Source organism: Chelmon rostratus, chromosome 12 (assembly GCF_017976325.1).
Source record: "Chelmon rostratus isolate fCheRos1 chromosome 12, fCheRos1.pri, whole genome shotgun sequence".
Lineage (NCBI taxonomy): Eukaryota > Metazoa > Chordata > Actinopteri > Chaetodontiformes > Chaetodontidae > Chelmon > Chelmon rostratus.
The window spans coordinates 25,991,424-26,129,637 of record NC_055669.1 but is presented as its reverse complement, the minus strand read 5'-3'; the positions used below and the strand labels follow the sequence as shown (position 1 = coordinate 26,129,637).

General features: G+C 44.2%; 13 protein-coding genes and 1 long non-coding RNA gene across 36 annotated transcripts in view; 9 read left to right on the top strand and 5 right to left on the bottom strand.

The window, feature by feature from the left end:
* The window catches only part of LOC121615138 (immunoglobulin lambda-1 light chain-like), a 23,551-nt gene extending 11,852 nt beyond the window's left edge, over window positions 1-11,699 (top strand). Inside the window, exons 4-6 of the mRNA XM_041949341.1 lie at window positions 10,125-10,433; window positions 10,566-10,640; window positions 11,204-11,699. Coding sequence (XP_041805275.1) covers window positions 10,125-10,433; window positions 10,566-10,640; window positions 11,204-11,370 — 551 coding nt within the window. The 3' untranslated portion in view covers window positions 11,371-11,699. The remainder of the gene's footprint in view (window positions 1-10,124; window positions 10,434-10,565; window positions 10,641-11,203) is intronic.
* Window positions 11,700-19,581: 7,882 nt separating this feature from the next.
* On the top strand, window positions 19,582-23,751 carry LOC121615145. Of its 6 annotated transcripts, none has more exons than XM_041949365.1 (3): window positions 19,582-20,037; window positions 21,520-21,842; window positions 21,961-22,607. In XM_041949365.1, exons 2-3 carry the CDS (start codon window positions 21,615-21,617, stop codon window positions 22,252-22,254), a joined length of 522 nt encoding a protein of 173 aa, XP_041805299.1. In that variant the 5' UTR covers window positions 19,582-20,037; window positions 21,520-21,614; the 3' UTR covers window positions 22,255-22,607. The 6 variants fall into 6 exon arrangements, with proteins under 6 accessions (XP_041805299.1, XP_041805295.1, XP_041805301.1 ...); XM_041949367.1 differs by lacking the exon at window positions 19,582-20,037 and adding an exon at window positions 22,620-23,751 and having other exon boundaries at window positions 20,725-21,842; window positions 21,961-22,035; XM_041949366.1 differs by lacking the exon at window positions 19,582-20,037 and adding an exon at window positions 22,614-23,751 and having other exon boundaries at window positions 20,728-21,842; window positions 21,961-22,035.
* Window positions 23,752-25,527: 1,776 nt separating this feature from the next.
* Window positions 25,528-34,413, top strand: LOC121615140 (immunoglobulin lambda-1 light chain-like). Its single transcript, XM_041949343.1, has 5 exons — window positions 25,528-25,678; window positions 25,771-26,086; window positions 30,859-30,899; window positions 32,423-32,731; window positions 33,314-34,413. The coding sequence occupies exons 1-5, from the start codon at window positions 25,636-25,638 to the stop codon at window positions 33,478-33,480; spliced, it is 876 nt and encodes a 291-aa protein (XP_041805277.1). The 5' UTR covers window positions 25,528-25,635; the 3' UTR covers window positions 33,481-34,413.
* Window positions 34,414-36,125: 1,712 nt separating this feature from the next.
* LOC121615135 (immunoglobulin lambda-1 light chain-like) lies at window positions 36,126-43,878 on the top strand. 8 transcript variants are annotated; one of them, XM_041949333.1, is made up of 6 exons: window positions 36,126-36,256; window positions 36,349-36,662; window positions 40,604-40,655; window positions 42,181-42,489; window positions 42,622-42,696; window positions 43,288-43,878. In XM_041949333.1, the coding sequence occupies exons 1-6, from the start codon at window positions 36,214-36,216 to the stop codon at window positions 43,440-43,442; spliced, it is 948 nt and encodes a 315-aa protein (XP_041805267.1). In that variant the 5' UTR covers window positions 36,126-36,213; the 3' UTR covers window positions 43,443-43,878. The 8 variants fall into 8 exon arrangements, with proteins under 8 accessions (XP_041805267.1, XP_041805266.1, XP_041805265.1 ...); XM_041949332.1 differs by having other exon boundaries at window positions 43,282-43,878; XM_041949331.1 differs by having other exon boundaries at window positions 43,276-43,878.
* A 3,515-nt stretch (window positions 43,879-47,393) lies between these two features.
* vcpip1 (valosin containing protein (p97)/p47 complex interacting protein 1) lies at window positions 47,394-60,260 on the top strand. Its single transcript, XM_041949327.1, has 3 exons — window positions 47,394-50,143; window positions 53,069-53,155; window positions 54,940-60,260. The coding sequence occupies exons 1-3, from the start codon at window positions 47,494-47,496 to the stop codon at window positions 55,731-55,733; spliced, it is 3,531 nt and encodes a 1,176-aa protein (XP_041805261.1). The 5' UTR covers window positions 47,394-47,493; the 3' UTR covers window positions 55,734-60,260.
* Window positions 60,261-62,291: 2,031 nt separating this feature from the next.
* dusp28 (dual specificity phosphatase 28) lies at window positions 62,292-65,216 on the top strand. The gene is made up of 4 exons (XM_041949371.1): window positions 62,292-62,327; window positions 62,573-62,680; window positions 63,423-63,818; window positions 65,127-65,216. Exons 3-4 carry the CDS (start codon window positions 63,474-63,476, stop codon window positions 65,214-65,216), a joined length of 435 nt encoding a protein of 144 aa, XP_041805305.1. The 5' UTR covers window positions 62,292-62,327; window positions 62,573-62,680; window positions 63,423-63,473.
* Window positions 65,217-68,088: 2,872 nt separating this feature from the next.
* Window positions 68,089-81,447, bottom strand: proca (protein C (inactivator of coagulation factors Va and VIIIa), a). Its single transcript, XM_041949038.1, has 11 exons — window positions 81,355-81,447; window positions 76,384-76,444; window positions 74,660-74,766; window positions 74,165-74,298; window positions 73,191-73,395; window positions 72,917-72,941; window positions 71,690-71,800; window positions 71,035-71,175; window positions 69,516-69,634; window positions 68,898-69,015; window positions 68,089-68,675 (listed from the first exon to the last, which is right to left on the bottom strand). Exons 1-11 carry the CDS (start codon window positions 81,445-81,447, stop codon window positions 68,089-68,091), a joined length of 1,701 nt encoding a protein of 566 aa, XP_041804972.1.
* A 22-nt stretch (window positions 81,448-81,469) lies between these two features.
* Window positions 81,470-84,623, top strand: LOC121614935 (inner ear-specific collagen-like). Its single transcript, XM_041949037.1, has 4 exons — window positions 81,470-81,809; window positions 82,078-82,158; window positions 82,781-82,861; window positions 83,710-84,623. Exons 1-4 carry the CDS (start codon window positions 81,470-81,472, stop codon window positions 84,621-84,623), a joined length of 1,416 nt encoding a protein of 471 aa, XP_041804971.1.
* A 2,428-nt stretch (window positions 84,624-87,051) lies between these two features.
* Window positions 87,052-97,098, bottom strand: saga (S-antigen; retina and pineal gland (arrestin) a). The gene is made up of 16 exons (XM_041948475.1): window positions 96,967-97,098; window positions 95,718-95,791; window positions 94,289-94,349; window positions 93,418-93,462; window positions 92,322-92,521; window positions 91,857-91,916; window positions 91,703-91,770; window positions 91,412-91,547; window positions 91,087-91,171; window positions 90,853-90,925; window positions 89,669-89,806; window positions 89,519-89,596; window positions 89,151-89,165; window positions 88,621-88,673; window positions 88,502-88,511; window positions 87,052-88,224 (listed from the first exon to the last, which is right to left on the bottom strand). The coding sequence occupies exons 2-16, from the start codon at window positions 95,763-95,765 to the stop codon at window positions 88,101-88,103; spliced, it is 1,194 nt and encodes a 397-aa protein (XP_041804409.1). The 5' UTR covers window positions 95,766-95,791; window positions 96,967-97,098; the 3' UTR covers window positions 87,052-88,100.
* Window positions 97,099-100,081: 2,983 nt separating this feature from the next.
* On the bottom strand, window positions 100,082-105,571 carry cldn15la (claudin 15-like a). Its single transcript, XM_041949798.1, has 5 exons — window positions 105,355-105,571; window positions 102,382-102,546; window positions 102,009-102,090; window positions 101,210-101,323; window positions 100,082-100,463 (listed from the first exon to the last, which is right to left on the bottom strand). Exons 1-5 carry the CDS (start codon window positions 105,569-105,571, stop codon window positions 100,382-100,384), a joined length of 660 nt encoding a protein of 219 aa, XP_041805732.1. The 3' UTR covers window positions 100,082-100,381.
* Window positions 105,572-110,232: 4,661 nt separating this feature from the next.
* crfb16 (cytokine receptor family member B16) lies at window positions 110,233-116,479 on the top strand. 2 transcript variants are annotated; one of them, XM_041949845.1, is made up of 7 exons: window positions 110,233-110,629; window positions 111,619-111,745; window positions 113,875-114,065; window positions 114,328-114,452; window positions 114,726-114,873; window positions 115,037-115,188; window positions 115,702-116,479. In XM_041949845.1, exons 1-7 carry the CDS (start codon window positions 110,587-110,589, stop codon window positions 115,807-115,809), a joined length of 894 nt encoding a protein of 297 aa, XP_041805779.1. In that variant the 5' UTR covers window positions 110,233-110,586; the 3' UTR covers window positions 115,810-116,479. The 2 variants fall into 2 exon arrangements, with proteins under 2 accessions (XP_041805779.1, XP_041805780.1); XM_041949846.1 differs by lacking the exon at window positions 110,233-110,629 and adding an exon at window positions 110,666-110,727.
* Window positions 116,480-119,714: 3,235 nt separating this feature from the next.
* Window positions 119,715-124,295, bottom strand: si:ch73-170d6.2. Of its 7 annotated transcripts, XM_041948548.1 has the most exons (4): window positions 122,923-123,450; window positions 122,756-122,814; window positions 122,550-122,605; window positions 119,715-122,013 (listed from the first exon to the last, which is right to left on the bottom strand). In XM_041948548.1, exon 4 carries the CDS (start codon window positions 121,907-121,909, stop codon window positions 120,260-120,262), a length of 1,650 nt encoding a protein of 549 aa, XP_041804482.1. In that variant the 5' UTR covers window positions 121,910-122,013; window positions 122,550-122,605; window positions 122,756-122,814; window positions 122,923-123,450; the 3' UTR covers window positions 119,715-120,259. The 7 variants fall into 7 exon arrangements, with proteins under 7 accessions (XP_041804482.1, XP_041804479.1, XP_041804484.1 ...); XM_041948545.1 differs by adding an exon at window positions 123,618-124,295 and having other exon boundaries at window positions 122,550-123,170; XM_041948550.1 differs by lacking the exons at window positions 122,756-122,814; window positions 122,923-123,450 and adding an exon at window positions 123,618-124,295.
* Window positions 124,296-125,964: 1,669 nt separating this feature from the next.
* On the bottom strand, window positions 125,965-129,178 carry LOC121614593. Of its 2 annotated transcripts, XR_006007236.1 has the most exons (3): window positions 128,670-129,178; window positions 128,526-128,589; window positions 125,965-128,446 (listed from the first exon to the last, which is right to left on the bottom strand). It is a non-coding gene; the product is annotated as an uncharacterized LOC121614593 (long non-coding RNA). The 2 variants fall into 2 exon arrangements; XR_006007235.1 differs by having other exon boundaries at window positions 125,965-128,589.
* Window positions 129,179-130,122: 944 nt separating this feature from the next.
* Window positions 130,123-137,956, top strand: LOC121614482. 3 transcript variants are annotated; one of them, XM_041948355.1, is made up of 6 exons: window positions 130,123-130,180; window positions 132,104-132,157; window positions 132,323-132,440; window positions 132,696-132,803; window positions 133,162-133,255; window positions 133,397-137,956. In XM_041948355.1, exon 6 carries the CDS (start codon window positions 133,399-133,401, stop codon window positions 137,107-137,109), a length of 3,711 nt encoding a protein of 1,236 aa, XP_041804289.1. In that variant the 5' UTR covers window positions 130,123-130,180; window positions 132,104-132,157; window positions 132,323-132,440; window positions 132,696-132,803; window positions 133,162-133,255; window positions 133,397-133,398; the 3' UTR covers window positions 137,110-137,956. The 3 variants fall into 3 exon arrangements, with proteins under 3 accessions (XP_041804289.1, XP_041804286.1, XP_041804287.1); XM_041948352.1 differs by lacking the exon at window positions 133,162-133,255; XM_041948353.1 differs by lacking the exons at window positions 132,323-132,440; window positions 133,162-133,255 and having other exon boundaries at window positions 130,132-130,180.
* Window positions 137,957-138,214: the final 258 nt, after the last annotated feature.

Here is a 138,214-nt window from a genome sequence, read left to right as displayed (position 1 = left end):
TCACACTGTGCGTGGTCCTCTTCGCTTGTTAAAAGAAAAGTTTCTGTCTGAGGCTGGTAGTCCGGTTGATAATGTGTTAGATTATGTGGGTAAGTTTAAAGAGAGACTGCACAGAGCATGCGAAGCAGCACGTGAGTCTCTGGCTGTGTCCCAGGGAGAAATGAAGAAAAAATATGACAAAAAGTCTGTTAAAAGACCATTTCAAGTTGGTGACAAAGTTCTTGTCTTGCTTCCCATTCCCACTTCTGCCCTGCAAGCTAAGTTCTCTGGTCCATATCTTATTGAAAAACAGTTAAGTGAAACAGATTATGTAATTGGTACCCCAGACCGGCGAAGGAAAACACGAGTTTGCCACGTGAACATGCTGAAGCCATATTTCACACGTTGTGACACTGTGGCGCCCCCTACTGTCGCCACTGTAACCTCTGTTTCCCCTGCAGATGCTCCTGAAGGTGATGGTCTTTGTATAAAGATGTCACCAAGCACCAGATTGCAAAACTCTGAAGTTCTGCAGAATTTAGAAGCCCACCTGCAACATTTGGATATTGCTGCTCAAGCAGACATCAGACATTTAATCAAAAATAACCCCACATTGTTTTCAGACATTCCATCTCGCACCACTGTTCTGTCTCACGACATTGATGTTGGTAATCATTCCCCCATAAAACAGTCAGCATACAGAGTAAATCCTACAAAACGGTCCTTAATGAAGAAGGAGGTTGAGTACTTATTAGAAAATGGTCTTGCAGTCCCGAGCTCCAGTGCTTGGAGTTCTCCTTGTTTGTTGGTGCCCAAACCTGATGAAACTCCACGGTTCTGTACTGATTTCCGGAAGGTAAATGCAGCAACAAAAGCAGACTCATACCCGTTACCCAGAATGGAAGACTGTGTTGACAGAGTTGGTTCTGCCAAGTTTGTAACAAAATTAGATTTGCTTAAAGGATATTGGCAAGTTCCTTTAACTCCATGTGCTTCAGACATTTGTGCTTTTGTTACCCCTGACAGCTTTCTTCAATATACTGTGATGCCTTTTGGTCTGCGCAATGCTCCTGCCACGTTCCAAAGGCTGATGCATAAAGTCCTTGCTGGTGTGGAAAACTGTGAGGTATATTTAGATGATGTGGTAGTCTATTCAGACACTTGGTCTGAACACATTCGAAGCCTTACAGTGGTATTTGAAAAATTCAAGGAAGCCAATCTCACTTTAAACTTAGCCAAGTGTGAGTTTGGTAAGGCCACAGTTACTTACCTTGGTAAACAGGTAGGTCAGGGTGAAGTGCGTCCCATTGATGCCAAAGTTCAGGCCATCTTTGATTACCCTGTCCCAAAAAGTCGGCGTGAGCTCCGCCGCTTCTTGGGCATGGCTGGGTATTACCGCAGCTTTTGCAGAAACTTTGCTGATGTGGTCGCTCCCTTAACCAGTTTGACCAGTGTTAAGTTGCCTTTTATGTGGTCCTCATCCTGTCAGCATTCATTTGAGGCATGCAAAGCCCTGCTGTGTAGCACTCCAGTTCTTTCAGCCCCAAACTTTAGTCGCCCATTTAAGCTTGAGGTTGACGCCAGTGCTACAGGAGCAGGCGCTGTTCTGTTACAGGAAGATTCCGAGGGTATTGACCACCCTGTTTGTTACTTTTCAAAAAAATTCAGTAGTTCGCAATCAAACTACAGTACCATCGAAAAGGAAGCTTTAGCATTGCTGTTGTCACTACAGTATTTTGAGGTCTACATTGGGTCCAGTTCTTTGCCTATTACCGTTTTCACCGACCATAACCCCCTTGTGTTTCTCAGACAAATGCAAAATTCAAACCAGAGACTGATGAGATGGTCACTGTTAATCCAGGACTTCAATTTAGAAATCCGACACAAAAAGGGGGTAGAGAATGTTTTTGCCGACGCTTTATCTCGCATGTATTTGTCCTAATGGCAAACTTATAAGAAGTTTGTTCTTAGGAAGGGGGGTGTTACGGCCCCTGCCGTAAATATTTTGATTGTTTTTCTGTGACAGAGTGAGACCTCTTCTTTTCTGTCCGATCTTTGTGTTTGTGAGCAGGAGCATCCCTTGGAAGACTTGGAGGCTGATGATTGGCTGTACCATCAAGCTGGGCAGTACTTAAACCCATTCTCCCTGCCGGCCTGCGACTGGAGTCCACTTTGTGTCGGCCAAACTCAGCTGTACCTGAAAGCGTCACTGTGTAGTTGCTGAATGTATTGAGTGTAAATCGTTTTGAAATTTGTAGACCATAGAGATTTGGAGTTAGCTTAGTGAGAGTTGGTTTGTTTGTTTGTAATTCGGATTAGATTGTGTAAATATTGTAAGTATTTTTGTTTTCTTTAGAAGCAGTAGGGGTGGTCTGGCATTTTTGTTACTGACTATTTTCTCCTGTTTTACTTAGCCTAGGGAGGTAGGCTTAGTAAATGTTTTTTTGTTTATTTATGTTCCTACCAGGGTTTAGTTACTTTTTGGGGTTTTCAGATAGCTTGTTTTGTTTGTTGTTTTGGCCATTAGTCCACCCTGAAGCCAGGCTTCTTTTGATAGTCCATTTGGTTTGTGAATTTATCTGTAAATTATAAAAAGTACGATTTTTGTTGGCAATAAACTGCCTGTTATCTATAGTAATTTCTCCTCCGCCTTTCTTTGTGTTGTGCCTCTGCACCCCTAGACCAGGGGCATAACACCTTCACACAGCACCAAGAACAAATGTACAGGAAGACATGAAGACGAGCACACAGCTAAACAAGGACAACAAAGCCAGACAAAGATAAGCCAACATCAACATAGAGCTGTTATATACAAGTCAGCAGGTGTGGTTGTGCCACCAGGTTCAGGGCTGACCCCCTTTTCTGACTGTGTCAGTGTGGACGTAAACCTCTACGCTGATGACACTGTTGTTTCCACAGGTGAACAAACAGCAGAGCGAGCTGCTTTGAAGCTACAACTGACATAAAATGATGACACAGCAGCTTGATCAGAAGTCTGAATGTTGGAAACATGATGGCACGAACAGATAAATTAGAAACTTTGTGTTGATGTTGTATGAAATGTTTGAACGCTCTGATTCTTTCCCACATGTCCTAATATGTTGTATTATGTTCCATGTTGACGTCAGGCTGCAGAAACTGTCATTAAACTGTTTCCTTGACAGAGTCAATAAAGCTGTTTGAATGAAAAAGCTTCACTGTTTGAGTTGGTGTGAGGTCATAAAGTGGGATCAGAGCAGACTGCAGGAGGTTGAACATATCTGCTTCTATTTCAGCGTCTCAGCTCTGAGTTGAGGATTTGAGCCGTTTCTCTGGCAGATCAATAAGACGGATCAAAGCTGAGACAGTGAGGACTGAGCGCTGAAATCAGACTGAAGTTCCTGGAATGATTCTTGAAGCAGAGTCCATGGTTGTAACTGTCATTGTGTTGTTCATGAGAAAAAGCAGAGCTAACGGTGAGGAGGCTGCAGAGCAGAAACCCACACAGCCCGTCTGCTGCAGGAAGGGAAGTGCTGATTGGCTGTCGACAGCTTTTTATGAGTCCTAATAACCACCGAGAACAGCTTCATATCTGCTGCTGAACACACTCATCGACTCGTCTCCCTCTCTGCAGCCGTTTGTCTGTCCTCTTGTTGTCTGGAAGCCTTTTTTCCAGCGAGCCCTTCACCCACACAAAGTTGACCTGAGCCCAGAGAGCAGCAGTGACGACCCACCTGGAGGTCACGTCCATGCAGTTTATTTATGGGCATTTTAGCCATCGAAGGTCCACTTTACAGTTTCCACTGATGAGAGCCAACAAGTCCTCATAGAGAAATGAGCAAAGGCTTCTTTGTCCGTGGCCTCCAAAACAACACATATGAGTGTTTTGTGCTGCGATGCCTCAGTGGTTCATGTCTGTTTGGACGTGTCAGTTAAACTCTCTGGTTGGAGGACTGTGGTCCTGCTCATGGACGACTGTGAAGGTTCAGCAGCTCAAAGGGTTTTTAGATCAAAGAGTCCAAGAAGTGAGGAGCTCCAGGAGCTAAACTCAGGGACTAGATTAGATCAGATCAGACTTTATTGATCTCACAATGGAGAAATTCACTAAATCAGCAGCTGTAGGGAGTTCCTGTTAGCATTTTTACTGCAGAAAGAACTGCGACATGTAGGATTTCACATGTTGGGACTCCGTTTTTTGCACTAAATTATTCCTGATGCATCTCGACGACATCCTCGATATTGAGTCAGTTTTCCTGTTTGTTACAGTCCAACAAACTGAGAGACGTCAACCTCACAAACACAGACAGAAAACTCAAAGAAATGAGACTGAAGACTGAAATCAGCTCCACGTTCAACTAAATTCATTGCTCATTGAAGCATTGGCGACCCCTGGTGGGGGCAGGGACCCCCAGGTCAGTGTTTGTTGACTTTGACACACACACATACACACACACACACACACACACACATATACACACACACACACACACACACGCACACATCAACAACAGTAATGATTCTGTTGCATTTATTTGTGGTGTTATAATAAAAACATTCATATCAATACCAACACTGATAATAACATTACTAATTATAACATATATCTACATAACTGTTGTCATTATTTCTTTTCTTTCATGTTCAGGATTTTATTTATTTTTATTTATGCTGTTTATCATTAAATATTTATTTATTTCTATTACATTTACTCATTGTGTCTCTTTCTACTGTGTTATTCTTTTGTATTTTACATTTTGTCACAGTTATTATTACTGACAATACCCACAGTATCATCTGTTATTATTATTATTATTATTATTATTATTATTATTATTATTATTATTATTATTAGCAGTATTGGAAGCAGCAAAAATTAAGAGCAGCCTTTGTGCATTTTCTTTCATCGTTATTATGATCATAATATCTTAGATATTGATTTATTTTTCACAGTGAAACAGTTCAATGAGCTGGTCTGTATGTATTCACTGTTCTGACTGTTCTTGTCTTCATTATGTGGTTTTGTCACTGTTTTGTCTTTTTGTCTTCATAATAATAATAAAAAGATTATTGTGACTCAAAGTCAAAGCAGGATTTCACTGTTGGAGCTGGTGGAGGTGGAGCTCATTTTACACTATATTTAAAGGACTGAAACTAATGATTCTTTACATTCTGGATCATCTGCTGACATCTGATAGTGCTCACATAAAGACAGCGGTGGGAGATTTGAGGTACTTGTACTTTGCTGGAGTATTTCCATCTTGTGCTATTTTATACTTCTACTCTGCGACAGTTCAGAGGGAAACTTTGAGCTTTTCACTGTGTAGAAAATTAACATTAGGAGGGTTTTTACAGGCGGAAGCAAAGCTGTGGTGCTAAAACCACACGGCAGCTTCAGCCGAGCCGTCAATCAGCAGCAGCCTTATCTGTCCGCCGCAGGGGCTGATGGGAGGTCTGAGGACCTGGTAGAAACCACGCCGCCCTCGTGCGATCTCACAGCTCGTCCTCGTTCGGCCTCGGCTGCATCGGAGCGCCACTTCTCCCCGGGTTCACCAGAGGAAACACCACTGCACAAAATGCTTCTCCTCCCAGCTGCTGCTCTGTGCTGTCTGTGTTCAGGTGAGTGTGTGCAGCCAATCAGGAGCCAGCAAAGTCCACCTTTAACCTGCACCGTCACACTGACCTTCATCTCTCCCTCTGTGTCTCTACAGCGCTGGTTGCCATGGCAGCAGACCTGATTCAGGATGATTTAACATTGACCAGGAGAGTTGGTGAAAAAGTCTCCTTCAGCTGTCGAGGAACTCAACAGTGTAGCAGTAATTATGTTCACTGGTACCAGAAGAAAGACACAGAAACATTCAGAAGGATTCTTGTTATTTCCAGGAGTAATGGTCGAGTTGATTCAGATTCCAGTCATCCTCAGAAAGATGATTTCTCAGCTGTGAATAAACAGAACGGCTGTGAGTTGGAGATCCAGACAGTTAAACTCCATCATTCAGCCTCCTACTACTGCAGCTGTTGGAAGAGTGATCCCCACAGTGAGAAATGATCCCTGCAGCCTGAACAAAAACCAACAGATGAACAGATGTCAAACAGTGTTTGTGACAGGAAGTAAACCACAGCCCAGGTTCACATATTTCACCTCCATCTCAGCAGAGTCACAAACATCCTGAAGTGACACATTTATTAAAGATGAGATTTATTCACATTTTCATCACATATTCCAGCAGGATTTCTGTAGTTTAACACAGTGAAGACAAACGAGCAACACAGCAACACAACGATGAAGCAGACAAGAGAAAACCAATAGAAACATGACGCAGATAAAAGGCTCCAATAACAAACATCTGTCATGAACAAAAGGCGGACGGCTCACAATACAAACAAATCAGAGTTTGGATATTCTCAAAAACTAGGAAATCAAAAACATGACACTTAACAAGGTCGAAACCCTGGAGTGACATGAAACACCGAGGTTACAAGACAATCTGGCACAGGACAAGGGGAGACGCAGACTATATATACAACAGGTGGAGACAATCAGGGCGGGGCAGACAATCAGACAGGCGGGAAACACACCAGGAAGCCAGGGTTCTTAAACGAGAGGAGAGTCAGGGTTTCACAATAAAACAGGAAGTGTGAGACAAAACTTGACACTAGTGAAACAAACAGATTAACAGACATGACAGGAGCATTTTCCGGACATTACGTTTAATTTGTCTGGAGAAGACAAAACACTTGACTTTTGACTGCTCCTGCTTTGACACTTGACTAACACTTCTCGCATGAACGTGGAGAGGGAGATCCCGAGTAGACAACCAGACTCTTTGCCCCTGGGTGTACTGAGGAGCTGCCCTGCGATGTGAGGCCGCTGCTTTCATTCGTGCCTGATTGCACAATAGCATGGAGTGTGCAGCTGCTGTGCGATGACACCGTCTCGCCAGAGCGTGGGCTGATGGGACAGCTACTTCCTGTTCATTGACTTGGAATAGTGGAGGTTGATAACCATAAACAACATGAAAAGGGGACATACCAGTAGCTGTAGAAGCGAGGGTCTTGTGGGCGTACTCGATCCACGTCAAGTGGTCGCTCCATGACGTCTGGTTTTGTGAGACCAAGCAGCGAAGGCAGGTTTCGAGTTCCTGAATCATTCGTTCAGTTTGTCCTTTAGCTTCTGGATGATAACCGGATGTCAAGCTAACTGTGGCTCCTATGATGTGAGAAAACTCCTTCCAAAAGCATGAAACAAACTGTGGACCTCTGTCCGAAACAATGTCTTTAGGGAGACCATGTATGCGTACGCTAGCATTTGTGGGTTGAGCCAGTTTTTTAACCCCTATTTCTTTGTCCCTGGTGATTTGCCAGTCCATAAAGCTGCCATCAGCCCCAGAGTCTATCAAAGCTTTCAGATTAACCATGCGGTCATTAATATGCAAGGTTACCTGCGTGAGTGTGCGAGGAGGATTTTGCTCGTCTGGCATTTGGCTCACCAACGCCCTGCTCTTGGACGCCCAATTTTGCCCACTCTCTCTTCGGTGATCCCTCTCTCTCTCATGGCGGATGGCCATGGAGATGATGGCTTCCAAATCAGGAGGCAGGTCGAGGGGGGCCAGCTGGTCCTTCAATGCAATGGAAAGTCCATGGACAAAGGCATCATTAAGTGCAAGTCCGTTCCATCCGCTGTCTGCAGCGAGTTGGCGAAAGTCAACGGCGTAATCTATTACTCGGCGATGACCTTGCTTTACGCGCAGCAGCACACGGAAGGCTTCATGAGCTGGTGACTCATGGTCAAAAATCTTGGTTAGTGTTCGTGAGAATATCTTAGCGTCCTGGCACAACTGGAAGTAATCGAGTTGACAAGGCAAACAAAAGTCTCTCAAGGTTTTCTTATACACATGAAATAAATGTCATTTGTCCAGAAAAGAACAAAACAACACAACAATAACATGTAAAATTAGGATGACGATATTATCGACAGACTGGAAACACACATGAAGAACATGAATCAGTGACGACGTCGAGCAACTTCCAGGTGAACGTCTTTAGTTCTGCAGGTATTTGGTCATCAAACAAAGTATTGGACAAATTCAAATGTTGACCTGATGATGGCGCTAGATGAAAAGTCAGAGGATCACCAGAGTCACTACAGTTCATCCTCAGGGGAACCTGAATGTCTGGACCACATTAAATGGTAATCCATCCAATAGCTGAGATATTTCAGTCTGAAGCTAAAATGTTGATCTGCTGGTGGCGCTAGATCAACAGTCAGAATCAACAAAGTTCACGAGGTTCATCCTCTGGGGACCAAGAATGTCTGAACAAAATTTCACATCAATCCCTCCGTCCGTCCTGTGGTCCAGGTCCAATCCATCTGGACTACAGCAGTGGACCGACAGACATTAGCATCCATAGAGCAACACTGCTGGTGTGTCTGAACAGACAGTAGAAGAAGAGACAGTCATGATGAAGAACATTAGAGAAACACATGATGGAGCTGAAATCTGATCCTGGTTCATCATTTGGACTCGTTCAGCTCAGCTGACACATTCAACAGCAGACAGCTTTTTGTATCACTCTGTTTCACTGTGGGAGGAAACAGCTACCGCTTCTTTGGCTCTGGAACTAAACTGTATGTAACAGGTAAGAACAAACATTCATTTTCCTTCAACAAGTTGAAAATGTGTTTTTAATGAGTTCACATGTTAGTTTGTTCATAATTAGCAGAGAATTCTTGCAGCCGTGCAGCTTTTGTTGCATAAAAAGGTTCATAATTCCTGAAAAGATGTTTAAATCTCACAGAACAACTGAAGTTATTCTTTATTTCTGCAGGACTTCAACTGATTTCTATAGAAAAAGTATGATATTGACAATGTTACAGATATTCAGTATTTGATCATCTCAGTCATTCAGCTTCAAGATAAAATATGAAAAACCAAACTGAATTAATGTCTGTAAATGTACTTTGAAAAGCTGATGACTTTAAATAAGTTGTATTGGATAAGTAACAAGTACTTTTTAAATGGTGAAATTGACCTCATGAAAACTGTATTTATATGATGGTACATATGTCTTTTAGTGGAAGATTTATTTAAACATAAAGACAAACAGACACTGAATATGATGTGAGAATTAATTTTATACAACACAATTAATTTATGGCTGCTAATATTTATATTTCTATCGATCATAGAGGATAATTTATTATAAAGTGTCACACATTCAAATATTTGTATCCTAAAAAAAACATTGAATATAAATATAAATAGTAAATGATGTTGAATATAATTTGAAAAATTGAAAATTAAAATATATTCGAAAATATATAATGATAAATATTTTGTACTAAAAAGTGTACATATTTTACATTATATATTAAAGTATATATTATTGTATACTACATTATTATAGTTTATATATTATACTGTAACACAACTTGATGTAAAGTGACCTTGAGTGTCCAGAAAGGCGCCGATAAATAAATGCATTATTGTTGTTATTATTAATAATATTATTGTATTATATTTTATAATATTAATTATTTTTTCAAATAAAAAATGTCATTCAAGCATCAAGAAATTTTGACATTAATTTATTTTAATGAGAGTATTTTATATTGGAGTCTGTTCACATTTGACATGTCTGAACAAATCATTTAAATTCTGTATAAAAGCTGAAAGTGTTCAGAAAAAGATCTGAAATTATTGATGTATTTTTTAATGATTAGATTGAAGTATGTGGTGATAAATATATAATATTCTTCATATCTTGTAATCATCAACATGACAGTTGTCATTCTGACAGAGAAAAACTTTTCTTCATTCTATCAAACCAAATTTCATCAATATATTATATTGTTTTATATTCTAATATATTATCAGTAATAATAATTAATGTGAAATTATTCTGATCTTATTTTGAAATGTAGAACTTGCAGATACGTCATTGTGTGTGTTCCTCATAGAACCTCTGATGACATGAGCTGATCGTTGTGTTTGATATGAAGGTGAACACAGTACATGTGGTGAACTTTGTGCTGTATTGATGAGCAGTTTAGTGATCAGAGTCCATGTAGTTTCCAGGATCAGACTGAATGCAGTGCAGTGCTGGAAGCTGCTGTTGACTGTGTGAATTGTGTGTCTGTGGCGCTCGTGGCTGCCGTCAAACTCCAGATGAGCCGGTAGCGAAGCCCGTGGCGAGCGTGTACCCGGCGGCGCCCGGAGCCCGCCTGGAGGGCCGGAGCGCCCTGCTGTGTCTGGCCTCGGCCATGTTTCCCCCTGTGGTCCGGTTCTCCTGGAAAAGACGAAAGGAGAACGGTCCTCTGGAGGAGCCGCCCCCCGCTGAGACAGAGCAGCTGGAGCTCAGAGAGTCGGGACGCGCCGCCGCCATCTTGCTGATCCATCAGCCGGAGAACAGCACATTTAATTACATCTGCTACGTCCAGCACGAGGGGGGCAAAGCGGAGGCCCCACCAGTACCAGGTAATGAAGGCTCGGTGAGTGTGTTGAGCAGTGATGGAGCTTCATGTGGAGACGCCGTCACAGAGAGCAGAGGAGCAGAGGACGGACATTTCTCACTGCTGCTCCAAACATTTGACTCCTTCTCTGTTTCAGAGGCTCCAGCTCCAGCAGCTTCCCGTCCTCCAGAGAGAGAGCCGACAGACCTGCCGGCTGTGCAGCAAGCTGACTGTAAGATCACCTGCTGCCTCTCTGCATGGACAGCTCCAATGTTCTGCTGCAGTCAGGGCTGCATATCAGTGTGTTCACCTTCTGCTCATCAGTGAAGGATTTCAGCTCACACTCCCTGATTCTGTTAGAGTGTCCAACAGCACGACTGATCCCACTGAGACAGCTTTCACTGCACAATCTGACAGATCACATGTTTCAGGGCAGCTGAACTACATGTAGGACTCTGAGGTGCTATAAAAACTGTGGGGATGACCTGTTCAAGCTCCACTATAAATGCTTGTATATGAAGAATGAGTGGAATGACTCTGTGGACAGTGAAAGGTGTCTCTGGTGGCTGTGAAGCCACAGAGAATCATCACCAACTCTGCAGCTCTACGCTGCTTTTTAGCCTCTTTAGCTCCTAGATTTAGTTTTTGATCAAACAGGACGTCAGATCCAGTTTAGGGCCCCTAAAGAGCTCGTTGGGGTCCTGACTTGTTGTATTTAATAAGGTCCTTTGAGCTTTCATTCAAACTGTCCTGTGTGTGTGTGTGTGTGTGTGTGTGTGTGTGTGTGTGTGTGTGTGTCAGTGTCAGTGTCAGTGTCCTTCCAGTCTCAGTGCAGGGTGAAGCTGCTCTTGCTGCTGTACTCAGTGCTGATAGTGAAGAGTCTGGTGTACTGCTGTGGACTCTCTCTGCTGATGATCCTCAGAAACAAGGGACCGTCCACCAACTGCACACATGCTGACTGACTGTTTCCTGCTCGCCTTTCCTCGCCATCAGATCTCATCCCTTCATCTCATGCATCGTCCGAAACGTACAAATACATATACACACATATATATCTGCAGTTACTGAGTGTATATTCTGTGGTAAAGTGTTATTTTGATCCTCTAGTTTATTTCTGCTTTGAATTGTGACTTTTATAATAATAGAAAATGAAGCTGAATCATTGGCTGCCTACTACATATTTTATTGTCTGTGGTATTTTTCTGTTGTCTTTCTTTTTAATACATGATGCAGAGTGTGGCAGGTTTGTCAAATTCTTTCACTCAAACATTCTCAATAAAGAGAAAAATCACAGCGTGTTTCATGAACATCTTTGTTGTCATGGATTTCACTTTGGCTTCAGAGCAAATCACCACAAACAGAATCAACTTCATCGGCCATGTATGTTGACGGCTACGAGTCATTTGACTGTGGTTGTAGTCGGCTCTCCATAAACCTTCACACAGCACCAAGAACAAATGTAGAGGAAGACATGAAGACGAGCACACAGCTAAACAAGGACAACAAAGCCAGACAAAGATAAGCCAACATCAACATAGAGCTGTTATATACAAGTCAGCAGGGGTGGTTGTGCCACCAGGTTCAGGGCTGACCCCCTTTTCTGACTGTGTCAGTGTGGACGTAAACCTCTACGCTGATGACACTGTTGTTTCCACTCGTGAACAAACAGCAGAGCGAGCTGCTTTGAAGCTACAACTGACATAAAATGATGACACAGTAGCTTGATCAGAAGTCTGAATGTTGGAAACATGATGGCACGAACAGATAAATTAGAACTTTGTGTTGATGTTGTATGAAATGTTTGAACGCTCTGATTCTTTCCCACATGTCCTAATATGTTGTGTTATGTTCCATGTTGACGTCTGGCTGCAGAAACTGTCATTAAACTGTTTCCTTGACAGAGTCAATAAAGCTGTTTGAATGAAAAAGCTTCACTGTTTGAGTTGGTGTGAGGTCATAAAGTGGGATCAGAGCAGACTGCAGGAGGTTGAACATATCTGCTTTTATTTCTCAGCTCTGAGTTGAGGATTTGAGCCGTTTCTCTGGCAGATCAATAAGACGGATCAAAGCTGAGACAGTGAGGACTGAGCGCTGAAATCAGACTGAAGTTCCTGGAATGATTCTTGAAGCAGAGTCCATGGTTGTAACTGTCATTGTGTTGTTCATGAGAAAAAGCAGAGCTAACGGTGAGGAGGCTGCAGAGCAGAAACCCACACAGCCCGTCTGCTGCAGGAAGGGAAGTGCTGCTTGGCTGTCGACAGCTTTTTATGAGTCCTAATAACCACCGAGAACAGATTCATATCTGCTGCTGAACACACTCATCGACTCGTCTCCCTCTCTGCAGTCGTTTGTCTGTCCTCTTGTTGTCTGGAAGCCTTTTTTCCAGCGAGCCCTCCACCCACACAAAGTTGACCTGAGCCCAGAGAGCAGCAGTGACGACCCACCTGGAGGTCACGTCCATGCAGTTTTTTTATGGGCATTTTAGCCATCGAAGGTCCACTTTACAGTTTCCACTGATGAGAGCCAACAAGTCCTCATAGAGAAATGAGCAAAGGCTTCTTTGTCCGTGGCCTCCAAAACAACACATATGAGTGTTTTGTGCTGCGATGCCTCAGTGGTTCATGTCTGTTTGGACGTGTCAGTTAAACTCTCTGGTTGGAGGACTGTGGTCCTGCTCATAGACGACTGTGAAGGTTCAACAGCTCAAAGAGCTTTTGGATCAAATAGTCCAAGAAGTGAGGAGCTCCAGGAGCTAAACTCAGTAACTAAGTCTGGAGCTTTAGCGAGTTCCTGTTAGCATTTTTACTGCAGAAACTTGTTTATGATTAAATATGATTTATTTCTATTACATTTACTCTTTGTGTCTCTTTCTCCTCTGTTTTTCTTTTATATTTCACATTTTGTCACAGTATCATCTGTTATTATTATTATTATTATTCATAGTGGCAGCAGTATTTGAGGCAGCAAAAATTAAGAGCAGCCTTTGTGCATCTTCTTTAATCTTTATTATGATCATAATATATTAGATATTGATTTATTTTTCACAGTGAAACAGTTCAATGAGCTGGTCTGTATGTATTCACTGTTCTGACTGTTCTTGTCTTCATTATGTGGTTTTGTCACTGTTTTGTCTTTTTGTCTTCATAATAATAATAAAAAGATGTTGTGACTCAAAGTCAAAGCAGGATTTCACTGTTGGAGCTGGTGGAGGTGGAGCTCATTTTACACTATATTTAAAGGACTGAAACTAATGATTCTTTACATTCTGGATCATCTGCTGACATCTGATAGTGCTCACATAAAGACAGCGGTGGGAGATTTGAGGTACTTGTACGTTGCTGGAGTATTTTCATCTTGTGCTATTTTATCCTTCTACTCTGCGACAGTTCAGAGGGAAACTTTGAGCTTTTCACTGTGTAGAAAATTGACATTAGGAGGGTTTTTACTGACGGAAGCAAAGCTGTGGTGGGAAAACCACACGGCAGCTTCAGCCGAGCCGTCAGTCAGCAGCGGCAGCCTTATCTGTCCGCCGCAGGGGCTGATGGGAGGTCTGAGGACCTGGTAGAAACCACGCCGCCCTCGTGCGATCTCACAGCTCGTCCTCGTTCGGCCTCGGCTGCATCGGAGCGCCACTTCTCCCCAGGTTCACCAGAGGAAACATCACTGCACAAAATGCTTCTCCTCCCAGCTGCTGCTCTGTGCTGTCTGTGTTCAGGTGAGTGTGTGCAGCCAATCGGGAGCCAGCAAAGTCCACCTTTAACCAGCACCGTCACACTGACCTTCATCTCTCCCTCTGTGTCTCTACAGCGCTGGTTGCCATGGCAGCAGAGCTGATTCAGGATGATTTAACATTGACCAGGAGAGTTGGTGAAAAAGTCTCCTTCAGCTGTCGAGGAACTCAACAGTGTAGCAGTAATAATGTATACTGGTACCAGAAGAAAGACACAGAAACATTCAGAAGGATTCTTGCCATTGACAGGAGTGATGGTGAAGTTTATTCAGGTTACAATCATCCTCAGAAAGATGATTTCTCAGCTGTGAATAAACAGGACGGCTGTGAGTTGGAGATCAAGTCAGTTAAACTCCATCATTCAGCCTCCTACTACTGCAGCTGTTTGATCCCCACAGTGAGAAATGATCCCTGCAGCCTGAACAAAAACCAACAGATGAACAGATGTCAAACAGTGTTTGTGACAGGAAGTAAACCACAGCCCAGGTTCACATATTTCACCTCCATCTCAGCAGAGTCACAAACATCCTGAAGTGACACATTAATTAAAGATGAGATTTATTCACAGTTTCATCACATATTCCAGCAGGATTTCTGTAGTTTAACACAGTGAAGACAAACGAGCAACACAGCAACACAACGATGAAGCAAACAAGAGAAAACCAATAGAAACATGACGCAGATAAAAGGCTCAAATAACAAACATCTGTCATTTTTCATTCAGTCATTTTGGACAATAAGACAACAAACTGCAGAGAAGATATTTGAGATGAAGATGAAAATCCTCCTCTTTGCTCTGCTGCTGGAATAAAGTCCATTCCTCCCTCACAATACTAACGTGCTCTGAGTGAAAACACTTGAGCGGCACTTGTTGTTGAACGCCTTTCAGTAGATTTCACCACATCGTTTCACTTCAGGACATTTTAAAAGACAAATCTTGGACCCCCCCCTCCAGTAGGCCCATCACCCGCAGGAGAGATCAGAAGGGGGCAATGCAGTGGGATTTGGGTGGCAGTCGTGGGAGGGGGCCCTGACGGCCCAATCCCTGGACTCCAAATCTGGCAATGAGGTCATGGAATGTTACCTCGCTGGGGGGGAAGGAGCCAGAGCTAGTGCGGGAGGTTGAGCGGTACCGGCTAGAGATAGTCGGGCTCACCTCCATGCACAGTCTGGGTTCTGGAACCCAACTCCTCGAGAGAGGCTGGACTCCCTTCTACTCTGGAGTTGCCCCTGGTCAGAGGCAGCGGGCTGGTGTGGGCTTGCTCATGGCCCCCCACCTTACCTGCCATGGGTTGGAGTTTTCCCCGGTGAACGAGAGGATCGCTGCCCTACCCCTTCGGGTTGGGGACAGGTGCCTCACTGTTGTTTTGGCCTGCTGGCCGAACAACAGTGTAGAGTACCCGCCCATCTTGGAGTCCGTGGGAGGGGCGCTGGAAGGTGCTCCGAATGGGGACTCCATTGTTCTACTGGGGGACTTCAATGCTCACATGGGCAGCGACAGTGTTACCTAGAAGTGCATAATTGGGAGGAACGGCCTTGCTGATCTGAACCCGAGCGGTGTTCTGTTATTGGACTTCTGTGCAAGTCACAGTTTGTCCATAATAAACACCATGTTCAAGCAGAAGGGTGTCCATCATTGCACGTGGCACCTGGACACTCTAGGCCACAAGTCAATAATTGACTTCATGGTCGTGTCATCTGACCTTCGACTGTATGTCTTGACATTCAGGTGAAGGGAGGGGCTGAGCTTTCAACTGATCACCACCTGGTGGTGAGTTGGATCCGCTGGCAGAGGAGGAAGCTGGACAGACTTGGCAGGCCCAAACAGGCAGTGAGGGTCTGTTGGGAACGTCTGGCGGAACCCTATGTCAGAGGGGTTTTCAACTCGAAGGCGACCGTGTCCCTCGTGGCATTCTGTGGGAGGTGCTTTGGGAGTATGGAGTACGGGGCCCTCTACTACGAGCCTCAAGAGCTTGGTTGCATTGCTGGCAGTAAGTCAGACCTGTTCCAAGTGCATGTTGATCTGGCAGGGCAGCCCTTTGTCAGTGGTTCTTTTTGTTATTTTTATGGACAGAATTTCTAGGCTCAGCCAAGGGCCGGAGGGAGTCTGTTTTGGGGACCACAGGATCTCATCTCTGCTTTTTGCAGATTATGTTGTCCTGTTGGCTTCTTCGATCCAGGACCTCCAGCATGTGTTGGGGCAGTTTGCACCGAGTGTGAAGCGGCTAGGATGAGAGTCAGCACCTCCAAGTCCGAGGCCATGGTCCTCGACCGGAAAAGGGTGGCTTGTCCCCTCTGGGTTGGAGGAGAGATCCTGCCTCAAGTGGAGGAGTTCAAGTATCTTGGGGTCTTGTTCACAAGTGAGGGAAGGATGGAGCGTGAGACTGACAGGTGGATTGGTGCAGCAGTAATGCATGGGGACCTCCTGACCTTCCCTCTAGCGCCACCATCAGGACAAAAGTGTCTCTGCACCAACACTTCAGCAGCTTGAGAGTGAATGGGTTGATTTTAAAGAAACTGACAATATTTTGATCTTGTCTTATTTTCTTTTATTTTCTCTGATCAAAGGGTGAAGTGACTTTGTGGAGTCGAGGGTGGACTGATCATTGGGAGGACCAGGAGGTTTCCCAGTGGCTTTTACACAAACTGATGTAATGAAGCAACACACACACACAGAGAAGGAAACATCGGACGCAGGGTTCTGGATTGTGTTCGAGACCTGGTCACATTTTATTGGCTGACAATCACAACTTATGTCTCTGCTGCTGAGAGCAGCTCTGTTCAAAACTGACTCAAGACTGACTGACCCAAACCTGGAAAACCAGAATCATCATCATCATCATCATCACGACCATCAGACATCAGATCGGAATGAGAAGCAGTTCCAGCCATCACAGAGGTGAGTGTGATATATGTGTTCAATAATATATTTTGGTCAGGGCCACCGCCAAGCGGGGCCAGGAGGGCCGAGACCAATCGCTGGCCCCTCCAGTGAACCTCCTCCTCCCCTCCATTGCATATGTTTAGAATGGCATGGCACTCTTAAATACTCAGTTCTCATTGGTCAATCGGTCAATGTTTATTTCTTGACAAACCACCGGCTGCTCTGGTACTCCGTTGCTAGGGAAGCCATAGCAACACTAATGGACTAAAGGGGCAATCCCTTAATGTACCAAGCTCAATAACAAATAGCCAGCTGATCCCAGTGGCAAAATATGGAGCATTTCCCAGACAATACTTTTAACTTGTTTGGAGAGGACAAAACACTTGACGTGTGGCTGGAGAAGGACATGTCCCCAGCAAAAACAGAAAGGAAAATTAAAGGACAGCACTGGACCGACAGGAGAAACAATATTGAGGGACAAGAGACTTGAGGACACAGAGATTGACCAGGTTGAAGCAGACAGACACGAAGAAAATGTCACACCGCGGTGAGGTCTGTCTCGTCATGGGGTTTTGTCTTGTCATTTCCTGTTTTATTTTGAAGGTGTAACTCTCCTCTCGTTTCATAGCACTTGCCTTTCCTCATGTGTCCTGTGTGTCGTCACCTGTTGTCTCCACCTGTTCCTGATTACCCTCCATGTGTTAAATAGTCTGCGTCTCCCTTATCTTGTGCCAGTGTGTCTTTGTCCGTCGGCGATTCACCCGAGCCTGTCTTCTCCTTGTCCTTGCCACAGCCACAGTATTGATCATTGTCTCTTGTTTCCTCTTGGTGAGTGTTTTTGGTTTGTAATTTTGATAAATTAGTTTCTGGTTTCTTTTCTTAGATTAGAGTTTAGCCAAATTGTTTTCCTCATTATTGAGTGATTTTCTGTTGGATTAATTTTGTTATTTTTATGCTAGTCCTAGTTATGAGTAGTGTATTTTGAGTTTGTAGTTTTTCTTATCTAGATTCGTTAAGTCATTTCCGTTTTCATAGCCCTTTGTGTTTTCCTCCTTTGGGAGCGTCTTTTGTTTCTTAATTTTCATAGTCATAGAAATTCATTGTTTTTCCTCTTAGTGAGCTTTTTTTGGGGTTTTTTGTGTTATTTTCCTTTTATAGATATAGGCTATTATTGTGATAGCTTTTTGCCTCGAATAATTTCATAGCCTATTTGTTTAACACTCAGTGAAGTGGTTCTTGGGGTTGTTCAATAAAGAACTGTGTGAGCAAATCTCTGCGTCTGAGTCCTGATCTGAGTCCCAGCCTGACACAAAACACCAAGAAAAACACAGCATGAGCGATCAACCTGCTAAAAGACTACTTAGTGGAGACAAAACTGGAGACAGATTTTTAACGTTTGACGCTGAACGCAGAAATCAGCTGCTGCGGGACTTTTATCCATCAGAACAAAATAATAGAAACCAAACTCTGTCTCCAGCTACGTCTCTCTCAGGTCTGGGATATCCCGTCACTTCTCCACATTTGACATGATTTCTCTGAATATCTGTAAAGAAATAAGTTTTCCTGCCTGCCGGCCTGAGCACAGTGACAGGCGGTTGCTAGGCAACGTACGTTTTTACTTTCAGAGAGTGGTGACAGACGAGAGTAGGCTTATTTTAAATCAGTAAAATATGTTTTAATCACTATATTGTGTCACTTTATTGAATGCTTTCGGAGCAAGCAGAGTTCTAAGTGTGATAATTAACAAACTCCGAGGCTCGAGGTTTTCAGACTCAAATGCAAACTCAAAACAGAAGAACAGAGGAAGTTTGAGCACTGAAGCTGGTTTTAATAACAGGAAGTGATCAGGTTAACAAGGCAAACAAAAGGCGCTTGGTTCTTAAACAAGGTAAACAAAAGTCTTGAGGTTTTCTTACAAGGCAAAACAAGAGTTATAAAGTTCTCTTGAGCAAGGCAACAACTGGCTGGATGACTAGACAAAGTACACAAAACAATCTGCCACAGGACACAGAGAGACGCAGACTATTTATACACAAGGTAACAAGGAACAGGTGGAAACAATCAGGGAGGGGCAGACAATCAGACAGGCGGGAAGGACACCAGGAAGTCAAGGGTCTGAAACATAGGAGAGTTAGGGTTTCACAATAAAACAGGAAGTGATTACAAGACATGATGCCAGTGAACAAAACACTTTAACAGACACGACGAGACATGACAATAAAGTATAGCACATTATCCCATACATAATAACCTTCTCAGGTGCTGCTGAATCACCATCAGGACGACACATGAAATAAATGTCATTTGTCCAGAAAACAATAAAACAACACCACAATAATATGAAAAATTAGGATGACGATATTATCGACAGACTGGAAACACACATGAAGAACATGAATCAGTGACGACGTCGAGCAACTTCCAGGTGAACGTCTTTAGTTCTGCAGGTATTTGGTCATCAAACAAAGTATTGGACAAATTCAAATGTTGACCTGATGATGGCGCAAGATAAAAAGTCAGAGGATCACCAGAGTCACTCCAGTTCATCCTCAGGGGAACCTGAATGTCTGGACCACATTAAATGGTAATCCATCCAATAGCTGAGATATTTCAGTCTGAAGCTAAAACGTTGACCTGCTGGTGGCGCTAGATCAACAGTCAGAATCAACAAAGTTCACGAGGTTCATCCTCTGGGGACCAAGAATGTCTGAACAAAATCAATCCGTCCGTCCGTCCTGTGGTCCAGGTCCAATCCATCTGGACTACAGCAGTGGACCGACAGACATTAGCATCCATAGAGCAACACTGCTGGTGTGTCTGAACAGACAGTAGAAGAAGAGACAGTCATGATGAAGAACATTAGAGAAACACATGATGGAGCTGAAATCTGATCCTGGTTCATCATTTGGACTCGTTCAGCTCAGCTGACACATTCAACAGCAGACAGCTTTTTGTATCACTCTGTTTCACTGTGGGACTACATCTTTGGCTCTGGAACTAAACTGTATGTAACAGGTAAGAACAAACTTTCATTTTCCTTCAACAAGTTGAAAATGTGTTTTTAATGAGTTTACATGTTAGTTTGTTCATAATTAGCAGAGAATTCTTGCAGCTGTGCAGCTTTTGTTGCATAAAAAGGTTCATAATTCCTGAAAAGATGTTTAAATCTCACAGAACAACTGAAGTTATTCTTTATTTCTGCAGGACTTCAACTGATTTCTATAGAAAAAGTATGATATTGACAATGTTACAGATATTCAGTATTTGATCATCTCAGTCATTCAGCTTCAAGATAAAATATGAAAAACTAAATTGAATTAATGTCATTGAATGTATTTTGAAAAGCTGATGACTTTAAATATGTTGTATTGGATAATTAATAAGTCATTTTTAAATGGTGAAACTGACCTCATGAAAACTGTATTGATATGATGGTACATATGTCTTTTAGTGGAAGATTTATTTAAACTTAAAGATAAAAATACACTAAATATGATGTTACAATTAATTTTATACAACACAATTAATTTATGGCTGCTAATATTTATATTTATATCCATCATAGAGGATAATTTAATGTAAAATGTCACACATTTAAATATATTTTAAGATATAATCCGAAAAAACATTGAATATCGTAAATGATGCTGAATATAATTTAATGGTAAATGGAAAATTAAAATTTATTGGAAAATATATAAATATTTTGTATTGAACACTGTACATATTGTAGTTTATTTATTAAAGCATATATTATGATACACTATATTATTATAGTTTATATATTATACTGTAACACAACTTGATGTAAAGTGACCTTGAGTGTCTAGAAAGGTGCCGATAAATAAATGCATTATTATTATTATTGTTAATATTACTGTATTATATTTTATTTTATTTTATAAAAATTTAATTTATTTATTTTAATGAGAGTATTTTATATTGGAGTCTGTTCACATTTGACATGTCTGAACAAATCATTTAAATTCTGTATAAAAGCTGAAAGTGTTCAGAAAAACATCTGAAATTATTGATGTATTTTTTAATGATTAGATTGAAGTATGTGGTGATAAATATATAATATTCTTCATATCTTGTAATCATCAACATGACAGTTGTCATTCTGACAGAGAAAAACTTTTCTTCATTCTATCAAAGCAAATTTCATCAATATATTATATTGTTTTATATTCTAATGTATTATCAGTAATAATAATTAATGTGAAATTATTCTGATCTTATTTTGAAATGTAGAATTTGCAGATACGTCATTGTGTGTGTTCCTCATAGAACCTCTGATGACATGAGCTGATCCTTGTGTTTGATATGAAGGTGAACACAGTACATGTGGTGAACTTTGTGCTGTATTGATGAGCAGTTTAGTGATCAGAGTCCATGTAGTTTCCAGGATCAGACTGAATGCAGTGCAGTGCTGGAAGCTGCTGTTGACTGTGTGAATGTGTGTCTGTGGCGCTCGTGGCTGCCGTCAAACTCCAGATGAGCCGGTAGCGAAGCCCGTGGCGAGCGTGTACCCGGCGGCGCCCGGAGCCCGCCTGGAGGGCCGGAGCGCCCTGCTGTGTCTGGCCTCGGCCATGTTTCCCCCTGTGGTCCGGTTCTCCTGGAAAAGACGAAAGGAGAACGGTCCTCTGGAGGAGCCGCCCCCCGCTGAGACAGAGCAGCTGGAGCTCAGAGAGTCGGGACGCGCCGCCGCCATCTTGCTGATCCATCAGCCGGAGAACAGCACATATGATTACATCTGCTACGTCCAGCACGAGGGGGGCAAAGCGGAGGCCCCAACAGTACCAGGTAATGAAGGCTCGGTGAGTGTGTTGAGCAGTGATGGAGCTTCATGTGGAGACGCCGTCACAGAGAGCAGAGGAGCAGAGGACGGACATTTCTCACTGCTGCTCCAAACATTTGACTCCTTCTCTGTTTCAGAGGCTCCAGCTCCAGCAGCTTCCCGTCCTCCAGAGAGAGAGCCGACAGACCTGCCGGCTGTGCAGCAAGCTGACTGTAAGATCACCTGCTGCCTCTCTGCATGGACAGCTCCAATGTTCTGCTGCAGTCAGGGCTGCATATCAGTGTGTTCACCTTCTGCTCATCAGTGAAGGATTTCAGCTCACACTCCCTGATTCTGTTAGAGTGTCCAACAGCACGACTGATCCCACTGAGACAGCTTTCACTCCACAGTCTGACAGATCACAAGTTTCAGGGCAACTGAACTACATGTAGGACTCTGAGGTGCTATAAAAACTGTGGGGATGACCTGTTCAAGCTCCACTATAAATGCTTGTATATGAAGAATGAGTGGAATGACTCTGTGACAGTGAAAGGTGTCTCTGGTGGCTGTGAAGCCACAGAGAATCATCCCCAACTCTGCAGCTCTACGCTGCTTTTTAGCCTCTTTAGCTCCTAGATTTAATTTTTGATCAAACAGGAAGTCAGATCCAGTTTAGGGCCCCTAAAGAGCTCATTGGGGTCCTGACTTGTTGTATTTAATAAGGTCCTTTGAGCTTTCATTCAAACTGTCCTGTGTGTGTCTGTGTGTGTGTGTGTGTGTGTGTCTGTGTGTGTGTGTGTGTGTGTGTGTGTGTCAGTGTCAGTGTCCTTCCAGTCTCAGTGCAGGGTGAAGCTGCTCTTGCTGCTGTACTCAGTGCTGATAGTGAAGAGTCTGGTGTACTGCTGTGGACTCTCTCTGCTGATGATCCTCAGAAACAAGGGACCGTCCACCAACTGCACACATGCTGACTGACTGTTTCCTGCTCGCCTTTCCTCGCCATCAGATCTCATCCCTTCATCTCATGCGTCGTCCTAAACGTACAAATACATATACACACATATATATCTGCAGTTACTGAGTGTATATTCTGTGGTAAAGTGTTATTTTGATCCTCTAGTTTATTTCTGCTTTGAATTGTGACTTTTATAATAATAGAAAATGAAGCTGAATCATTGGCTGCCTGCTACAGATTTTATTGTCTGTGGTATTTTTCTGTTCTTGTCTTTCTTTTTAATACATGATGCAGAGTGTGGCAGGTTTGTCAAATTCTTTCACTCAAACATTCTCAATAAAGAGAAAAATCACAGCGTGTTTCATGAAAATCTTTGTTTTCGTGGATTTCACTTTGGCTTCAGAGCAAATCACCAGAAACAGAATCAACTTCATCGGCCATGTATGTTGACAGCTACGAGTCATTTGACTGTGGTTGTAGTCGGCTCTCCATAAACCTTCACACAGCACCAAGAACAAATGTAGAGGAAGACATGAAGACGAGCACACAGCTAAACAAGGACAACAAAGCCAGACAAAGATAAGCCAACATCAACATAGAGCTGTTATATACTAGTCAGCAGGTGTGGTTGTGCCACCAGGTTCAGGGCTGACCCCCTTTTCTGACTGTGTCAGTGTGGACGTAAACCTCTACGCTGATGACACTGTTGTTTCCACAGGTGAACAAACAGCAGAGCGAGCTGCTTTGAAGCTACAACTGACATAAAATGATGACACAGCAGCTTGATCAGAAGTCTGAATGTTGGAAACATGATGGCACGAACAGATAAATTAGAAACTTTGTGTTGATGTTGTATGAAATGTTTGAACGCTCTGATTCTTTCCCACATGTCCTAATATGTTGTGTTATGTTCCATGTTGACGTCAGGCTGCAGAAACTGTCATTAAACTGTTTCCTTGACAGAGTCAATAAAGCTGTTTGAATGAAAAAGCTTCACTGTTTGAGTTGGTGTGAGGTCATAAAGTGGGATCAGAGCAGACTGCAGGAGGTTGAACATATCTGCTTTTATTTCAGCGTCTCAGCTCTGAGTTGAGGATTTGAGCCGTTTCTCTGGCAGATCAATAAGACGGATCAAAGCTGAGACAGTGAGGACTGAGCGCTGAAATCAGACTGAAGTTCCTGGAATGATTCTTGAAGCAGAGTCCATGGTTGTAACTGTCATTGTGTTGTTCATGAGAAAAAGCAGAGCTAACGGTGAGGAGGCTGCAGAGCAGAAACCCACACAGCCCGTCTGCTGCAGGAAGGGAAGTGCTGATTGGCTGTCGACAGCTTTTTATGAGTCCTAATAACCACCGAGAACAGATTCATATCTGCTGCTGAACACACTCATCGACTCGTCTCCCTCTCTGCAGTCGTTTGTCTGTCCTCTTGTTGTCTGGGAGCCTTTTTTCCAGCGAGCCCTCCACCCACACAAAGTTGACCTGAGCCCAGAGAGCAGCAGTGACGACCCACCTGGAGGTCACGTCCATGCAGTTTATTTATGGGCATTTTAGCCATCGAAGGTCCACTTTACAGTTTCCACTGATGAGAGCCAACAAGTCCTCATAGAGAAATGAGCAAAGGCTTCTTTGTCCGTGGCCTCCAAAACAACACATATGAGTGTTTTGTGCTGCGATGCCTCAGTGGTTCATGTCTGTTTGGACGTGTCAGTTAAACTCTCTGGTTGGAGGACTGTGGTCCTGCTCATGGACGACTGTGAAGGTTCAACAGCTCAAAGTTGACTTTGTCAAAAGCCTTCACAACAGACGTCAATGTGGACTCAGCTGTGGATCACTTTTATTGACTTTCAGACTTAATGTATACAATTATAATAAAAACATTCATATCAATTCCAACAATAATAATAACATTACTAATTATAACATACATCTACATATCTGTTGTCATTATTTCTCCTTTTCCTTTTCAAGATTTTATTTATTTTTATTGATGGTGTTTATCATTAAATATTATTTATTTCTATTACATTTACTCTTTGTGTCTCTTTCTCCTCTGTTATTCTTTTATATTTTACATTTTGTCACAGTTATTATTACTGACAATACCCACAGTATCATCTGTTATTATTATTATTATTATTATTATTATTATCATTATTAGCAGTATTGGAAGCAGCAAAAATTAAGAGCAGCCTTTGTGCATTTTCTTTCACCGTTATTATGATCATAATATATTATACATTGATTTATTTTTCACAGTGAAACAGTTCAATGAGCTGGTCTGTATGTATTCACTGTTCTGACTGTTCTTGTCTTCATTATGTGGTTTTGTCACTGTTTTGTCTTTTTGTCTTCATAATAATAATAAAAAGATTATTGTGACTCAAAGTCAAAGCAGGATTTCACTGTTGGAGCTGGTGGAGGTGGAGCTCATTTTACACTATATTTAAAGGACTGAAACTAATGATTCTTTACATTCTGGATCATCTGCTGACATCTGATAGTGCTCACATAAAGACAGCGGTGGGAGATTTGAGGTACTTGTACTTTGCTGGAGTATTTCCATCTTGTGCTATTTTATCCTTCTACTCTGCGACAGTTCAGAGGGAAACTTTGAGCTTTTCACTGTGTAGAAAATTAACATTAGGAGGGTTTTTACTGACGGAAGCAAAGCTGTGGTGGGAAAACCACACGGCAGCTTCAGCCGAGCCGTCAATCAGCAGCAGCCTTATCTGTCCGCCGCAGGGGCTGATGGGAGGTCTGAGGACCTGGTAGAAACCACGCCGCCCTTGTGCGACCTCACAGCTCGTCCTCGTTCGGCCTCGGCTGCATCGGAGCGCCACTTCTCCCCGGGTTCACCAGAGGAAACACCACTGCACAAAATGCTTCTCCTCCCAGCTGCTGCTCTGTGCTGTCTGTGTTCAGGTGAGTGTGTGCAGCCAATCAGGAGCCAGCAAAGTCCACCTTTAACCAGCACCGTCACGCTGACCTTCATCTCTCCCTCTGTGTCTCTACAGCGCTGGTTGCCATGGCAGCAGAGCTGATTCAGGATGATTTAACGTTGACCAGGAGAGTTGGTGAAAAAGTCTCCTTCAGCTGTCGAGGAACTCAACAGTGTTACAGTGATTATGTTCACTGGTACCAGAAGAAAGACACAGAAACATTCAGAGCGATTCTTATTATTTACAGGAGTAGTGGTCATGTTTATTCAGGTTTCAATCATCCTCAGAAAGATGATTTCTCAGCTGTGAATAAACAGGACGGCTGTGAGTTGGTGATCCAGACAGTTAAACTCCTTCATTCAGCCTCCTACTACTGCAGCTGTTGGATCTCCACAGTGAGAAATGATCCCTGCAGCCTGAACAAAAACCAACAGATGAACAGATGTCAAACAGTGTTTGTGACAGGAAGTAAACCACAGCCCAGGTTCACATATTTCACCTCCATCTCAGCAGAGTCACAAACATCCTGAAGTGACACATTAATTAAAGATGAGATTTATTCACAGTTTCATCACATATTCCAGCAGGATTTCTGTAGTTTAACACAGTGAAGACAAACGAGCAACACAGCAACACAACGATGAAGCAAACAAGAGAAAACCAATAGAAACATGACGCAGATAAAAGGCTCCAATAACAAACATCTGTCATTTTTCATTCAGTCATTTTGGACAATAAGACAACAAACTGCAGAGAAGATATTTGAGATGAAGATGAAAATCCTCCTCTTTGCTCTGCTGCTGAATAAAGTCCATTCCTCCCTCACAATACTAACGTGCTCTGAGTGAAAACACTTGAGCAGCACTTGTTGTTGAACACCTTTCAGTAGATTTCACCACATTGTTTCACTTCAGGACATTTTAAAAGACAAATCTTGGGCCCGCCCTCCAGTAGGCCCATCACCCGCAAGAGAGATCAAAAGGGGACAATGCTGTGGGATTTGGTTGGTAGTCGTGGGAGGGGGCCCCGCCGGCCCAATCCCTGTACTCCGAATCTGGCAATGAGGTCATGGAATGTCACCTCGCTGGGGGGAAGGAGCCAGAGCTAGTGCGGGAGGTTGAGCGGTACCGGCTAGAGATAGTCGGGCTCACCTCCACGAACAGTCTGGGTTCTGGAACCCAACTCCTCGAGAGAGGCTGGACTCCCTTCTACTCTGGAGTTGCCCCTGGTGTGGGCTTGCTCATAGCCCCCCACCTTACCTGCTCATAGCCCCCCACCTTACCTGCCATGGGTTGGAGTTGGAGAGGGTTGCTGCCCTACCCCTTCGGGTTGGGGACAGGTGCCTCACCGTTGTTTTGGCCTGCGGGCCGAAGAACAGTGTAGAGTACCCGCCCATCTTGGAGTTCGTGGGAGGGGCGCTGGAAAGTGCTCCGACTGGGGACTCCATTGTTCTACTGGGGGACTTCAAGACTCACATGGGCAGCGACAGTGTTACCTAGAAGTGCATGATTGGGAGGAAACGGCCTTCCCGATCTGAAACCGAACGCTGTCATTGGGCTTCTGTGCTAGTCACAGTTTGTCCATAACGAACACCATGTTCAAGCATAAGGCTGTCCATCAGTGCATGTGGCACCAGGACACTCTAGGCCGGAGGTCAATGATCGACTTTGTGGTCGTGTCATCTCACCTTCGACCGTATGTCTTGGACACTCGGTGAATAGAGGGGCTGAGCTGTCAACTGATCACCACCTGGTGGTGAGTTGGATCGGCGGTGGAGGAGAAAGCTGGACAGACTTGGCAGGCCCAAACAGGCAGTGAGGGTCTGTTGGGAACGTCTGGCGGAACCCTCTGTCAGAGGGGTTTTCAACTCGCACATCCGGGAGAGCTTTGACCAGATCCCGAGGGAGGTTGGAGACATTGAGTCAGAATGGACCCTGTTCTCCACCTCCATTGTCGACGCAGCTGTTTGGACCTGTGGCCGTTAGGTCTCTGGTGCCTGTCGTGGCGGTAAGCCCCGAACCCGGAGGTGGACACCGGAAGTAAGGGATAAAGAAGGAGTCCTATCGAACGTGGTTGGTTTGTGGGACTCCTGAGGCAGCTGACGGTTACCGGCAGGACAAGCGTGCTGCGGGAGGCCATGGAGGAGGATTATCAGTCGGCCACAAAGAGATTCTGGCAAACTGTCCGGCGCCTCAGAAGGGGGAAGCAGTACCCTGCCAATACCGTTTACAGTGGAGGTGAGGAGCTGTTGACTTCGACTGGCGATATTGTCAGGCGGTGGAAAGAATACTTTGAGGATCTCATCAATCCCATTGTCATGCCTTCCTTAGAGGAAGTGCCCCTGGACTGGCAGACCAGAGGGTGTGCTCCAACTACAGGGGGATTCACACTCCTCAGCCTCCCTGGTAAAGTCTATTCCAGGGTACTGGAGAGGAGAATTCGGCCGATAGTCAAACCTTGGATTCAGAAGGAACAGTGCGGTTTTCGTCCTGGAACACTGGACCAGCTCTACACCCTCTGCAGGGTACTCAAGGGTTCGAGTTTGCCCAAACAGTCCGCATGTGTTTTGTGGACTTGGAGAAGGCGACCGTGTCCCTCGTGGCATTCTGTGGGAGGTGCTTCGGGAGTATGGAGTACAGGGCCCTCTACTACGAGCCGTCCGTCTCTGTATGACTGGAGCAGGAGCTTGGTTGCATTGCTGGCAGTAAGTCAGATCTGTTCCAAGTGCATGTTGATCTGGCAGGGCTGCCCTTTGTCACCGGTTCTTTTCATTATTTTTATGGACAGAATTTCTAGGCGCAGCCAAGGGCCGGAGGGAGTCTGGTTTGGGGACCACAGGGGACCTCATCTCTGCTTTTTGCAGATGATGTTGTCCTGTTGGCTTCTTCGATCCAGGACCTCCAGCATGTGTTGGGGTAGTTTGCAGCCGAGTGTGAAGCGGCTGGTATGAGAATCAGCACCTCCGAGGGCAACTGAACAAGTCCAAGGCCATGGTTCTCGACCGGAAAAGGGTGGCTTGCCCCCTCTGGGTTGGAGGAGAGCTCCTGCCTCAAGTGGAGGAGTTCAAGTATCTTGGGGTCTTGTTCACAAGTGAGGGAAGGATGGAGCGTGAGATTGACAGACGGATCGGTGCGGCGGCAGCAGTAATGCATGGGGACCTCCTGACCTTCCCTCTAGCACCACCATCAGGACAAAAGAGTCTCTACACCAACACTTCAGCAGCTTGAGAGTGAATGGCTTGATTTTAAAGTAACTGATTGAAATCTTTAAGGAATTCAACCCTTTGTAATATTTAAATCTGCACAAATCAATATTTTGATCTTGTCTTATTTTCTTTTATTTTCTCTGATCAAAGGGTGAATCATCATCATCATCATCATCATTATCACGACCATCTGACATCAGATCGGAAAGAGAAGCAGTTCCAGGCATCACAGAGGTCAGTGTGATATATGTGTTCAATAATATATTCTGGCCAGGGCCGCCGCCAAGGGGGGCCAGGACCAATCGCTGGCCCCTCCAGTGAACCTCCTCCTCCCCTACATTGCATAAGTTTAGAATGGCATGGCAAAATTCAGCGGTGTTTATTTCTTGACAAACCACCAGCTGCTCAGGTACTCCGTTGCTAGGGAAGCAATAGCAACAGTAATGTACTAAAGGGGCAATCCCTTAATGTACCAAGCTCGAAAACAAATTGGCAGCTGATTTGAGAGGCAAAATATGGAGCATTTTCCAGACAATACTTTTAACTTGTTTGGAGAGGACAAAACACTTGACGTGCGGCTGGAGAATGACATGTCCCCAGCAAAAAACAGAAGGGAAAAGTAAAGAACAACGTTGGACTGACAGGAGAAGCAATATCGAGGGACAAGAGACTTGAGGACACAGAGATTAACCAGGTTGAAGGAGACAGACACGAATGAAACACCAAGAAAAACATCAACGATCAACCTGCTAAAAGACTGCTGAGTGGAGACAAAACTGGAGACAGATGTTTCAATGTCTGACGCTGAACACAGAAATCAGCTGCTGCAGGATTTTTATCCATCAGAACAAAATAATAGAAACCAAACTCTGTCTCCAGCTACGTCTCTCTCAGGTCTGGGATATCCCGTCACTTCTCCACATTTGACATGATTTCTCTGAATATCTGTAAAGAAATAAGTTTTCCTGCCTGCCGGCCTGCAAACCTTTCAGAGCCGCTGCGCAGTGAGAGCGGTGACAGACGAGAGTAGGCTCATTTTAAATAAAAAAAATATATGTTTTAATCACGATTTTGTGTCACATTATTGAACGCTTTAGCAGCAGGCAGAGTTCAAAGTGCGATAATTAACAAACTCAGAGGCTCGAGGTTTTCAGACTCAAATACAAACTCAAAACACAAGAACAGAGGAAGTTTGAGCACTGAAGCTGGTTTTAATAACAGGAAGTAATCGGGTCAACAAGGCAAACAAAAGTTTCTAGGTTTGCTGATACACATGAAATAAATGTCATTTGTCCAGAAAAGAACAAAACAACACCACAATAACATGTAAAATTAGGATGACGATATTATCGACAGACTGGAAACACACATGAAGAACATGAATCAGTGAGGACGACGAGCAACTTCCAGGTGAACGTCTTTAGTTCTGCAGGAATTTGGTCATCAAACAAAGTATTGGACAAATTCAAATGTTGACCTGATGATGGCACTAGATGAAAGCGCAGAGGATCCCCAGAGTCACTACAGTCATCCTCAGGGGAACCTGAATGTCTGGACCACATTAAATGGTAATCCATCCAATAGCTGAGATATTTCAGTCTGAAGCTAAAACGTTGACCTGCTGGTGGCGCTAGATCAACAGTCAGAATCAACAAAGTTCACGAGGTTCATCCTCTGGGGACCAAGAATGTCTGAACAAAATCAATCCGTCCGTCCGTCCTGTGGTCCAGGTCCAATCCATCTGGACTACAGCAGTGGACCGACAGACATTAGCATCCATAGAGCAACACTGCTGGTGTGTCTGAACAGACAGTAGAAGAAGAGACAGTCATGATGAAGAACATTAGAGAAACACATGATGGAGCTGAAATCTGATCCTGGTTCATCATTTGGACTCGTTCAGCTCAGCTGACACATTCAACAGCAGACAGCTTTTTGTATCACTCTGTTTCACTGTGGGACAACATCTTTGGCTCTGGAACTAAACTGTATGTAACAGGTAAGAACAAACTTTCATTTTCCTTCAACAAGTTGAAAATGTGTTTTTAATGAGTTTACATGTTAGTTTGTTCATAATTAGCAGAGAATTCTTGCAGCTGTGCAGCTTTTGTTGCATAAAAAGGTTCATAATTCCTGAAAAGATGTTTAAATCTCACAGAACAACTGAAGTTATTCTTTATTTCTGCAGGACTTCAACTGATTTCTATAGAAAAAGTATGATATTGACAATGTTACAGATATTCAGTATTTGATCATCTCAGTCATTCAGCTTCAAGATAAAATATGAAAAACTAAATTGAATTAATGTCTGTAAATGTACTTTGAAAAGCTGATGACTTTAAATATGTTGTATTGGATAATTAATAAGTAATTTTTAAACAGTGAAATTGACCTCATGAAAACTGTATTTATATGATGGTACATGTCTTTTAGTGGAAGATTTATTTAAACATAAAGACAAACAGACACTGAATATGATGTTAGAATTAATTTTACACAACACAATTAATTTATGGCTGCTAATATTTCTATTTCTATCCATCATAGAGGATAATTTAATGTAAAGTGTCACACATTCAAATATATTTGTATCCTAAAAAACATTGAATATAAATATAAATAGTAAATGATGCTGAATATAATTTGATGGAAAATGGAAAATTTCAATATATTAAAAAATATATGATGACAAATATTTTGTATTAAACACTGTACAAATTATACTTTATATATTAAAGTATATAGTATTACAGACTTTATTATTATAGTTTATATATTTTATTGTAACAGAACTTGATGTAAAGTGTCCAGAAAGGCGCCGAAAAATAAATGCAATGCATTATTATTATTAATGTTAACATTATTGCATTATATTGTATTATATTATATTATATTATATTTTATAAAAAATGTCATTCAGTAATTAAGAAATTTTGAAATTAATTTATTTTCATGAGAGGATATTATGTTAGAGTCTGTTCACATTTGACATGTCTGAACAAATCATTTAAATTCTGAATAAAAGCTGAAAGTGTTCAGAAAAAGATCTGAAATTATTGATGTATTTTTTAATGATTAGATTGAAGTATGTGGTGATAAATATATAATATTCTTCATATCTTGTAATCATCAACATGACAGTTGTCATTCTGACAGAGAAAACTTTTCTTCATTCTATCAAAGCAAATTTCATCAATATATTATATTGTTTTATATTCTAATATATTATCAGTAATAATAATTAATGTGAAATTATTCTGATCTTATTTTGAAATGTAGAATTTGCAGATACGTCATTGTGTGTGTTCCTCATAGAACCTCTGATGACATGAGCTGATCCTTGTGTTTGATATGAAGGTGAACACAGTACATGTGGTGAACTTTGTGCTGTATTGATGAGCAGTTTAGTGATCAGAGTCCATGTAGTTTCCAGGATCAGACTGAATGCAGTGCAGTGCTGGAAGCTGCTGTTGACTGTGTGAATGTGTGTCTGTGGCGCTCGTGGCTGCCGTCAAACTCCAGATGAGCCGGTAGCGAAGCCCGTGGCGAGCGTGTACCCGGCGGCGCCCGGAGCCCGCCTGGAGGGCCGGAGCGCCCTGCTGTGTCTGGCCTCGGCCATGTTTCCCCCTGTGGTCCGGTTCTCCTGGAAAAGACGAAAGGAGAACGGTCCTCTGGAGGAGCCGCCCCCCGCTGAGACAGAGCAGCTGGAGCTCAGAGAGTCGGGACGCGCCGCCGCCATCTTGCTGATCCATCAGCCACAGAGGAGCTCATATAATTACATCTGCTACGTCCAGCACGAGGGGGGCAAAGTGGAGGCCCCACCTGTACCAGGTAATGAAGGCTCGGTGAGTGTGTTGCTGCCTCTCTGCATGGACAGCTCCAATGTTCTGCTGCAGTCAGGGCTGCATATCAGTGTGTTCACCTTCTGCTCATCAGTGAAGGATTTCAGCTCACACTCCCTGATTCTGTTAGGGTGTCCAACAGCACAACTGATCCCACTGAGACAGCTTTCACTGCACAATCTGACAGATCACATGTTTCAGGGCAGCTGAACTACATGTAGGACTCTGAGGTGCTATAAAAACTGTGGGGATGACCTGTTCAAGCTCCACTATAAATGCTTGTATATGAAGAATGAGTGGAATGACTCTGTGTACAGTGAAAGGTGTCTCTGGTGGCTGTGAAGCCGCAGAGAATCATCCCCAACTCTGCAGCTCTACGCTGCTTTTTAGCCTCTTTAGCTCCTAGATTTAGTTTTTGATCAAACGGGACGTCAGATCCAGTTTAGGGCCCCTAAAGAGCTCGTTGGGGTCCTGACTTGTTGTATTTAATAAGGTCCTTTGAGCTTTCATTCAAACTGTCCTGTGTGTGTGTGTGTGTGTGTGTGTGTGTGTGTGTGTGTGTTTGTGTCAGTGTCAGTGTCAGTGTCAGTGTCCTTCCAGTCTCAGTGCAGGGTGAAGCTGCTCTTGCTGCTGTACTCAGTGCTGATAGTGAAGAGTCTGGTGTACTGCTGTGGACTCTCTCTGCTGATGATCCTCAGAAACAAGGGACCGTCCACCAACTGCACACATGCTGACTGACTGTTTCCTGCTCGCCTTTCCTCGCCATCAGATCTCATCCCTTCATCTCATGCGTCGTCCTAAACGTACAAATACATATACACACATATATATCTGCAGTTACTGAGTGTATATTCTGTGGTAAAGTGTTATTTTGATCCTCTAGTTTATTTCCGCTTTGAATTGTGACTTTTATAATAATAGAAAATGAAGCTGAATCATTGGCTGCCTGCTACATATTTTATTGTTTGTGGTATTTTTCTGTTCTTGTCTTTCTTTGTAATACATGATGCAGAGTGTGGCAGGTTTGTCAAATTCTTTCACTCAAACATTCTCAATAAAGAGAAAAATCACAGCGTGTTTCATGAACATCTTTGTTTTCATGGATTTCACTTTGGCTTCAGAGCAAATCACCACAAACAGAATCAACTTCATCGGCCATGTATGTTGACAGCTACGAGTCATTTGACTGTGGTTGTAGTCGGCTCTCCATAAACCTTCACACAGCACCAAGAACAAATGTAGAGGAAGACATGAAGACGAGCACACAGCTAAACAAGGACAACAAAGCCAGACAAAGATAAGCCAACATCAACATAGAGCTGTTATATACAAGTCAGCAGGTGTGGTTGTGCCACCAGGTTCAGGGCTGACCCCCTTTTCTGACTGTGTCAGTGTGGACGTAAACCTCTACGCTGATGACACTGTTGTTTCCACACGTGAACAAACAGCAGAGCGAGCTGCTTTGAAGCTACAACTGACATAAAATGATGACACAGCAGCTTGATCAGAAGTCTGAATGTTGGAAACATGATGGCACGAACAGATAAATTAGAAACTTTGTGTTGATGTTGTATGAAATGTTTGAACGCTCTGATTCTTTCCCACATGTCCTAATATGTTGTGTTATGTTCCATGTTGACGTCTGGCTGCAGTCATTAAACTGTTTCCTTGACAGAGTCAATAAAGCTGTTTGAATGAAAAAGCTTCACTGTTTGAGTTGGTGTGAGGTCATAAAGTGGGATCAGAGCAGACTGCAGGAGGTTGAACATATCTGCTTTTATTTCTCAGCTCTGAGTTGAGGATTTGAGCCGTTTCTCTGGCAGATCAATAAGACGGATCAAAGCTGAGACAGTGAGGACTGAGCGCTGAAATCAGACTGAAGTTCCTGGAATGATTCTTGAAGCAGAGTCCATGGTTGTAACTGTCATTGTGTTGTTCATGAGAAAAAGCAGAGCTAACGGTGAGGAGGCTGCAGAGCAGAAACCCACACAGCCCGTCTGCTGCAGGAAGGGAAGTGCTGATTGGCTGTCGACAGCTTTTTATGAGTCCTAATAACCACCGAGAACAGATTCATATCTGCTGCTGAACACACTCATCGACTCGTCTCCCTCTCTGCAGTCGTTTGTCTGTCCTCTTGTTGTCTGGGAGCCTTTTTTCCAGCGAGCCCTCCACCCACACAAAGTTGACCTGAGCCCAGAGAGCAGCAGTGACGACCCACCTGGAGGTCACGTCCATGCAGTTTATTTATGGGCATTTTAGCCATCGAAGGTCCACTTTACAGTTTCCACTGATGAGAGCCAACAAGTCCTCATAGAGAAATGAGCAAAGGCTTCTTTGTCCGTGGCCTCCAAAACAACACATATGAGTGTTTTGTGCTGCGATGCCTCAGTGGTTCATGTCTGTTTGGACGTGTCAGTTAAACTCTCTGGTTGGAGGACTGTGGTCCTGCTCATAGACGACTGTGAAGGTTCAACAGCTCAAAGAGCTTTTGGATCAAATAGTCCAAGAAGTGAGGAGCTCCAGGAGCTAAACTCAGTAACTAAGTCTGGAGCTTTAGCGAGTTCCTGTTAGCATTTTTACTGCAGAAACTTGTTTATGATTAAATATGATTTATTTCTATTACATTTACTCTTTGTGTCTCTTTCTCCTCTGTTTTTCTTTTATATTTCACATTTTGTCACAGTTATTAATACTGACAATACCCACAGTATCATCTGTTATTATTATTATTATTATTCATAGTGGCAGCAGTATTTGAGGCAGCAAAAATTAAGAGCAGCCTTTGTGCATCTTCTTTAATCTTTATTATGATCATAATATATTAGATATTGATTTATTTTTCACAGTGAAACAGTTCAATGAGCTGGTCTGTATGTATTCACTGTTCTGACTGTTCTTGTCTTCATTATGTGGTTTTGTCACTGTTTTGTCTTTTTGTCTTCATAATAATAATAAAAAGATGTTGTGACTCAAAGTCAAAGCAGGATTTCTCTGTTGGAGCTGGTGGAGGTGGAGCTCATTTTACACTATATTTAAAGGACTGAAACTAATGATTCTTTTCATTCTGGATCATCTGCTGACATCTGATAGTGCTCACATAAAGACAGCGGTGGGAGATTTGAGGTACTTGTACTTTGCTGGAGTATTTTCATCTTGTGCTATTTTATCCTTCTACTCTGCGACAGTTCAGAGGGAAACTTTGAGCTTTTCACTGTGTAGAAAATTGACATTAGGAGGGTTTTTACTGACGGAAGCAAAGCTGTGGTGGGAAAACCACACGGCAGCTTCAGCCGAGCCGTCAGTCAGCAGCGGCAGCCTTATCTGTCCGCCGCAGGGGCTGATGGGAAGTCTGAGGACCTGGTAGAAACCACGCCGCCCTCGTGCGATCTCACAGCTCGTCCTCGTTCGGCCTCGGCTGCATCGGAGCGCCACTTCTCCCCAGGTTCACCAGAGGAAACATCACTGCACAAAATGCTTCTCCTCCCAGCTGCTGCTCTGTGCTGTCTGTGTTCAGGTGAGTGTGTGCAGCCAATCGGGAGCCAGGAAAGTCCACCTTTAACCAGCACCGTCACACTGACCTTCACCTCTCCCTCTGTGTCTCTACAGCGCTGGTTGCCATGGCAGCAGAGCTGATTCAGGATGATTTAACATTGACCAGGAGAGTTGGTGAAAAAGTCTCCTTCAGCTGTCGAGGAACTCAACAGTGTTCCAGTAATTATGTATTCTGGTACCAGAAGAAAGACACAGAAACATTCAGAGTGATTCTTGATATTGACAGGAGTAGTGGTCAAGTTGATTCAGGTTACAATCATCCTCAGAAAGATGATTTCTCAGCTGTGAATAAACAGAACGGCTGTGAGTTGCAGATCAAGTCAGTTAAACTCCATCATTCAGCCTCCTACTACTGCAGCTGTTGGATCTCCACAGTGAGAAATGATCCCTGCAGCCTGAACAAAAACCAACAGATGAACAGATGTCAAACAGTGTTTGTGACAGGAAGTAAACCACAGCCCTGGTTCACATATTTCACCTCCATCTCAGCAGAGTCACAAACATCCTGAAGTGACACATTTATTAAAGATGAGATTTATTCACAGTTTCATCACATATTCCAGCAGGATTTCTGTAGTTTAACACAGTGAAGACAAACGAGCAACACAGCAACACAACGATGAAGCAAACAAGAGAAAACCAAGAGAAACATGACGCAGATAAAAGGCTCAAATAACAAACATCTGTCATTTTTCATTCAGTCATTTTGGACAATAAGACAACAAACTGCAGAGAAGATATTTGAGATGAAGATGAAAACCCTCCTCTTTGCTCTGCTGCTGGAATAAAGTCCATTCCTCCCTCACAATACTAACGTGCTCTGAGTGAAAACACTTGAGCGGCACTTGTTGTTGAACACCTTTCAGTAGATTTCACCACATCGTTTCACTTCAGGACATTTTAAAAGACAAATCTTGGACCCGCCCTCCAGTAGGCCCATCACCCGCAGGAGAGATCAAAAGGGGACAATGCTGTGGGATTTGGTTGGTAGTCGTGGGAGGGGGCCCTGACGGCCCAATCCCTGGACTCCGAATCTGGCAATGAGGTCATGGAATGTCACCTCGCTGGGGGGAAGGAGCCAGAGCTAGTGCGGGAGGTTGAGCGGGACCGGCTAGAGATAGTCGGGTTCACCTCCACGCACAGTCTGGGTTCTGGAACCCAACTCTTCGAGAGAGGCTGGACTCCCTTCTACTCTGGAGTTGCCCCTGGTGAGAGGCAGCGGGCTGGTGTGGGGGGCTTGCTCATAGCCCCCCACCTTACCTGCCATGGGTTGGAGTTTTCCCCGGTGAACGAGAGGGTTGCTGCCCTACCCCTTCGGGTTGGGGACAGGTCCCTCACTGTTGTTTTGGCCTGCGGGCCGAAGAACAGTGTAGAGTACCCGCCCATCTTGGAGTCCGTGGGAGGGGCGCTGGAAAGTGCTCCGAATGGGGACTCCATTGTTCTACTGGGGGACTTCAATGCTCACATGGGCCACGACAGTGTGACCTAGAAGTGCATGATTGGGAGGAACGGCCTTCCCGATCTGAACCCGAGCGGTGTTCTGTTATTGGACTTCTGTGCAAGTCACAGTTTGTCCATAACGAACACCATGTTCAAGCATAAGGCTGTGCATCAGTGCACGTGGCACCAGGACACTCTAGGCCGGAGGTCTATGATCGACTTTGTGGTCGTGTCATCTGACCTTCGACCGTATGTCTTGGTGAAGAGAGGGGCTGAGCTGTCAACTGATCACCACCTGGTGGTGAGTTGGATCGGCAGCGGAGGAGAAAGCTGGACAGACTTGGCAGGCCCAAACAGGCAGTGAGGGTCTGTTGGGAACGTCTGGCGGAACCCTTTGTCAGAGGGGTTTTCTCAGAAGGGGGAAGCAGGACCCTGCCAATACCGTTTACAGTGGAGGTGGGGAGCTGTTGACTTCGACTGGCGATATTGTCAGGCGGTGGAAAGAATACTTTGAGGATCTCATCAATCCCATTGTCACGCCTTCCTTAGAGGAAGTGCCCCTGGACTGGCAGACCCGAGGGTGTGCTCCAACTACATTCACACTCCTCAGCCTCCCTCGTAAAGTCTATTCCAGGGTACTGGAGAGGAGAATTCGGCCGATAGTCAAACCTCGGATTCAGAAGGAACAGTGCGGTTTTCGTCCTGGTCGTGGAACACTGGACCAGCTCTACACCCTCTGCAGGGTACTCAAGGGTTCGTGGGAGTTTGCCCAAACAGTCCGCATGTGTTGTGTGGACTTGGAGAAGGCAACCATGTCCCTTGTGGCATTCTGTGGGAGGTGCCTCGGGAGTATGGAGTACGGGGCCCTCTACTACGAGCCGTCCGTCTCTGTATGACCGGAGCAGGAGCTTGGTTGCATTGCTGGCAGTAAGTCAGACCTGTTCCAAGTGCATGTTGATCTGGCAGGGCTGCCCTTTGTCACCGGTTCTTTTTGTTATTTTTATGGACAGAATTTCTAGGCGCAGCCAAGGGCCGGAGGGAGTCTGGTTTGGGGATGATCAAGAGAGAGGATGATGGGGATGGGGATGATGTTGTCCTGTTGGCTTCTTCGATCCAGGACTCCAGCATGTGTTGGGGTAGTTTGCAGCCGAGTGTGAAGCGGCTGATATGAGAATCAGCACCTCCGAGGGCAACTGAACAAGTCCAAGGCCATGGTTCTTGACCGGAAAAGGGTGGCTTGCCCCTTCTGGGTTGGAGGAGAGCTCCTGCCTCAAGAGGAGGAGTTCAAGTATCTTGGGGTCTTGTTCACAAGTGAGGGAAGGATGGAGCGTGAGATTGACAGACGGCAGCAGTAATGCATGGGGACCTCCTGACCTTCCCTCTAGCGCCAGGACAAAAGTCTCTCTGCACCAACACTTCAGCAGCTTGAGAGTGAATGGCTTGATTTTAACTGACTGAAATCTTTAAGGAATTCAACCCTTTGTAACATTTAAATCTGCACAAATCAATATTTTGATCTTGTCTTATTTTCTTTAATTTTCTCTGATCAAAGGGTGAATCATCATCATCATCATCATCATCATCACGACCATCTGACATCAGACTTCCCGCCATCACAGAGGTCAGTGTGATATATGTGTTCAATAATATATTCTGGCCAGGGCCGCCGCCAAGGTGGGCCAATACCAATCGCTGGCCCCTCCAGTGAACCTCCTCCCCCCCTACATTGCATAAGTTTAGAATGGCATGGCACTCTTTAATACTCAGTTCTGATTGGTCAATCGCCAAAATTCAGCAGTGTTTATTTCTTGACAAACCACCAGCTGCTCAGGTACTCCGTTGCTAGGGAAGCCATAGCAACAGTAATGTACAAAAGGGGCAATCCCGTAATGTACCAAGCTCGAAAACAAATTGGCAGCTGATTTGAGAGGTAAAATATGGAGCATTTTTAAGACAATACTTTTAACTTGTTTGGAGAGGACAAAACGCTTGACGTGCGGCTGGAGAATGACATGTCCTCAGCAAAAAACAGAAGGGAAAAGTAAAGAACAACGTTGGACTGACAGGAGAAACTCAAAACACAAGAACAAAGGAAGTTTGAGCACTGAAGCTGGTTTTAGTAACAGGAAGTAATCGGGTGAACAAGGCAAACAAAAGTTTCTAGGTTTGCTTATGCAGATGAAATAAATGTCATTTGTACAGAAAAAAGAACAAAACAACACAACAATAACATGTAAAATTAGGATGACGATATTATCGACAGACTGTAAACACACATGAAGAACATGAATCAGTGAGGACGTCGAGCAACTTCCAGGTGAACGTCTTTAGTTCTGCAGGTATTTGGTCATCAAAGTATTGGACAAATTCAAATGTTGACCTGATGATGGCGCTAGATAAAAAGTCAGAGGATCACCAGAGTCACTCCAGTTCATCCTCAGGGGAACCTGAATGTCTGGACCACATTAAATGGTAATCCATCCAATAGCTAAGATATTTCAGTCTGAAGCTAAAATGTTGACCTGCTGGTGGCGCTAGATCAACAGTCAGAATCAACAAAGTTCACGAGGTTCATCCTCTGGGGACCAAGAATGTCTGAACAAAATTTCACATCAATCCCTCCATCCGTCCTGTGGTCCAGGTCCAATCCATCTGGACTACAGCAGTGGACCGACAGACATTAGCATCCATAGAGCAACACTGCTGGTGTGTCTGAACAGACAGTAGAAGAAGAGACAGTCATGATGAAGAACATTAGAGAAACACATGATGGAGCTGAAATCTGATCCTGGTTCATCATTTGGACTCGTTCAGCTCAGCTGACACATTCAACAGCAGACAGCTTTTTGTATCACTCTGTTTCACTGTGGGAGGAAACAGCTACCTCATCTTTGGCTCTGGAACTAAACTGTATGTAACAGGTAAGAACAAACATTCATTTTCCTTCAACAAGTTGAAAATGTGTTTTTAATGAGTTTACATGTTAGTTTGTTCATAATTAGCAGAGAATTCTTGCAGCTGTGCAGCTTTTGTTGCATAGAAAGGTTCATAATTCCTGAAAAGATGTTTAAATCTCACAGAACAACTGAAGTTATTCTTTATTTCTGCAGGACTTCAACTGATTTCTATAGAAAAAGTATGATATTGACAATGTTACAGATATTCAGTATTTGATCATCTCAGTCATTCAGCTTCAAGAGAAAATATGAAAAACTAAATTGAATTAATGTCAGTAAATTCATTTTGAAAAGCTGATGACTTTAAATAAGTTGTATTGGATAATTAATAAGTAATTTTTAAATGGTGAAACTGACCTCATGAAAACTGTATTTATATGATGGTACATATGTCTTTTAGTGGAAGATTTATTTATACATAAAGACAAACAGAAGCTGAATATGAAGTTAGAATTAATTTTATACAACACAATTAATTTATGGCTGCTAATATTTATATTTATATCCATCATAGAGGATAATTTAATATAAAGTGTCACACATTCAAATATTTGTATCCTAAAAAAAACATTGAATATAAATATAAATAGTAAATGATGCTGAATATAATTTGAAAAATGGAAAATTAAAATATATTCGAAAATATATAATGATAAATATTTTGTACTAAAAAGTGTACATATTTTACTTTATATATAAAAGTATATATTATTGTATACTACATCATTATAGTTTATATATTATACTGTAACACTACTTGATGTAAAGTGACCTTGAGTGTCCAGAAAGGCGCCGATAAATAAATGCATCATTGTTGTTATTATTAATAATATTATTGTAATATATTATATTTTATTATATTAATTATTTTAAAAAAATCATTCAAGCATCAAGAAATTTTGACATTAATTTATATTAATGAGAGTATTTTATATTGGAGTTTGTTCACATTTGACATGTCTGAACAAATCATTTAAATTCTGTATAAAAGCTGAAAGTGTTCAGAAAAAGATCTGAAATTATTGATGTATTTTTTAATGATTAGATTGAAGTATGTGGTGATAAATATATAATATTCTTCATATCTTGTAATCATCAACATGACAGTTGTCATTCTGACAGAGAAAAACGTTTCTTCATTCTATCAAACCAAATTTCATCAATATATTATATTGTTTTATATTCTAATATATTATCAGTAATAATAATTAATGTGAAATTATTCTGATCTTATTTTGAAATGTAGAATTTGCAGATACGTCATTGTGTGTGTTCCTCATAGAACCTCTGATGACATGAGCTGATCCTTGTGTTTGATATGAAGGTGAACACAGTACATGTGGTGAACTTTGTGCTGTATTGATGAGCAGTTTAGTGATCAGAGTCCATGTAGTTTCCAGGATCAGACTGAATGCAGTGCAGTGCTGGAAGCTGCTGTTGACTGTGTGAATGTGTGTCTGTGGCGCTCGTGGCTGCCGTCAAACTCCAGATGAGCCGGTAGCGAAGCCCGTGGCGAGCGTGTACCCGGCGGCGCCCGGAGCCCGCCTGGAGGGCCGGAGCGCCCTGCTGTGTCTGGCCTCGGCCATGTTTCCCCCTGTGGTCCGGTTCTCCTGGAAAAGACGAAAGGAGAACGGTCCTCTGGAGGAGCCGCCCCCCGCTGAGACAGAGCAGCTGGAGCTCAGAGAGTCGGGACGCGCCGCCGCCATCTTGCTGATCCATCAGCCGGAGAACAGCACATATGATTACATCTGCTACGTCCAGCACGAGGGGGGCAAAGCGGAGGCCCCACCTGTACCAGGTAATGAAGGCTGGGTGAGTGTGTTGAGCAGTGATGGAGCTTCATGTGGAGACGCCGTCACAGAGAGCAGAGGAGCAGAGGACGGACATTTCTCACTGCTGCTCCAAACATTTGACTCCTTCTCTGTTTCAGAGGCTCCAGCTCCAGCAGCTTCCCGTCCTCCAGAGAGAGAGCCGACAGACCTGCCGGCTGTGCAGCAAGCTGACTGTAAGATCACCTGCTGCCTCTCTGCATGGACAGCTCCAATGTTCTGCTGCAGTCAGGGCTGCATATCAGTGTGTTCACCTTCTGCTCATCAGTGAAGGATTTCAGCTCACACTCCCTGATTCTGTTAGAGTGTCCAACAGCACGACTGATCCCACTGAGACAGCTTTCACTGCACAGTCTGACAGATCACAAGTTTCAGGGCAGCTGAACTACATGTAGGACTCTGAGGTGCTATAAAAACTGTGGGGATGACCTGTTCAAGCTCCACTATAAATGCTTGTATATGAAGAATGAGTGGAATGACTCTGTGTACAGTGAAAGGTGTCTCTGGTGGCTGTGAAGCCACAGAGAATCATCACCAACTCTGCAGCTCTACGCTGCTTTTTAGCCTCTTTAGCTCCTAGATTTAGTTTTTGATCAAACAGGAAGTCAGATCCAGTTTAGGGCCCCTAAAGAGCTCGTTGTGGTCCTGACTTGTTGTATTTAATAAGGTCCTTTGAGCTTTCATTCAAACTGTCCTGTGTGTGTGTGTGTGTGTGTGTGTGTGTGTGTCTGTGTGTGTGTGTGTGTGTGTGTGTGTGTCAGTGTCAGTGTCAGTGTCCTTCCAGTCTCAGTGCAGGGTGAAGCTGCTCTTGCTGCTGTACTCAGTGCTGATAGTGAAGAGTCTGGTGTACTGCTGTGGACTCTCTCTGCTGATGATCCTCAGAAACAAGGGACCGTCCACCAACTGCACACATGCTGACTGACTGTTTCCTGCTCGCCTTTCCTCGCCATCAGATCTCATCCCTTCATCTCATGCGTCGTCCTAAACGTACAAATACATATACACACACATATATATCTGCAGTTACTGAGTGTATATTCTGTGGTAAAGTGTTATTTTGATCCTCTAGTTTATTTCTGCTTTGAATTGTGACTTTTATAATAATAGAAAATGAAGCTGAATCATTGGCTGCCTGCTACAGATTTTATTGTTTGTGGTATTTTTCTGTTCTTGTCTTTCTTTTTAATACATGATGCAGAGTGTGGCAGGTTTGTCAAATTCTTTCACTCAAACATTCTCAATAAAGAGAAAAATCACAGCGTGTTTCATGAACATCTTTGTTTTCATGGATTTCACTTTGGCTTCAGAGCAAATCACCACAAACAGAATCAACTTCATCGGCCATGTATGTTGACGGCTACGAGTCATTTGACTGTGGTTGTAGTCGGCTCTCCATAAACCTTCACACAGCACCAAGAACAAATGTAGAGGAAGACATGAAGACGAGCACACAGCTAAACAAGGACAACAAAGCCAGACAAAGATAAGCCAACATCAACATAGAGCTGTTATATACTAGTCAGCAGGTGTGGTTGTGCCACCAGGTTCAGGGCTGACCCCCTTTCTGACTGTGTCAGTGTGGACGTAAACCTCTACGCTGATGACACTGTTGTTTCCACTCGTGAACAAACAGCAGAGCGAGCTGCTTTGAAGCTACAACTGACATAAAATGATGACACAGCAGCTTGATCAGAAGTCTGAATGTTGGAAACATGATGGCACGAACAGATAAATTAGAAACTTTGTGTTGATGTTGTATGAAATGTTTGAACGCTCTGATTCTTTCCCACATGTCCTAATATGTTGTGTTTTGTTCCATGTTGACGTCAGGCTGCAGAAACTGTCATTAAACTGTTTCCTTGACAGAGTCAATAAAGCTGTTTGAATGAAAAAGCTTCACTGTTTGAGTTGGTGTGAGGTCATAAAGTGGGATCAGAGCAGACTGCAGGAGGTTGAACATATCTGCTTTTATTTCTCAGCTCTGAGTTGAGGATTTGAGCCGTTTCTCTGGCAGATCAATAAGACGGATCAAAGCTGAGACAGTGAGGACTGAGCGCTGAAATCAGACTGAAGTTCCTGGAATGATTCTTGAAGCAGAGTCCATGGTTGTAACAGTCATTGTGTTGTTCATGAGAAAAAGCAGAGCTAACGGTGAGGAGGCTGCAGAGCAGAAACCCACACAGCCCGACTGCTGCAGGAAGGGAAGTGCTGATTGGCTGTCGACAGCTTTTTATGAGTCCTAATAACCACCGAGAACAGATTCATATCTGCTGCTGAACACACTCATCGACTCGTCTCCCTCTCTGCAGTCGTTTGTCTGTCCTCTTGTTGTCTGGAAGCCTTTTTTCCAGCGAGCCCTCCACCCACACAAAGTTGACCTGAGCCCAGAGAGCAGCAGTGACGACCCACCTGGAGGTCACGTCCAAACACTGCTGTAAATAACGCTTAAATATATCATGAAGTATTTTCTCCATTCGTCTTTTTTCAGCTGCTCTCAGTTCTGTTAAATTAACACATGAAGACAAAAGCAGCTTATTTGCTTTTATCATACTTTCTGGAAATAGTTTCTCAAAAGTCCTTTCAATGAAAAAACTCTGGTAAACTGCTGCCATCCGTAGCATTGTCTTAATTGGTCTTTGATCATTTTCACTTTTGAACACTGTTTGATAAATGAAAACAATATTGCAGCTGTCTCACCCCAGAGGACATGTCTGACGTTTAATCAATCTCCTTATGATGTTAAACAGGTGTCACATCAATAATTCAGCTCTTCCGTCATGGCTGTGAGTTGGATTTATCATGTGATGGAGTTTTTTTTCCTTTACATTTTTGAAATTCTGTTTTTGGTTTGCACAGTTGTAATTCATTGCTCTGTTTGTTCTTTTTTGCACCTTTATTGTTCTAGTTCTTCCTATTTTTTTTTTTGCACCTTTATTGTTCTTATTTTGCACCTTCATTGTTCTTATTTGCACCTCCATTTGCTGTTTGCACCCAAGACCCCCCCCCATGTGTTCTGATGAGCTTCTGTAAGAGTGAATTTCTTCAGTGTGAGATTAATAAAGCCTTATCTAATCTATTAAATATAATATAATCTAATCTCTATTTGCTGCTGGTGCTGACATTAAACATTAAAGAGAAACACCACCACCTTGTGGTTATTTGGACTAAGTGCAGGGATATCCAGATGATGCTCATGATGGTCACCATGACGACATAATGATGCTTTAACCGTTTGCTGGCAAAGAAAAACAAAACACAATGGATAAAACGCATACAACATAAAATGACTGGCATTTCTCGGACTATTGTTACTATTATTAGTATTACGTTCGGATTTGTGCGTTTTATTTTGTCCTCTAAAGCAGTTTGGACCAATTGTGCACTGGATAAATAAAACTAAACTCACCTAACAAATACTACAAGTGAACATACCATTGCTCCAATACTTTAAACTGCTGCTAAAACAGACCATGAGGTCAATATATAACAGAATTCATGCCGCTGTTACCACATTACAACCTGCTGTGATAGCCTGGTAATATAATTGCAATGGTCATGTAATTGTATGGTAGACATAGATATTTAATAAAATTATATCTATTGCATTTGCTTTAGCAAAGGGATGCAGCCATTTACTTGTGAATCAGGTTTACAACAACTGTCTCAGGTGACATTCCAATTTATTTTTTAATGAATTTAATTTTGGACATTTAATATAGACTACTTTACTTTGTAGACCCAGTCAGGTTTTGATACATATTTGTTAACCAGACTCCATTAAAAAATCTGTCACTTCAAGACCACGTGTCTGACACCGAGTCTTCATTTGGCTGTTGTTACAAAATCTCGGATAATAATCGGATTTTAGTAAGTGCCACTGCAGAAAATGGCTCATGATCAAAAGTCCCTCAACGGTTTCATGATGCATTTAGTTTGTTCTTTGTTGTCCGTTTTGGTCGGCAAGAAAAGAAGCATTAATTTGACATATTTCTGAATGGGGTTCGGCGACAACATCTTTCTCTCAAGGTTCTCGGTTCAGGCAGGAGCATCGTCACTCCATCGGTCTAAAAGTCAATCCGCACAGCCAGTAGCAGCCGTCAGTTAGCTTACACTGTGAGTTAGAGCCGTGATTTATTATGTAAATTAACCCGGGCTAACGTCATAGAGCTCGCTAGCAGTGCCGCTAAGACAGTAACGTACGTTTTTTTCTTTAAGTCCTCAGATGTTCAGAGGTTATCAAGCACTGGCTACTCGGGCTTCTAGTGAAATGAATATAAAATATGAATACTCTTTACTCGTTTAGCCGCACTCTGCTATAGTTAGCTGTCCACCAGGCTACTAGCTTAATGAATAAGCGATGTTGAAAGTATCGTTGACCTAAAAGTCAGCTAATTTTAAGCCCGGAACCAGACAAACCACACTGCACCATACACTGTACGAGTGCCTGGAACCAAAGAAGCTTTTAATACATTTTGGGTATCAACGTAATGAGGTACTTTGACAAACAATCTATTCTGCCCCAACTGCCATGATTCTGCCTTATTTACTTCCTGACACAACATAACGTCGCTGTGGCGTGTTGCATTCTGGTAAATGTAGTCAACTTAATGTTAATGTAGCTCATTTTAATCATTTAACAATAGATGCGTCTCGAATTAAATAGACATCCTTTCATCTTCGACTGTAATTCGTAAACTGAGTAGTTTAAAGTTATTCATTATGATTGATATGTGTAAATATTGAAAAGTAATTTCATAGCACAACTACAAGTCCCACAATCTTACGTCATTACGTCGTTACGTTTGGCAACGGTCAGTTGCTAAAGAAAAAAACAGCCGCTTCCGTGTTGTTCTTGTGTTATTCTGGCAAATAACTATCGTTAGCAGAGTCGGAGCTCGTCTGACAGCCTCGCCGGAGTGTGACTATCATGATTTTGTGAAGCTGGCCGACAGTTTCAGCTTTTTCCAACAGAAATGTCGCTGCTGCAGGGCTCAAAGAAAAAAGACAAGCGTATTTTGTCTGGTACCTGCCCAGACCCGAAATGTCAGGCGAGGCTATTCTTCCCAGCTTACGGCTCCATTAGCATCGAGTGCACGGAGTGTGGTCAACGCCACGAACAGAAGAACCTGTTAAATGTCGAAGAAGTGACTGATCCAGATGTTGTGCTTCACAATCTGCTCAGAAACGCCCTGCTCGGCGTCACCGGGGCCCCGAAGAAAGGGACGGAGCTGGTGAAAGTAATGGGGCTTTCTAATTACCACTGCAAGCTGCTGTCCCCGGTCCTCACCAGGTACGGCATGGATAAACAAACCGGCAAAGCCAAGCTGCTGAGGGAAATGAACCAAGGTGAGATGTTTGACTGCTCGCTCTTGGGAGACAGAGCTTTTCTAATTGAGCCGGACCATGTCTCCACCATGGGCTACGGCAAGGACAGGTCAGGAAGCCTCATATACCTCCACGACACTCTGGAGGAGGTCAAGAAAGCCAACGGCAACAGGGAATGTCTCATCCCAGTCCATGTAGATGGAGACGGGCACTGCCTGGTCCATGCTGTGTCCAGAGCGCTCGTGGGCAGAGAACTGTTCTGGCATGCCCTGAGAGAAAACCTGAAACAGAACTTCAAGCAGAACCTGGACCGCTATAAGGCCCTCTTCCAAGATTTTATCGATGCTGCAGAATGGGAGGACATCATCAATGAGTGCGACCCTCTGTTCATCCCGCCTGAAGGCGTGCCGCTTGGACTACGCAACATCCACATTTTTGGCTTAGCCAATGTCCTCCATCGACCCATAATCTTGCTGGACTCTCTGAGTGGAATGAGGAGCTCTGGGGATTATTCAGCCACCTTCCTGCCCGGCCTGGTGGCTGAGGAGCAGTGCAGGGGGAAAGATGGGAAGCTCAACAAACCTATCTGCATCGCCTGGAGCAGCTCCGGCAGGAACCACTACATCCCTCTGGTGGGAATCAAGAACACTGTGTTGCCCAAGCTGCCGGCCCGCCTGCTGCCAAAGGCCTGGGGTGTCCCTCAGGAGCTCATCAGGAAGTACATCAAGCTGGAACCAGACGGGAGCTGTGTGATCGGCGGTGATCGCAGCTTGCAGGATAAATATCTGATGCGGCTGGTCAACGCCATGGAGGAGGTGTTCATGGAGAAGCACAGCATCCACCCCTCGCTGGTGGCTGATGTGCACCAGTATGTCTACAGACGGACCGGCGTGATCGGCATCCAGCCTGAGGAGGTGACAGAGGCAGCTAAGAAGTCGGTGATGGAGAACCGACTGCACCGCTGCCTGATCTGCAGCGCCCTCTCTGAGCTCCATGTCCCACAGGAGTGGCTGGTTCCTGGTGGGAAGCTCTACAACTTGGCCAAATCCACTCACGGCCAACTGCGGCCAGACAAGAACTACAGCTTCCCTCTCAACAACGTGGTCTGCTCTTATGACCCCCAGAGAGACGTCCTCATCCCAGATTATAAACTGAGCTCCCTCAACACCTGCAACTGGTGTCATGGCACATCGGTCCGCCACATCCATGGCAGCGGGTCGGTGGTTTACCTGGACGGGGACAGAACCAACACCCGCTCCCAGGGCGGGAAGTGCGGGTGTGGCTTCAAGCATTTCTGGGAGGGGAAGGAGTATGACAACCTCCCTGAGGCGTTTCCCATCACACTGGAGTGGGGGGGTCGGGTGGTGAGAGAGACTGTGTACTGGTTCCAGTATGAGACTGACCCGGCTTTGAACAGCAATGTGTACGACGTGGCCATGAAACTGGTCACCAAGCACTTCCCGGGGGAGTTTGGCAGTGAGATCCTCGTGCAGAAAGTAGTCAACACCATCCTGCACCACACCGCCAAGAAGAATCCGGACGAATATAACCCGGTGTCCATCGACGGGGCTCATGTCCAGCGTCTCACTGACTCCGCGGAGACTCAGCAGGTGGCGGACCCCCAGCCGCCGACTAAGATCATCCTGACCGGTCAGAAAGCAAAGACGCTCCACAAAGAGGAGCTGACGATGAGCCGAGCAGAGCGCAGCATCCAGCAGAGCATCAGCGAGCAGGCCTTCGTCACTCAGAAGCGACGGACTGACAAGCTGAAGCAGGAGCAGAAGGGCCACGGCCGGACGTCGTCCCCCAGTGGATCACCGGAAACTTCCTCCTCTTCAGCTCCGGCCACGCCCACTAAATCCTCCTCCCCCTCCTCGTCCAATAAGGAGAAGAAGATCCGTGTGACCACCAGTGACGGCAGGCAGGCCATGCTGACCCTGCAGGCCCACACCACCTTCTCAGAGCTGCAGAGGAGCATCACGAACCAGTTTGGTGTCCCGCCGGCGCAGCAGTGCATCCGCTATGGCTTCCCACCTAAAGAGCTAGTCCCCCCGAAGGACAGCGAGGAGAACGAGCCGGTGGCGCTGCAGCATGGCGACAGGGTGACAGTGGAGATACTGAGGGCCCCCGAGGACAAGAGCCCCCCGGCCTTCATACCCCGAGCCTCCAGCTCGCATTCCGCCCTGCACTCCGTAAAGAGCGAGGACGTCGTGACGACCGGCAGGATGAGCAGTCGGGAACTCCAGGACAGCATCGACCTTGAGATGTCCTCCCTCTGTCTCCTAGCAACATTAATGGGTAAGAATCAAAGAGTAAGACATGTAGGTCGCCTCCCCCGAGGTCTCCCCCACCACCTCATGAAACACTGAGTTTAGTCCTGAGAGCAGGTCTGAGTCACGTTATCCAGTTTACCTGTTTCAAGTCAGCTGAACTGACGCCGCAACTAATGATTATTGTCACTGTTGATAAGTCTATTGATTATTTTTATCCAATCAGTGAAACATTTAAACAGTCAAACAGTCAGTCAGCAGATCCCAAACAGAAACAAGCTGAAAATATTGGCTGGAATATTTAAAATGGACATTTTTAAAAAATATAGTTTTTACTTGAAAGATCACTTCAGTTCAAATAAGTAATTTTGTCTTTTAACTACAGATCTCTGTAATCCTCCTGTGAGGAAGTTATTTAATAAGTTATTTCACATCAAGCTGTTTCGTTTAACTTAAACTCTCACCTCAAATTCTATTCTGCACTTTAAATTCTGAGCTCCCGACCAATCAAATATCTTTCATTAACATTTTACCGATATCAAAGATTATAGAAGTGATGATGCAAACTTAAAGATTTTGATCTTGAGTTTCGATATCGTGAATCTGAGTTGTTACTCGACAGACATAGAGCTGAATTACTTCATCAGGTTAGTTGATTAACAGAAGATTAGATTATATATACACTCTACAGTAAATAGCTGTTTGTTAAAACTTGAAATATCAGCGTTGATTCAGCTCAGTGGTTGTAGTTTACAGAGCTGTGCATGTTCATGTCATGGTATAAAGCTACTCTGTGCAGTCAATGATAGTTCTGCCACAGTCCTCGTTCAAATCTAGAAGAAGTGAATATAACCCAGTTAATCAATAACATGGAGATCTTCCACAGTTACAGTGTTTCGGTGTAGAAACCCTCTTTGTGTTCAGTGTTGACTTGTTGATCTGCAGTGGAGGAACAGTAACAGACAAAATGTTGAGCTAAAAAGACAAATTCAGGCAGCTGATGCGTCGTATTAACTGAAGCTCTCAATGCATTTTTGTACAAAAGGAGGAATCTCTCTCACATCAGAATCATGTGAGGAAGACTTTTTTTAATGGCCAGTGTGAACAGGAGGAGTGACGAAACCTGTTCAGCGTTCGTATGCACCTGGCGGCGAGCAGGGGGGCGAGCAGGTGTGTCTGCGTTTCAGTGTGTAGCATCTGGAGTGTCACTGAATGTTCATGCTGCCTTTAAATCGTACCACAGTGGGTGGTTTCTCGGTGTGAGCAGACAGCCAGAAACTGCTGCTGTTTCACACCGTTGTCCAGGTGTGCAGCGCACATGCATGCTGCTTCCTGATTGGTCACTGCAGGCAGATGAATAACAAACTGCAGGTATCAGGTGTGTGGCTGAGTGAGCTCACAGGTTGCAGGTGACGCCCATCGCAGCGTCTGTGTCTGATCAGCTGACCTGACTGCTACCAGAATGTGTGTGTGTGTGTGTGTGTCAGTGTGCTGACTCAGGCATCTCGACCCCTCCCCGTCTCACCTGCCAACAGGGTCAAAGGTCGCGGCTGCGCTCAGATAAACAGATCTGCCTGCCAGCAGTCAGCGTCTGTCGATATTCAGGAAGGTTTCATCTGCGCTCCGAACGCTCCGCAGGCCTGACGCTGCACTTCCTGTTAGCAAGAGCTCACATTCAATGATCCTCCAGTCTGGTCAAAAACAAAACCTCTGCTCAGCAGACTGTTTCTGAACCGGAGCTCTGAGTCTTCACACTGACAGTTTCCACAGCTCAGTATCCCATGTTAAGATGCTAATATCATACAGAAACAATACTCTCTGACACTTTACTGTTTTTATTTTATTTTATATAAAATCTTGCTCATGGTTCATTGTGCTGAGTAACATTCTGATGTCACAACAACACTGATTTTAGCTGGATGAGATTAGCTGCTGTGTTGTTCATCTCTAGAAATCAATGGATAATTGCTTCAGGTGTATTTCCACGTGAAAAAGTCTGAGGCAGCTGTCTACATCGCAGTATTTTTACTGTTGGGTCTCATGTTCGACGGCGAGTCGTGTTGTTTTACTCAGCAGCTTTGTTTTAGATACTCAGAGATGTGATGAAACATTAACAAGAGTTAGTTAACAAGAGGAAGAAGACACTGACTGCAGCTAACGGTTAGTTTTAATTTAAAACAACGTGCTCATTAAATGATTTATCAATCAACAGAATATTAATCACCTACTTTTTCATCACTGATTAATCATTTAAATTCATTTGCAGCTGAATTTTCTTTGTCTCGTACAATAGTTACCTGAATGTTTGTTGAAGGGACAAAACAGGACATTGAAGACGTCACGCTGGACTCTGGGAAGGTGTCATGTGCTGTTGATCAGCTGATCATTTAATCAACACGATGTTTAATTTTTCACCATTAGTTGCAGCCCTACCAGATATTCACACTTTGTCCATTTGATCGGTGACTCCCAGCGTTTTTGGCTGTTCAGCACAAAAGGATTTCTGTGTCAGCCTCATCACGGGCCGCTTGTGTGTTTGAGGTGTGATAAGTTCAACGAGTTCAACAAATTTCCTTCATTTAAAAGTGTCTTACAGGCCTGAAGAGCTGGAAATCTCCCCACAAACCATGAGAGTGAGCTCAGAGAACTGAAACAGGATACTTTGTCTTCCTTCCTCTCCCGTCTCGTGACCCTTCAGATTTATCTTGTGACTGGTTTAGGGGTTGCTGCCCTTCAGGTTGGGAAGCTGGATCCGTTTGACCACGCAGAGCTACGCTCACCTGCCGCGCTCTTTGTAGTTGTGTGTGTATACAGTTTACAGTGTGTATACTGTTGATCCCTCCTGGTACTCACTGTTGTGAAGATGAAGCTGCTCAGTGAAACTTCTCACACTGTGATCAGAACTGATGTGTCTGTGTTTGAATGTCGGACGGTTTCTGTCTTTCTGTTCCAGGTGAGGATGTTTGGTCGTACGCAAAGAAGCTGCCGCACTTATTCCAGCAGGGTGGCGTCTTCTACAACATAGTGAAGAAAGACATGGGTATGTTTGTTTTCACGTGGTTGAGAGCCTTTACATGCACTTAAGTAGCCACTTAAGTCTGCATCTGTCTGCATCTGTCTGCGTCTGTCTGCGTCTGACTGCGTCTCTGCATCTGTCTGCTTCTGTCTGCTTCTGTCTGCTTCTGTCTGCGTCTGTCTGCGTCTCTGCATCTGTCTGCTTCTGTCTGCGTCTGTCTGCGTCTGACTGCTTCTGTCTGCTTCTTTCTGCGTCTGTCTGCTTCTGTCTGCTTCTTTCTGCGTCTGTCTGCTTCTGTCTGCTTCTTTCTGCTTCTTTCTGCTTCTGTCTTTTTCTGTCTTTTCTGTCTGCTTCTTTCTGCTTCTGTCTGCTTCTGTCTGCGTCTGACTGCTTCTGTCTGCTTCTTTCTGCTTCTTTCTGCTTCTGTCTTTTTCTGTCTTTTCTGTCTGCTTCTGTCTGCGTCTGACTGCTTCTGTCTGCTTCTTTCTGCTTCTTTCTGCGTCCGTCTTTTTCTGTCTTTTCTGTCTGCTTCTGTCTGCTTCTGTCTGCGTCTGACTGCTTCTGTCTGCTTCTTTCTGCTTCTGTCTGCTTCTGTCTGCGTCTGACTGCTTCTGTCTGCTTCTTTCTGCTTCTGTCTTTTTCTGTCTTTTCTGTCTGCTTCTGTCTGCGTCTGACTGCTTCTGTCTGCTTCTTTCTGCTTCTGTCTGCTTCTGTCTGCGTCTGACTGCTTCTGTCTTTTTCTGTCTGCTTCTGTCTGCTTCTTTCTGCTTCTTTCTGCTACTGTCTTTTTCTGTCTGCTTCTTTCTGCGTCTGTCTGCGTCTGTCTGCTTCTGTCTGCTTCTGTCTGCTTCTGTCTGCGTCTGACTGCTTCTGTCTGCTTCTTTCTGCTTCTGTCTGCTTCTGTCTGCGTCTGACTGCTTCTGTCTGCTTCTTTCTGCTTCTGTCTTTTTCTGTCTTTTCTGTCTGCTTCTGTCTGCTTCTGTCTGCGTCTGACTGCTTCTGTCTGCTTCTTTCTGCTTCTGTCTGCTTCTGTCTGCGTCTGACTGCTTCTGTCTTTTTCTGTCTGCTTCTGTCTGCTTCTTTCTGCTTCTTTCTGCTTCTGTCTTTTTCTGTCTGCTTCTTTCTGCGTCTGTCTGCGTCTGTCTGCTTCTGTCTGCTTCTTTCTGCTTCTTTCTGCTTCTGTCTTTTTCTGTCTGCTTCTGTCTGCTTCTTTCTGCTTCTGTCTGCTTCTGTCTGCATCTTTCTGCTTCTTTCTGCTTCTTTCTGCTTCTGTCTGCGTCTGTCTGCTTCTGTCTGCTTCTTTCTGCTTCTGTCTGCTTCTTTCTGTGTCTGTCTGCATCTGTCTGCGTCTGTCTGCTTCTGTCTGCTTCTTTCTGCTTCTGTCTGCTTCTTTCTGCTTCTTTCTGCTTCTGTCTGCTTCTTTCTGTGTCTGTCTGCGTCTGTCTGCGTCTCTCTGCGTCTGTCTGCGTCTGTCAGCATCTCTCTGCATCTGTCTGCTTCTGTCGCTTTCTGTAATTGAATATGGGGAGAAATGGGATCACTGACCGGCTATATGTCTGCACAGATTTGTGTTTGAAATGCTGAGGATTTGACACGAGCGTGAAGTTTTTGCTTCTTTGAAGCTGGTTTAAATAAAAATATGAGAGTATGTAGCTTATTGAGAAATCATTGTTATTAGTTGGTGTAATTATCACATATTGAAGAATCAGTACTTTAACGTGATTTGACCATTGGTTTGAGTAATTCTGGATCAGAAATGAACTCGTGTGCTGACAAGCTGAAGAGTCTGTGGTCATCCTCTCTCTCAGGTCTGATGGACGGGAAGCACTGCACGCTGCCTCACCTGACGGGGAAAACGTTTGTTTATAATGCAGCAGAGGAGCGTCTGGAGCTCTGTGTGGACGCCGCCGGTCACTTCCCCGTCGGCCCTGATGTGGAGGAGCTGGTGAAGGAGGCTCTGGTCCAGCTGCGCTCGGAGGCGGCCACCAGGGGCAGCAGAGAGGGGAGTCCATCCCACGGCGTTCTGCGGTTGGGCAGCGGCGGCGTCGTCCTTAAGAAGGAGCAGCTGCAGAGCGTCACCGCATTCCAGGGTAAAGGCCACTCCCTGGGCAGCGCCGGGGGCTCCTCCCCTCCAGAACACCGGCCTATCACGCGCCAGCACAGCAGCGGTGTGGATCTGAGTGCCAGCGTATCACGAGGCCCCCCAGACTTGTCGGACATCCCCGAGGACGCCACCAGGGAGCTGGTCCGGATGGCTCCGGGCTTCGTCACCATGAAGGACGGTCGTGGTCTGGACCCCAGCCTGATGGAGCAGCAGCGGAGGAAGCTGCAGGAGATGGTGTCCTCCATCCAGGCCTCCATGGAGCGCCACCTGAGACAGCAGCAGAGCTCTGCCGCCGCAGGGGGCGGGGCCAACCAGGAGCGGACAGGCGGGACAAAGACGGGCACGGACCAACCGGCGTCTACGATCCACCACGAACCTCCAGCTGCAGCAGGCGCGACGGCGGCTGGCAAGCCAGACGGGAAGTCAGAGGAACTGGAGGAGATGGAGAGTCAAGATGCCGAGCAGAGCAACGCCACGGAACCCATGGATCACTCCTGATCACGCCTGAACCCGAGCACCGCCCCACCCCCGCCCCGCCTTGCTGGCGCCTTTGGGTCATAACGCCTCAGGTCGGATCCTAAAGCTTTGGTCTTCATTGTGTTTCGTTGTCTTTACTGCATGACTAGAGAGCGAGCCGACCGCCCTCACCTCTCTGCAGATGGACGATAATCCACGAAGCGATATATTGTGACAGGCTGTCTGCGGTTACCATGGATACACGACCTGTGAAGCTTCACAGTGCAGTAAATAAGAAACTCTACATGTGATTGATTCCTGCTTTTGAGAGAAATTATTTTGCCTTTGTAGGTTTTTCTCCTCAGTTGATGATGTACTGTAAGCGAGTGTCTTACAGTGTATCGCGAGACAGGATTGTATCTTTAGCCCTGTGTTTCCCACCTGCAGACGTCTAATCCTCTCACCATAAACGCGCCGATGTCCGAGGGCGAAGAACCGCTCGGACTCATGCGTGAGACGCATTCCTGTAGATAGAAGAATCCTCCGAGTCTTAATCCGCCACCTGGAGGAGAGCTGCTGGTCGCCTGCAGCTTCACCTGCAAACATGCTTCCATCAAAGTGCACGCTGGGAAAAGTGCACCGGCCTCTACGCATCGACGCCTTCATCGCTGAAATCTGCTCGTTCACTTCAGTCTGATGACGGGGAGAACTCTGATCTGTGTTTGCTCGACTGTCTGACATTTAACGTTCTTGTTTTCCGAAACACTGATGTGAAGCACCTGAATCCAGCTGCAGAGCGACCTGTGCAGGTGAGGGGAGGAACAGCAGTGCCACCTGCAGGTAAAGAGTGTTACTGTTTTTATCAGAGGTTTTATTTTGGACACATTAAACCTCTAAACTTGTGTCTGCTGTCAGTGCATATCTATCTGAAGTCATTTAACAACTCCTTGACAACCAAATTTAAACCAAATTGATGCGTTGTTATGTTCAAACAACAGGAGTACTTGCTGATATATGTTGATCAGATTTTTGGTGTCGGCCGTGAGAACGCGGTGTTGATCGGGCTCCAGAAATGATCAGAGTTTCATATTTATTCTGAATATTTCAACTCTAACTTTGTTGTAATTAAAATCCTTTTCATGCTGAGTGTTTGTTGGTAGAACAGGCCCTGACCCCTGACCCCTGACCCTAACCCGCTACAGATGATAGTATCTGGACACGTTTGTCTGCTGGTCAAGTGCCTGAAAACGCTTCATGTGTCGCTGCTGCATTCACATTTATAAGCGAATAGATGTCAGTGTTCATTTATAACAAATCTTCAGAAGCTGAGTCATGTTTGAGTTTGTGTATTTGATATCAGCTGGAGCTCAGTGTGACAGTCATCACACACACACACACACACACAGCCAAAGAAAACTACAGAAGTAACACTCGTTACCTGCTGGTGGCACAAGTTTCCAGTTGTCTTACAGCGAAGTCCTGCCTCTGTTCCACCTGGTTTCATTTCTTCTGATGTTTCTGAACAGTTAAAACACCGTCAAATGAAAGAGAACTGATCATTCAGCTGATGATTTTAGCAAAATAGAGCTATTATCTTGCCCACGAGAGCTTTTCCACAGCCACAGTGGAGCTGTAGGTGGTGAACGCCAACAAAGTAAAGGCTTTGTTTAAGTTTTTTGTTTTAATTTGGAGACCAGCTTCCAGCATAGTTTCAGTTTTTTAGGAAACATACAGTAAGAAAGCGTCTATTTTCTCCTCAGTGAAAGCTGAAGGTGCAGAGCGACTCCGGCTGTGTGAAGGTGCAGCAGGTTGGTGCTGCAGGTGTGTTGAACTGCTGTGAGTAAACAGCTCCCCCTTGTGGAGGAACTCTTGAAGTGAATTTGTGGGGTTCAAGCCAGTTGATTGAGGTGCTTCACATGTAAAAGCAAAGCAAACATCAGTGGATCAGTCGTTACACTAAATGCCCAAATATCAGAAGAGTTTTTTCTTTAGTCAAAGAAAACCATCATTTATTTGTTTTTTCAGACGTGACTCTACTTTGACTGTAAATGTATGTTGCTGAACAGCAGTTAAAGTTGGCCAGTGGGAAGTAAGAGAATGACTGAGTGTGATTTCTGAGTTGAAAGCAGCAGTTTTTTAAGGCGCGGTCACATCATCCCTCCGTTCAGCTGCACTCGCTCACCCACAGAACCGACGACGACGAAGCTGTTCATCACAAACTGTTCGTCCAGACGGGGTAACGAAACATGCTGGAATAATAACGTCTGAGGTGTGATGTGACCGTACCTTTAATCTCATTGGCTCGTTGGCTTTATGTTTGAAACGCCCCGCTGAGAAATCAGAATGTGGCCAAAGACAAACCAGGTTCAGGTGTTGAGTCTATGTGGATCTGATATTTGGTGAAGAGGCCTGTCAGCTTCTGTCCTATGCAAAAACAAATCTTCAGTTCACTTCCAAAAGAAGCCCAAAAACTTAATGCGTACGTGTGAGAATCACATCAACGTGTTGAACGTTGTAGTTTCGCAGCATGTTGGCGACAGCAGGGAGCGAGTTTGACTCTTGATTTCACGTCATCGTCTCTGCCGTTCTTTAGTCGTGCAGCCAAACGTGCCGACGAGCTGCTGCAGACGTCTTCACAGTCATCCAATCACAAAGCTGCGTCGTATGAAGCATCATCGGGTCACGTTGCCTCAGCTCGTGATCGGCGTTCCTTCCAGATTCTGGACGTGACTCAAGCTGATTCTTTAACAAAACTCTGATTTTGAACAAATGTCCCTTAAAGACTTTTCTTTTATCCTGCAGCTACAAGCTACACAGAGTGGCCAAAAGTATGTGGACGGCCCTGTCCTCGTAGAGTAGCTTTGGTTTATTTATGGATCTGGAAAACACTCCGAGAAATGACACGTTAAAGTGAAAGCAGGTATTTCCTGTTTGTCTCCCAGAGCAGCAGGTCACATGTTACCCATGCAGCAGTAATGTTGGGTAATGTTCTCATGCGTTTGGCCGTGCAGTGTGCCTTCCCCCTGGTGGTCTGTGGTTCCCACAGTGTGGGGAGAAACCCACAGATTTCTGTTGGCCTCTCTGTTCTTGCAGGGAAACGTTTTGCAGCAGCAGGATAAGAGTCTTCGTCTTTACTTTAGGTTTTATTAAACAACCTGCTGCTTGTCCTGAGTTTCATGTTAATTTTATTCTTGATTTCTGTCTGCCAAGAACTAACAACGCTGAAACATTCCCTTTAAATGTCTGCTTTCACCGTTTCCAGTTGGCTCCTCATCGTTTTACTGTTTCTGATGTAATAAAATGGAAATGTTGGTAGTTCTTGGGAGGCAGAAAGATGTGCTCGTGTTTTGTCCACTGATTTTATTTTTGAAGACAGCAGCTCGATTCAAACCTGGAGACCCAAATATCCCAAACGACGAAGACGGGCGAGGCCGAGCAGTTTAGTGCTGAAGGGCTGTGGCAGAGAGGAACCACGACACCTGCTTAGAATGACCTCTGCAGCTGTTTTCCCAGCATCCTTTGTGTCTCATTACAACAAGCCCTTTTAGGTCTCCATTAAGAGCATTAAGTTTCAGCGTCAGACGCCTGAACGGTGAAACTCTTTAAAGGAACAGTCCGACATTTTGGGAAATGTTGTTGGCAACGCTCTCGTTTTATCGTAGCTTAGCATAAAGACTGGAAATGGGGGGAAAGAGCTAGCCTGGCGCTGTGGAGAGATAACAAAATGATCAAATTGTGGTTCTACAGGGGGGGTTTGTGCTGCACTGTAGACAACAACACGCAGTAGCTTCAGATTTCACACACACACACACACACACACGGTATCAGTCACTAATAATTTCCCAAAATGTGGGCTTATTCCTTTAAAACGACTGGAAGTCAGTTTACAGTTTTGTTGCCAACCAACGTTTTCTCCACGTCTCCGTGTTGCTTCAGGACAAACGTGGTGCTGCTGGAGGAGCCGATCGTCAGGCCTTAAAATCAAATCCTCTTTTTGTTTTACTTTTAACAGTGTTGCTTTTATGTCGGACTCCATTTATTTTAACTTCAGTCCTCATGTTTGACCTTTTTGTTTTGTGAAAAAGAAATGTGGGTCTGAGAATGTGAATCAGTCTTCTGGTTTTCTGCTCCCTGAGGTTTATTTTGCATTGAGGTGAACAAATGTGAGACTCAGCACTTTGTCTGGGAAACAGAGGGAACGTTAGCGTAGCATGCTCATATTAGCTGCACCTGAACCATCACCGGTCAGAGAGGAAACAGGCGGGTCGCTCGGACGAATCAGAAGGAAGAAAAGTTTGCGCAGACGACGCTGCTGTAACAGACTTGAAGTTTTTCTTTGTGACTGCTGTACTAATGACATGAATTGTAATCCAGCTGTATAATAGTATATATTGTAGTATATTTGGACCTGTACAGAAACACAGATTATTCAGTTCCTTCAGTTCTTTTTTTTTTTTTTTGTTAACTTCTCTCTGGTTTGCTAATAAAATATTGATGATACACGGCTTCAACATCGCTGTTTGCATGTGTGATGAATTTTCAACCCCAACAATAAAATCACTTCCTTCACTTGTTTTTGTGTTTTGTCGTCACTGACAGATTTTCCTGTTCGTCTGTTGGAAAAGAAAAGAACGGCGACATTTGTCGATGTTTGTGCTTCACGTCGGCGACACGTCTGTTGCTGTGTGTCAGAGTTTGGCCGAGCAGTGATATTACATTACAGTTTATTACATGGTTGATTCAGAAGAGTCATATGACGACATCACATTTAGTTTAGTCTTTGTTTTCTTTGTTTCTTCACATATAATTCTCAACAGGTGAACACAGCGCTGTCAATACTGGATTACATGTGATGATGCTCACATTTGCATGTCAGTATTGTGATCATGATTTCAGTTAGATGACTGCGGCTGCTGCAAAGTGCAGGTTCAGGCTTTGAATGTTCAAATTAACAAACCAATGCTCTTTCCCTTAAAAAAAAAAATTTAAATAAGAAATAAATAAAAATCTGGAAGTGCATCACAATAGTTCTGCCAGGTCTGTTTGTTCCAGGCATCCTGTGCATTAAACTTTTAATTTCATTTGTTTGTTTGTTGGTTGGTTTCAGGAAGCAGCACAGAACCATATTAGATGTTTACAACACAACTAAATAAAAGACGAATAATAAACAGATGAAAAAAAATATATTAATGAAGTAAAAATTACATAAATTACAGCACGTGAAACTGATGGAGAGTGTCAGAGACGCCTGCAGCCTTTTCCTCATCAGCTCAGACAGCCGTGAAACACCTGCGCACACCTGAGCCTCAGAAACAAACATGGCGGACCGGAAGAGGAAGCAGGTGACCTTCAGCTCCTCTGACTCTGCAGACTGAAGTGTGGCCGCGTTTTTCATTTCAACGACTCCGAACAAGTGACTGAAACATCTCTGACTTCATGAACTGCTCTGAAGATATGAAAGAAGACGACAACCTGCAGAGGAAACTGCGGCTAATTATGCTAACGATGCTAACAGACCAGGTGAGGCTTTTCTACTTTTCTCCGTTTTAGATTATAAATTGTTTTATTTTACTTTTTATAAACTGGCTGGACAAAAACTTGTGATTCACATTTTTAGCCCAATCAAGCCAAACAATCATGAGCTGCAGCCTGAAGTGAACAGTTTGAGAATATGCTAATGTTTTACCACATCAGGCTTCTGTAAATGAATATTGGACCGTGACTGGCTGCCACACTAGTTGTGATGTCACAGATTGTGCAGGTAAATCCAGGTGTTCGACTGAGAAGAAGAAGATAAGTCAGTCTTAGTTACACAAACGATACACATGGAGCTGGTTGACTAAGAAAAACGGAGAATATCACCAGACTGGCTGGAAACTGTATGAGTTTGATGTTGTCTCCCACTGGAGGGCGCTGTAACCCTGAGGCTCCATCATAAAGACGCCTGCAGCTTCTCATGCTGAGCTGTTCAGATTACAGAGCTGATTTTCTAATGGTTATTAATAAATAACCACCATAGTAAAGTAACCTTGACTCAATGTCAGGATTTGTCTGCAGTGGTGTCTGCTGTACTTAAAGTGGTTCAAATGAGCTCAAGCTGAAACATCTACAGCAGTAAAATACAGCATCCACATGAATGCAGCAGGAATATTAATCCACAAACATCAGATATGATGAGAAACACTGACGGGAACATTTTACTGATGCATGACGACTTTTATTTTAAGTACTTTAAGTACATTTTGCTGATGATAATGACATGCTTTTACTTTGTTTAAATGCAGGAATTTTACTCGTCATGGAGTATTTCCACGGTGTGGTCTTAGTACTTTTACTGTAATGTTTCCTGACTGTCTTTCCCAGTTTCCACTCGCCCATGTGTCATCTGTGAGCCATGAACCGGACCAGCATTAGGACCCAGCGCAGATCAGCTGTCAGGGTGCGTGCTGTAAATATAGCCGTGGTGTGTTGATCGGAGCGGTTCAGGGTCATGAGGAGACCTGAACGGACCGGATCAGCCTGAACCTTCAGTCCTCCGCGTGCAGGAGCGAGCAGGAAACAGTTTCCTCTGAAGAAGCCGTCAGAGAGAGTTTACCTGAAGAAAGCAGGAGGCTGAAGATCAGCCGACAGCTGCACGTGAGTCCCTCTGATGAGGCGTTCACAGACCGCCGCCTCTGTAGCTTCACTGTCATCACTCATTTCCATTTATATGTGTCTGTCGGTTCTGTTTTATTTAGTCCTGTTTATTTCTTAGTTTGAGTGTTTGTTGAGAGAAATTTAAACAAGTGAACTAACATCCTGGAAGAAGTGTTGCTGTGTAGTATCAGGCAGCTTGACAGCTCTGAAAGTCACACTGGATGTATTTCATCTTTCATCACAAGGTGAACAGTAGACACTCGTTCATGTCACAAAAGTAATCTGCAGCCGCTTGAACTTCTGTGATTGGCTGAGGCAGCACCCTGTCGGATGATGCTGCGTTGCGACAAAAAGTGAGTTCAGTTTTTTGTTGGAGGACCATGTTTTTCTTTTTAAATTTTTTTTTTATCATACAATGTGGATTTCAGTCTGAACGTCAGTCCACAAAATGTCCAAAATGATAACAAAAGCACATCAGGCGTGACCTTAAAGTGACGTCATCTCACCGCTTCACTGGTTCAGTTTAACTGTGGAAGATCTTCATCAGCCAGAGCTGAGAACACAACACATAATGATGAAACAGAACCATCCAAGATTAAAATAAAGAGAAATCACAGTTCACGACCTCAAAGAGACAAAGCTGTGGCTGTTCTGTGGTGATGGACAGAGGAGAGCGAGCGAGCGAGTGAGCATGCTGTTTACTGTGGAGCTGCTTCATCCAACAGCCCAAAAATTCAAAAGGACTCAATTTAGGTTGATTTTACAGGCAAGAAATTTCCACATCGGAGAAGGAACAACAACAACAAGCATTTATTTAAGAGAAATCAGCTGGAACTGGTTCAGACAAGGTCAAGAGAAAAAACGACATGAAGACATTTAGAAACTTCCATCGAAAATAATCATTTATTGAAAACTGAAAAGTGTTTTTCCTCAGGCAGCACCTACGAAGTTTAAGGCCTTAAAATATAAACGTGTGTGTATATTTCTGGGGTTCGATCACCAATGTAATCGTCTGGATGTACCTTCTGTCAGAGGAAAGGAGCCTCTGAAGTCATTTGTTAGCTTCCTCGCTAGCATGCTTCTCTCTCTGCCCAGGTGCTGTGAGTCTCAGTGAGTAAGGAAGCCTGCGGGGGTCAGTTCTCCGGGATGCTGCAGTTGTGCAAAGTCACCAAGGATCTGTTCATCAGTAACGCCCGTTCAGCCTGCAGCGACGAGCTCGTCCAGCAGGAGGCGGTGACGCTCTGCATCAACGTGTCCAAGCAGCAGCCGTTTCCCTCCGTCGGCATCAAGAAGCTGCAGGTCCCCGTCTACGACGATCCCAACGAGGACCTCTACAGCCACTTCGACCGCTGTGCCGACGCCATCCAGAAGGAGGCGAACCGCGGCGGGCGCAGCGTCGTCTACTGCAAGAACGGACGCAGCCGCTCGGCCACCATCTGCATCGCCTACCTGATGAAGCACCGCAAACTGACGCTGACGGACGCGTTACAGGTGGGTGGCACGGACGTAGTTCGTTCCTCACGCTGTCTGATGGACCCCTGCACAGACCAGGACTCGACGTTCAGAGCTCTGGGTCCTGAGCCTGTGGAGGTTTAAAGTTTAAAGAACGGATCCGGACCAGATATCTGTCCATTTATTCTGTGCAGCTTGCTGCTCCGGGCGGGACAGCGAGCGGGTTTTATCAGTAGAACTATGAGCGTGTCTCGCTGTTCTCTGAACTGCTGTCAAAAGCACATTCGTCCTGTCCTGAGGTCAAAAACATGACCCGCTGCAGCAGTTAGCCTCCTGAAACTGGAGCCTGTGTTGTGGTCGGTGTGTTCTGCCAAGGTGCCCTCGAGCAGCAGCCCGACGGGGGGGCTGCTCAGGGAGTGAGCTTCCTGCATGAAGGTCTTTTATTGCGTCTGAGTGATTTATGCATTTTATAATCCGCAGGGACCAACGACGGTCACTGAGCGAGTCAGTTAGTGATGAAGCTACACCATTGGTCGGTCGAGTGTTGGAGTTTCCCCATTGGCCGTTGCTTCACATAACAATCAGTCTGACAAACAGCGAGTACAGAGCGAGAAAAACCCGAGAAACCAATCAAAGAGCAGGGGGAGTTCATAGTTCATTAGAATAAGAAACATCTGAAGATAGGAGTGGACTTTGTTGACTCAGGCGATGTCCTGTGATGCTTCAGGACACTTTAGGAAGGGATATTACTTGGACCACTATAGAACGCATCCAGCAGTTCACATTATAGACTGTCTCACTCCAGGTTCAGACTCCCAGCAGGTTCAGCCTCATTTCAGGTTCAGACTCACTCCAGGTTCAGGCTCAGCCTCGTCTTCTTATGTTTCAGTTTGCAGCACAGTGTTGTTTAATTGGCTCCATATTTCTCGACACATGAATGACCCTGATTTCATCGCTGGGTCTGTTCTGTGTTTCGTGTTTTAAATGCCCGACAGTGTAGTTTAATGGTTTTCTGTAACATGCTCATTAGCAACACTAATATTCTCTTTCTTTGCTCAGCAGGTTTAGAAAAGATCAGACTAAAATGTGACTGTTCTGTTTCGAGCAGCTTTCTATCATCTGTCCAGCAGCTGAAGATGAAAACCAGCCTCTCAGTGGTGCTGATGAAGGTGCACAGTCCCTCAAATAAACCAATCAAAACGTGTTTTCTAAAATTCATCAGGCCGTATTTCAAAACTGTTTGTTTTGCCCTTGAAAATGAACAGTTTTATTTCTGTTTTGTGTGAGAGACTGTGATCAAATTCATAGACAAACATTTCATAACTCAGCGCTTGTTTCTGTTCCCAGAAAGTGAAGACGGCTCGTCACGTGATCGATCCGAATCCCGGCTTCCTGTCGCAGCTGCAGAGGTACGAACAGGAGCTGAAGAAGAGATGAGGAGGGACGGGGGGGACGGGGGGGATGGGGGGGGGGACATCTGATCGTCCTGAACCGAACACCTCCACACGGTCCTGAAGCTGCTGGTGAACGACTTCCTCTGCGGCCACCTTCACGCGCTCTGACAATAATCTACATGATGATAACTTTATCTGGACAGAACTTGTTAACGTAGTCAGAAAGCAGAAAAATCAATCCACAATATATTATGGGAGACATAAAGAGTTAGTTTAAATAAGTGTTCTTATCTGATGTTTGAAAGAAAATAATGTCAACAGTAGTTTATTCTCCAGTTTAGGAGCCATGACAGTAAATGTCACTGTAGACTTTTAGGTAAGAGCCCAGTTAGATAGATAGATAGATAGATATACTTTATTTATCCCACGCTGGGAAATTGCAGTGCAGCAGCAGCATTACACACAGTGAAATAAGTGAAAATAAAACTATAAAGAACAAACTATACATAATAAAAATATAGTCTGAACTGTATCTCACATGAGACATGTTTAACTCGTGATGATCTGCACAGACGTTAATATTTACTGCAAGTAGAGATGAGATTTGGTAGCAAATTCATATTCAGCTTTTATTTGCAGAGAAAGCAGAAACATTCACCAGAGAAAAAATGCCGATGACTGATCACGACGAGGCGATTTTCTCTCAATCTCTGAAAGAGTAATCAGTCATGGAGGTGTGAGGCCTTACCTGAGTTCTACACCTGAAGGTGTGTCAGCAGTGATGTAATCTGCTGCTGCAGTTTCACATCAGAAGCTGCTACCTGGATGTTTTCTGCTGCTCTCTGCTAATCTGAAGCCTGACGAGAGAACCAGCGAACCCATCCTACATCTGCAGGTATATCATTTGTCCTCCGTCTGCTTTAAAGTGAAGGATGATGAGGAGTTTGATCCGAGTGTTTTATTATGATGAGAAAGGAGAACAGGTCGCAGCCTGTCTGCTTACTTCCTGCTTAAATTCAGGTAATTTTCTGGACTATAAAAACTGTGTTTCAGTGGCATCGACTGTCTCCTTTGAAACATTGAGGTTGCAGTTCCACCTTCTACCTCTAGATGGAAGCGCTTTCATAGAAAATAATATAAGACTTTATTAATCTCACGATGAAGAAATTCACTGTTAGAGAAGCTCTTTAGAACACATGGGGGGGGTGCAAATAGGAACAATGTAATTGTGCAAATAGGTAGCAATAAAATAATAAGATAAAAAATAAGGTATGTATGTACAATGAATTTAAGAAAAAATAGAAAAGGTGTTTTGCTCAGCAATGGAGTGTGTTTAACATAATGAGTCAGGGTCTCTGCAGGCAGGATGATTTTTATATGAAAATGTTTCCAATGGTTTCCTCTGACTGTCCAGAGTCGAGATGAGCTCATTTCAGTCACCTGCGGTTCTTACCTTGCACTCACACCAGGTAATCTGTGTTCATTTTTAATGTGTGTGTGTGAGTGTGTTTTATGCTTGTACACTATCTAGGACTTAATATTCAAACAAGCCATCAGATGTCTTAAACTGTACTGGACTCAGTAATGAAACAAAGACTCAGGTTTAGAATAGTTAGAGAGGTAAGAATCACTCATTCTGAAAGTGAATGCAGGGAGATGTTAGCATTCGATGAGCAGCGACGTGTTCTCACTGCAGGTCATTGGGCAGATCTTTAGATCCGGATCACATGAGTCGAACATGTGGGATCACAAAGCTGCTGCTGGTTAATTCTGTGGAAGATAATAGTTGATTTTCTGTCGATGCTGTGAAAAACGCTGCGTCAGCTCAGGTTTGGAACTGATGATGATGATCTTTCCACTGGCTGGATGCTGATAGAAGAACACACACATGCACCTGAGGTGTGTGTGTGTGTGTGTGTGTGAATCTCAGGTGTGTCTTCATTTTGTGGTGCTGCCATTTAGAACTGAATTAAAAGCAATAATTTAATTAGACCCCATCATAAAGCACATCAGACCTGCAGCTCTGCAGTCTCAGGCCTGAACATGCTGCCGCGCCGCTTCAAGACTCTGCTGCTCTAACGTCTGTTTCCATTCTTGAAAAATGAAATAAAGTTGTGTCTTCATCATTCAGCGACCGGCCTCGTGTGCTCTGTGGAGTCATTTCTGAAAGCTGACTGAAAATTCAATCACGATGACGCTTTGCGGCCAGTTTGAACAAACCAACGTTCGTTATTCGCCTGCTCGTTAGAAATGTGTGAATAATTAAACCTTTTCTCACTGTTTTTTTTGTGCTGGATCAGACTACAGGATCTGTGACTAAAGATGGTGCCAACCCCATGCCAACATTGGGGAAATGTGGGAGGGGGTTTCAGGCTCTGTTCAACCAATGGAGAAGCAGCGACCTACTGCGGCTTCACGCTTTTCCAGCGTGACGCTGACGTAGAATCAAAACCAGTGGCGTGCACAGAGGGGGGGCAGGGGGGGCGACTGCCCCCCTTGTGGCCCAATTGTTGAAAAACGCGTGCTAAAGTGCCCTCTTGGGTGCCAAAACGCGCGCTCAAGTGAAGTCCTTTTCGCCCCTGCCCTTCAAAAAGTCTGTGCACGCCACTGATCAAAACGTGTTGAAGTGTAAATTGAGTAGAGGAAAAGTCAGTGTGCAGGATTCCTCCTCAGGGGAGCATCAACACCTGAATCAAACTTCTTGCCAATCAGCTGTTTCACTCAGAGTTAAAGTTTCTGTGTTTCTGGAGTCTGAGCCGACAGTAACGACACTCGCTGAGGTGAAGAAGGAAACCGAAGCGTCTTGAGACAGAATCAGTTTATTCATGTTAGTGTTTTACATCTCGACTGTACTGAGGGGTCTCCAAGTGGGTTTGACAGACCAGACTGGATCAGCCGCTGTGGGTGGAGCTGCTTCATACGCTTGGGGGTCCTCGTGGATGTTGACCTCTGTCCCATTCTTCACGCACGCTGCTGATCCACTCGTTGTAGTTGGACACCTTGGTGTAGATGCCCAGCTTGTCCTCCCTGCCGCAGCCCTCGCCCCAGGACACCAGGCCGATCAGGAACCAGGTGTCGCGGTACAGGGTGACCATCGGTCCGCCGCTGTCCCCCTCGCAGGCGTCCATCCTCTGTCCGAGGATCCCGGCGCAGAGGACGTTATCGGAGATGTTGTGGGACATCTGGCGGGCGCAGACGTCGCGGCTGACCAGCGGGACTTTGATGACGTTGAGCGCCGAGCTGAACTGGGTGCTGTCCAGGTCGTCTTTGCCCCAGCCGGTCACCACGGTGCGCGTGCCGTTCAGGTGCAGCACCCGCTCGGCCATTTTGCGACTCGGCAGACAAACGGGGACAACGTAGTCAGAGAAGGGGGCGGGCGTCTCCAGACGCAGCAGGGCGATGTCGTTGTCCACAGTCCTGCTGTCGTAGTTCGGGTGTTTGAAGGTTTGGACCACCCTCAGGGTCACCTCGGTACCTTCATCTCTGAGACGCTCATAGTCACCTGAGGAGACAGATCACAGGGTTTCCTCAGGATGTCGGCTCGCGGAGGCTCAGACTACCTGTAGTCTGAGCTGAACTGCTGATCATTAAAGCAATGATTCTGTCTGAAGTGTGACCCACGCAGGAATCATCAGGATCAGGTCTGAACAGATCCTCGTGGAGGCCCGCTGAGCCGCTTACAGGCCTGCCGATGAGTGTTTGCTGCTGCAGAGAGAAAACTCACCCAGTCGCACTCTGAATCTCAGGCTGCTGTCGAGGCAGTGGGCGGCGGTCAGGACCCAGCTCTCATCGATGAGGACGCCGCCGCAGTGAAAGCGCCCTCTAGCGTTCAGTAACAGCACCTGTACACAAAAACGCCAAACAATGACATGAGTAGTGTCAAAGCTTTAGTTTGTCTCTTTACCACTAAACAGGCAGTCATGACTAAAAAAAGCAAAAGTCAAAGCTGTGATCCTGACAGCTGATTGGTGAAGAGGTGAAGTTCATGACATCATCTGTTTCCCACTTTAAACCAATGAGAAGAGCTCAGACAAAAACACAATAACAGAAAACTGTGACCGATCTCTGACGACCTTCAGGTAAATCAACATTATTGATTATAGTTCTCCTTAGATTTGAAATAACGGAAGAAAACTGTTGAAGGTGAGTGTTTTGATCTTCTCGTATCGTGTGGTTGGATGTGGTTCACTTGTTGCTCTGCTGCAGAGTTTTTTGTGACAAATGACACCACCTGCATCTGCTCTCTGTGGAGGATCACAGGAGGTGTCGGTCCACATCCCGGTCCTGATCCCTGACTGCGTGCTGCAGGTGAGTTTTCAGCCTGACAGTAAAAGTCAGTTACCTGCCAGGGACTCTCCCCCTTCTTTCCCACCTCCCCTCCCACCATCCAAGGCAGCAGGCCGTCCATGGGTTTGGTGTACGACGACCTGCCGATCAGCAGCTGACCGCAGGACGACGGACCTGCGGGGAGAACGGAGAAACGTTTAATTCCAGGCTCGATGTGGGAACTGTGTGGCCTCGGCTGCTGTTTCGCGCTCTCCTGGTCTTGCAGCCTTCGCTGCATGTCTGATCTGCTGCTGAGTGTTTCCACTCTGCAGCCGCTGTGGTCTGGGTAGACTAACAGTGTCTGGTTTGCTTCGTCCCTCCCTGGTCGTACGTCGGTCTCGTCTCCTGCTGTGTTTTCACTACGATCTACCTGCCGTGCTCTGTGAGGAGTGTGATGAACAGTGTGTGGACGAGCTGAAAAAGCCTGAATAACACTAAAAAGAGGAGTCGGTGCAGTCATGTCATCCAGAGCGGCCTAATGTGGTGTGGAGCTCCAGCTGAATGCAGGAGGTGATAGTCTACTGTGTGTGTTCACATTGAAACTGTGTGGTAGTACAACATATAGTTTTATATAAAGTCAAGCTTTATATATATATATTATAGTTCTCTGCACCAGACAAAGTCAGGAAGCCTCCAGGTGTCTACATGCTGTGTCTAACGAGAGACGTCCCAATCAAGGATTTGTTGTGATGTTTGAGCTCATCAGCTTCATTGGTTTTTGTAAATATCTGCTGATTCTGAATCTGATGCAGCAACACGTTTCAAACACGTTGTGACAGGAGCAACTAAAGACTGGGAAAGATGAGGAACGCTCCAAAAACACCTGTTTGGATCATTCCACAGGTAAACAGGCTGATGGTAACAGGTGATAGCATCATGATTGAAAGGCTCAGTCGTTCACAGCGAGGATGGAGCGAGGGTCAACACTTTGTCCTCTTAAATCGAGGTCTAGATTTGAAACTATGAAAGCTGATCAGTTTGATTTATTGATCTGATTGAAAACCATCACACTGAGTCATCCTCGCTGTGATTCGCAGTGTGAAGCAGCTGAGTGCAGACGCTTCAACAGAACGACAGAGAGAACGTTTCATTTCAGCCCGTCGTCACGGATCAATAATTAACAGTGATTAGTGACGACTTTAAGGTTTAACCAGATTGTCTGACAACCGTCACTGTTTGTTTAGCTGTTTATGTGCTAGCCTGCTGCTAATGCTCACGCTGCTCCGCTCTCAACAACCTGAACTCACTTCCTGCTGATTTAATGGTCTTTCAAGAGCATCAGTGTCGGCATTTGAGCACCTTAGAGCATGAATCACTCACTGTGTGGTTTGAGAGCACAAACGAAGCACTTTGAGGATTTGTGCACATTAATAAAGTGATTTGAGAGAATGATTTGCTCATTTGTGCACACAAATAATAAAAAAAATAAAAAACTTATCAGGTGACATAAAGTCTGATCGGCTCAGCTGAAACGTTCAGTGATTAAAACATTCAGCTACAGAAACAAAGGCAGAGTCCAGCAGCCGTTTCCTCACCTTTGGGTTCACACTTCCTGGCGTTGACGTGCAGCTGGTATCCCTTCACACAGCTGCAGCTCCTCGTCAGGCCGTCCTCGCTCTCCCGACAGTCGTGGTCGCAGCCGCCGTTGTTCACAGAGCAGTTAGTGGCTGTTTGAGCTGAACGACAACAGAAAACACCGTCACTGCCTTCACGTCGACACATACTCTGCACACAAGCAACCACAGCGTCGTCTGTTAAACTCTTTAAAGACTCATTTCTACAAACTTTATAGCTACTGTTTGTCTGCGTCTTGATTCTGCTGCCTTTTAAACTTGATTTTGTGAAGTGGTCTAAAAACAAAGCCTCATGTATCATTCAGAAACTTTCTCTGTTCTGTCCACTAATGCAGATAAACGCTGAAATATTTCTGCTCATTTTCAGGTTTTCGTGTCATTCACACTGAAAACACCAAAAACCTTTTCTGGAAATTCACTCGATGTGCATCAGCGCCACCGTCTGGGCAGTATTCATGTACTTGTTAAACATTACTTCATCAGTTTTCTTACTGAGATGGAAAGTGCCGGCGCTAAAGGTTTGCTTTGTTTTTAGGTAAACTGGCTCTCTGGTTGGAGGATGATGTGGTTTGAATGCTGTTCAGAGGATCACACGCGTTTGTTCGTCCAGACTCACGTTGGTCGCAGTATTTTCCCTCGTATCCACGGTTACAGAGGCAGGCGTAACCTTGGTACTGATCCACACAGGCTCCGTGAACGCACAGGTTGGAGTGACACTGGTTCCCATCTGAAACACAGCCAGCTCAACATGAATACATTTCCCACAATGCCCTGCAGACAGCAGCTGTGTGCAGAGGAGAAACCTGCACGCTGCAGCACAGACCAGGAGTTCTGGTCTGGGAGTTCTCCATCAGCTGACAAACATGTAAACTCCATCAGCAATTACAGCTTCCAGTTTCACAGCAACGTCCTGTCTGTCTTCTCTGTTCCATCAATAACGTGTTAAACAACAGTCTGCGGTTAAAGAAGTTAGGCTCAGCTTTGATGTTGGAGTTGGGATCATCATCGTCATCTCAGCTTGGTTATAATATATATATATTGTTCCCTGTGTCCACACGTGTATGTTTTGGTCATACTGGTAGCTGTGGGAGGCAGCCAGGCTCTGCTGCTGGAGCTACTCTGCTGTAATCACAGACCAAAAAGATGTATGTCCAACAACTTAAAGGATAACTTTCATTTTTTACAACCTGGACCTTATTTGTAGCATTAAATACGACCATTTACTCACCCAGACAACTCTGGTGGCATTTGGAGTCGTTTTGAAGAAATTAGCCCCAGAGGAGCGGCGCGTATATCCGTATAATGCGAGTACTCGGGGCATCCATGCGCAGCCTCTATATAACGCATAATCTGCGGCGAAACTCGTTCATATTCCAATATTTAGTTCTGATATGCTGGTGCTATTCCCCTCTGAGCCGGCGGTCGGCTAGTTTAGCTGTAGTTTGGCACAGCTATGGTTCGTTATTGCGTATTCGTAGCCGACCGCTGCAGAGTTAGTTAGTTAGTTGTTGATAACATGCCACCACTCAGAGGGGAATAGCACCAGCATATCAGAACAAAATATTGGAATATGAACGAGTTTCTGCAGATTATGCGTTATATAGAGGCTGCGCATGGATGCCCCGAGTACTCGCATTATACGGATATACGCGCCGCTCCTCTGGGGCTAATTTCTTCAAAACGACTCCAAATGCCACCAAAGTTGTCTGGGTGAGTAAATGGTCGTATTTAATGCTACAAATAAGGTCCAGGTTGTAAAAAACCAAAGTTATCCTTTAATTAAGAGCATCTCAGAACCAGGTCAGACTTTATGTTGTACTTGAAGCAGTTCGTGGTTTCATACCTGTGTACACTGTCCAGAACTCCAGCTGAAAACACACAAAACAAGATGTCAGAGATGAAACTCCACTTTTCCTCCTCCACAACAACCAGGATTCATTTTCAGCCCAGAGGATCAGAGATCACACTGAACATCGTCAGATCACATGATGATGGTCAGACCCCTCCACCACCATCACAGCACAAAATGAACTGAAATCAACCTGCAAACGAATCAGTTTGACACGACGTAAAATGCTCAACCTTTAGGGAAAGTGAATGATTTCCAGACATCTTACTGTAGCTTCCCTGGTTTGAAAAATCTCTCTGGCTTCTTCAAAGTCGCATTTTTCCTCCACACATTCGCGCTCCATGGACGCAGGTTTCAGCTCCTCCAGGAAGGAGTTGGCCCGCCGAGAGCGGAGCAGCATATGGGCCTCCGGGGGGTCCGAGAACACTGAGCAGAGACAGACCGCAGCGTCAGTTTTTATTTCACGCAGCCGCCTTCAAACCTGCAGCTCCACCGACCTGCAGGCCGACAGCACCAATCAAACATGCAGAGGTCAGGATTTCCTTTGATCGCATCGATAAAGTGTCAGACCAAACGTCGGTTAAACTCTCTCATGCAGAGTTCATGTGGTAATGAAACCTGCACCTCAGGCGTATGAATGTCTTAAAGCGGAGCAGTTCTGTCAAACAGATCTCGACATATTAACATTCACTTTACTGACTGTCTGCACCCCCGCAGCCACCGTCGACATCACACGCCTCGTTTCACGTGTGTCCTGTTTCATTTCTTTAACTTTGAACTTTAAGGACTTTGCATCAGTGTTGTTTTGTTTGTGTTCGATCAGCTGTTTCCAACGCCAAGAATAAACTGAAGCTCAAGACACTTTTAAGTAAATTGGCAATAAATGCCCTTAAATTCATCGATGGATATAAACGTGTCTAATTTTAGATCTCCTTGCAGACTGTTGAATGCCTGAGGTGCACACTACATGAAAATAAAGACCTGCATTCACAAAATATATCTTCTGAGCCTCCAAACTTGTATTTTTTGCTAGCTTGTGAAGCTTCAGCGACTTCCTGTTTACACAGCTGATTGTGCTTCAGATGTTTAGCTGAGAAGTTTTAATGATATAAGCTGATTTTTGTGAAACACGAGTTTGAAACTTGTTACCGAGAATTTCAGATTGATTTTCAGATTCGTCACTCAGGACGTTCGGACTTAAAACGGAGCTCCGTGGCTGCTCGGCGCTCCCCCCACACCCACCTGACAGGCTGAAGACCGACGCCGACCACAGAGCCACGGTGACGGACACACACAGGACGAGGCGGGACATGACCTCGATCGCACCTGCAGCCAATCAGACGGGAGCAGACGGTCTGAGTGTATTTACCCAGTGTCTGATACCGACACAAACATTACCGTTAAAAATCCACGTCTGGCTGACGGTTAATGTGACTTACCAAATTAAAGCCAGATGAAGAAAGACGAGCTCTGGAAGAGACGAGAAAATCACAATCACGTCATTTTACATCCCGCAAATTTTGCTCTGATGAAATATTTGATCGAATCGCTGCAGCTTCAGGGAAACACAGAGGCAGGAGACCATGTTTGAACCTCTACGACCTTTGACCCCACCGCCTGATCGGCAGGGGCCGCAGAGCCTCGAGCGAAGCCGAGACCTCGTCCTACAACCGCCTGGACTACGCGAAACCAAGACGGGACAGAACAGCTGGACCTCAGAGGAGTTTCTGGACTTACGTGTGACGAATCGAAGCCGCGGACAGAGACGATGGTTTGCTCCGGTTCTGCTGTGTTAATGACTAACTGCCAGTGTTTACTGAGAGTCCACAGTCTGAGGCTGGAGCCTGCCAACGCCACACAGAGAGAGAGAGACAGACACAGAGAGACAGGGAGAGAGACAGAGAGAGAGACAGGGAGAGACAGGGAGAGACAGAGAGAGAGGGAGACAGAGAGAGACAGACACAGAGAGGGAGAGACAGGGAGACAGGGAGAGACAGAGAGACAGACAGACAGAGAGAGACAGGGAGAGACAGACAGGGAGAGAGAGAGACAGAGAGACAGGGAGAGAGAGAGAGAGACAGGCAGAGAGACAGGGAGAGAGAGAGAGAGACAGGAAGAGACAGAGACAGACAGACACACAGAGAGAGAGAGAGACAGAGAGAGAGAGAGACAGAGAGACAGGGAGAGACAGACACACACAGAGAGAGAGAGACAGAGAGAGAGAGAGACAGAGAGACAGGGAGAGACAGAGAGACAGGGAGACAGGGAGAGACAGAGAGACAGAGAGACAGAGAGAGACAGACAGACAGAGAGAGAGAGAGACAGAGAGAGAGACAGAGAGAGACAGAGAGAGACACACACACACACAGACTGTGTCGGACACATTCATTCAACATTCAGGTGTCAGATCAGCAGATCTTATTAAAGCAGTGGAATCAGGATCAGGACTCCTGTTTACATCTTTAGCACTTTTAGGACAACAGGACTGAAAACTGTTGAACGAGCTGGAGATCATCTGATCGGCCTCGTCACACCTGTATGAGTGTTATTAGTAATGTGCAGGATTCGTTCTGCTCTGTGGATGTTCGAAAAGCTTGTGCAGATTTGTAGAGATCACACTGCAAACATATGAAACATGGCGGGTTGATCCCACATTAATATGAACAGGTTTCAGATCCAGAGCAGGAAGAACACATGACCCACATGTTCACAGCACCTGAGCTGCAGGTGAGGACGCTAATCTGAGGCTGCCACAACCGGCCGGGGGGGGAAGACTGCAACACAAAACCCTGAAAAAGACACACACACATGCATGCACGCACACACGCACACAGACACACACACACACTCACATGCACATGCGCACACACACACACACATGCACACACACATGCACACATGCGCACACTCACATGCACATACGCACACACACACACACAGTATAAAGACCGAGGCATCAAATAACTTGAACACTTCTGTGTGATTAAAAACGATATAAAGAGTGAAACAGAGATGAAAAGAGGAAACAAACACAAGTACAAAAAGTGTTTTTGTCGTTGATGTTGTTTGACTTCCTTTTATTACATTTTTATAGGATGCAAAATGTAGTAAAAGCTAAAGTGGCAGGTGGAATATATCTCTCTCACATCCATTTTGCACACCTTACTGAAACTTCCCTTTTCATACTTGCATAAATATATGTACATATAAGTATACAGTACATGTGCATTTAAGTGTTTGTACATATATGAGATACTGGGTTTCATTTACAGTTGTTTACATGTGTCACAATGGTCATGTGACCCTCTATAAGGGTGACCCCCCCCCCCCCCCCCCGAGTAACAGAGATGCCAGTTTTTTGTACTTCCACCATCGGCGGAGCCTCAGCTGACCTCAGGTTGCTCGCCAACGCCCTCCAGACACACTAAAACGCTTCCAACAGGAATGCAGGTCTTGTTTACTGTGAACAGGTACAGGTGTGAAACCCGGGCTGGCCTCGGGGGTGTCGGTGAGCGCCACCGGCTGTAGAAACCAGGCCACTTATCAAGGTTAACTATTCATCTCCTCGTCTTCTTTTGTGCGTCAGCCTTGTTCCCTTGGCTCGGTTTACCATTGTGTCTTCAGCTGTTTTGATTTTTCAGAATAAAAGCTGGGGGATAAAGGAGCCGTCTCGGGTTCCGGGCCCGACTCTGCGACGGGGTGACCAACGGCGAGGGAGGGAGCGGTCTTCCCAAGCATGCCCCTCCTGTATGATGCTCCCAGAATGACCTGCCGCCAGCTGCATTATGTCTGCGGCAGCTTCCTGATGCTTCCTTCACTTCACATCAACTGTTTCTCGCACCTTTCCCAGGTGACGTCTTCAAATTGTCAGTTTTGATCATCAGATCAGAAAACGACTTGAGTCGATGTAAAACAGAAAAAAGCAGACAATGCTCACACCGGACGACTTGAGCGATCAATCAATCAAAACTGCTGCCAAATGATTTTCTGCTTCGATCGCCAGTTAACTGGCTAAATGTTTCCCTCCGCTCCCCTCAGGGGCTCTGTGTTTGTGCAGTAAACCTGTGAACGCTGGACCGGGTCGGACTGGTTGGTCACAGTTTCTGTCCTGGATGGATCCAGAGGGACTCGAGCTGTGTTCGTCTGTTTGAAGCGTCACGTGTTGAGATAATCCCACCAGGCGTCTTACAGAATGAAGTCAGTGTCCTCTGTTGTTGAATGCGTTGAAAAGAAAAGTAGGCTGCTCATTGTGAGGAGCTTCCACCGCGTTAGAACACTGAACTGCTGAGTCCGTGGAGCCGACCAGCCACGGCGTTCTGCATCAAGTTCTGCTGTCGCACAGCGAACAAGTCACTTCCTGTTAGCCAACCGCTCAAAGCAACGCGATGCAGCAAAGTTAAACACTTTTCCCAATCAAGTTTAATGCTGCAGTCCTATCATGGGCAGATTCAGTGAAACACACATGGCGGCATCGCCATCATCCTGCCTGCTTTACAGCTCCAACAGTCCGACCGCGGGCAGCGCGAGAATTTACTGGTGTTCATTGTTCCTCCCGTCCATTAACACAAACGCTACGTTCCTGTTTCTACTCAAATTATACAGGACAGAAAGATGAGATTGTCATGAGTTGATGGATGCAAACTACTTCAATTAAAATTATAAGCAACAGCAAACAGCTTTTTAAAAGTTGATGCAACATTGAGGCAACTCACCAGTATCATCAGATCAATAACGCTCCGACAAAAACAGTCTGGAAACATCCACAAAGGTCCAGAGGATCCACTGCAGAAAAGATATTTAGTCCTAAACATGATAATAATCCACAGACGTGCTCGTCTTCGTCTTATATTCTGTGTTTTCCGTTTCAAATTCCAGAAACGCACGCAGACCGGCGCCATTTTCTCTCTACTTCCTCTGTGGAGTCTCGAGGTTCTAAATGACACCTCACTTGACCAATCACGATCTGCCATATGAGGCGATCAAGCCAATCGCAACTGAGTTTGTGAATGACTGATGCTTCAAATAACCAATGAAATTCTGAATTTGCTGACACACTTTGCTGTAAGTTCAGGTTCAAATCAAATCAGTTATATCAGCTCTAACAGGGATATTACTCACAGTTTGATGTGACAAACAAATAAAGTAAAAGGCCTTAAAAAGAGAGATGTAGCCAAATAGGTATAAATACTCCAAATATGAACATAGATGCTCAAAATTTTAATTTCATGAGTATAATTATAGATATTTATGTAGATAAATAAATGATGAATTACCTTTTTTAGAGGACGCCTAGATCTATACCATCAGGGAAAACATGAAAATATTCAGTTTCTGTGGTATTGTTATCAGTTTCTATTGCGCTTGGATGAAGGTAAGGCTTCATGCTGTGGTCCCACTGTGTTTTTCAGCTAATGAGGTCCAGATATAGTCATTAGCAGGCATCTATCTGCAAAAAAAAATATTCAGGCGGAAAAAAGCTTTGATTTCAGTGTGTTCAAACTTCTATTACTCAATGCCTGTAGCACTGATTCTGACTGCTGGGGAGAACAGAACAATCCAATTTTCAAATTATTTTCTGGAGGTAGAAAAAGAAAAGTCTTTGCACAACGATGAAGAACTAGACAATTCCGGCGCTGCCGAAATTTTGACAGTGGCATGAGGGGGCTGCTGGTGTTATCTATACCACTGTTTCTCAAGCCTGGTCCTGGAGTACCACTGCCCTGCATGTTTTAGATGTATCCCTGCTCCAGCACACCTGATTCTAATGAATGGCTCGTTATCAGGCCTCAGCAGAGCCCAGTAACGAGCAGCAGAGCAGGGCAGCTGGTGCAAAATCCCTCTTTATTTAAATTTGGTGGGGGCTAACCCTTTAAAATTGAACTTTGACGAGAGAAGAAAGGTTTGTCTACAAAAAGATATGTGTCTCCTATTCACCGTTTGGATTTTACGGCAATTTTAGAAAAAAATTTCAGGTGATTTCTCACTGGCTCTGTCACTCTAACTGATGAGGTCATCCACTCTAGGGGGAGAAATTCTGAGCATTTTTTTGAGAAACTTTATGGTCTTCAGATGGTCGTAGCTCGAAAACCGTAAGAGATATCAAAAAATGTGCCGAGGTTCATTTTGAGCTGACAAAATTATCTATGTTTTAAAGTTTGAATGAAGTCTCTGGGAGAAAGTATGGCGAAGCAGCTGACGATTGAAAAAGGCTGAAATTTGAGGAAATTTCCCCATTCATTTGTTATGGAAAATTCTTTGCAGTTTTTTGCGAATAGCTTTGCGAATTATTGACGAAAGAGCTATAAAAGTCGTAGCACACCATTCCCGATTGAGCTGCATGTTTTGATATATAGTTTGCGAGGGTTTTCTCAAAGCCGCAGGACTAGTTATGCGCCGAAATTCTGGCGGACGATGAAAAATGGGAAGAAAAAATGCGCGGGATAACAATAGTACGCTCAAGCCACTCGCCTCTATAGGTCAAAGAGCTAAAGAGGCGAGTGGCTCTTGCGTTGCGTCGTGCCATTAATAATACGTTTAATTATAATAATAATAACTATTTATTGAGCATCTTGTGTTTGTTCTTCATCTTGTGTTGAGTGTTTGTGTGCTGATACAAGAGTTCTCCCTGCTGACAACTGAATTTATCTCATGCTGAATCTAACGTGGGGTAAAAAGTCAATATTTCCTCCTTAGATGTGGAGGAGGAAAAGTCGAAGGTTTCCCAAAACAGAAATATTCGAGGAAAGACGCAGAAACTCCGAACACATCTGTTTGCTTCAGGGCTGCTGAACACAAAGACACTAATGTGGTTTAAGGAGTCTGCTGATATTCAATATTTGTCTTATTATCAGAAATCTCACACACAGAGCTGAACCAACAGAGTACCTGACTGATCTTCTTCCTCTGTGCCGTAGAGCTCCTTCAAACAGGAGCACCGAATGTGGATTAATCCACCGCTGAAAATAGTCCCTGACAAATGCACCATTTCCTCCTGTTTGTCTGATAAAGACTACAGTGAGCAGCTGTTTGAGGAAATGATCAAACTTTTTTATTGGGTTTACTGTCTTATCTTATCTTAGCTTTGTGTGGTTTTACAGTCTCTGATGGCTTAGTTGCTGCTTCAGAAGCATTTTCTCCCCGACAAGAACAAACACTGCAGGGAAACAACACGGAAAAATCTTTTAAAAAAGAAAAAATGGTCAAAATAAATGTTAAACTGTACCAGATCCGACATTCCAGAGGTTACAGAGGAGTGATGAATGAACAGGTGGAGACGTTAAAGGGGAAACATTTTTCTCTTAAAGGGAGATGAGAGAAAAAGGAGGCAGAGAACAATGGAGAGATAAACAGACGGGCTTTCAATATATTTTTGCTGTTTCATGGTGAAGGAGGTCACGTCGCAGGCAGGAGGCCCAGTTCTCCTTCAGCAGGACAATGAAGACCGGCCTCCCCTCCCTGCCCCTCCTCCCCCCGTCCTCAGCCTTTGTCTGCGGCCCGGCAGGTGAGACGCGGCCTGAAAGGCGTTTTGTTTGGGCCGAGGTTTATAAAAGGATGAAAGCCTCCTCGATCCCGCTCATCTGCTCATAAATCCTCCTCCGGACGATGCTGCACGACTCAGACAGAGCGGTGAGTCTTTCCCAAAACGCCTCACGGGATTTTAGTTCAGGTTCAGGCTGGAAAATCAGCCGGGTCTGTTTTTTAAAATCGAGGTTCGAACGGTTGTAAAATCAGTAAAAGAGCAGAAAACAAATGTGGCAAAATGATTCAAGAAGTTTTTTTTAAATGTAGATTCATCTGTCAATCCAAAGCCCTTTAAAATATCTCATTATTTATTTATTTATTAAATGTATTTATTTATTTTTTGTCTTGAGCTGAGGTACAATCTGTAGAACAAATCGATATATTTGATAAATGAGTGGATGATGTGCTGGCTGTCTCTTCAGTCCCAGTTTTTTTTTAATCTGCCTATAAACTTAAGTAAAATTTGCCTTGCGTTAGACTCAGACCACAAAGATTTGGAAGTGAACCTGGAGTGGAGCTGAGGGCGGGTTTCCTTCAGGCTGAAGGTTTGACATCTCGTGGTTTCGAGGTTTGAAGGTTAGCGCTGGCAGTGGGTGAAATCTGTCGATGTGGGAGCAGCTTTAGGTGCACTGTCACCACTGTGTTTTATCCTAAAATGGGACAAAAGGTGCGCCGTTCCTGACGACATTTACATTTGTGAGGTGGGGTTCCTGCAAACATATCAGCCAGTCAGGTGAGACCAGTTCACCTGTTTCAGATCAGTTTGTTCACGAGTGCCAGCATGCTGCAACGGGTCAGAAAGAAAGAAAGAAAGAAAGTTTCTGAAGGATTCCTGAAATAATCTGATCTCAGTGAGTTCACACAAACAGACTGAACACTCAGTCAAATCACTGCTCATGTGATGATCTTACCTTCCTCCTCTGGGCTCCCATCATCCTCCTCTTCTTCCAGGCGCTGTCCAGGCTGCTGGGACTCCTCGTCCTCTCCTCCCTCTGCTCGGCCATGCTGCGACAAAACACCACCACGATGGAGTCCCACGAAGAGGACGGCTCCGCTGTGGACCCCAACACCTACCACTGGCCCGTCTCAGATGAGGGGGAGGCGCCGGAGATGCCTCCCGACGGCCGGATCAGCCCCCTGCAGCTGCCCCCCACAGGCATCAACATGACCGAAGACTCCAACAAGCTTCGGATGCTGGGGGCCACCAACCCGGCGATGCCCCCCATGCCTGACATGGCGATCTGTGACATGCTGTTGAACGCGCCAGTGCCGCCACCAAGCGACCAGATTCCCTTTTTCTGCCTCTGCTCGCACTGTAAAGGCACGATGGGGCCCAAAGGAGAGACCGGAGACCGGGGCCCCCCAGGTGTGTGGACCGCTTTAAATGATGTGATTGAGTTCTGCATTAGAAAGCTGACAGCAGCTGTGGACGACCCTGCTCACAGATATCAAACTGCGGCGTAACAGCTGCTGTCTGTCAGGTCTGATTCATTCACTCACTTTAACAAGAATCTTTTTGTAGAAAGATTAAATGTTTCCTTATCAAAGATAATCTCGTCAAACTGTGATGTCAACAATAAGACTCAGTGAAGGAAGTTTGTGTAGAAACTCACCTGACTGTAATCTTTGACCAGGTGCACCTGGGAGTCCAGGGAGAAGAGGAATGATGGGGTTCAAAGGTCATCGAGGATTCACAGGCCCTCAGGGGATGAAAGGTGAGTTATGCTTCACTGTAGCTGCACCTACAGGCCAGCTCGGACTGTCACTGAGGGTCCGGTCATAACCAGAGCCCGTCACTCAATGACCAATCCTGGACACAATATCACAAACACCTTGAACTAAGAAGTGACATCATCACAATGATGAGCGAGCAGATGGATGTCAGCTTCAGCGGAGAAGCCGATCGTTGGGTCTATTCTAGTCTGACACAAAGACTGGAGCGGGGAAACCGGTCGCTCTCAGTCCTTCACACTGTCTCGCTTCAGATTTGTGGGGGAGTCAAAGCGGCTTCTGCCACCAGATGGCGATATTCACTTTCTGCATGTAGTGGCTTTAAATTCGACTGAAGACAATGCCGATGTCTGCTCAGTGTCATTTAATGTTCCCTGTTTATGTTTTGTGGGACCACAGGTGAAAATCTATCATCAGACACCGACCAAGTCTAATTATTTTTCTATTTCATCTTCAAACGATTCTTCAAAACAGGCCAACGGACTCGATATAGGAATCGTTGCTTTTCGCTCAACACAACATGAATTTAGCTCATCTTAACGCTGGTCATCTCGTCCTGCTTTTCAGTTTTTTTTTTGTAGTAAATTTTATCTTTGTCTGTTACAGGTCAGAAGGGAGACCTGGGGGAGAAAGGGCAGCCTGGAGCTGTCGGTTTCACCGGGACGAAGGGCGAGCGAGGCTTCAAAGGTCTGCTGAGGTCACTCTATGTAAAAGATCAGTCTCTGTTACCCCGTGACACCACTATCACTGACAGTTTCATGATCGAAGGTTAAGGCTGGTTGGGTTCAGGCTCAAGCATGTTGAGACAGTTATTTCATTAATGTCAGTGGACTTCAGTAAAACTACAGTTAATATCCACGTGGTCAAGCTTAAGGAGAGTTATAGACTGTTGGTAAGAAACAGGAAGTAAACAGCAGTCATCTCGAATAATTAATTAGACCAATGTTCTGTTGACCCGTGCATGCCTTCCACAACAAGTCATCTTTAAAGTTTAGTTAGGTTTCAGCACAACAATAACTTTGTTAGGCGGATCAACAATCGCGGTTTGGGTCAAATTACTTGTTTAAGGTCTGGGGATGATCACGGTCACGGTTAAAAGAAACCAGCTGACTGTCGGTAGGAAACAGGAAGCCAGTGGTAACATTTTGTTGACCCATCAGGCCTCCTGCCTCGGTTGCTCGAGACAGACAAGAGTCATACTTCCTGTGAACATTAGAGGGCGATGTTATTGAACAGTAAACATACTGTACATTTGTTGAGCTGACGGCTGCTGTCGGTCAGTCTCACCAGCAGATCCTCTGGTTAGAGAGACAGATGCAGTCTGGGCAGATGACTCCTGAACTGCAGACAGTTCTCAACACAGGAAGTGATGAACAATGTGGGGATCCTTGTAAAGAAAGAAAGCAACACGCTCCTAATCTTGTAATATCTGCTCGTGGGGCACCTGAAAGGAAAATCAAGATGTGAGGGTGTTAAGGTGCTTCAAGCTTGACCACTCAAACTTTAACGCAAATATTCTTGATGTGTTTTTCCAGGAGAAAAAGGGGACAGAGGAATGGTTGGCCCTGCAGGTGCACAGGGCCCGCAGGGAGAGACTGGCACATGCCCCGCCTCCTGCGAGAGTGTCCCGGGTCCATCAGGTGTACAAGGCGCCCCTGGACCAGCTGGAAGCCGTGGCCTGCCTGGGGTCCAGGGACCTATGGGACCAAAAGGTTTTAAGGGAGATAAGGGTGACCTGGGTAGACCCGGTGACCCCGGGATGAACGGCCAGAAGGGTGATCAAGGTGAGCAGGGGGTGTGTGAGTGCACAGACGGCAATGATGGGGAACAAGGACAAAAGGGGGATAAAGGGGACAGTGGTGACTCAGGTGCCGAGGGTGCACAGGGTGTACAGGGTCCCATGGGTCTAAAAGGTAACATGGGTCCCATGGGGCCACCTGGGCCCTGCTCTCCGGCCATCCAGTCGGCATTCTCCGCACGTATTAACGAGTCGTTTCCAATGAAAAACTTGCCTGTTCCTTTCCCAAACGTCCTGAGCAACCAGCAGGGGCACTTCAACCCAATCAAGGGCATTTACACAGCCCCTGTCAACGGCACCTACGTCTTCTCCTTCCACCTGGCGGTCGCCAAGAAGACTCTTAAAGTCGGCCTGTACGTCAACTACTACCCTATGGTCAGAGCAACAGAAGGAACCGACATGTCCACCACAAGCCAGACTATCATCCTTCACCTCAACATGGGAGACCGGGTGTGGATGCAGGTGAAGGATGAAACCACCAACGGCATGTACACCGACAACGAGAGCAGCTGCACGTTCTCTGGGTATCTTCACCACCCCGACTCCTGCGAAATGCCCGTGATCCGACACTATCACCTGATGACACCGAAAGATCATGTGGAAACCTATAGCTGGGATGGTCCTACAGGCACCCCCACCACCTCACCATAGCAAGCTCCACACAGTCAGTCACACAGTTATAGATGAAGAATCCACACACACACCTAATCACACACTCAGTGTGCTCATAGCTGCACGTTTTAAAGGAGGGGTATTCTAGAGAAGCAGAATCGCTCATTCTTAAGACAAAGGTCTTGCAGTATTTTACAAGCCATGAAGCTGGAACTCCTCAGTGTACAAGCCAATCAGAACTGACCCTAAATGTGATGTCACACAGGAAGCAAGCGATGTCATTCAATATGCAGTCTCCTCCGGTCGTGGACTGAATCTGGGTCGTTCTAGACATTGTCATTGGTTGGAGGTTAAAGGGTGGAGAGTTATTACACTGCAAAAAAAGAAAGAACTTCCTCTTTATCAAGTTTAATGGCCGTTCTAGTGAGCAGTGACTTGACATTGACATCTGTGGTGAAAACTGAATGTGATGAAAGGTGGTTCAGATGTTCATGAACTTTGGTGACCCTCTGACCTCATTTAGCGCCATCATCAGGTCAGAATCATATTTTATTTTAATATTTTAATTTAAATTGTTTTGTGGTTTTTTTTGTTTTGTTTTTTTTTTGTATTGGAGTAATATTGAAGCAATGTGAGCAGGGAAATACCCCCCCTTTAAATGTGGAGATAAATTCACTGTTATGATTCAACTGAAAGATGAAAATGCATGTAGGTCGCATGTGCCAGCTTGAAAAATGCATCTGATCATGCACTTCAAACACTTAATAAATGGCTAGATCACCGAGCTGGCCGCAGACCCTTTCAGTCATGTGTGGAGTTGTTTTAAAAGCACTTTGCATCCTCTGAGTGATTTTACGTTGAATCCTTGAAATCATCTTGCTGCAGCTTAATGTTCGAGCCTTTATCATTTTGCCTTTTCAAATGCCGATGATGCACGAAGTTTGATGCTCGAGAAAATTTTTTTTATTAAAATTGCAATCAGAGTTTGTCAAACCTCCAGGTCAGGATGAAAGAAGGGCTACGTGTGAATATTCAGTTTCACATCTTGGATTTTGGCTCATAAATCTTTAAGTTAGCTAGAAACAGCTTTACAGTCCAAAGAGTCCAAAAAACAGCTGAAATCAGTCCAAGCTGAATCTTACCTTAAAAAATTTTTATTTGGAGGAAACTTTTGGTGGGATCCAATTCTGAGCTCGACCCGCAGGTTGATCCAGTTTGAAGCTCACATTAATTCAGCCTTATCTCAGTCTGTTTTAAAGCTCTTTCCAGCACATCAGTTATCTCTACACTGATGGTAGTACGATGTTTTGCTCACCTTGCTGGTCTGAAACCAGCCTGAGAGCTGCTAACTGCAGCTGATTGTCCATAAACTGATCCAAGGCCTTACACCCGACATCTAGTCCAATCTGACAGCCATAACGGACCGCCAACTGTTCGACGCTCCACGAGCATAGAGCAGAGTCAGCTGACGAGGTGGATCATAGATATGTGAGCCAAAACTGTGAATAACACTCCTAAACTTTTACTTTACTGTTAGGTGAGACATTACAGTACTCAGAATAATAAAAGTACTTTTTCTTCTTTACCTGCTTTCAATCAGAGGGCTGATTCAGCAGCAAAGAATTTTATTTTTCATTTAAAAAAATGTTTAAGTGCTATTCAGATATGTAAATATGTAAATGAGCACTGAGTTGTTGAGACAGAGGTTTGATTAGATGAAGAAGTTTGATGAAGAAAGCAACATGGTGGAAAAACCAGGAAGGCTCAAGATGCAGCGCTGATGTCCAGGCAGGGTCCTGGGCTGTTTGGAAAGCGCTGGACGTGATGTGTTAATGTGTTTTTAACAATGTTCGGCTGACTGACTACATATAATGAGCTAAAAATGTCTTCAGAGATACAGACTGCAAGAAGAAAGAGCGCTGGGTGTGTGCAGGTGAGGTCGACCAGGTAGCCAGAGCGTAAGCAGCACGCAAAGAGGAGACTACAAAGATGGCCGACATCATCGAGAACTGTTTACAAACGGTGACGAACGGTTCCTGCACAGGTTACCTTTAACATCCAAACACTCTGAACCTGAGAAAACACACATTTCTACACACACACACAGTCCTGCTGCCACAAACACTCACTATAGCACCAAATGTAGATTCATCCGCCGCTGAAAATAGTCCCAACAGATGCTCAGCAGCTGTTAGAGGAACCTTTTAAACAGGAAACTAAACATTATGAGTTGTTTTCAAAGATTTACGTCTTCAGTAGGAGCCGATGAGCTGAGAGCCACAGACAGGAAGTCAAAAGTACTGAGAGACGGAAAAACATGTTGGTTTGACAAAAACTATATAGATGACTTCTGGTCTTATATCAGTACACCAGTTGTAAAAGAAGCCTCTGAATATCTCGTGACTCAACAGGCAGCCTGAGAAACAACACTACACCAAGAAAGAGCAGCTGACCAAGAACAGATCAATCAGCTTTTATTGTCAGAGTTCAAACTGCACAGTCACATGGAGCATCACATCTCCTCTAAATGCCAAATGAAGGTTGGCCTTCTGCATTAAAGCTGCTACAGTAAATCTCAACGCATCAACAAGCAATTACAAGGAATCATCCCATATTCTACTGAAGGACCAGATCAGTGGTTTTGCATGTTAGCTTGTTAGCTAAAAGAAATCAGTGAGCTACAGTATTAAATGTTGTGCACTACTATTAGCTTCCCACCACAGTATTATTTCCTCACACTTAGGTGTGGTGGTGTGGGTGTTAGTCAGCAGGTGCAGTCCCTGTAGAAATACTCAGACTTCAAAACATCATTTTAAAATTTTGCCCACGTCCACACACACATGAGCACACGAAATTCACGTGGACCCTCGTGGCTCCACAGATACATGAAGCACACCTGAGCTTTACGGCTTAGGAGCCGATTGAAATGGAGCGTGTCATAGTCGAGTACCCACTGAGAATAAACACCAGCTCTGCAGCCCTGCGGGGCCTCTGGCCTCTTCCGGCTCACAGGTCTGGTTCTTCAGCTGCACCCAGACCCTCCAGCTCTGATCAAACCTGCTGCCTCAGACTGAAGAAAGACGTTTTCCAACAGGGAGAGACCAGCTGCTGAAGAAAGTGGAGCATCGAGCAGACATCGTTCTCAGGAGTTGGTAGAGACCAAAGCAGAGTTAAAAGCAGTCGTAGGTACATCAGGTGGACACAAACACGACTCCAACGGGGTCATCATGTTGCTCTGTGTCTGCTGGATGTGTCAATAAGCCATTCAATCAAATTTTTTAGTCAGGTCAGAACCAGACTCAAGTGACAGCAATGAGGACAACAGCAGCTGAATGCTAACATGTTAGCCTCAGCAAAAAGATAAGCTGGTGGTTCCTAGCATACTTGGTGAAGTACATCTAAGTGGTGCTAAAACATGCTAAATCACAGACACGGTCCTTTAATTCATCAACTTTTTTCTAGCACAGACTCCGAGGCGACTCAGACTCCCAGCTGTCTTTGTTCCAGCCGCTGACTCTATTTCTCTTTGGGCGCCATGTCGTCACCACCCGACACGTTCCCGTCCTCTTCCTCGTCATCGGCCATCCCCTTCAGGTAGGAGCGCTTGAACTCCTGGAACTCCATCTCCTCCTCCATCTCACTACAGACGACGCAGACACACAACAGCAGCGCTGTCAGCATGCAGGAGAACACCGAGACAAATTCACAGCACAACACAGCGTTAACCTGCAGCCTGCGGCCGGTCTGTCTCCTCCTGTTAACCACGAGGTATTTCAGATTCTGCTTCAGTTTTTGGACGAATCCAACTGTTCAGTTATTTACACGTCTGACCTTTAGGTGTGTTTGACGGGCAAAAGAGATTAAAAAACATTCAAATGATTTTCTGTATTTATTTTTTGTGTGGAACAGCAGCTTACCTCTCCTTCACTGTCAGCAGCAAAATAAAGAGAAAAACCAGAATGTTTAGATTCAGCTCGAGTGACGGCCGGCTTTCTGTCAACACACACACACACACACACACACACACACACCTTACCTGTATCAGGTTTAGGATGCATGAGTTTGAAGGGAACTTCCAGGCCGACCTCACTGCAACACAAACCCAACAAACGAGTGGGTTAACGAACTAATGCACAATGCAGGAGATAATTATCATAAAAACGAGTTGATAAATATGCGCCATCATCAAAAAAAAAAAGATATAAAGCCTCAAACGGTTTAAAATAATATCTCACCGTCTCATTTTGAAACAATATCTCATTTTTTCAAAGGTCAGTGCTAAAGATTTAGTTGTGGGAAAGACGAGTTGGAGGTGTGCAGATGAAAATGAAAATGTTGCGTTCCTCGACTCCTGTTTGAAATCTGTGATAAACGAGGGCTTAAAATGTGGCAGCAGGGTCCTGACAGTGACGCCTCAGAGGCGTCTTCCTTCCTGCCTCTGAGAAAATGCTGAACTACGTTCTGTCATTTAGTTGTGAAAGTGACGGGATGGCACACACATATCACACACTCACACATCCTCAGTGTAAACAGTAACTAGTAGAAAACAAGTAGACATCGACCCACCTTGATCCCATCATCCTGTGGGCGTGGCAATCGAGACAAACACAAAAACACAAAAAGATGTTGAATAGTTTGATAGTTTGATAGTTTGAACATTTGACACACTGCGGCGGCAACGAAGCGATGAGTTCAAGGTCCACCCAAAATATAGCAAGTTAATAAATACAGAATCTTAGTTGAACCTGTCAGTACTGTGAACACGTCGTCCTCTCAGGATATACTGAACCTGTAGTCACTGTAATTTCCACATCCAGCAGTTACGAAACAACATGATTGATGATATTTGGAGACATTTATTTGTCTGTGTCACCTGATCAACACCAGTCCAGCATTACCACACACACACACACACACACACAGAGGCGACTCACCCTCCAACAATGAGCTTCACCATGACTCTGTATGAAACCATGATTCCCAGAACTTCCTTCAGCACACCCTCCTTGATGCTGAAAGAGAAGAAGAGGAGTTAAATGAGTCAGGACTTGTCAACACTGCTTGCGTCTCTGAGTGTCCCTCACACGCTCGATGATGCCAGATTGGTGTCTTCGTGCTTCAGTTTGCCGTCCAGAGCGATGCCGCGCCTCTCCCTGTTGTTGGCCAGCAAAGGCAGCAGCTTGTAGTCTTTCTGCAGGGTCGCTCCCGGAGACACCGAGTCCCTGAGACATGAGGACACAGATGCACATTAAACAGCAGAAGGACACAGAATACAGCAAGCAAGAGCAAGAGCTACACCAACACCTCCAGCGATGAGTAATGACTCAAGTTACACTTTATTACAGAGCTTTTAATCTTATAATAACAAGTTTTATCCACAGTGCAACTACACAGAATAAATAGTGTTAGACTGTGTAGGCCTATATATTTGAATATTGTACACAATGTACTATGTTTTTACAGATGATTCCTTACTTTTTGCTATTAATTTCTTTAAAAACACCATGACAGGTAACGAAAGCATGGTCACATGTCACCTGTTTATTTACTGATGCACAGACTGATCAACAACCTGTGAAAATATGATCAAATCAACAGGAATATGACTCAAAATGTAAAGAAACCCTTTGAATTTGGTTTAATTAAACCGGTCGATGCATTTAAGATGTCCCTGGTCAGATCTTCAGGCGGGATCAGTTCTGGATGAGCACTGTTTGGGTCCAGGATCACAGGAGTCCTTGTCCTCGCTCAGGTTGCCCGGGTGTTGGGCCTCGTCGATCAGAGCTCCGGAGGGCAGCTGTGGATCATCCAGCAGGAGGCGCTGCTGGACTCTGTAGCTCTCAGCTCCTCCTCTGTGGCTGTGACTGTGTCTGAAAGAGCTGCAGACTCTCTGCTCAGAGCCTCCAACTTCTGCTTCATCACCTGACTCTTCTGCTCCTCTTCCTCCCTCAGTGCAGCCACTCTGGCCTCTTCTTCCTTCTCTTGAAACTGGTGAAGCTTCTTAAACTGCTCCTAAATCTGCATGTCTACGTGTTCTACCTGACCTGCAATCTTCATCGTGTGACTTTTCTGTGGCGTTACTTTCCAGCCACTCCTAAAGAAAAGCTCATTGTTGAACACGCAGACCAGCTTGATATTTAATGAAACAGAGCGGCCATCACTGAAAACCCGGTCTGAACGTTTTCGTGTGAACCAGTTTATCCAGTAATTCCAGTGAAAAGTGAATGGTCAAGAATAAAAGGGGCACTGTGCGTTGAAAAGCACATACCCGGGTTCTTCGATGGCCACACACTTGACGTAGCTGTCGTTGGAGTACAACACCACCGTGGCGACCTGATCCACTGAGGACGACAAGAGGAGCCGTGAAGGAACAAGGTTACATTTACACCAGGTCTGACTTTATTGACATGCAGCAAAGGTGAAATATGCAGATTACAGGCCTCATGCAAATCTAACAGGAGTGTGTGTGCATGTTTGCACGAGCAGGACGCATCATGTTTACCAGAAACGATGATGTTCTTGATGTTTTTGTTGGAGTTGTTTGTGACGCTGACGTGCACGTTGATGGTCTCGCCATGATAGTATATCTGGAAAAGGCACCAAAGGTCAGAGGGAACAGCTCTCAGCGTATCAGCTTCAAATCACAGTTAATGAGTTGTAAAAAGTAAAAATCACTGATGCCCTTGTCAGGAGTGTGATGCAGAATCCAGATGTTGTCGTTTGAGATGCAGGTGTGAGGAGTTATGAGCATCACTCTTTCCTGACTGACGGCCGCTGAATGTCGTCAGCGTGGAAATAAAAAGCACGATGAACGTGGAGGCACCCACCTCTTTGTCCAGACTGGCCTTGACATGAAGCGGTTTATCCGACATGAGGAAGTCCCTGGTGGTCTCGACAGAGGGCGCCACTCCCACGCTCTCTGGAGCATACTGGACCTTCCTGAGCATCAGCTTCACCGAGCTCCTGTCGGACAAAGTAGAGAAAAAGCAGAAATAAACACGTGTCTTCTGATGCTGACTCGGTGTCATTTCGTTGCTACCCTGCAGGTTTTTGTCTGTTTTAAGATGAAATGAACTCTTCCAGTTGTGTATCGTCAGCGCAGGTTAGCTGAGACTCACCTTTTGCGTATTTTGGCGTCCTGGCTCTCAGCGCTGAACGCTTTGATCTCAAACTCCACAGCACATTGCTACAGAAGGAGAGAGGAGAGGCGTCACCATCCCGTCACGTGTTCGCTTCGTCAGCACCGGTTTGAATCCTCGGTCTGGATCTTACCTTGCCGACATCATGGGCCGCTGGCTGCATAGCCACTGAGCAAGGCAGGTTGTCAGGAAACTGGGAGGAGGAACACACAGAGGCGGTCAACAGCTCAGTCTTTCAGGTCACCACATAATAACTCCTGTTCTCTGTCAGGGCTGGACCTCCTGTCTGGACTGACGACCCTGTTTTTAAAGGCTGCATCAGTTCAGTGTGACATTTTCACTTTTGTGTGAAAATGTTTTTGCTAACCTGAAAGACCTGACACAGCCCACAATTTCTGTCTCTCTGTTCCTTCCTTTTCTGATCTGCAAGCAGCAGAATCCCCAAAAACTGGAGATTGGAGGATTTTTGACTGACGGTTTTCAGTTTGCTGATGGTTAATTAAGATTTGAAGCTCAGGACTTTCACCTGTATTTCACTGTGGTGTTTAATCTCTACAGAAGTGACGGATTTCTTCTTACTGGCCAATCAGCGTCTCACCTCGAAGAAGAACGGGTAGGCGTTGTCTCCCAGCTTGCGCAGCAGTTTGGCCTGTATCTTGGTGTGGACTCCCTTCTCACGGTCCTGCAGAGGCGGGTACACCTGGCGGGTTGACAGGTACAGCTCCCTGCGGAAAGCGATCCCCATCACATCCATGTCATCTCTGCCGTACCGAAAGGTGCAAGACAGGGTGACGAACGCTGGAGGGCAGAGGACAGACGGCACGACAATCAGGACACCTGTCCATCACCAGGTGTCAATCAGGACACCCGTTCATCAGCAGGTGTCAATCAGGACAACTGTTCATCACCAGGTGTCAATCAGGACACCTGTCCATCACCAGGTGTCAATCAGGACACCCGTTCATCAGCAGGTGTCATTCAGGACACCCGTTCATCACCAGGTGTCAATCAGGACACCCGTCCATCAGCAGGTGTCAATCAGGACATCCGTCCATCAGCAGGTGTCAATCAGGACACCTGTCCATCACCAGGTGTCATTCAGGACACCTGTTCATCACCAGGTGTCAATCAGGACAACCGTTCATCAGCAGGTGTCAATCAGGACACCTGTTCATCAGCAGGTGTCCAAACTGAAGGACTGATGTCCTCCTGTGTTCACGGATCAATATGTAGAACTCATTTATCTGTACCCCCCACATGCAATCCATGATAAAAAGTTTTGGCAGTATATTTTTATGCCAATATTTTTTACAGTTCTTTGTGGCAGTATATTCTTTACATATTTTTTTTTGTTCTTTGTATAAAATGTGTACATATTTGTATGGTCAACTTTTATTTTGTATTTCTCTTTTCTGTTGTTACCTGGCTGGGGATGAATAAAGTTTTATCATATCTGATCATAAACTGGACTCATTCAAAGCTGAATACGTTGAGTTCATAATGAGAGACTCATTTGCTTTTCTATTGTTTGTGTACATACAGGGACAAGCGTTTTTAAACGTATTATTTTAGGCTACAAACACGACACAGCAGAAAGTGAATGACCTCTACACATTTCAGTCCTCACAGGTGTGCTGTGGAGCTTTGAGCAGCTTCAGGTGAAATGAGTCCCTCTACGCCCGAGTGCTACTGACCTTTCCTCCCCTGCAGAGCCTCAGGATCAATGAGGATGACGCCATCTAGTGGTAAAAAACAAAAACACACACACACACAAACAAGGTCAAGGCCCGAGTTCAGCCCTCTTGGTCCTCCAGCAGCTTCAGGACACAGTACGTCTGAAGCTGTTGTGTCATTTGGTGCTACATGTTATCGGTGATAAGCAGCCCCAGCTCATGGATGGGAATGTCAGCGTCTTATTTAAGCAGGAGAGAGGTGAACTTCTCTTTGATTATCCTTTCATCATTTGCCAGGAGGAATCGCACAGCAGCATTTAAACATGGAGCTCATGATACTACACAGAAAAGTATCCTAACAAATATGGGCAATTCTTTTCTAGAAGAGCAACGTAATGAAAAACGTCACATCAAAGAACATTTATAGAGATAATGTGATATCATCCCCCAACTTTTCCCATAAAACAACATTTCTAAATGTCAGACAAAGCTGTTTGTCTCTCTAAAATTTGCTGAGTATGCACAAAAATATGAATAACACAAAAAATTTGAGCAACGTTTGAGTCGGTGCTGTGATTTGAGAAGCTCTGCATATATTCTGCAGAATATACAAGAGCCACAGATCAACCAAATAACACATTTCTGGGGCCTCACTGGGAGCCTTTGGTGATTTTACCTGACCCCCCCACAGAAAGTGGCTCTGGCTACAAGCTACAGACACCTTCAGTCATCAGATCAGCGCTGAATAGAAGAGATTTATGTCCAGCAGACTCAGGTTTGATGCATCGGGAGGCAGAAAAACGGCTCTGACTCCGAAACAAGCTGGAAGCCATGACGCTACGTCATGTGACTGCTGGTTTCCTATTGGCTGTTTTTCAGCAGGTGAACTCACCCACTGGGTCCACAGAGTCAATACGGTCGACAAAGTCTCTTTTCCCCATGTAGACTCCGACCTGCAGCAGGAGAACAGACATGATGAAGATGTGCGGCGTGGTGGCGTCGGCGGTTCTTCACGGCGGCCGAGAGCAGCTTCACTGTGAAGCTCAGATAAAGAAACAGCTGCTTGGTTTTTAATTACCTTTTTACCTTTTTTTAGTTTCCCAATTTTCTATGAATGGAGCCATGCTGTGAGCAGAAGCCTGTTTACTGTGAGACAGCTGTGTGATTCCTGCATCAAATCCTCATCAGCATCAGGTCAAACAGGGCAATAAACTGAAAGCCTGGGATGAACCACACAGGTATTAAAGTAACAGCCAGCTGACGTCATAAATACACAAAAACACTGGATCACTTTCATGATTGTGTTCTATTTTACTCGCATCAATGAATCAGACTAGAAAACATGTGAAAACTGGGACGATGATGAATGAACTGAGTGTTTATTCTGTAACTCTGTTGCTGCTGAAGCGTCTTTCGGTCAGAAAATCAATAACTTTAATGAACAAAAACACGTAGTATGTGCTGGGGTACTGGTACAACCAGAATACTGAAACAAGCCCTCGCCTTCTCGTCCAGGTGTAACCTGACAGACTTCGGTTCTCTCAAACCGTCACCTGTCACGTGACATCGAGCTCAGTTCAGCTCACGTTGGCGTGACTTTGTGTCGACCTCGTCGGGGTTCAGGCAGACGAGCAGCTGAGCCGCTTTACAGAATTAAATGCAGCGAGACGGAAAATGTCCCCGAAAGACCGACATTTACCGATCGGCTGCCTCTGAGCTCATCGTCCTCGCCGGCGTTCAACGAGCAGCAGACATTTAAGAACAACGTCAGCAGACATACAAAACGTTTCCTCTTCAGCTCTACAGCGTTTCTTCTGTCAAACTGAGCTGCAGAGATTAAACTAAAGTCACTGCTTTAGTTTCATGAGAGGAAACAAACTGCAGTCTTCTTTCCTCGCTATGATAGATGGGTTGCCATGTTTGAGCTCTAGCTTCAGCTAAAGCCAGCTGGTTAGAGCTGGTTCAGTTTTTTGGCAGGTCTCATTCCCACCCTGGATGGTGACTAGCTTGTTAGCTAACAACATGTATGTCACATAGCTTTGGAGCGTCTGGAAGGTGGATTTCTGTCTTTCAGTGGACGACCAGAAACTGGTGTCCACCTTTACGTCTGACTCTGGTTTCCACAGCGGAGACTTTAACATGTGATCCTCTGAGGAGCATAACTTACTCTGTCTCTTCAACATCAGCTGTTCAAGATCTGACTTTCACATCAGTCGACTGCTCATCTCCTCAGCAGTCGAGTGTTGTGAACATCTGCAGTGATTCAAACCGAAGCTGAGGGTCTGCTGGCTGACATCATTCATCTAAAGTGCTTCACTCACCGACTTGTCCTTGCAAATCTTCTTGAAAACAACATTTTTGGGGCTCATGTTGATGCAGATCGAGTCAGCAGCACCTGATGGAGAGAACGAGACACACGGACGTCAGGTCGAAGCTCTCACTGCATCGTGAAGCTACATTCTTTATTCTGCCTCAAAGAGCCATGTTCCTCCCACACAGGTGAGATCTCTGCTCGGACTGTGCAGTCAGGTGCACATGGATGACCCCTCCCCCCTCCAGTTAGCTTTCTTGCACCTGTTTGACTGGGACAAGTTGCACCTTTGTGATTAGTAACCATCATAAAGTACGAGGGGCCAAACTATCAGACCGTTGCCCCTTCAGGTACAAAGTGGTACTACAAGACAGGACGGGCTGCAGCTAGCTGTTAGCGTGCTAACTTCAGTAGATATCTGCAGCACAGCACAGAGACGTCTTTCACATTTCACCTTTAAATCAAATGTTCAAAAACAAAAAAATATGAGTTATTACTTCTGATTTGCATTAAAATCTGATCTCCAGCCAAACCCCAGAAGCACCACAGCACTGAGAGAACAGCTCCAGTCTGCCAACATTTCCACTCAGGGCTGCTGGATTACACTGAAGACCAGTTTCCAGATAAATGACTTCTACTCGCTGAGTTAATCGAGTCGAGACGACTGAGAGATCTGAACACGCTTAAGTCTGCTGAGCTTCTTAATCCTTTTAAAACCTTCTCAGACATGTTTCACTCCTCCTCGCTGAAAACCAGAAAATCTCCTTTCATCGTCTCCCAATCAACAAAATAATTAGAGAAACGTTTGATCCAATTTATATGTTCAAGGCTTCAAAAGACGCTAAACTGTTGCTCCCAAAGTGGGAAGGTCAAGACGACAAAAAATGGAAAAGTACAAGAAAGTAACAGCGATGCACTTTAAATACAGCAAAACAAAACTCCATCCTGTGCATTTTATAGTCAAATCAAGTCAGTTTTATTTCTATAGACCATAATCAGATTTATCAGCAGCAACGCGTGACACCTGTTATCCTCTGATCTGGATGAGAGGTTCTCAGTTTGAGTCTCTGTTCGTTGTTGAGTCCCAGAAAGTCAGTGTGGACGAAATGAAATCACAACACAACACACAAATCAGCTTCTTCCGACACAAATCAGCTTCTTCCGACAGGTAAATGTACATTTTCTCGTTTGCAGCGCAGAGTTTAAAGGAATGTAAGACGTGCGACTGCCGAGATGTTTTTAGAATCAGAAAGACTCACCTGTGTTGCAGAGGTGGAGGGTGTGTTGTTGGATCGGAGGGCGGCGTCGGTCGGAAAAGCTCTATATGTAAACACCCGCTGTCCGTCACAGCCTCCCTCAGCCCCGTCAGCCAATCAGGTGAACTTTGACCAAGCGTCGGTACTCTGGCTCACCCCTCGCCCTCCTCCAGACAGATGGATGCAGAGTTCCTGTGAATGAGCCGACTGAGAGGATTGAAGCTGGTTCCCCTTCGGTCAGCACAACAGGGCCAGATTAGAGAGAGAGAGAGAGAGAGACATCAGAGACGTGCAGGAGAGAGAGATGGGACAGCCTGCAGGTACATTAAACACAAGCACGAGCAGATGATCCTCCACAAACACGACAAACTGCTATACGAGTGTATTTAGATATAAACCATGTTTGTACCTTCACACTGGAAACGTGCTGGAGCTAAAGCTAACAACCACGGTGCTGGTTCCTTCATTTCTTTGGCTTTTGTTGGTTTTGTCGACACGTTTCATTGCAGTGAGAAGCAGGACGTGGTTTGAGTTTGTTGGCCAGCGTCCTGTTTGCTCTTGTCTGTCACCTGGATGAAGTACCTGTGTCCTGTGTACAAACGGACAGTTCATAATGTCCCACTTCTTAATTTTCGGAAGTTTTCAAGCTGATGTTACATCTACAGGCGTCGTCAGATCTCAGAGACAAAATAAGGAGAATAGTCCACAAACAACGTCCTGACCTGAACCTGGATCCCAATACCTCAATCCATCACTGAACCAAATTTAATTCACTACATGGCCAAAAGTATGTGGACGCCTGAACTTCTAACCGTATGCGACACTGTAACGTGATCCCAAAACCACGGGCCTGAACCCTGCAGAGTTCAGCTACATTTAGGATCCACTTTGTCTTTATTTTTTTTATTTCTTTAAGAAAGAAATATTGATAACAACAGATAACTGTTGATAAAAGACTTTTAGATTCAAGATTTCTTTATTGTCATTGAGCATTACATGTCAATGTAATTTGCATTGCAACCCCCGTGTTAGAAACAAGATAATAAGAAAGATAAGAAAGATGATAAAATCAAATTAAGATACTAGAATAAAAATAACCAACATGCAGTAAAAATATTTGTAAATGCAATAAAAATATACCAGAAATGAAAATATACTAAGACAATAAAAATACACTAAACAATAAACAATAGACAATAAAATATACCAGTGAAATGTACCAACAGCAGGTGAAATATACTAAAATGTCTTTACTGAATGCAAATGGATGACCATTTAGTTCAGCATGTGTGTACTTAAATGTAAGTAGAAGTCTGACTTCTCATTTTGTCAAATTAATGCAGAATAAAGCTGCCAGAAACCCAAAACACAAGAAACGTGACACAGCTACTGTTTCAAAATGTACAAATCTTCTGATAACCACTGAGAATATGATCACAGGACAGTTGGAGGTCGTGGAAAATAGAAGTTCATGATTTACGCACATAAAAAAATAATTCCACTGAAAGCCCGCCTGTTTTCCTGCAAATCACTGAAGATATTTTCAAGCATTTTTATGTTCCACAGACAGAAATGATTGACTGTGTGAAAGCAGCACATCAACGTCTTCAGCTGTGGTGGCCCAGCAGAGACGTTTTCAGCAGGATCACGTCTCCTGAAGCCTGCAGTGCAGCCCCACAGCTGCAGCTTCCACCAGGACGGAGGGTGAAAAACATCCGATTGATAACGATCAGCACTATAATTCTTTATCAGGAAGTATTTACTCTAGTTACTGGTTACCTCTGGCTTTCATTTAAAACCATGAATTATCATGTGACGCAGAAAAATTCAGACTTTTGACAGCCAGAGTTCGTCCTGAGGCAACCTGAAGGTTGAGCAGCAGGTTTGATCCAGTCTGCAGTGTGTGTGTGTGTGTCTGTGTGTGTGTGTGTGTGTGTGTGTGTGTGTGTGTGTGTGTGTGTGTGAAGGTCTATACATAGACAGAGTGTTGCTGTGGAGCTTTAATCCACTGTTCTGCCTGTCAGCAGGTAAACAGACAGAGGTGGATTACTGCCCTGCAGTGCATTAATCGTCACTATTACACAGGAGATTACAGCACCCCCCCCCCCCCCCCCCCCCCCCCCCCCACACACACACACACACACACACACACGTACTACAAAATGATTCTAAAGAGACTCCAAATCACTATCACTCCACCTGTGGGTCTTCTGTTAGAGGGATGAGGGGCCTTTCACATGCTTACACTCAGGGGCCGTAGTAATCATTACAGCAAGTAATCCATGATTGTTCTACTGGATTACATCGTCAGTCACCAGGCTGATGAGTTAAAATACAACAAATACATTAATGAACTTGAAAATCTTCCTGTGTGTGCTTCCAGCTACTGTATGTTTATTAGCAGTGTGTCAGTCTGTAAATGCTGCACAGAAGGCTTCTGAGGTTCAACCAATCGAAAGAGGTCATCTCGCTGTCGTATGGTTCAACTAGAGATGAAACTATTTTACTGACCGAGAACATTTCAATTTCAATAATTAATTTAGTCATACTTTTTATTAATATATAAAAAAAACTCAATAACTATTCACCCCTTGACGCCTGAATTTATTTTGAATTATATTAAAAACTTAATTCTTTGTGTTGTTGCTTTCAAATTGATCCTAAATTAAGAGGAGTTTGTTCATTTTTCTGTAGCACATACTAAAGATATAAATTTAGGTATGATGCAAATTAGCGACAACAGGCGTTAATGCCTGTTGTCGCTAATTTGCATAAAAATACCTTTTTTTTTTTCAAAATTCTTAAATGTGCATCATAAAAGCCACAAAATTGGCTTACGACCATTACATTGTTACAACAAGTCGAACAGGGGTTCTTTCACTTTGACCGGTCAGACGAGAAACCAGTGACTAAAGGTTCCTGGGTGTGTGTTGAATGTGCACAAACCGGCATCAGAGGAATGCAGCGCGATTCAGCTGCAATGTGGATTAAAGCGGTGTGATGCAAATATGTGGATCATAATGCAGATGCAGACACTTCACCTTTAAAAAAAACCCTCAAACACCATCATGTCATGTAATACAAACTTTATTCACACAAAGATGAAGTCCTTACAGAATCACACAATCTTTAACAATCACCTGTGAATCCTCGGAGGGTTCAGATTTCAGATTCCACGTCAAAAACTCTTAAAAAAAATAACCACATACAGCAAAAGGACAGGAAAAGAGCGTCTATAGTTCATCAGCTATGAATGGAAATCCTGACGGTGGAGGACAGGGTGTGTTTACAGTACATGTAAAGGTGTGTGTGTGTGTGTGTGTGTGTGTGTGTGTGTGTGTGTGTGTGTCTGTCCTCGCTTCAGCTGCCCCTGACCAGGTTACAGTCGGGACGAGCCTTCAGGAGACGACGCCTGCGTTCAGACGTAAGCTCTGGGTGCGTCCGGATCTGACTTGGCTGTAGCCGTGTAGACCTTCTGAGGCGGGTTTCCATAGTAAGCGCTGCAAAACAAGAGGGACGACGTGAGACCACAGAGAGGAGCAGTGAACAGTTTCAAAGCAGAAGGTTTCAGAAGCCTTTCGTCTCGCTAACACGAGATTACAAAAAAATCCCCACATCCCACAAGTTCAGTCATTGCATCCTCTCTCCTGATTGGCTGCTGACAGCTGGAGGTCGTACAAGCGTCCAATACAAAAGCACTTTAGTCGACTTCACTAAGAGGTCGTCGAATCAGCCAATAGAAACGAGTCGCTCTGCTCTCTGCTTCCATCGCTGTTTGAGGTTTATTTAGTCGACTGATGAAACGTGATGTTTATGAAAACAAAAAAAGAGTCCGCCATGTTGCAGCGCCATGTTTCTACAGTAGCCCAGAAGGGACAAACCAAACACTGAGTCCAGAGAGAGACTCTGGTGTTTCTGCCTCACAGTGAAAGCCACCGTAGCTTCTCCTACGCTTGGAAAGGGAGTGGTGAAGGTATTCAGCTGGCTGCAATCTGCAACCTTACCACTAGATGGCATTAAATCCTACCCACTGGACCTTTGACCCTCCTGAAAATCTAGTCTTTGATGACCTCCAGTGATGTACAGGTGAACTCACTGTTGGGTGCGGTCACAGGTGCACAGAGAGTTTAAATTAACTAACCACAGCAGACCGAAATGTTCAACAAGAGAGTCATTAAATTACTGTCAGAAATATGAGCATCAGTTTTTATTCTGTTAGCACTCAGGTGAGGCGTGCAGCACGTACCCTTTCTTGCCACCAGATGACACTCTACTACAGGCGCAGCAGAGAAAACCTCCACCCAGAAAACTCAGGGAGCCTCCCCCCCATCCCAGGAAGAGGCCAGTACCAAACTCATACCTGCAAACACACGACAGAGTGAAACAACCTGCGCACACACACACACACACACACACACACAGACGACAGAGTGAAACAACCTGCACACACACACACACACACACACACACACACACACACACACACACACACACACACAGACGACAGAGTGAAACAACCTGCACACACACACACACACACACACACAGACGACAGAGTGAAACAACCTGCACACACACACACACACACACACACAGACGACAGAGTGAAACAACCTGCACACACACACACACACACTCACACACATGACAGAGTGAAACAACCTGCACACACACACACACACACACACACACACACACACACGACAGAGTGAAACAACCTGCACACACACACACACATACACACACACACACACACATACACACACACACACACAAATACACACATGACAGAGTGAAACAACCTGCGCACACACACACACACACACACACACATGACAGAGTGAAACAACCTGCACACACACACACACACACACACACACACACACACACACTGAAAACGTAAGAACATTTGAGTGTTGTCTGTTCTGTTTCTTGCACACATTGATTAAAGCCCTTTTCTCTGGTAATTGGTTATGGTTGAGCGCTGTCGTCGACGTGTGCTTGGATCGGTCTAAGTCTGACGGATGTGTGCTGAGTCGACTCACTTCTCACCACCGTAGTACGGATCGTGGAACTCCTGCACGACTCTGAAGGCGTACCAGGAAACTGCTGTAATGCAGCACAGACCTGCAACACACAAACCACAGCATCAACACAAAACTGACACGTTGGCTGCCTGTGTTTCCTGTCAGATCTCTCAAACTACTTACTGAAGCTGTGATTCAGGTTTGCCTGCTCTCCATATTTATTGACTCAATTTCTGTATTTTTTCTCATATTTATGTTTTTTATTAATTTTCCTTATTTCCTTAAAATGTTCTTTCTATTCTGTTTTGCCTAAAATGCCTTCCAGCATAATCTTCCCATTGTCCTGACAAGCTTTTAATGTGAAACACCTGCAGGAAGTTTTCAGACTCACCAGCCAGGATGCTCAGGACTCCTCCCCCGACGGCGATCTTGGCCTTGGATTGGTCGGTGGCCGAGCCGATCTTGATGAACTTCATTCCCCCCAGAGACACGATCATGGAGCAGAGGCCGAGCAGCAGAGAGACGATCATCAGACCGCGACACCCCTGAATGTAACCTGCAGAGGGAAGAAACCTCCACGTTTACATCACAACACTTTGACCAATCTGCTCGTTCAGCTGCTCAGTTCATGGAGGAACATCACTGCCATCAGGTTTTTTCTCTTAGTATTAGAAAAAAGTCAAATAGTTGATATACAGATAAAGTTATGAGGATAAAGTCCAAATTGTGCCACTTTGTGTGTGTTTTTTTTAACCTGATACACATTTGTGTTTTGCCATAGATACAATTCATTAAATGGCAGTGCCTAGCTATCTATATAATCTATAATTATGCCTCCAAATTTAAGACTTTTAACTGCAGCAAACACATTTTTTAAGGCCTGTATTTACTGTTTGTGACAATTTCTTAATTGTATATTTTTATAATTTGTATTTCCATTGAATGATAAAGGTTTTTTTCAGGACATGTAGACATGACACGCCAGCAGTGGAAGATGTGACACGTTCTGTATAACCGGCTTTATGTGTAGATCAAAGGTCAGAGGTCACAGACGGTGGAGGGGACAAACATTTCAGTGAGCGCAGGATGATGAGGGAACATGTCAGCCAGAGCCACAGCGAGGCTCACTGGTGTGTTTCAAATGGAGGAAGAAGATCTATCGGCCTGTGATTCACACACAGGACTGCTGGTTTGATTCTGGACCAGAGGTTCGATGTCAGTTCACACATTTATCTTTGTGCTTCTCAAGGTAAATTCTTCCAGGACGCCACTTTATGCTAAGTACAGGAGGTCCAAGTTGAACCAGAAATATCTAAAATAATATGTCGGGAGGTTTCAGCACACAGATCAAACATCCAAACATCCAAATCCACTACTGCTGGGCAAGACACTCTTTCTACAGTGTCTTGACACACTTTCTATAGTGTGTGTGTGTGTGTGTGTGTGTGTGTGTGTGTGTGTATGAAGTGTTTAGAGATGTGTTTATACATATATATAGATTTTTTTTTAACTTTTACAGTTGTAATTTATTGCTCCGTTTGTTCCCTTTTGCTCCTTCTTGTTCTTCCTATTGTTCTTATTTCCACGTCCATTTGCTATTTGCCCCACATCCCCCTTGTGTGTTCTGAAGAGCTTCTGTAAGAGAGAATTTCGGCATTGTGAGATCAATAAAGTCTTATCTAAAGTCTTATCTATCAGTTTGACAGTTCACCTGCTTTTGCTTCAAAACCAATAAAAAATCAATGAGATCGTATTTTAGAGTCCAGAAACGGGTCATGCACTGGTTAGTTTGGATGTTTTAGGCTATTTTGCTTCTCAAATATTTCAAAGCAGTAGAAAGAAACCGTCAAAAGTTAGTTTAGTAAGTAGTTTCATGTTTTCTGCTAACTTTATTAACCTGCATTGTTTCTTAAACAGAAATCTTCTCTGGACGTCTCTGCAGTCACCTCGCAGGAAACGTAAAAACTCTGCTGCTAAAAGAAAAGGGAGGAGCTGGAAGTAACCTGTGTGTGTGTGTGTGTGTGTGTGTGTGTGTGTGTGTGTGTGTGTGTGTGTGTGTGTGTGTGTGTTTCACAGTGCCCGGCTGTACTGCTCAGTCCGAGTCATTAGATGACCTCTGATGGCGATAAAAACCTGCCACGCCTCTTTATGAGCCTCAGAGTTTCAGGAGAGATGAAGCTGGTCACGAAACAGTGAATCACACACGGTGATAATCTCAAGTTCAGCTTCAATGACTCCGTCGGATTCGTTATATAAGACTCAGTTTCTCTTCAAGTCCATCAAGAGAAACACTTCCTGTTCACGTAAAGGTTTCTGACCAATGGTAGGCTTTCGTTTCAATGCTGCAACGGTTCGATTTTTACAAACTCATCCAAAAATTCCCAAATTTGTCGGACTGAGTTTCAGGAAAATGAGACGTTTTGGCTTTTTTGTCTACGACTGAGAGGAAAAGTGCCTCTGAAGGGGTGAACTGGTCTAAACGCACCTGAGACGACATTTTTACAACCAAAGACGACTTCAAATGACTTCTCACTCGCTACACACATACTTTCACATCGAAACCCAGCAAAAACAGACGCACATGATACAGATAAACCAAAAACCAGCAGAAGCAGAAGCTACGCTAACGGCTGCCTCTGCTCGGTCGTGAGGACTTTCCCTCCATTTTATTGTCAGTGGAGGACGACGCTAAAAATGGCGTCCGAAAAATAATCTCATAGAGTCTGACACACCATGTGGGAATAAAACACCACATTCATTAAGTAAGTCATGTACACAGCGGTGATCCGTGTCTTTGTACTGAAATGTGACACTAACTGATCTTTATGTTCGTTTTTTTAGGCGGGAAACTTCAGGCTGTAAAATGCAGCGACCTTTGGACGAGTGATTCTGAAACAGCGCAACATGCACGCTGCCCTAGTTTCTGCACAGCGATCTGACTTTTCTAAAGACTTTTTTATGACAGAAGCTCCACTGAACAACTAGTGAGGTTCAAATTGTTAGAATGAAACAGTGTGAAACTTATTGGGCTTCAGAACCTGAAACCTGGTGAATCACACGTGTCCTTCAGCGGCTTGTGACCTCATGTGCACGAGAAATGAGACGATTCAAACTGTAGCATGAAGTCGCTGATTACATTTCCTAGTATCCTTATATAGTCCTCATATCCTGTTCTATTTGGTATCTTTGAACAATTCCACCTCATGTACATGAAAGACTGGAGATGAAAACTAAAAAGCTTTGAGTCGTTGCTTTAATGAGAACTGGAAAAGCATTTCTTTCATTAGGAAGAGGACAACCGTATGCTTTCTATTTTAAAAAACAGAAGGTTTCAGAGGTCATCGTGTCGGTATTCTTGTCTTACCGGGGAGGCCGAGCATCGATTCAAAGTCGCGGCACTCGGCGATGCTGGCGCTGTTCTCGGCGCAGCTGTGCCACAAGTTCTGGAACTCTCTGTAGGAGGTGAGGACGCTGCCGTACACGGAGGAAATCTTCCAGTAGTCGTTGGCCAGCGACGCTCCGGTGACCAGCCAGCCGATTAAGCACATGACGAACCCGGTCGCTTCTATAGCCGTTGACATGATGGCAACTTTCCCAGAAAGCTCTTAAAACGAAACAGCAGAGACACTCAGAAGAAATCCAACGACCACAGAGGGTCTAGAAACAACGGAGCAGCGTCACGAGGCCTCGGGGGCTGAGGTCAGGAGCTGTTTGGGGTGTCGGAGGCTCTGGTCCGTCTCCTTCAGTCAGCTCCGGTTCATCTGAAGTCTGCGGCTCTAACAGCAGGACTTTACACTCTGCCAGGGGCCATAAAGTGCTGGGAGCCGCTCCCTGTAGTTCCCCACCGCCTGCTACTCAGTATTGATGATGATGATGGTGACAGCGAGTCTTCGGCCACACCCTAAAGGCTGAGTCCTGCATGTTCCTGCTGTCACGCAGAAAGCTCCAGAACCCAAACATGCATGAGAAAAATCACACACGAGCCAAAGTCTAACGTGGAATAAAATCCAAATAAATATGAGACATAAAGTGAAATATTTGAATGTGTGCAGTAATGAGTTTTGGTTGGTCAGGTGTTAGATGGCTCTGCGCAGGGTGTTTGGATTCGTGGTTGCTAGGTGCTTGCCGGGACATTGTCGAGTGATGCTCACTGAGGTGTACCTGAGGTCTACCTGCTGATTTTCAGAATGCTGCCAGGTGGTTGAGATGGTGTTATTATGTGGTTTCCAGGGCGCCATAGAGTATGTAAAGTCTGTAAACGGTTGCTCAGGTGTTGTCTGGTATGGCGGTGCATTAAGGTTCACGGGGGGCTGGATGAGCTGGATCATCTTTTAAACTGATGTTGTGAAATTTGTAAATGAAAAATGATTTGTAGCCTGAAGCTAAACTTAGCCCAGTGTTTGTTATTGACAACATGACAATAAAGAACTTATTTTAGCCCAAACCATGATAACCTTGCTGAAACCAAGTTCTTCTTGAGCCTAAATCTAACCGAAGCTCATGTCATAAAGGCGTCAGATCAGAAACACGTCTTTGTGTGGCCGTAGGACAAACGATGTGTCTCGTCATTTAGTCTGCAGGACTTGTTCTGTAGTGTTGCCGGATGTTTTTCAGGCTGTAGGTCGAATATATTTGCTCTTTGATTCCGAGTAGTTACTGCTCAGTAGTGTGTATATATACGTATATATGTAAGTATATATGCAGCCCGGTCTTGCATTCATAATGAGGTTGCGGTGACAAACATCATGGCGGCCGGGACAGTCGGAGACGCGGTTGATGATATATATGTTATGATATATATATGTCTGATATACGAGACAAATGTGAATACGATGCTTTGGATTATTGACAGCGATCATTGCACAGAGCCCCAGTGAGCCCTCAGCCTCTTCACCTCCCACATATTTCTGCCAATGAACCAACTAACTGTTTATGAACGCTGACAAAAGAAGAAGTCGGACTCTGCAGCAGGAAGTGAAAGGACAATAAAAACAGTTCATGTCCAAATAAGGAAGTCCAGGTTCTCCCCTGCTGCTGATGATGTCAAAGAATAAGGAGTGCAATAATGTCTACTAATGACATCATTTCTTTATCAGATGAGACAACAACAACATTGAAAACTGCTGTTATAAATGGACATTTCAATTTAACTAATGTTTAATTAATAAAAAAACATTTTACAAGCATTCAACCACAGATTCAACCTAAAACCAGCTAAATGTATTTGATGATGTTTGAGGCTTCAGTGGGAAATTTACAGCTGCTTGAACTCGTGTGGACACGTTTTAAAACGTTTAGATGTGTGGAGGGAAAAAAGATAGATGAGTACAAGCAGACTGACTGTGGCAGACGTGTTCAGGCTAAAACAAACTGTGTTTTATGGCTTTATGATTAGAAACAGTTAATGTTTGATCATCATGAGAGTCCAAAGTCTGACACTTCACACCCTCTCTGTCCCGAAACACGACCGCTCCGGACCACAACACTCAGGAGGACAGGAGAAAAACACCACATCGAATACAACAGATCCACATACACAGACACACAAAACATTTAACTCTTTATCATTGATCTCACACACAGACACACACACAGACACGCACAAACACACACACACACACAAACACACACAAACACACACACACAAACACACACAAACACACAAACACACACACACAAACACACAAACACACACACACAAACACACACAAACACACACACACAAACACACAAACACACACAAACACACAAACACAAAACATTTAACTCTATCATTGATCTCACACACAGACACGCACAAACACACACACACACACAAACACACACAAACACACAAACACACACAAACACACACACACACACAAACACACACACACAAACACACACAAACACAAACACACAAACACACACAAACACACAAACACACACACACACAAACACACAAACACACACACACAAACACACACAAACACACACACACAAACACACAAACACAAAACATTTAACTCTTTATCATTGATCTCACACACACACACGCACAAACACACACACACAAACACACACAAACACACACACACAAAACATTTAACTTTTTATCATTCATCTCACACACAGACACACACAGACACGCACAAACACACACACACACAGACACGCACAAACACACACACACACACAAACATACACACATACACACAAACACACACACACACAAACACACAAACATACACACAAACACACACACACAAACACACAAACACAAACATACACACATACACACAAACACACACAAACACACACACATACACACAAACACACACAAACACACAAACACAAACATACACACATACACACAAACACACACACACACACAAACATACACACATACACACATACACACAAACACACACAGACACATACAAACACACAAACACAAACATACACACATACACACAAACACACACACACACACAAACACACACATATGCACAAACACACACAAACACACAAACACACACACAAACACACAGACACGCACAAACACACAAGCACACAAACACAAACACACACACACACACACACACAAGCACACACACACACGTGCGGCCCAGCGGCGGGCTTCGGTGGGGAGAATATACAAAAGAAATAGAAAGCTGAGATTCTCTGAGTCGGCTCGAGGAAGCTCGATAAAGAACAACAGCAGACAAACAACCGCTTTTTAAAACTGCGGTCGAGATATTTAGTCCAAAACATGCTAATAATCCACAGAAAGGTATTTTGCTTTGTGCTCGTCTTCGGCTTCTCTTCTGTTTTTCTCCCAGAAAGCTACACTGGTGGACGTCATGTTGTCTCCAGTTGACTCAGCGGAGTCTCGGGTTTCAAATGACACCTCACTTGACCAATCACGATCTGCCGCATCAAGCATAGCAGCCGGAGAAGCCAATAACAGAAGGGCTTCCTTCTCTTCTTCCGTGTGAAGATCGAGCCAATCACAACCGATTTTGCTGATATACTACTTCATCATTTACAGCTCCAGACACCTCAAATCAGCAATTTCTGTGCTAATAAATGTTTGTTTGACCCATCCATCCCACTGTGGACTTTCTTGCTCTTTATACTGGGTCACCTGACTTCCTCCTTTGCTCCTGTCATAACTACTATGACCACTAGAAGTCGCCACCTAACAGTAAACATAACTGTGGGTCATAGCAACCTGCTGGTGAGCTCCGTCTCCTGGAAATTACATTTATTAACTAATTAGCATTTATTAACTAATTAGCATTTATTAACTAATTAGCAACAGCAGCAACACTGATTCACGATTTGTATTAACGTGATGAGGAAATGTTAATTAACATACCTGGCAAGTCATAAAAATGTTGATACTGAACTCATGTTGTAATGTTATGTGCAATCTTGCAATGCACTATCTACTCATAGTGCTAACACCACTATGAGTAGATAGTGCATAACACAACTTTTTTCTGGTTCTGTTCAGGCACTGGCAGCATGTGGTTAGTGTCAGGAGATGATCATGCTGTGTTTTAAGGCAGCAATCAGGATGTTTGTCTGACTTTAGCCAAAGTGCTTATTTGAATTATTATTATTATGAATGCAAATTAGTTGTACATAAACACAATCGTCGGGAAACAGGGCTGTACTTGCACAGATAAACTATATGGTATTTGTCTGTGCTTTCAGTGTGCTCAGAGGATCCGCTTGAGGAGGTGAAATGTTTGGCGTGGAGTTCAGCTTTGTCCCTTGAACGTTGGAATTCGTGGTATTGACCAATACTATCTTGACAGTGCTGACCATTGAGGAAGCAGAGAGCCATCAGCATCCAGTTTATCCAGAGGGAAGCCAGGATGATGACTAAATACTATAAATGTACTATTTTTGACATGATAACAAGGAGCCAAGAACAGTTTCAGTTTATTTTGGGTGAGCTGCTTTCTGGCTCGTGCACAACAGAACAGGAGGAGCATGTCAAGTTAAAAGAATGGAAGCATAAACATGCAGCAGAGCTCCGGCAAGCTGTGAAGAACCGGCTGCACATACCAGCAGCTCTATAGGCCCTGCACCGTCTTCACAGCTCATCAGGTGCGCGATGGGTTCAGCCTGTAAGGTACGGCCGACGCCCCGAGGGAGCTGACAACAAGTCAGACCGGCTCTACGGCTCAGAATCCAGCCGCAACATCCGGACACAGCAGCTTGCAGACACTCGGGGCTCCTGCTTTTCAGAACTCATACAGCTCTTTACACGTGTTTTGATCAAATGTTCAGAGGCTGAAATTAACTCTGACAGAAACCTCGAACACTGGACCATGTGGATCTTAAACTGAAGGATTATCTGGGATGCTACCGTGATCTCCACGGTGGACTTAAGGCGTTTATTCACTTGATGAGCTGAAGGACAGATCCAGGAGTGAGCACTGCATGTAAAACGACAGCAGGATCCAGGTTTTCTTTGAGGGATTTCTGGACTGCATGTTGTATTCTGGATCAGTCCATGCACATCACTGGTGGGAGTTGAACACGGTGGACCTGATGTGACCAGATTTCTTCCTCTTTTGTTGTGGAGACGAACACTCTGGTCATGAGTCTGCTGGTGATGATGATGATGATGGACTGCGCAGACTGTGAGTTCACTTACACTTCCAGCTGAGGCAGATAGAGCAGAACCTGTTTCAGTTTTTTCTGTTTGAACACTCAGAAATGGCTGTGATCAGGTGAAGAGGTCAGTCCTTAAAAAAGTTAAAAATGAGAAACAAACGTCATAGAATGAGCCTGAGAGTGTGTTTGACGTGTTAAAAAGGACCAAGTTTTACAAATACGTGGGTACTCCTACAGATCTTGGATTGGGTCTGTTGGATCTACTCACAGTGCATTGTCATGAGGAACTGCCTATTGTTACCCATCACTCCAGTCTGCTTACATCTGCAGACATTGACGTGCATGTTTGCAGAAGTATAGAGCTGTCAGGTGGGAGAACCGATCTGGATGTACAGTCCCATCCATTCCTCTAATCCACGGTGTCTGAAACACACAGGTGGAGCTTTCTCAGCTTAGATGGACATGAAACTCTCCTGGCTGAATCATCAGTGCATCAGTAGAAAACATCTGGTTCTTTGATAGAAAATCAAAGGTACAAGCCTTTGACTCCCGGGTGCATTTCAGCAAGAACCATCCAATCACAGAGTTTAAAATCCTACTCATGAATTAATAACTGCTAAAGATAAAGAGATTTTTGAAAGATCAAATTCAGTTGGAATAATTTTGTAATTTTGGATGAATTCAGTAATAAAAACAAAGTGTTACACTTGTCACCGCTCCAGTCGGCACCTCTGACTGACCTCTGGAAACAGGGTGAACGGACCCCGACTGTGTTTAAAGGAATCCTCCGACCAGCACCTCTAAAGCTCACTCATACCAAAGTTACATCTTATTTGTTTAATCTGTGTAAAAATGACAAGTTGCTGCCTTTTTTTTCAATTTAATTATTGTGAGTTTTAATGTAATTCATGCCCTCAGCTTGCCCTGACTGTAGTAAACTGGGGTCCTATGGGCAGGACCTCGTCTCTCTATCAGCTGAGATAAGATGTAAAACATGAACGCACTGTGTCAGCAGATGTTTGGACGCTGCCGGCCCCCAGTAGAGTTTCCATGGAGTCTGTCGACATGAGACACGTACTGAAGTGGCGCCCTCTGCAGGCTCCTTGCAACACTGCAATCCTTTACTCCATTCAGTTCCAGGGGTGAGTCATACACAGGTTTATTTTATTTTTATTTTAAAGTCGTAGTTTATTTTCACTCAGTTCAATATAGACCGTCCTGCTGCCCCAAGCAGTGTGGATTAATCCGCCGCTGAAAATAGTCCCCAACAAACAGACTTACCTCAGATACTTCCTCCTGCTTGTTTAATAAAAAAACAACGGTGAGCAGCAGTTTTAGGAAAAAAAACAAGTTTCAGTAGGAGCCAATGGGCTTGGAGCTGAGAGCCACAGACAGGAAGTCAGAGAGCACTGATCAATGGACTGACATGTTCTTTGTTTTCTTTTTTAATGGGACTTGCTGTCAAAAAGAAAATATAGAACAACATAGAATAACGTATATTCTTAATGAAATATATGTATAATGTATGAGTATATCACGCAATATTTGTACATAGCCCATGTGTTTTAGGAATGCAAGTGAATGATCAATCTTCTGATTATTTGCTCTATGAAATTTCAGATAAAGTTAAGATTGATGTCTGGTTTTATTTGACAGCCCAAAATCTGAATGAAAGTTTGATATCATAGAGGACTGAGAAAAGAAAATATTCACATTTCAGAAGCTGGAATCTGTTTTTTCTTTTCTTTTCTTTTCTTTTTTTTTAGCCAAAGGACAAACTATTAATAGTTTCAGGTTTGTTTGCTGGTTAATGTTCTGTCAGTGTGTTTGCTGTTGCAGTAGATAAAAACTACACTCTGTACTTCTTGGACTATAATAAAAGCTTTGTTCGGGTACAGTTTGACAGTGCAGTTGTATCACAGGGTGAAACATGTGAAATATGCAGCGAACACCTGCAGGTTTAATGTGAGATAAAAGTCCAGCAGGTGTTTCTACCTGATAATTGTTGTGTAAATTGAGTTGGCCTAATTTCAACACAGAAATGAATGACACACCTGTTGTAATAATAAGAACAGCAGGTGTGTCTGTTTTGTGCGGCCTGATGAACCAGCGGTTGCACATCACCAGCTAGCTGTTACTCACTCGCTACGTTCAGACTGCGTCGTATCAGCTCTCAGTCACAGAGAAGAAGCTTTAATGAATCAGCAACATTTCTGCAGCTCATTTTGAGGTCTTGACCTTCAGCGGGCAATCGGCAGCTTGCAGCACCTTCAAATCTGAGGCCATGGTTGTCTTCCAGAAACTGGTGGACTGGTCCCTCCAGGTTTGTTAGTGAGTTGCTGCCCAAGCAAAGGAGTTCAAGTACCTTGGGATCTTCTCACAAGACACAGTAAAGGTGGACTGTGGCTGCGTCCCGGACCACCGCGGTGATGATGGAGCTGAGCTTTGGACTTAGCGGTGGATCTGTGTTCCAGGCCTTGTGGTCATGAGCTGTGGGTGGTGACCGACAGAATGAGATCATTGATGCAACCTGCTGAAATGAGTTCAGAGTAGAGCTGCTGCTTCTTCGAGTCAGGAGCCAGTTGAGGTGGTCAGGATCCTCCTGGGCGTCTTCCTTTGGAGTTCTTCCAGACACTTCCAAATGAGAGAAGACCCAGGATCAGACCCAGAGCTCCTTGGAAGGATTACATATCTCATCTGGCCTAGGAACGCATCGGGATCCCCCAGAAGAAGCTGGAGAGGGACATCAGGAGTACCCTGCCCAACCTACTGCCACCACAACCCCAACTTAGATAGGTGGAAGAAAATGAATGAACGGGTTATTTAACACACTTTCCCAACATTCAGTGCAACTGGAAATATTTGGAAAGTTTTTGGACAGTAGAACATGAAATAAGGCTCTGTGGGTACCTCCAATCTAAGTTTGATAAGATAAATCTTCAGATGGTGGATCTGTCTTGGTTAGAACAGCGAGCTGTGGCGTAGGCAGTCTGCTGACAGGTGGAGCCTCCACCTGTCAGCAGACTGAAAGTTTGACTCATTCTTAAATCTTACTTTACTTTTTTTGATTGATTCTGATTCTAATTATTGTGGCCCGAGGCACAACTGCAGAGACTGATGTGTGCAAATGGTTTTAAATTAGCTTCACCAGTTTCACAGCCAGTCCTGCTCTCGTGAGACAACATTTGCTAGAGGAAGACCACGAAACAACAAGCACTCACGGTAAAGAAATACCAAACAAGCGCTCTGTGTGTGTCTCTTTGTCCTTCAGGGAATTTGAGCTGATAGTCCTGAACGGCAGCTGGGTCGATGCTCCCGACTGCCAGCAGACTCCTCAGACTCAGTGCGACCTGACCTTTGACCTGGGCTCCGACTCTGACTACAACCTCCAAGTCAGAGCGCAGTGCGGGTCCCAGCTGTCCCCCTGGACCAAACTCAGCCCACCTTTCAACCGCAGACACAGTAAGATGCTAACAGCAGCAGGTTTTCCTGCAGAAACACAGCAGCTGATTTCATTTTCTCACATATGAAGATAAATATTGGATACAGAAACGTGATGAGACGTCTGTAGGGCAACACCAGTGAAGTCAAAAGTTAACGTTACATAGGTGGAGACATGTTGAAGGAAACAGAGTAGATCGATACACCACACAGTCTTTTCTATGCGCCTGGTAACCACCATGTGATTTTGGTGGATGGCTGAGTGTGAATCTCTCGCCGGCAGCGGTCCTGATGGCGCCGGAGATGGCGGTGGCGGTGTCGGGCGACGCCCTTCAAGTGTCCTTTGACAAGCTTCCTCTCGCTGCTGTCGTCAGCGTGATGGTGTGGAAGAGAGGCGACGAGCTGCAGGTCAGTGATAACTTCCCGTCTTCTTTTTCTCATCTTCATCCCATTGTTACGTTTCCTGTCATTTTCTTTGTTTTTTTATCTTCTTCTTCCTCTTCCTTCTGTCCTTTGTCTTCCTTCCTTTGTATCCCTGTCTTTTCTTCTTTTTGTCTTGTGCCTTTGTTTCTTCCCCCCTTTTCTTCTGTTCTTCCCTTTTTCCATTTACACTCGTGTTTCCTCACTTCCTTCCTTCCTTCCTTCCTTCCTTCCTTCCTTCCATCTCTCTCTCTCTCTCAGGCTGCTGTGTACTCGATGCCAGCTGAGCAGAAGATGCTGCATGTCGCCGCCCTGCAGGAAGGAGCTGTGTACTGCGTCACAGCTCAGACCGTCCTGAACAAACAGCTCTTCAGCAGCAGCAGTGACACCCAGTGTGTGTCCATCACAGGTACAGGTGCACAGGCAAACACTCACACACACACACACAAATGCATTTGTACTTTTTTAACGTTAACCTTTAACCTTTACAGGCATAATATGTGTCCAAAAATAAGTTTATTTCCAACAAAATGTCATTTTTATTCAACAACATTAAATCGGTTGACTTGCAGGTCCCGACGCTGCGTGGAGGAGGCCGACCACCGTGACCGTCACTGTCCTCATCGCGGCGGCTCTCCTGTACGCTGTGTCCTGGTCCGTCCTTCACTGCCGTCCACACGCCTGCCCAACGTATTTCCATAAAGAGCCAATGCCCCACTCACTGGTCAGTCCCACTAATATGAACAGATCAAACCAGAATCAGAAAATCATGCTAGCTTAGTGGAAATATGCTCACAAAAGAAAAAAACAGCTCAGTGAGAACAAAGTGTTAAAAAAAATTCACACAAAAACTGTGAATATATAACAAATCTGACATAATTAGTCCAGCTGTTCTGGTCTAGTTCTGAAGCCTGGCAGCTGTATGTGTGAACAGTTGTTTGATTTTTTGTTTCTGTTCTCATCATTTGTGTCTTTCAGTGTTCGTTTATTGTCATTTATTGCTTCTGTAACTTTATTGTGGCAAAATTTTGATGTAAGGTGTTTCACGTTTTATAAACAGGTATGAAAGCTGCTTAAACTAATAATCTGTCAGAACCTGAGGTCCTAAATCATAAATATACACTGTCGTCTGTATATTTTATTGGATAATTGTGGGATTTGGTTTCATTATACATCTATATGTCAATATTTGACTCATCAGTTTAACTCTACTGATTATGTGGTTTTGATGTCGTAGCGTGATTGGGACATTCAAATCCCGATGAGGCCTGAGGACACGGAGCCTTGTGAGACGATCGACGTCGTGCCGGGTGTCGACTCGCTGAGACCAGCCGAGACCAGCTGAGACCAGCTGAGTCCGGCTGAGACCAGTCAGGGCACATCTGAAAGACCAAGACCTGAACTTCATCCATTATGGATTTTGAGGAGTATGAAAATGTTTCGAGAAGAAGCTGTTGAGTAAAACCCTCGTGGGAATTTTGGCGTTTGTTAAGCATTTAAATCTTGTGGAAAAAACTGGAACCAGCAGAAGATACAGAAGGAAACAAGAAGAGGCCGAAGGGAAAGTCTGGTGGTGTTATCACATAATGTCAGACTGCTGCTCCCTGACCTCAACCATCAAGTATTTATTCCTACCAAACAATGACGTTTCCCTTCAGCAAACAAACCCCTTCCCCTCAGTGCTCCAGTTAATAGATTCTCCTCTGTTTATAGAGAGTCTCTGATAACAAATATCCGATCATCACTGAGGATTTTATTAATTTCCACCATAAAATGACTGAGACCACAAACATTTTCATGGTTGCAGAAAACAAACATTTCCTTCCTGAAACATGTGAAAATCGTTTCCACACATCAGAGTATTTCTCTCCTGTGACCTCTGACCTGGACGACAGAGACACTGTCCTGCGGAGTTCACCTCACAGCATGTGGATTACGTCGCTGTCGTGCTGTAGTGTGACAGGTTTTCTGTGTTTTGGTGCTTTGTTATTTTCAAATCTTGTTTCTTTTTTGAATAAATCCTGATGAAGTGAAGTGATCCACTGTTTGCTTGTGTGTGTGTGTGTGTGTGTGTGTGTATGAATGCACAGGGCCGTGTTCATCAGAAGCCGTTGATTTTAGTTAAGCTCATTTAAAGTTGGCAGTGTGCAGAGCTCTCAGAGGAGGCAGGTTGTTGTTGTCAGTATTCACATGTAGAAAGCAAGCCAATCCCACCTGAAGCATGGAACATTAATGGAAACAGGCTAATGTCACCTGCACTTCACTTCACCTGTCAGCCTGCCTAGCTTTTATTCATTGAGCTAATTTAATAGAGTTTTCTTTGACTCAGTAAAAACACTGGGTTGGGGTGGTGGATGTCATTGGTGTGAGGAACTGACAACCATTTGGGTGAAGAATTTGCTGTTTGGGTCTTTAAATATTGGAAGTTTGGTGTGTTGTCCAGTGTTGTGATGAGTTTAGTGTCATTGTGACACCTACAAATGTATGATCAAAACTGTAAGGATATTTTATGTGTTTATCTGTGAAAAAGGCCACATCTAATTCACTTTGCAGTGTGTTTTTCTAACGCCATAAAAGGTGCATTTCCTAAATTCTGCCACAAGGGGGAGCTGAACGCTGGTCCTCATAGGGCTGCGAGGCTTCAACTATCGTCTCTTTGTCTCTGCTTTTCCTGTATAAAACAGGTTAGAAATGTGTGTTATCTCATCGCAGGACAGTTTGAAGGACTTTTAAAACCTTTCTGATGTTGTTTTGTACGGAGCCCCTAAAGTGTCATGAAGAAAAAAAAAATTATATCGTGCGCACGAGATACTAAAGCGTGCGCACGTTTTAGCTAAATCGTGAGATACTAAAGCGTGCGCACGAGATACTAAAACGTGCAACAACAATAGACAGCGGGCTCTGTCTATTGTTGATGATGTCATTTTATTATTCAGGTTGACAGCTGACTGCACGCGCCAGTAAAAGGATGATGGCACGCAGAGAGTGGAATACAGCTGTTACTTCGGCCACGCCCCCTGACTACGATAGCCATAATGAACCAATATTGATCCATATAAAAGGCGCATCGGATTATAAGGCGCACTGTCTGTTTTTGAGAAATTAAAGGCTTTAAGGTGCGCCGCATAGTGCGGAAAATACGGTAAATATGAACCTCAGATTCAGTCGTGAACAGAGCCCGCTGTCTATTGTTGTTGCTACCTGTCTGTATAAATGAAGGAGTGCATTAAATCGAGCGCACGTTTTTCGTGCGCACGTTTTAGTATCTCGTGCGCACGATATAATTTTTTTTTCTTCATGACACTTTAGGGGCTCCGTAGTTTTGGCCAAGTAGGATGTGGAAAGTATTAGTTTTGTACATGTTAAAAACTTTTAGGAAGTTTCCTGCCGATCATAATGGCGGCTCCCAAGATGGCGGCCCTCCATTAAGATTTTCTTTGTCTTGTGGCTCCTCGGCAAATATACTTAGCTTCACATGTTTAAATAAGGTTTGAGACAAATTATATGAGGTAAAACACAGTCAAATGAGCGGAAGTACTGGGTTTTATGTAGTAATTGAAATGTTTTCTGTCGCCCATACAGATGATGCAGTGTGAAACCTGTAAATATGTTGAGATAAAACTTTGGTAATTTTGCATGGCCAAACCGTTTTCTGTTAGTATTGTGCTGTGTTTATATTTCATATGTGTTTCTAAAAGCAGTAAATTGTGAAGTAGGCTAATAACAGTGTTTAAGCTACTGGTTAAATATATTCTGCAGCTAATGCGCAGCGGTAATTGAGTGTGAGTAACAGTGCACATTGAGAACTTATAACAGTGACTGGTAACTAAAGTATTTTCTGTGTAAAGCACATAATTAGTTATTAGCACTTTGCTTTATTGACCTGTGTGGTTATGTAGATGCTGTGTGAGTATGATTTTTGTTGAATAATGATTTATTGTGGACTGTGAACGGACAGATGTGGTTTGTTGAATTGTGTGTTTGACTGAAAAGTTTATTGGAATGAGATGAGGAAAATGAGAGATTTATGAACTGTTCATTAAAGACAGAGAACAGCCTGCTGAACTACTTCAACTATCTTCTCACGTCTCTGCTTTTCCTGTATAAAACAGGACACCACACCTGCAACCGGCCACACAAGACGTGAGGCCCATAACATCACTTCATGTGAACACTGTCCAGGTGAGTCTCAGAGGCCGTCCAGCATCCAGAGGGGGACAGTTGGCTGCTGGTTTGAGGGTCCGCAGCTCAGTGTGAACCAACACAAACACACAACAGCATTTTCAAAGACTGTGTTAGAGCCATGATTAATATTTAAAATAATAATATAATTTGAAAGCAACTTAAGTGTAGGAGCCGTATTGTGTCACTGGTCGATTATTCGTCTCTTGATTTGCTTGGTCTGGTTGCCACGGTGATGCACAGGGCTTGGGTCACGTGGGCACTGAGGATGATAGGAGTGTAGGTAGCCGCAATTTTTGTTGACCGCCTTTGTTCAGTTTATTGCTTTGTTACAAATTCCCCACCAGTGCACGTTTACCATCTGTTAGGCGTGTGTAACCTGAAAGCCGCTGAAGTAGCTGTGATGTTTTGAGGTATTAAATGATCGAAACTTTCCTGGACTCAGCGTGCTTATGAACCAGCAGCAGCGTGTCACACGAACATACAGGACCTCATCCTCTCAAACGACTTAATGACAGGCAAGTCGTTACAATAAGAATTCATATATTTAGTATTTTCTAATTTCTAGTTTGTTTATTTCATGAAAGAGATGTTTACTGTAAGTAAGGGGTCATTTAACAGTCATTTAGATTCAGGACTTTTAATTTGATTGCATGCATAAGGGCTGATGCACTTCAGAGCTCAAACCATGGTGGAAAGAGCCAAAAGGATTTTCGACCAGCACAGATGTATTTAGCTTTTTGACCGTGCTTGCTGTGTAACTCTGAAACATGGAGATTGTATTTCAAGACCTTTTTTGTTAACCTTTTTTATTAGATAAGAACCCAGCTTGCTCGCGTCCATTCTTTTTAAAAGTGCTGGACTGAATGACACACAGATATAGGATCTGCTGCCGTAACAGACTGAACTGCATCAACAAGACAAATTCCTGTTTACATTGAACATTTGGTGAATAAAGCAATTCTGATTCTGAACAGCATCGTCAACCACCTGTCACGTCTAACTCCTGTTTTCCACTACTTGTTGTGTTGTTAGAGGCATTTAAAGTAATAAAACTTGCAATATAACTTGATTTTTATTCATTGTTTATTATTCAAGCAAGACACAGGAAAGAAAATAATAGAATTCAATGCACATCGATAGTTTTTATGTCAGCACTCATTAATTAACGTTAACAAAAACGACTGGTAGCTCTGCGCAGAGACAGCTGCTACTGAACATTGTTAGCTGGTCGCAGCTGTTCAAATCATCACGTATTTGCTTTAGTTTTACTTTGGTGTAATTCAGAAACACAAAATGTAAACTTGTCATGATATCAATATAATAACTGCAAGTGTCAATGTAGAATACATATACAGTAATACATGGCCATCCATCTCAGCCTCAGCTTGGTCTGTATCAGACTTGTGGTCGGTCTTGTCTTGGTCGGCATCAGTCTCTGCCTCGTCTTGGTCTGCCTTAGTTTTGATCTGGTTTGGTCTTGAATAGCATCCGCCTCGATGTCGTCCTGGTTTTCACTGATGTCTGTCGATCTTGTTCTAGTCTTGGTTTCTGGCACCGGTCTCACTGCTGTCCAGGTTGGTTTTGTTCTTTGTCTGGCCTAAAGTCCTATGCTAGAAGTCAGTAGGTGGACTCTGGAGGAGTTTCTCTCCTCTGCCTACTCTAGCCATGCACTCTGCTTTCCCTTTCATGTCCATCAGCGACTGAACTCGTTCCTTCCAGCCTGACTTGGCCTCTTGCTTCTCTCCCTCAATCATCAGGTCAATGTACTCTGGAGTGGAGAGGGGATCCGGCTTCAGTGCTATCTCTTTAAGTCTGTTTAAACACTGAGCAGACTTCTGGATCAGGGTCTCCACCTCACCCTGCATATGACGATAATCATCCCACAGTTTCTCAATCACTCTCTCGACAGACATCTTACCCTCTTTGGCTTCATCGTACTTTTCTTTCAGCTCTTTTATTGTTCGTTTTTCTTTAACTTCCTGATAATCCCATCTGTACTTCTGATTATGATGTACTCTCCAATGACATTTGCCTGGACAGTTTTTACAGTATCCATCTGATCCCATTGCACAACAGTGTATTTTATCGTCATCATTTGAATAGGCACAATCATCATGACAGGTGAAATGACACTGCTGACAGTTGGTGATGAAAGTTCCAGTTCCAGAAATGTCTATTTGAACAGGCTTTTTAACGCTAACTTCAAACTCAAAGTTCTCATTTCTGTCGATCTCTGCCTTGTATTTTTTCACTTTTTCAGCTGTCTCTTTTATCTCCTCAAGCTTAGCTAACCCAAGTTTAACCTGCTTCTGCAAAGCTTCAACTGAAACCTCGAGCTGCCGTCTTTCTCTGAGGACCTCTTTCGTCAATGTCAAGCTTTTGGTGTTTATGGCATTCAAAGCAACAAAGAACCTCTTCGTGCTTTTTGTCCCCATGTCCCAAAACATCTCATCAAAGCCTTCATCTTCATCATCCTCACTCATGTTTTCTGCTGCAGGAGATCTGTTGAGTGCAAACAAAGCTGAATTGTTGAATTTGAAGTGAAGTGGCTCCCCTTTTGGTGTTTTGGGACATGGCACACCTGAAGCATTGATTGCCTCTAGAACTGGAGGGCGCTGGTTGTCTGCAAATGTCACCAGAACCCTGATGTTTTCTGCCACATCTTTGCCAAAGATTGAGAGCACAGAATCAAACACATATTTCTGTGTTGCTGTGAGTCGAGCTAAAGCAGCCTGAGCTACAAAACACACAGCGTCAATCTCACTGACCCCACACTGAGCAGAGAAGAGCTCACGCAGCTGTTCTGTGATCTTCTTGTCTTTTTTTATACCTCCAGTATCTCCAAACCCTGGTGTGTCCACAATGGTGAGAGAGAAGGGGATTTTAAACCCCTCCTGGTGGTTGATTTTGTACACTGTGACTTCAGAGGTCTGGCTCTCAGCTTGTGATTTTGATGGATCCTCGTGAACTAACTTAAACCGAAATGAATCCTTCCATTCGACACCCAGAATGTAGTTGATCATCCCATTGATGAGAGTTGACTTCCCAGCCCCAGTTGCTCCAAGAACCATTATGGTGCGATTCTGTTTGCTGGACTCACGGCCAAAACTGAAACGCTTGCACTCTGCGATATTCATTTTTTCTTCTTTCAAGGGAATTTTATACAGAGGGAGATGACCTGTGTGGGATATCAGCAGTTTGCTTTTTGCTTTAATATCTTCAGCAAGCCGCTTTGGGCGTCCCTTAAAAAGGAAAGCCATCTTAGCCTGCAGGTTGTAAATTTAGTACTTGAAAAACAAGGGGATGACACCAGGACCAGTCTTCTGAAGAGGTAGACTAATTCTAGTCTAGTCCGAAGACAAATCTGTAAAAGATGAAATGTACAAATTTAATTCAGAGTTTGTCAAGATGCAATATTAATGTGAAAAATGTGGCATATGGCTTTAAAATCAAACATTTAATAGTCTTTCCTCAGAATCCTCTTTTATCAGATCATCATTTCAGAACTTTTGAATTCCTATTACTAGACTACACACAATTAGGCAAAAGGTTCTCCACTAAGTGTCTGTCTGATAGCTGTAAACGGTCTTTATTCTGGTCTCATCACCCACTCAGTGTGCTTTACAACACAAGTCATCACAGAAGTCTGCTGGACGTAAGTGTAATCTGCGGCACATTATTTTGGGATGGGTGGGAATGTTCAGGAGGTTTTCACTTTTTTACAGTTAATAGTGGAATTAAAATTGTAATGCAATACATTTTATCTTTTTTTTTTCACATCATTTCAATTGTTGCGTCTGAATCTAAATGAACTGGATGCATGATGACCGTGAGTCTCCTGAAACTTTTCAGACGAAATACAAAGAAACAGAAGCAAAAGGAAAATGAAACACAACAAACCTCTGCTGGCTGTTCTCAGGATACGTCAACACATTTACAGCTTGTTCTCCAAATTCCTAAAATAAAAGAAGCACAAGTCACTTTTTATGGTTTAGTTATTCTGTTAGTCCAACTTTTAGTCATATTTAGTGATCAAAAATAATACCAGGGCGATAAAAAGCTTGTTGGTGTCGGTACAGTTTTTAAATTGTATTTCTACTTTTTACCTCACTGCATCTGCCATTTACACCTTCATTACATCCAGGATGTACGTGCAGGGTTAGAACTGAAGGCAAATTAAGTGGCTGTATCACCATTTTCATTTTAACGAACATGACATTTTAAAAGTGACTAGTACGGAATTATATTTTGAAAAGTGAGGAGGACGTCTCACCCATCCTCTGTGGAAACCGTGCCCTTATGGTCAGACGGTAACAAGACGTAGTTGCCAATTATTTTTGATACTGCATGTCAGTGGACTAGAAACATAAATGAATGATTTGGTAATGAAGTAGTAGTAGTAGTAGTTCCCTTTTGATAAATCAATTCTGTGATCTGTGAGATTCCCAAAGATGTCAACCTCTCTGCTGTGCATTAACCTCACTGCAGGGAACCGGTCCGACCACGTATCAACCACCTAACCTGAAACGTACCAGAAAGGAAACTCTTAAAAATGTTGATACTGAGTTTGTCCTTATTAAAGTTCTGTTGAAGCCACAATAAATAAAGGATGCCTTTTCTTAGACACGGTCAGCTACATAGGACAGGATGCAAAAAGCTGATTTGATGAAGCTCATACAATCACTAACACATAAATGCCTTAGTATATTTTCATTCTGGTATATTTTTAATTGCATTTATGAATATTTTGTTTGCATGTTGGTTTATTTTATTGTATTTATCTTTCTAATCTATTTTTATTCTTTCTAATCTTTATCTTTCGTATTATCTTGTTTCTAACATGGGGGTTGCAATGAAAATTTCATTGACATGTCATGCTCAATGACAATAAAGAAATCTTGAATCTCAAATCTTGAATCTTGAATAAACAGTGAAACATAGAAAAAGAACGGCTGTTCAGCAACTTACCGTTCAGTTTGTCTCTAGTCAGGGAGGAAGGCTGAGCTCTGCTTCAGTTTAGTCTGTTGCTCTTTTATAGGCAAACTCACACACACACACACACACACACACACACTCACACACACACACACTTGGGTGTGGCTTATCTGTGCAGTCTTGTATCTTGTGTATCTTGATGACATCCTAATCTACTCCAGGCCAGGTGGGCGCTGTTTTTTAATTGCTTTATTTTCACTCTCTTACAGGCCAAGGTCCCAGAATAGCAAACCTGACGCCCTGTCACGACTCTACGACCCTGTTGCCAAAGAACCAGATCCTATCCAGAGTCCGGGCCTGACACAAACAGGAACAGAAAGGATTAATAACTTCTCAACAAGTCACACCCTTTCCAAGAAACAACAGCTAGAGTGAAAGTGAAAGTGGATGCATGTTCCACACTCATATTTGTAACTGTGAAGGGCTGTAAAGCTCAGGGTGCTCTCCCACAGTGTCTTTAACCAGTTGAACCAATTTAACCGCCTGCAGAAGAGCAAGCAGGTTCCTATGGAGGAAAAACCCCTGACAGGACGAAGTAAAAGCCCGACATGCAGCAGAGGAACCTGTTCTATAGCCAGTCCTGGGGGGGGGGTGTCACACTGTGGTGAGGTCTGTCTCGTCTTGGGGTTTTGTCTTCTCATTTCCTGTTTTATTTTGAAGGTCTAACTTTCAATCAATCAATCAATCAATCAAACTTTATTTGTATAGCGCCTTCCAACATCCAAAAGGAGCACAAGGCGCTTAACAATGAACAAAGAAACAAAGAAAAATAAAAACAAACAAATAAAATAAATTAAAACTAGTAAAAAGAATTTTAAAAAGCACACAGTCAGAAACAGACTAAGCATTAAACGCCAGGCGGTACAAGTGCGTTTTAAGATGACATTTAAAAGCATTAAGATCAGAGAGTCTGCAGCTGTGGTGGAAGAGAGTGCGTTTCAGAGCACTTAGTTTGGGCACTGTACGAGAGATGACCGACTACATACAGACATCGCTTAAGGCAGGTCTGATACGCCTTTCCTCGTCTCCGGCTAAAAAAGACGGGTCCCTTAGACCATGCATTGACTACAGTCCACTTAACGATAAAACGGTAAAGAACCGCTATCCTCTCCCACTCATGTCTTCCGTCTTTGACCAGCTCAGCAGGCTAAAGTTTTCACCAAACTAGATCTAAGAAACGCATATCAGCTGGTCCGAATCAGAGAGGGAGATGAGTGGAAGACAGGATTCAATACACCCAGCGGTCACTATGAATACCTGGTCATGCCTTTTGGACTCACCAATGCTCCCGCAGTCTTTCAGGCAATGATTAATGGTGTACTAAGAGATTTCATAGATCGGTTTGTTTATGTGTATCTTGATGACATCCTAATCTACTCTCCTGACTTAGAGACTCACAAGAAGCATGTCACAGCAGTACTCCAGCGTCTGTTATCTCATAAACTGTATGTTAAAGCAGAGAAAAGTGAGTTTCATGCTGAAACCATCTCCTTCCTGGGCTTCATTGTAGCCCCGGGAAGAGTACAGATGGACCCAGCTAAAGTCAGCGCCATGGCCGATTGGCCTACCCCCGATAGCTGCATCGAGGTTCAGCAATTCCTCGGATTTGCGAACTTTTATAGAGAACTATTATATCAGAGGCTTCAGTGCAATAGCGGCTCATCTGCATGCTCTCACCTCCTCCAAGGTCCGTTTTTTCTGGTCACCCAAAGCTGAGGCAGCATTCCAGAAACTCAAGACCTGCTTCACCACAGCGCCGATCCTGAGATAGTAAATTACACCCCTGCGCATTCCTGTTGTGGCGTCTGACCAAGGTGGTGAGGAATTAGGATGTGGGCAACCGGGAGTTGTTGGCGGTCAAGTTGGCATTAGAGGAGTGGAGGCACTGGTTGGAGGGGGCTGAGCATTCCTTCATTGTTTGGACTGATCACAAAAATTTAGAATATATACGTAAAGCCAAAAGATTAAACTCCAGGCCAGGTGGGCGCTGTTTTTTAATTGCTTTATTTTCACTCTCTTACAGGCCAAGGTCCCAGAATAGCAAACCTGACGCCCTGTCACGACTCTACGACCCTGTTGCCAAAGAACCAGATCCTATCCAGAGTCCGGGCCTGACACAAACAGGAACAGAAAGGATTAATAACTTCTCAACAAGTCACTGTGGTGGCGGTGACTAAATTTAAACTAAACTTAAAGCAAGGACTGTATAAGAACTAAACCCAAGAAATATGGCGCTGTGTACAGCCACCGGCGTACCTCTATGTACTTATAATTTTTTACAGTGGACACTCAATCAAATAATTTGGGGAAGGAGGCAGACTGTAATTTCAAACAATTATTTATGTAACACAAAGCAGAACACAATACATACAACAGTCATATAAACAATCAAAAAATAATATAATTCCTGTCTAACTAACCGTAATGTATTTCCCTAACTAACTAAATGGTACCGTTGTGGCCGTGTGGAGCTCTTTGGGGGGGGGGGGTGTGTCCTGGAGGTAGAAGGGCGCGATGAGGACGAGAAACAGCTGCTGTGCAAGTGACTGTCAGCGAGTGAGACCGAAGCAGAGGGGGGCGGGGCGCCGATGTCTCGAAGAAGCAATGACTTCAACAACGGTGACGATGTCCGCCGAAAACACGGACCGTCATTCGTTACTTTGGTCCAGTAGACTACGGCCGATGATACTGGCTAACAGTCCTAGTTAGCCAGCAACAGACCTCCGGTCCTCGCCAACAGCAACCGACGCCACGAACCAACGCCGCTAGCCAGTTAGCAGCGAAACTTCGGTCCTCCTTAACAGCAGCAGACGACCTGAGCTAACCTCCCTTAGTTAGCTAGCAACAGTCCTTCGCTTCGTCTTCACGAACACACACTAAAATACTTTACTATTAATTAAACATAACGAAAAGTGATTCATACAGCACTGCTACGGTCACTGACCACACTAAAATAAAGAAACAGTTACGAAACACGATTTATACTTTCTCTCTCCCGTCTATGCTCTCGCTCTGTTCATTCATTCCCCGCGAACTTGAGAGAGCGCGAGCCTAATCCCACAATGCAACAGGCGTAACATGGCAAAACTACGTGTAACGTTCAAATACAGCAGAAACATGGGACAAATTAATTCTCAACGAAGAATATAAGAATTGCATTAATACTGCATATTTCACATCAATGAAAATAAATGAATAAAAATAATAAATTCTACCATCAAGGTCAGGGCGAGAACACAAGAACCGAACCACAAAACAAATCTAACAAGTCTAAATCTAAAGTCCAACATGAGCCTTCACTACACACACCCTTTCCAAGAAACAACAGCTAGAGTGAAAGTGAAAGTGGATGCATGTTCCACACTCATATTTGTAACTGTGAAGGGCTGTAAAGCTCAGGGTGCTCTCCCACAGTGTCTTTAACCAGTTGAACCAGTTTAACCGCCTGCAGAAGAGCAAGCAGGTTCCTATGTCCTCCTCTCGTTTCAGAGCACTTGCCCTTCCTCATGTGTCCCGTGTGTCCGCCCCGATCACCTGTTGTCTCCACCTGTTCTGATTACCCTCCATGTGTTTAATAGTCTGCGTCTCCCTTGTCTTGGGTCAGTGTGTCTTTGTCCGAAGGTTGATTGACCCGAGCCCGCTTTTCCCCATTGCCATTGCCACAGCATTATTTCTCGTAAGCCTTGTTCCTCTTCGTGAGTGTTTTTTGTTTGTAACTTTGATAATCTAGTTTTCTGTTTTTCTTTTCATACTGTGGCAAGGCGAGCGGTTATATGAAAGTTGCAGACAACGCCACCTGGGGACTTTCACCCCAAGATATACAGGATTCAAGCTACCAGCTTTCAATTCGAAACAAGGGCACGCAGTTCAAGAACTCCACGGGACAAGAGCGTGATTTCCAATTATAAAGATCACAGGTTTATTAACAATTATCAAAATGAGCACAGACTAAATAAATCCAAATAATGTAATAATGGTAAGGAGTGATGTGAGGAACCACCAAAAAGAAATGAGGGACAGGGCTGGGGCTTACCACGACAGCGGTAACAAAAAAGGGAGGGATCCAAAACTACACTGCACCCGTGACACAGCAAACCAAAAAGTGAAAAGGAACCACCACCAGGGGAACCGCTGCTGCACTGGGCCTCAGCACCTGTCAACAGAAAAAAACATTAAAACCATAAAATCAAGGCAGTCCTCACATACAACATAACCCAAACATACCAAATACCCCAAAGCACAAGAAAAACTACACTAAATCACAAATTATCAAAATCAAGAGAAACAAAGATTTCTAAACCATAACCCCAATATCCCAGAAACTGACCAAAAGAAATAACAGAAAAGAAATAAACTCAGGCAAACAAATGTCTGCTACTTTAAATTAATTAAAAGCAGTCTTTAGAGGAGACGGCTTGGTGTCCACGAGGGGCGGAACGCCCTCTTTCGGCTCACGTCGGCAATTTTTGTCCAGGCTGTATTACGGCAGCCTTGGTCACAATTAACGGGGCCAGATAAAAGAGTCAGATGACGGCTGGACCAGAGCGCCGAGTTACGGCAGTTGGAGTTCCCAAACGAGCCAAACCAAGGGAAGTATGTCCACCTGAGGAGAGAAGAGAGAGGGAACCAAACCAAAAAAAAAGCTGAGACAGGAGCCAAAACGGAGAGAGAGAGAGAGAAAGAAAGAGCCAAGACAGCAGCGAGGCTCACAGCGGCGAGTGACGGCCGCACACGGAGAGCAGGATCAGGGTGTCCCAGCGGCAGGAGGAGGAAACCCGCAGCCCAGACTCTACCAGCGATGGCTGGGGGAGAACAGTGATTAATACACCTCACCAGACCATCAGCAGCTCAATATAAGCAGCAGACAACTAAGCGTCTTACCCGCAGAGAGCGCACCACACGCACACCAGCCTGAGGGAGACAGCCCGGCTCCAGTAACAGCACGCTGCCGGGCGGAGTGAAACTGCAGTAAACACCAGATCCACGACAACGCTGAGTAACTCAAGTAGAACAGAGCATGCATACCTTATTTTGAGATCGAACCTGCAAACCAGCGTGGCACCGCCACACACGCTGTCGGCTCCGTGAAGGAGGAAGAGGAAACGGAAAGGGCGAGGAAGGGTCCCACCTGGTCTATTTATAGGCGATCGCTTGCAAATTGTCTGCCACACCGCCCCTCACGGTAGGGAGCGCAGCCCTATCCTGCCACAATAAGTATAGCTTAGCCGTGTTGTTTTCATTGATTACGAGTGATTTTCTGTTTGCTTGTTTAATTTGTTAGAATCATTGTTTTCTTCCTCCTCCGGGAGCGTTTTTGTTTTCTTTGTCTATAGCTGTAGAGATTTGTTTGTTAACCTCATTTAGAGCGTTTTCTGTTTTCTTGTTTATTTTCATACTTATATATTTATCGATAGAGATTCCCTGTTCTGAGTATAGTGTAAGTCTCATAGCCTGTTTGTTTGGCACGAAGCGAAGAGGTTACTTGGTTGCCTGAATAAATCTCTGTGAGTAACTTCTCTGCGTCTGAGTCCTGTTCTGAGTCCTGGCCTGACACAAATAGGAACAGAAAGGATTAATAACTTCTCAACAAGTCACACCCTTTCCAAGAAACAACAGCGAGAGTGAAAGTGAAAGTGGATGCATGTTCCACACTCATATTTGTAACTGTAGGGGCTGTAAAGCTCAGGGTGCTCTCCCACAGTGTCTTTAACCAGTTGAACCAGTTTAACCGCCTACAGAGGAGCGAGCAGGTTCCTATGGAGGAAAAAAACCCTGACAGGACGAAGTAAAAGCCCGACACGCAGCGGAGGAACCTGCTCACTCTACATTATAATGCTTAGAACTCTGCTTACTACGAGAGCTGTTGAAGAAATTCTTCTTGTAGATTTGAGAGTGCTAATTCTCTGAAGAATTACAAACACGGTGTGATGAATCAGATCTCTTTACTTCATGCAGCATGGAGAGAAGACTAGTCCACAGCGTTCTCAGCCAGACTTTCAGAGCATTCACCTTATATAGTGATAGATCAAAGGAAGGCAAGTTGCTAGACTCATAGAATGCAAATGACAAGATTGACCAGTTCCTGGAAGGCTTCCTCAATCAACCATGGCCCATTGTTATAGGTGTTATCTGTCAGTTGGCCTTTCGTGATCTTCTCCTCACAAAGAAACAGCTCTGGTACAAAGAGTCATAAAAAGAGTCTTACAAAGGGTTTAACCTCATCAACTATTGTGTGAAAAGATCATCAAAGAGACTGCAAAGAATTAATCCCTCACAGAGCATCCAATAATGTGACACAAAATAAGTGTGCGCAGTGTGCACAGGCCAGCAGGCTGGAAAAACATAAATCAATATAAATATAGTCGTCAGCCCTAATTATCCCGGTCGTTGTGCAGGTCATGTGATTTCTGAGAAGTCAGCCTGATTCTCCCCTGTGCCGCCTCCTGTTCCTGACTCCAGGTCTGGAGGCGTCTCCCAGAGACCATATATTTTGTGAAGCTACAGCAGCGTCTCAGAGGATCACACACATTTCTACTGTAAGTACTCTAATGCTCTTTACTTCATGTGCTGTATGTTTCCTGTGCAATCAGTCACACTGATGCTAGCATTGTTTCACATCTTGCTATTACACCCATACAATATCTTGTGCAATACTACCTATTTCTTCTGCATAGTGACCCTTTATGTATCATTTTTTTCCAATAGTGTTACATATTTTTTATTGACTGCACTATTTATTGAAAACACAGTACTTAAGTATCCATATTTCACCATGCGCATTTTTAAAAAATGTTGACTCCTTTTGTATAAATGTATAAATATATATAGTTGATTTTTCTAGTTTGTATTTTTTATTCCCTTCCTGCTACTATTGTTTGCTGTGTGTAACACCCTAATAATGATGTAAACAGTAATGCAGTAATTAATGCTGGGTGCAGCTGAACATCTCATAAATCCTCCTTAAAGCAGGTGAACCAAAAAGGACGTGAATAATGAATAATGGCACATTTCATTCACCTTTGAGCTGATGTTTATAAAGCAGTCAACTGTGCTAAGAGCAGTCTGCACAGGGTATGGGAGTAACATAAGGAAGCATCTGGAGCCACATTAGCAGCATTGTTCTAGAAATGTCAGTCGGTCAGTCAGGGGGACTCGACTTCATGCAATGAAAAAATATAATAACTATTACTGACAAAACCTTTTTAAAAAATGGTGACCTTTTCTAGACGATACTTCCTGTTTCCAATAACAGGCAAATAGGGTATTAATGTGCCCTCTGGTGATGTCATAGTCACACTGCACTAACTTACTGGCTGGTCAATTTATCGCATTGGCATTCGATTGGAAGGTTTTTTTGGCAGGGACACAAGTCGATCATCACCATCTCTGCAGCACATAGACTGTATTCACACGGCGGCCATTTTCTTTTGACATCGTGCTCAGAGCGGGGGGGCTCAAAAGCTGTTTTCAGAAAGCATCTTTTTGTTCTGCTGTGTTCCAGGTTGCAGCTCGTACAAACATTTCACCGTTTCTAGAAACTGAAATTGCAATTAGAGTCCAAATCCAGAGGAACATCAAGCCATATTTTAAGCCACAACAACATATTTGACAACCCGCTAATGTTAGCATTAAACCACTTCCAAGCTAACATTATTGTTTGATAGTGTTATTTAAGTCTGTAAAACACACTGGATGTGATCAAGCTTTCAGTGTAACATAGCATAACGAAATGCAGCAACTTAACGAAACTTAACGCAGCGTAACGTAACATAGCGAAGCAGGCACGTCTTCCAGCCTCTTCATGTCAGGCAAACACTCGTGTCTGGAATACACTTTTGTGTTGGATGTAATCTGTATGAACATTGCACAGAAATATGTTCCATGTGTTCCTGTGTCCAAGATGTGTGTTGATATTCCAGAATTAATTAATGGAAATGTTAGCTAAGAAGTGGTTGAATGCTAGTGTAAGCTGGTGTTTAACAGTAGCTATCGAATATGTTGTTTTATTTTCAACCCGACGTCTCTCCGGATTTTCACCATCATTGTCTTTTCGGTTGCTGATCCATCAGAAAGCAGCGAAATGATCACCGTTTGTCAGAGTGCCTGCATTTATACCACTTACAGTCTGGAACTGTGCAACATTATCGTCTCGATCACAGCACTTGAGCTTTCGACCACAAGCGAGACGTCAGAGGAAAATGGCCGCCATGTGAATACGGCCCGTTATTTTAATTTTAGAGTCCGAAGGGAGGATAATGTTGCTCTGTGTCTGCTGGGTGTAATTAGCATCTCTTTGCTAACACGTCCCCCAGAACAGCTTTATAAGGTGAAAATAGTTTGTTTTGCTTTAATAGAATTATTACTTGCTCCAGCTTCTTAGAATGGAAATGGTTTGTTCTAAAAATATGAGACTTTGAATTTTTGTTGCAAGTTAACCATAAAAACGTATCTTCTGTTAGGGAAAGCATATGTTGGTCCGGACTGGAAGTCAGTGTAGCAGCAGCTGACAGGCGGTACGTATTTGATTTATTTTTTACTGTTCTTCTGCCAGTTTAATTCTTATTTTATTTTGGTAAAAGAAACAGTCAAGACTGTCAAGTTCGTTATTGTCTGTGTCACACTGTGAAAATTCAACTCTAACCCATTCACATTTTGCATGTCCACGATTGTGTTTGCAGGAAAAGAAATTAACCATCAGATGAAGACATCGGCTCAGTTCTATTCAAAGCATTCTGATAAGAACAGCTGATTAGAAACGTGTTCATTGGTTGTATGTTTAATTGGCTTGTTGCAGCAGTAAAGTAAATGATACTAACAATGAAGAAGAAACACAAAACACTGTCACTTTTCAGAAAATGTAAAAATATAATTGTTTTTGAATTCTCCATTGGGTCTGCAGGAGTTCATCTGCCCAAAAGGTTAAACAAGTTTCTTAATCCACAGGAGATCAAACAGTCTTCAGACTGGAAACATACTAATCATTTAAAAAAGCATCATGAGGTTTGGATCACAGGAGTGCACGAACATACTTTCTCGTTTTCTCTGGTCTAGACTAAGAGATGGACTCTGAAGCCAGCAGAACCATAGAGATGGCGGCGCTCGGCCGACCAATTGGCCTCGGGATGCTGTACGACTGCCGCCAAGATTCACTCGTCGCTGGTAAGGACTCACACAAATGTATTAAAGTTCTGAAGCTACAAGCCAGGTAAAGCAGTTCTGCAAATTATCCCATAAAAGCTAGCGGTGACTGCCCTGCTACAGGCCGAGCCAAATTATGTCACGTTGTGAGTTGATCAGATAGAGACGTGACAAGAAGAAATACATTACTGGTATCCTGGAGACCTTAAATAAAAACCCTGAAAATACATTCAGCAGGTAATTTAATGTCACTTTTGGATTTGATTTGGTTTTCAGATGTTCCTGAAGTTTCTTTATTCATTACTGAAAACTTTTTTGGCTCCAGTGAGTTAACCAACAACATGAATAATAATGAATCCAATGCCTCTTTGTTTCTTAGACATAAACTCAACTCAGCACTTTGGTTTCATGCGTCACTTTTTTCTGCCAACACATTTTTAAGGATGGTTGGAAGAACCAGTTTTCCATAATTGGTAAGGCCTTCTTTGAGAAAAGCTGCAGGACTGTAGTTGCTGTTAGTCTCAGCGTTTCTGTTACTTGTGTATAAAAGACTTTTCCAAGCCATATTGTCATGCAATAAATTGCAGGTAACTTCTACCTCTTCTTTTTGGCAGGCATGACACTGTGGGATCACGATGACCTGGAACAGTATACAAGAGAAATGCCAAAACCTAACACTGACTTTGAGATAGTTGCATCTGAATCAATTGAGCATAAAGCTTCAGCATTAAAGGTTGATGCCTCTCTGAAAGCAAGTTTCTTAGGTGGACTGGTAGAGGTTGACGGATCAGCCAAATACCTGAATGATCATAAGACTTCCCAAAATCAGGCCAGGGTAACACTGAAATACAAGGCCACCACAAAGTTCAAGGAACTGTCGATGAATCATCTTGGAAGAGGAAATGTGAAGCATCCGGATGTCTTTGATAAAGGATTAGCAACACATGTAGTCACAGGCGTCCTTTACGGGGCACAAGCCTTCTTTGTCTTTGACCGTGAGGTGTCTGAAAGAGAAAATCATCAAGACATTGAGGGTAACTTGAAGGTGATGATCAAGAAGATTCCTTGCCTTGCAATAGAGGGAGAAGGATCACTGAAAATGGAAGATCAGGACAGAGCAAATATTAATAAATTCTCCTGCAGATTCTTTGGAGACTTTTCCCTTCAGAAAACTCCTACATCCTTTCAGGATGCGGTAGAAGTCTACCAAAGCCTGCCAAAATTACTGGGAGCCAACGGAGAAAATGCTGTACCAGTGAAAGTCTGGCTGTTGCCACTGACAAGTTTAGATTCCTCAGCTGCTAAACTTGTCCGTCAGATAAGTATAAGATTAGTTCAAGAATCACAGAGTGTCCTGGAGGACTTCAGTGAGCTGGAAATGAGGTGTAATGATGCTTTGAAAAACACCACTGCAAAACAGTTCACACAGATTGTCAAAAAGATTAAAACCTTTCAAGAGATGTGCTCTGAGTTCAAGCTGGAATTCCAAAGAACTTTGGCAAAGAAACTTCCATCAATCCGAGGTGGAGGAGAAGAGGAGGCTGTGCTCGCAGAGATCCTAAAGAAGAGACGTTCTTCTCCTTTCAACAGCAAAGACCTGAATGAGTGGATGAACTGTAAAGAGAGAGAAATCTCTACTTTAAAGTCTTTCGCCAGCATGATGAAGAACACCAGTATCGTCCCATCTCAAAATAAGTTTCATGAAGAAATTTTCAGTGCAGAACATGCTGTGTGTTTTGTTTTCACCTCACTGGAGAGTGCTGAACCGTACCTGTCAGCTTTATCAAACTACTTAGAACAAAGAACCAAACCGGACGACTTTCAAGATTCGCACCCTCGTGATGTAGAGATGGAACAATGGTACGCCTCAAAAGAGGTAGCAGATACAATGAGGAGTAAGGCAAAGCTCTTCAGTGACTTCGCAGAGGCCAACAAGGAGAACCAGAACATGAAGTTTTTGATGACTGGTTTAACAAATGAGACGCAGAAAGGCTCCAGCATCTACCTTTATCAAGATGGCTTTTCTGTCAGTGACAACTTTGAGCCACCTTCAAGACCTGAAACAGTCACAGTAAGTGACATAAACCACAACAGTGTGACACTGAAGATTTCTCCACCCAGATTTGGAGCAATGAGCATCACCTCCTACTCTGTTGAGTTCTGTGTCATTGGAGAGGATGGATGGCAACAAAAGACGGCATCAAAAGCTGGAGAAGTCACAGTGAGAGATCTGAGTCCTGACACAAAGTATACGTTCAGATGCAGAGCAGTAACCTCAGTAGGTGTTGGACCAGACAAGGAGGTCAGTGGTTCTGTTAAAACCTTACCTTGCAGCCCTCCTGGAAAACCTCGAGTTGAGCTAAACTCAGGTGAGATATTAGTTAGCTGGGAGAAACCTGCCGAGCTTGGACAAGGTGTCCACATCTTGAGCTACATCGTGGAGTACGTCAAAACGGACAACAGGGTGGAAGAGGAAGAACTCCAGTGGAACCAAATGATGTCAAGCGCTGAAAATGCGATCATTTCAGGGCTTCAGTCCGAGACAAACTATGTTGTCAGGGTCAGATGTGATTGTGGTGCAGCTGGAAGAAGCAAAGAAAGCATCGCTGTTAATGTCTCCACAACAAAACGTGAATTTGCACGTTTTGCCGAATTCCTCAGACATATTAGCACAAGGATAAGTTCTACATCTCCCTCAGTTTACAAACTGCCTCTGGAAGAGGAAGACATGGGCATAGATGGATGCCGGCGGTATAACTTAGGCAAAGAAAGCATGAGGCAAAATCGCACAATAATGCTTCTTGGAGCGACAGGATCAGGAAAGTCCACTCTCATCAATGGAATGATCAATTACATTGTTGGTGTAGAGTGGAAGGACAATTTCAGATTCAAATTAATTGATGAGGATCAGTCAAGATCACAAGCTGAAAGCCAGACCTCTGAAGTCACAGTCTACCAAATCAACCACCAGGAGGGGTTTAAAATCCCCTTCTCTCTCACCGTTGTGGACACACCAGGGTTTGGAGATACAAGAGGAATAGAAAGAGACAGGGAGATCAAGGAGCAAATCCGGAGGCTTTTCACCTCTCATCATGGAGTTGGTGAGATTGACGCTGTGTGCTTTGTTACTCAGGCCGCTCTTGCACGACTAACAGCAACACAACAATATGTGTTTGACTCAGTTCTCTCCATTTTTGGCAAAGATGTGGCTGACAACATTGACATGCTGGTGACTTTTGCAGATGGCAAGCAGCCACCAGTTCTTGAGGCAATAAACGCCTCTGGTGTCCCATGTCCAAAAAATGACATTGGACTTCCAGTTCACTTCAAATTCAACAACTCAGCATTATTTGCAGACAACAGAAGCATTCGTGACAGGGTCTGTGATGAGGATTCTGATGAGGATGATGACAGCTTTGATGAAATGTTTTGGACCATGGGTGCCAAAAGTATGGAGAGGTTCTTCACTACTTTGGGTAAAATGACAACCAAAAGCTTGCTAATGACCCAGGAGGTTCTCAGAGAAAGGAAGCAGCTTGAAACAGCCATTGAAGGTTTGCAACCCCAAGTTAAAACTGGATTAGCTAAACTTGAAGAAATTAAGGCAACTAAAGAAAAGATTAAAGAGCACGAAGCGGTTATGACTTCAAATGAACACTTTGAGATCGAGGTGGATGTTATTAAGCCGATCAAAAAACAGCTCACAAAGAAAGGAGAGTATATCACCAACTGCCAGAAATGTTCAATAACATGCCACTACCCTTGTATGATAGCAAATGATAATGAAAAAGCCGGCTGTGCATCAATGGATAGAACAGGGAGGTGCACTGTCTGTCCTGGAAAATGCCATTGGAAAGTGCATTCAAACCAGACCTACAGCTGGGAGTATGTTAAGGTCACAGAGAAGCAGACACTGCAAGAGTTACAAGACAAATACAAAAAAGCTGCAAAAGAAAAGATGACTGTTCAGGAAGTCATTGAGAGGCAAGAGGAAGAGATTGTTCATCTGCAGGAGATGATAGTGTCCCTGATGGATCAGTCAGCTAACTGTATCACTCGTCTGCAAGAGATCGCCCTGAGACCAAACCCTCTGGCCACTCCTGACTACATTGACATGCTGATTGAAGGGGAAAAGTCAGAGGCCAAGCAAGGTTACCAGGCCCGAGTTCGGTCTTTGGAGGAAATGAAGGACAGGGCAAAATTAATCTCCAGAGTAGCCAAACGAGACAAACTTACAAAAACGGAGGAGGAATTGTCTGAAGAAAAACAGGACAGGCAAGAAAAGAAAGGTTGGGTGAAGAAAGTTTTAAATTTCTTTGGCTTTTAGGGGAAAAAATGACATGGTCTGCAGCCACGTTAGCAGCACTGTTTTTGCAAGGTATCATGCTAAAGCTGGCATGATATGTTACATGTTAACAACATACCATGTTAGCATGCTCTTCTTTTCTTGTCATAAACAAGCGTTGTAGGCTTTTGGAAATTTTGACCAGCTGGTGGAATTAGATGAAATTCATTCTTTGGGGATCACCGGTGTGCCAGATTTCCTCGTACTTTTTGAATTGTTAAGAAACACGGTGACCGAGATGTCATGTTTGTGTAACCTGAATGAAATTGCTTCTTATCTGACACTCATTTACTAACCTCTGCCAGCTGGAGCATTGGTGCCATTCACTGTTGCCACACAGAACTTTGTTTTTTTTTTTTTTCATTAATGACTTTTTAGTACTTTTACTATCAATAATCTATGTTAAAGGTTTAAGATCAAATACAGAGTTTGGGGACTTTCCAGTCACTGTAAAGTTTAGCATTTAAGGTGTTGGTAACAAAGACAGCTGGTTTATTTCACATAATGAAGTTGTAGGTTTGACGTAGCTTCTGCAGGCTAAAGCTGCTGTCTGTGACGTTCAGCCTGGTTACAGAGCAGATGACAGTGCTTCATGTGTGTGTTTGTTGAGCTAAACGCATCATGCATTAACCAGTGATGAATTTTGTGTATTTGACTTCTTTGACTGTCTTTGTTGCCTTTCAAAGGCTAGAAAAGCATCTCACTGAAATCTGCCGTTGAGATGCTGATAACAGATGTTTGGCTAAACATGTTCAATTTTACTGATGTCACGGCTTAATCATGTCAATGTTTTGTGATTGAGAAGTGATAATAAATTGATTTTGTTGGATACGTATGTTTTTCTCTTTAGTTCCTCTTTACCCCAAATCATCCTTTTTTATTGTGATGCTGATACTTCCAGGTGAGGTTTCCACAAGTTTAGATTTCACGTAGCAACAGTTGAACCGACCACATCAGAGAGGAAGCATCTGTTAATCTAAACACAAGATACTTGTGCTCAAAAAGAGGATTCGTTCTCAGTGAAGAACCTTGGACCCCTAATCTGCCTCTATACCTGCCAAAGAGCAGTGATTCCTAACACGTCTCT

What these genes read in the sequence shown, in the direction of transcription:
- cldn15la (XM_041949798.1), bottom strand. Translation starts at nt 105,571, where the DNA reads ATGTCAACGGCTATAGAAGCGACCGGGTTCGTCATGTGCTTAATCGGC. An exon ending in AGTCCTGAGCATCCTGGCTG is followed by an intron (nt 102,091 to 102,381) that starts GTGAGTCTGAAA and finishes TGTGTGTTGCAG; the next exon opens with GTCTGTGCTGCATTACAGCA. An exon ending in CCGTACTACGGTGGTGAGAA is followed by an intron (nt 101,324 to 102,008) that starts GTGAGTCGACTC and finishes GTGTGTTTGCAG; the next exon opens with GTATGAGTTTGGTACTGGCC.
- vcpip1 (XM_041949327.1), top strand. Translation starts at nt 47,494, where the DNA reads ATGTCGCTGCTGCAGGGCTCAAAGAAAAAAGACAAGCGTATTTTGTCT. An exon ending in TCTCCTAGCAACATTAATGG is followed by an intron (nt 50,144 to 53,068) that starts GTAAGAATCAAA and finishes TTTCTGTTCCAG; the next exon opens with GTGAGGATGTTTGGTCGTAC. An exon ending in CATAGTGAAGAAAGACATGG is followed by an intron (nt 53,156 to 54,939) that starts GTATGTTTGTTT and finishes CCTCTCTCTCAG; the next exon opens with GTCTGATGGACGGGAAGCAC.
- LOC121614935 (XM_041949037.1), top strand. Translation starts at nt 81,470, where the DNA reads ATGGAGTCCCACGAAGAGGACGGCTCCGCTGTGGACCCCAACACCTAC. An exon ending in CGGAGACCGGGGCCCCCCAG is followed by an intron (nt 81,810 to 82,077) that starts GTGTGTGGACCG and finishes ATCTTTGACCAG; the next exon opens with GTGCACCTGGGAGTCCAGGG. An exon ending in AGGCCCTCAGGGGATGAAAG is followed by an intron (nt 82,159 to 82,780) that starts GTGAGTTATGCT and finishes TGTCTGTTACAG; the next exon opens with GTCAGAAGGGAGACCTGGGG.
- LOC121614482 (XM_041948352.1), top strand. Translation starts at nt 132,704, where the DNA reads ATGGACTCTGAAGCCAGCAGAACCATAGAGATGGCGGCGCTCGGCCGA. An exon ending in CCAAGATTCACTCGTCGCTG is followed by an intron (nt 132,804 to 133,396) that starts GTAAGGACTCAC and finishes TCTTTTTGGCAG; the next exon opens with GCATGACACTGTGGGATCAC.
- LOC121615145 (XM_041949361.1), top strand. Translation starts at nt 21,480, where the DNA reads ATGTGTGTCTGTGGCGCTCGTGGCTGCCGTCAAACTCCAGATGAGCCG. An exon ending in TACCAGGTAATGAAGGCTCG is followed by an intron (nt 21,843 to 21,960) that starts GTGAGTGTGTTG and finishes TCTCTGTTTCAG; the next exon opens with AGGCTCCAGCTCCAGCAGCT.
- crfb16 (XM_041949845.1), top strand. Translation starts at nt 110,587, where the DNA reads ATGAGTCTGCTGGTGATGATGATGATGATGGACTGCGCAGACT. An exon ending in ACCTTTCAACCGCAGACACA is followed by an intron (nt 114,066 to 114,327) that starts GTAAGATGCTAA and finishes TCTCGCCGGCAG; the next exon opens with CGGTCCTGATGGCGCCGGAG. An exon ending in AGAGAGGCGACGAGCTGCAG is followed by an intron (nt 114,453 to 114,725) that starts GTCAGTGATAAC and finishes TCTCTCTCTCAG; the next exon opens with GCTGCTGTGTACTCGATGCC.
- saga (XM_041948475.1), bottom strand. Translation starts at nt 95,765, where the DNA reads ATGAGCCCCAAAAATGTTGTTTTCAAGAAGATTTGCAAGGACAAGTCG. An exon ending in CCTACCCGTTCTTCTTCGAG is followed by an intron (nt 91,917 to 92,321) that starts GTGAGACGCTGA and finishes TCCTCCTCCCAG; the next exon opens with TTTCCTGACAACCTGCCTTG. An exon ending in GACGCCAAAATACGCAAAAG is followed by an intron (nt 91,548 to 91,702) that starts GTGAGTCTCAGC and finishes TTTGTCCGACAG; the next exon opens with GAGCTCGGTGAAGCTGATGC.
- LOC121615140 (XM_041949343.1), top strand. Translation starts at nt 25,636, where the DNA reads ATGCTTCTCCTCCCAGCTGCTGCTCTGTGCTGTCTGTGTTCAG. An exon ending in TCTGTGCTGTCTGTGTTCAG is followed by an intron (nt 25,679 to 25,770) that starts GTGAGTGTGTGC and finishes GTGTCTCTACAG; the next exon opens with CGCTGGTTGCCATGGCAGCA. An exon ending in GGAGGCCCCACCTGTACCAG is followed by an intron (nt 32,732 to 33,313) that starts GTAATGAAGGCT and finishes TGTTTGTGTCAG; the next exon opens with TGTCAGTGTCAGTGTCAGTG.
- LOC121615135 (XM_041949330.1), top strand. Translation starts at nt 36,214, where the DNA reads ATGCTTCTCCTCCCAGCTGCTGCTCTGTGCTGTCTGTGTTCAG. An exon ending in AACTAAACTGTATGTAACAG is followed by an intron (nt 40,656 to 42,180) that starts GTAAGAACAAAC and finishes GTCAAACTCCAG; the next exon opens with ATGAGCCGGTAGCGAAGCCC. An exon ending in TACCAGGTAATGAAGGCTGG is followed by an intron (nt 42,504 to 42,621) that starts GTGAGTGTGTTG and finishes TCTCTGTTTCAG; the next exon opens with AGGCTCCAGCTCCAGCAGCT.
- si:ch73-170d6.2 (XM_041948545.1), bottom strand. Translation starts at nt 121,909, where the DNA reads ATGGCTTTCCTTTTTAAGGGACGCCCAAAGCGGCTTGCTGAAGATATT.
- proca (XM_041949038.1), bottom strand. Translation starts at nt 81,447, where the DNA reads ATGGCCGAGCAGAGGGAGGAGAGGACGAGGAGTCCCAGCAGCCTGGAC. An exon ending in GTTCTGGACAGTGTACACAG is followed by an intron (nt 71,801 to 72,916) that starts GTATGAAACCAC and finishes GCTGTGTTTCAG; the next exon opens with ATGGGAACCAGTGTCACTCC. An exon ending in GGGAAAATACTGCGACCAAC is followed by an intron (nt 71,176 to 71,689) that starts GTGAGTCTGGAC and finishes GTTGTCGTTCAG; the next exon opens with CTCAAACAGCCACTAACTGC.
- dusp28 (XM_041949371.1), top strand. Translation starts at nt 63,474, where the DNA reads ATGCTGCAGTTGTGCAAAGTCACCAAGGATCTGTTCATCAGTAACGCC. An exon ending in CGCTGACGGACGCGTTACAG is followed by an intron (nt 63,819 to 65,126) that starts GTGGGTGGCACG and finishes TTCTGTTCCCAG; the next exon opens with AAAGTGAAGACGGCTCGTCA.